The sequence below is a fragment of the Lycium barbarum genome, chromosome 3 (genome assembly GCF_019175385.1).
Source record: "Lycium barbarum isolate Lr01 chromosome 3, ASM1917538v2, whole genome shotgun sequence".
NCBI lineage: Eukaryota > Viridiplantae > Streptophyta > Magnoliopsida > Solanales > Solanaceae > Lycium > Lycium barbarum.
The window spans coordinates 60,811,754-60,955,932 of record NC_083339.1 but is presented as its reverse complement, the minus strand read 5'-3'; the positions used below and the strand labels follow the sequence as shown (position 1 = coordinate 60,955,932).

General features: G+C 36.5%; 3 protein-coding genes and 2 long non-coding RNA genes across 8 annotated transcripts in view; 2 read left to right on the top strand and 3 right to left on the bottom strand.

Annotated features, from left to right (window-relative positions):
- The first annotated feature begins 46,431 nt into the window (after positions 1-46,431).
- On the top strand, positions 46,432-67,532 carry LOC132631363 (regulatory-associated protein of TOR 1-like). 3 transcript variants are annotated; one of them, XM_060346946.1, is made up of 24 exons: positions 46,432-46,900; positions 47,801-48,040; positions 53,055-53,157; positions 55,051-55,133; positions 55,246-55,404; positions 55,482-55,598; positions 55,715-55,860; positions 56,445-56,599; positions 56,687-56,831; positions 56,910-56,988; positions 57,092-57,193; positions 58,201-58,284; positions 58,371-58,481; positions 59,252-59,605; positions 59,693-59,876; positions 60,498-61,094; positions 61,301-61,621; positions 61,758-61,881; positions 62,416-62,540; positions 62,621-62,766; positions 64,704-64,805; positions 66,081-66,166; positions 66,568-66,652; positions 66,808-67,532. In XM_060346946.1, exons 1-24 carry the CDS (start codon positions 46,829-46,831, stop codon positions 67,144-67,146), a joined length of 4,059 nt encoding a protein of 1,352 aa, XP_060202929.1. In that variant the 5' UTR covers positions 46,432-46,828; the 3' UTR covers positions 67,147-67,532. The 3 variants fall into 3 exon arrangements, with proteins under 3 accessions (XP_060202929.1, XP_060202928.1, XP_060202930.1); XM_060346945.1 differs by having other exon boundaries at positions 55,709-55,860; XM_060346947.1 differs by lacking the exon at positions 46,432-46,900 and adding an exon at positions 48,919-48,976 and having other exon boundaries at positions 47,821-48,040; positions 55,709-55,860.
- Positions 67,533-68,928: 1,396 nt separating this feature from the next.
- Positions 68,929-74,794, bottom strand: LOC132631362 (TOM1-like protein 6). Its single transcript, XM_060346944.1, has 9 exons — positions 74,012-74,794; positions 72,714-72,792; positions 72,164-72,262; positions 71,867-71,980; positions 71,240-71,403; positions 71,060-71,141; positions 70,894-70,979; positions 70,507-70,785; positions 68,929-70,275 (listed from the first exon to the last, which is right to left on the bottom strand). Exons 1-9 carry the CDS (start codon positions 74,164-74,166, stop codon positions 69,177-69,179), a joined length of 2,157 nt encoding a protein of 718 aa, XP_060202927.1. The 5' UTR covers positions 74,167-74,794; the 3' UTR covers positions 68,929-69,176.
- Positions 74,795-109,368: 34,574 nt separating this feature from the next.
- On the bottom strand, positions 109,369-110,658 carry LOC132633890 (uncharacterized). The gene is made up of 3 exons (XR_009579915.1): positions 110,154-110,658; positions 109,780-109,868; positions 109,369-109,658 (listed from the first exon to the last, which is right to left on the bottom strand). It is a non-coding gene; the product is annotated as an uncharacterized LOC132633890 (long non-coding RNA).
- Positions 110,659-128,718: 18,060 nt separating this feature from the next.
- Positions 128,719-144,179, bottom strand: part of LOC132631357 (protein LURP-one-related 15-like) — a 20,012-nt gene continuing 4,551 nt past the window's right edge. For both annotated transcript variants that reach the window (XM_060346940.1, XM_060346939.1), the window contains 2 exons: positions 129,122-129,349; positions 128,719-129,028 (listed from right to left, as the gene is read on the bottom strand). In XM_060346940.1, the coding sequence (XP_060202923.1) occupies positions 128,894-129,028; positions 129,122-129,349 (363 nt within the window). In that variant the 3' untranslated portion in view covers positions 128,719-128,893. The remainder of the gene's footprint in view (positions 129,029-129,121; positions 129,350-144,179) is intronic.
- On the top strand, positions 138,510-140,781 carry LOC132631358 (uncharacterized). The gene is made up of 2 exons (XR_009578836.1): positions 138,510-139,176; positions 139,255-140,781. It is a non-coding gene; the product is annotated as an uncharacterized LOC132631358 (long non-coding RNA).

The window sequence follows — 144,179 nt, the reverse complement described above, 5'->3', positions numbered from 1 at the left end:
GACAAATTGCCTTAATATTTCTTGGGAACTGTTTTTGGTGTTATGTGGGGAATGGATTCAAAATATGGAATATAAAACACAGTTTCTGCCTCTCGCCAACCGCTGTAGCGTTCGACTTTTGCTACGGCGGTCTCGCTATAGCGGGAATCGTCTCGCTATGGCGAACCTTATTTAATTCCCCATTTCCTATGACAGCGAACCACGCACCGCTATGGCGGACTCGCTACAGCGGTATTACCACCGCTGCAGCGGTCCAAATCGACCAGTGTGCTCTGGTGTTTTCACCAGATTTTCACCCAACACCCCAATATCAATCTGAGGCCCTACAAACACAAACTAAACATGCAGATCAATGTAAAAATGTATTACAGACTCACCCGAGGCCTCGAAATTCCCAACGGAGCTCAAATTTACTAAGTCACCCCCAACGAAAATGAAGACAAGTTTTAGACAATTCACAACAACAAATAAATCAAGTTTCAGTTTTTTTTTTTACTTCTAACTCTTTGAGTTCTCATTAAGCTCATTTCTATTCTCAGGAAGACACTAACAAGAATAAAATGTTCAAAGCCCCCATAACGACCTAGCGGATCGTTACAATTGCATTGCATATGCATTCATCATTATCATCTCATTTGTATCTATTAACCGGATCTGTGTATTGTACTTATGGTTATGACTACTTCAGGAATTGTGGGAAACTTAGCAAACTTGTGTTTAGATATTTCGCCCTGGGCTATGATCCGGTTGTTGATATTTCTGGACTTGTGGTATTATTCTTGGAATGTGTTGATTGATACTTGATTGTGAGCATGATTATCTTTCAGTCCCTTTCTTTATATATGTTAGTTAATTGTTGTCGGCCTATGATACCTACCATTACATAGTGTTTGTACTGATACTACCTTCCTGCATTCTTTTATAAGTGCAGAGTACGTGACAGAGTCGACTTCCTCTCCTCGTGGCTGATTTCTCGAAGCTTAGCTGACGAGCATCCTGGGTGAGCACATGGATGGATCTGTAGCCCAGATGCCTCTTCTTAGCTACTTGTCTTATTTTAACATTCTAAGACAGTATTCCATTTTCAAACTTGTATTCATATTCAGACTTGTAGTATTTGTAGTAGTGGCTCTTGTACGGCCTTAGACCAGATTCCTTGGGATTGTTGTATTATTTCTGCACTCCTTTACTTATCCTTATTATTATCTACGTTTCCAACTTATATTGTGGGTGTCTTGATTACTTTATTGTGGTTGAATGAATGATTGGGGAAAGGGTTCTCCTACTAAGGTGGTAAATGGTACGTGCCCGCTCGTTGCCCAATTTAGGACGTGACAGTAAACCGCTGTATTATATAATTGCGGGGGTTTTTGACCATATATATATATATATATATATATATATATATATATATATAACCCCCACAAATTGAGTTTTTTTGTAGTGATATACATTCAGTGCCATCGAGAAAGAATCAACTGCAACGAAGAAGAACATATTCCTAAGAAGATTTATGCTTACAGTTCTTTGAGTTGCAATAATTTGGTTCTTTGTTCTAAATTATAAACCTATTTACTTTACTAGAGTTTTGTAATAGGTGTTGCGTTCAGTTGTAAGGGCTTCTTAGACTCGGTAAAATCTTTGAAGAAGTTATAATTGTAGAGGGGGAATGTATTAAGGGGTTAGTTCCTTAGGTTCTAGAGTTATAACTTTAAAACTGCTCGTGAGTTTTAGTGGAGATTTGAGAAATCCTATTAGAGATAGGTCGTGGCTTTTTCCTACTGGAGCAAGGAGTTTTCCAGGTAAAAATTCTTGTGTAATTTAATATTCCTTACTTTACTTCTTATTTACTCCTGAAGAAAGTTATGTAGCGGCAGAAAATATCACATGATTTGTGGCAATATTGTTATTCTTAAATGATATAAAAACATACCATGAAAATACAATTGTGGGCGACAATACCTTCATTTTAATATACACAAATTTTCATTATTTGATATACTTAATGGGATACAATTTTATTCCCACTGATATACAAATACACATACATAAATAAATAACTCAATTGATGCCAAAGAATATGAAAAAACTATGGGCGTCGGTTTATTATTTTGATATACATGAGTTTTCATTATTTGATATACATAGTGGTATACAAATTTCTTCCTAATGATATTGTCACGACCCAACTCGTGGGTCGAGCGTGCACCCACACTATCCCCTCTGGTGGGCGAACCCTTCCCTTACTCTACCATTTTTTGAATTAACATGCGGAAGATTAAATAATACAAGAAGTCTCAAATCATATCATAAATATCTAAAGTGCGGAAGTACAAACGAAACCCCAAGAATCTGGTCAAGTCATAATACAAGAGCCACTACAAAGCTACATAAGTCTGAATATAGAAAGTACATAAGTGTCTGAAACACTGTCTCAAAACAGAAAGACAGATATCATGAGATAAGAGTTTTCCGGGCTACGGATCTGGAACATGGCTCACCCTGAAAACTCAAATAAAAAGCCTTGGGAATCACTCACGAGGTGCTGACGTGGTTCCTGTAAAGAACTATTCAATCAAAGATTACATCACGGTAATATCAGTACAACCACTAGTACTGGTAGGTATTATTGGCAGTCAACAATAGTTCACATATATGAAGAAAGAAATCAACAAGTAGACATGTAAGCAATTAAGGATAGTCACTAAGTGTATTCGATTAAGACTCACAGTAATGGGAACTACAGTAGATCTCATTGGTCTACAGTCATACCTAGGCGAAGGTCTCTAATCCATCAATTCCATCATGTGTTACAAAATATCACGAAACCAAGTCATCGTCTAAGGTTAAGCTTCAATGCCACAAGTATGCCAAGTCCTCAGTCATTCCTCAAAGTATGCCATAACATGAGTACAACCAACGAATCCATTAAGTCAATATATGATGTGATGATGAGGAATGAAATGCAAATGAGATGATTGTCGTGCAATGCAATGGCCAACAACTCAAACTTGTACACACATGTTGTAAGCATTTGTCACTTCAATAGTCATGACCCATGGGGGACCCGCAATGTCCATGTACCAGACACTCCGCACAAAGCCCAGAGGTGACTTTCCACAATATTAGCCACTCCGCACAAAGCCCAGAGGTGAATTTCATCTTTCACTTTCTTTCCATTTCAAAATTAGCCACTCCGCACAAAGCCCAGAGGTGAATTTCATCTTTCACTTTCTTTCCATTTCAAAACCATTTTCGTAACTCATTCATTGAACCGTTTCCACCGTTCTTTCATCATGAATGAATGTATGAATGCAAGAATGAGAAATCAAATGCAATCAATGCTAATGAATATGCTATGGAGATCACAAAGCACCATAAGCCAATTCAATTCTAATGTAAGCAATGCCAAGCAATATACTATGGAGATCACAAGCACCATATGCCAACTCAATTCTTACATGAATTATCAAACAATTATGGAAACGAATCAATTATTCAATTCCAATTACCACAATACACCTAGCACAACCCACATCACCACAATCACGTAGTCAATTACACCATATGTCAATGATAACATAAATAATGGCGACAAGCCCACATAATCAGAAATCATACCAACCTAATTGGATCACAACTTCACACAACGCCCGAAGACCTAACATGTTTTCCCCATCAATATCTAACTCCTACATATGATTCACTAATTGTAGTCTAACCGAAGGGTAAATCATAACCTACCTCAATGCCGAGCGGGTGCCACGAACTATCCAACATGAGGCTTGCCCTTTCGAAGAGCTTCCGAATGATCAAAGTCTAATAAAAAAGTTAATCTACATCATAAACGGAGACTAACAATACCCATATTGCTACAATACGATTCAAATCGAAAAACAACCTTTAAAAAAAAACTGGACCCACAAGGGCAAAATAGGAATTTCAAGTAAAAATCGGTTACCCAACGTTTAGGGAGTCCAATACCATCCCCCAATCACTAATTCTCTCTCTCTCTCTCTCTCTCTCTCTCTCTCTCTCTCTCTCTCTCTCGCGCGCGCGCGCGCGCACGACAAGCATAAGAGAATTCCAACATCAGAAGCATAATCTGAAAAACAGTGACTTTAAAAAAATAAAAAAAATAAAAAAAAAAACAGGTACAGGAACCTAGCACTATATCAATTCTATCATTTTTCCCAAATGATTATATCATCATTCCTTTATCATTATCCCTCAATCATTGTGCCAGGGGTGGATCCACCCTTTAGCGTGGCACCCCCTCGATTAATAAAATTTTTATATACTTATGTTGTAATTTGCTTAAATTAGGTTAATTATTTGATTCTGCCACCCCCAATCGTAAATTAGACAAAGGTGTCACGGCTAGTAGATACAAGTTTAAATCTATCTTGAACATTTTTCGACTCCCGGTTTTCTTTGCACTTTTTACTTCCTTTATACCAGTAATTCCCTTTTCGGCCCTCCCAATTTTCTATTTATCTTTTTATTATTTATATTAGCTTTCCTCTTTTCTATTATTTTATCTGTGATCTCTAACGAGAGCGCACAAATAGAAACTTCAAAATCCCTTAAATTAAGCATTTCTCTTAATCTCAAATTTGTGAGTATTTAAATAGAAAAACTTGGGTCTCAATGGGAATTTTGGATTGAGATCAAAATTTAATTTTTTTTAAATTATTTTTTTGTTTATTACTCCCTTCGTCCATGCTTAATTGTCTATATTTGACTTGGGACACTCTTAATAAGCAATAAATAAAATGAGAAATGAATTGGAGTACTTAATAATAAAATGAGAAATGAATTGGGGTACTTATAATTTCAATTTAAATCACTTTACTACTTAAATTTTGATGAAAATTTCATAAGCACTGCTTAGAAAAAATATGAAATTTATGATTTATTTTTTAGAACTTGTAGTATATCTGATTCTATATTTACTTATGGGGTGTATTTACTTATTGAAGAGTTTTTCTATTATTTTTCTTGTTTTGATTGGTGTAATTCCCTTATTGAAGATGTTATTTTACTTGTGCAAATTCATTTTTAATATACATAAGAGATTCAAGTCCCTTGGTGAAAATGTTGATTTTACTTCTGTTGTTAATGGGTGTTAATGAGTGTGATTCCTTGTTTAAGATGCTAATTATGTTCGTTTCTTGATTTTTGAGATGTAATTTTCATATTTGCAAATAAAAAAAAGTCTATTAAGTTGACCCGAATAAACTAAAAAGAGTTGGACCCGACCCAAATACACGTTCCTAACAAGATGTACATTGAAGAAAATTGTGGCACCCGCCACCTTCAAATCCTAGATCCGCCTCTCCATTGTGTCATCATTAACCAATAGTAAGCAACCACAATATTATCTCTAGCTCTAAAGGAACCAGCACAAACAATTCGTATGGAATGACTATTTGTAAAAGTTCACTCCCCCAACAACTTTTATAATAATCTTAGTCATAAGACACATTTAGAAACTTGAAGTAAAAATGGAAACTAAAACAGTAACCTCCATCCTAGCACATACGTAGGGTCAATTAACACTACATCAATCCTATAATTTTTGCCCAATTATTAGCTCATGACTACACCATTATTAACCCTCTAGTTCTTGTCTCCTAACTCCTTATAGACCAAACATACACAGAGGCAAAAGTCAATTTGAACAAAGATTTAACTCCACCAGACAATATAAATATCATTGATGTCAAGTGTTATATTCAAATGTTCAAGAACTGGAGCGCTCTCTCTTGCCTGAAGCACAAAGATCGATTTTTGTCGATGTCGTAATCCTCTTCCCAGCCACTTCTTGTTTGAAATCTTAATGTTATCCTTTAACATATCAAATCCTACCCACTTAAAATTCATAGTTATACATGGCCATGTAACATAGGGTATTAAATGAGTTATGGACTTGGCCCATTAATCACCAACTAAGTAATTGCCCAAAATAACATTTTTACTCAACTAATATGTATAAGGTAACAATGACCCACTTAGTCAATTACATTATTCACCAATTTATATCTTGTATGTCTGCAAATAAAATTCCTGCGAATAAAATATTCACACTGTATACGGTAAAAATCGGGTCAATGTGTGACCGGTGAGATCGGAGCCGAGGGTAAGTCCAAATGAGCACAAGCATGTTCGATCTTTATTTCACATCGGGGTGTCCTACCGGATGTAATTGACCCGAGACAAGATAAATGTGTCCGTTGGTCCGGATGGACCGAGTCTAAATCAACGTGTCCGTTGGTCCGGATAACCGGTTGTGAGGTTGCCACGCGTCATGAAACTGTTCTGCTATTTGCACTGACGATCGTACGGGTGTCAGACCGTACGGTAATACCTTATCTTTTTTAGAATTTTTTATTCATAGAGGCTTTTGTATTGTATTCATGGCCCATAGAGATTGCTAACCAAATTTTGATAACTAAAATAAATTATTATATTAGTTTTACTTAATATTTTTGGAAAGTATCAATTTGTGTTGATCAATTTGTTTGAATTTTTTTTTAGTATTTAATAAGTATGTTTATTATGTTTTGACCAATCTTTTCAACAAGTACTTTTGAATGTCAAATTACGACTAAAGCATGCATCAAAATATATTGTATAATTTAGTATTATTCAAACAAATAAATTATTTAAACTTTTATTATTAAATACTATAAGTAATTTTTTTATTGCAAATATAGAGCTGGAGAAGATCGAGAGCTTTCTCATTCGTGGTTATAAAATTAAGGTTTGGTCATCTTATTCATCCTCAGTTGGTGAACTATTATACCCTTATTCTTGTTGTTGGTGCTACTGTCATAACTATTAATAAGTTACAGTTTCTTTTAAAGAAAAGTCACTAGACATTATTATTTAGTTTTTTTGGCTTTGCTTAAAAAAATAATGTTAGATTATCCAGTAACTCAATCACCCCTGGATTTAGTTGCATTCTTTTTTTATTTATTAGTTGCATTCTGATCTCATAAAATTTATATTTTGAATTTGCCTTTTCGAGTTTAAACATTTGAAATTTGATGAATGGGTGTAATCTATCCTAATTAACGGCCAGCAGATACTTGTAGCAATGAGCATTAAAATTGTGCAGGCTGCTATCATAAAATTAAGACATCATTTACATCATAATGTCGTCTTTTTGATAATATTTGACCTTGACTTACTAATAAATTTATATTGAAGAAAGTGCATAATACATGTGAGAAGGGAAAGGAAAGAAAAAACATATAGCGCAGCAGGTTGGTCGTGGGCTCGTAGAAATTAACTGATAATCAATAATGATTTTTTTATTGGTTCAATCATTAATTTAGCATATTCACAAATTCATAGTTGATAAACCGAATCGATAACATACAAAATCGAATTGATCTGATCGGCAAGTAGCCCTACTTCCACGACATAATTCATTATAAGTTTAATATATCTTATATAGGTAAGTTTCTATGTATTCATCTAACATATAAACTTAAAAATCAGTAACGACTGTGTGTTTTTTAATAAATAATAACAAAAATCTACGTGCAACAGCTAAGTTTGATTTTTTTATTGTAGTGTTTGTGGACAAATGAGGTACACGTGTTGGTCACGCGCAAAACACGTACACTAAGCTAGTATATAATAGAATAGTACGAAAATAAAGAAAATACCCCCAGGGTCTGGTCTAAGCCATACAAGAGCATCTAAGTGAAATTATACAAGTCTGAAATATAATGATACATCAATCTGTCTATGTTTCAGAGTAGAAAGTAAGACATAATAATAAGAGGGTCTTCAAGGCAACAAACGACTCGTGCTCACCTAGAAACTCGATGCTATGCTAATGGTGACTATCAGCCACGGGAGATGGAAGCAAACCCAACCTGGAATTCTGCATTCATAAAGGAATTGTCACGCCCCAAAACCCACCCTAAACGTGACCGGCATCCGACGTCATGAACAACATCGGAAGAACCTAAACGACATAATAATAATACTTGAACCCGCCAGGTTCAATATTCGCCTCCAACAATTTATAAATTAAATGTAACACATGAATTAAATCAGCGGAAGTCTTTATAAGCAATGGCCATCAACGTGGCAAACACCCATTAAGTCGTACGAGACTTTTGACAATCTACCCACAATTCTGACAACTATCTATGGAGCTTCTAAGAGACATAACAATCGTCAAACTTCGGGACGCAGCCCGGAAATCTAGAATAATAAATGAAACGGAAAGTGTCCCACGAACAAGGATGTGGGCTCACCAAATCCACAGCAGTAGCAAGTCCTATTAAGCGTCGAAAGTATCACGAACCTGCTCTTCTTCGTTACCTAACATACCATCAAAAACAACAATGGTATGCCTGAGTACTTTTGTACTCAGTGAGTGCCTCAGGGACAACAGGTATTATGAAAATAAAATATAATAATATATAAAGAAATCAGTTCTGAAAAAGATAGCATAAAAACAGCCATTCCACTTTGTGATTCTCAATATCATTTGTTAAACAGTTTACAAATCCATTAATCAATATAGAAACAAGTATTCAACATGTGTATCTCCATAAGAATTATCAAAAATCGATTATGAAGTCTTTTGTTAAGTTACAACTTTTAATTATGCCTTTCAAATTGATCATGATTGTCAACAACGGTTCCATGAGAGATTACGAATATTACACATATACGAATATTTTACATACTGACACAAGCCCAAGAATCAATCACATCGAGGGAATGACCGTAGGGTTCCCTTGTCACGACTCACCACACCGAATTATAAGGTCTCGGTGACCACTCATCCTCCCGAATGGCTAGGCATAAACACACCGGGATATGAAATCCCCGGTAACCACTCATCCCCCCGAATGGCTAGGCACACTGCGCAATACACCGAAATATAGATTCACGATGGCTACTCTTCCTTCCGAATAGCAAGGCCATTAATGCACCCCAGGTAGCGAACCCGGGAGTGGCCACTCCTCCTCCCGAATGGCAAGGCAATTAATACACTAGGATCCATAGTGGCTACTCCTCCTCCCGAATAGCAAGGCAAACAGAACAACAAAGTCCATGGCATAGAAGCCGATTCACCAATTGTCTCAAAGCAGTCATACCGTCAATAACATTTAAGTTCATTACACATATCGATCAACGAAAGGCATATCAATTTAACTCTTTACCATTTACCATGCCAAGAATTTCACTTACGAATTCTATATCACTACAAGCCACTCACAGGAAACAAGATAGAAAGCAAGCCACTCATAGGCAAACTAATCAATCAATCAATACTCCTGGTTAGGAAACCACGGAGGCTAATCGTCCTCTGGACAAACACAACTTTACCATACAGTTACAAAAACACAAACAAAAATACAAATAATGTCATATTACTAAATTATCAATTATGGCTTAGGGCCGAACCTCACTTCTCAAGTCATCATCCCAAATAGAGGCATTTCAAGTTACCACCGATTGAGAATCTTATTCAAATATCTTATTCAAATTTCAAGTTTAAGAAACCCATTTTACAACAAAACAAGTTGAAGGTCTAACCTTTAGAAGATTTAAGTTCAATCATCCAATAATGGGGAAAAGCGAGTTTCACAAAGTAGTATAGTTCGTGTAAGGTTCGATGCGGGCTTGACCCTACACACGCATGACCTTGTCTAAAAGAAATCATCTTTGTAGTCAAATTATCATTACGGAGCATTATGCCATATTGAAAGGATAAGTTATTCCGACCAATGTTTGAAAACGTATAACTTCTTTACGAAATATTTCCATGTCTTAAATCATCAATGAGAATATCATTACCAACCCTTAACCATCATTATTAAACATATCTTATAGAGGAAAACATTCATAATATCACATACATATATAGGGTTTGTTACAATCTAGGTTTAATGTGGGTTTGTCCCCTCACACACATTAACCACCATTTAAACATGAATTAGAGTTCAACGAACATGAAAAGATTTCTTTTCCTTTCATTCATTAAAGGATCTTGAATAATATTTATACTTCCAAATTCAAGAACAACAACATCAACAACAATCTCAACAATTATTTTATATCAATATCCAACTAATTCTATCCATTTAATCATACCAAAACAGCCCACAAATCATTTGATATCCAAAAATCATAACCGAGCTTTCAATGTCATTTTCTCTATTCTAACCCGTCAAATCTATCAATGATAAGGGTAAGAACATTATTAAACTCTTAGACATACATTAGGGTTTTGTATGAGAAGTTCACCCTTTCTATTCAATAAAGAACTTTCAAGAAAAGAAGTCATGCATTCCAAAATAAGATTTTTCAAAAGAAACATACGAATCAAAATCAAAGAGTTTATAAAAAAAATCGATCAAAAGAGTATGTTCAAAAGAGGCATACCTTAATTTGTTAAACAAGATTTAACAATTCACTTTTCTATTGAAGAACACCCAAAACCTAGCTTGAATCACTTTGGAAGGAAATATGTTGCAAACCCTTAATTGCTCCAAAAACCTGAATTAAAGACTTGAATTTTGGAGAAGATTTCCCAAATCTTGATTCTTGAATCTTGAGATGGGTTTTCTTGAAAACCCTATATTAGGAATGATGATTTATTGTTTAGATTACAAGGATATATGTTAGAATTGAGTTGGAATAATTAGAATGGACTTACCTTGGTGTTCTTGATGTTGGAGGAGAGTAGGAGGTCGTTCTAGGGTTTGAGGGAATGAAAAATAATGACTTGAACTGATATGGAGGAATATATATTGTTCTGTGAAAGTGAAATTTACGACCTGAACACTGCTGGTCGTAAAGTCAGTTTACGGGCCGTAAATTGATTTACGGACCGTATTCTGCACTTTGGACTGCACTGTGTCGCTTCAGTAAAATGGCCATAACTCCTTGCACAGATTGTCCGTTTGACCCCCGTAAGATACCGTTGGAAAGGTATTTCAATGCTCTACAACTTTCATCAAGGAAGTTTTCCCAAATTCGAAATACGTTTTGAAATACGGGCCGTAAAGTGAAATACGGTCCGTATTTAACCATATGACCTCAAAATGTCAAATTCCAGAATGTTCAGAAATTCTTGGTTTCAGTTTACGGGCACTGTTCATGGTCGTAAATTGAAATACGGTCACTGTTCATGGGCGTAAACCACCATATCACAACTGAACAGAAAAATTTCAATTTCCACATTCTTTATCTGATGTTCTAAGTCTAGGATCGTGGTCAAAACTTTCGTTAAAGGTACGGGGTGTTACAGGAATACATCAAGTGCAGGTCAGTACAAAATCACAGTACTGGTAGGTATCATTGACTGACTAAGTATAGATAACATAATTTACACAATAAAGCAAGATAGGCTAATAAATCAACAAGTATAAGTCAAACATAATCGGAACCAAGTACACGTCATCGCCTAAGTAAAGCATCTAAACCCAAATGTGCCAAGTCGTCCAATCCGAAAACCAACATCACAAGTCAAACACCAAATCATTTAATTATAAGCCATGATGCAATGCAATGCAATAATGTATGAATGCAATGCAATGCTGTGTACATATGTACTCCGGACGGAAGTATCGATGTCTCGGTAGCACAACCCAAAGTGACTCGCGAAGTCTAAGTGCCACTCGTCCTGGATCTTTGCCCAATAGACAGACGAGACCCCGGACCTTTGCCCACGGGGGTTTCTCACTGGCACCTCTCTGGGGGGGCCGCGGAGTCCATGCACTCACTCAATCCACGATTCCAAAACTAACATCGGATATCGGAATATCACGTCACTCTCATTTAAAAACCAAGCCCAGCTCATCACAGTGTTTCATCAGGTACCAACAATGTATTAACAGTAGATCATGAGAGTGCGTTCAATGCATGTATCAACATCAATAATCAGATCAATATCAGAAGTACCAACAATAGGTACGCAAACAATATATCAATGTCACAAGTACCAACATGGGTACGCCAATAATATATCAGTGTCACAAGTACCAACATGGGTACGCCAACAATATCAGTGTCACAAGTACCAACATGGGTACGCCAACAATATCAGGAAAGACTACACAAGTCATATCGAACTCTATCTTCGTATCGGAATCAACCCGTAAGATACTACAATATCACAATCAAGATGGAACAACAGATCCCAGTATCTACTCACAACATGTGGCATCAAGCCAACACAATAGAACAGTCAAGTCACAACACAACGGGGTGGCTAGCCCCAATCACGTAACAGGGCCCAACATAAGACAATATCCAACCCAACTTTATACTCAAAGGTTTATATGCTTTCTCCGACAATATCATCTAAATATATGCTTCACTACATGAAGTCTCACCAAGGGTAAGCCATAACCTACCTGGTTGGCCGAACAACAACACCAACAATCACTTTATAGCCTTGCCCTTCCGCTGAGCCTCAAGATCAAAGAAGTCTAGGCATATTTGAAATCTAGATTAGAAATCATAAAGAACGATATGTATATTGTTGTCATTCAAATTAAGTCAAAGTCGACCCTAGAATTTGGGAAAACAGGACCCACAAGGGGAAAACGGGAAATTCGGAAGTAAAATATCAAATTAAGCACTAGGTGATCATAACCCAACAACTAATTGCTAATTTAACTCACGGATTCATCTAATTTCGAAATTCAAGCAAAACCCCCAATTTTGGGTATAAATCCTAACTCTTTGATTCAAGAATTCAACACTAATAATGGAAGATCTATGATTAACAACCTTAGATTCATCATAATCTAGCATAAAATCCATCAAAACCCACTTTTAATCTTCCATTACTAAGGGCTAACAAGGAAAGACAAATCCTTAAGATGATTAGGAACAATGAAATAGCAAGAAGGTTAGGAGAGCTTACCACCAAGAATCTTCACCAATAATCCTCTAGAAATGCTCCCAATATGAACCACTTTCGGTAAAACAATGAATGAAAAGACTTGGGGTTTTATATCATTTAAATACCCCGGTCACTGCCCGATCACCTCTTCAGCGGCGCCGCACCAGTGATGCCTTGACCGTTACAGTGGTCAAGCCTAAATGGCCAGGACTGCTCCAGCGGCAGGGTGACCGCTCCAGCGGTACCGCGGCCGCGGTGCTGGTGCCGCCAAAGCGGGCACCAGACACCAGCAACTACACCAAGTTTCACACTTCAATCCGATTTTCCGACTAATTCCCGAGGCCATCTGCTCACATACCACATACATAGACACACATAAAAACACGATACGAACGCGCTCGTGGCCCGAAATTCCCAACGGAGGTCTCGTTAACCGAGTCAACCTCCGCTACCTTAATTCCAATTTCTCAACCCAAGACCCAAAATGCATCCGAGTGCATTCGGAACCGAACCAGATATACACATAAATTCTAAATGACCATCCAGTCCTCTCGGAATTGACGAATTTCTGAAAAAGGTCCATTTACCCAAAAGTCAACTTTGAGTCAACTTTTTTTCGCTTTAAGCTCAAACTTCAAAAAAAAGTCACCCGAACCAAATCTAAACACCTCAGGAAGCGTGTCAACGGTCCCCTCGGGTCAAAAGGGAGCTAACCAAGCTCGAGAAAGGGTCAAAAGGGTCGGAAATGCAATAACGACAAAACAAGTCGTTACATCAGACACCAATTAAGCAATCGCTCGTCCTCGAACGACAAGGAAGAGAGGACGGAAAAATGTTCAAATCGGTAATAACTGAAAATATCGGCTTCACATGTTGGACTTCTCCTTGCAGGAAACATTCTCATCGAACAAAACTGATTCCTAACGAATGATAAAGAAACCACCAGAACGGTACTTCTCCAACACGGAGCCATGGAAAACCGGATGAACATTCGACAGATCTGGCTAACTCATAGAACAAGGGTCCAATAACGGGTAGTCTCAACTGCCATTACACCTCGGGCTCCTTGCCCTCCTTCCCAAATCGCAAGACACCCTTGTCGGGTGTAATATTAAAACCTGATCGTTCACTCTACCATTCAAAACTCTCTAACTTAGCTCAAGCTCCAGTTCTCGTATCTCCACATTCAACTTTCCTTCACAACTAATCCTCGAATAACAATATGCTTTTACCCGAATTCTCTGATTGGATAACACCGCAATCCCGAACGCGATCCATAGGCCCCACAAACACTTTCCCAAACCAACGCAATCCTCTGAAACCTAGTCACAAACAATATCCCTTCTGAACTGATAAAATACTCAGATTTCGCTACCTCCTTCTCCCACATCTTCTAAAGTCGTTACTCGCGCCGCGATTTCTTAGAAACATATGAACACACAAACCAAAATTCTGAACTCATAACTTACTCTCGCCAGAAGAATCCTTGATTCATCTGCGATTTATACGTAAATTTTATAAAAACTGATCTTACCGGCAGCCAACTTGGCCAGTTTCAAATCTTTTTGAACCTTCAAATCACAATACAAGAACCATACCACTGAATATTGATCACTATAGAGACCTCTCGCATAACAGATCCTCCTCAAATCTGTACTAGGCTCATTTTATACGCTTATTCTGTCCCGATTAACTGTTCCCAGAAAGTGTCATCAAATTCACTAGGAAACCCTGACAAAGCTCGGTAAATCTGTCATACCTCAATTATGAGCCGAAATGCATCGAATCTTTAAATATCTTCCTGGAAATATAACCATAGACCATTAAGATTAACTCGAACCATGCTGACCCTGAATGAATGCTCAACTCTCGAATATCACCAATTAGTCGTTCGAACTGAATCTGAATTCCTCAAAACCAATCATCACCATATCACGCACAACAATTCCTGTCTATCATGTTTGACTCTACAAGTTGAGTCCTATCCAAGCTATCAACTTAGTACCGAAGAACTATACCCTACGATTTCAATCTTCATATCTCTCAACCTTTACCCGATACGCAAATCCTATGCAAACCCAAGCTTTTCGACGCAAAACCTGAAGCCTCATATAGTATTTATATAATCATCAAACTTCTCATAGTACCACCTCGATATGCCCGTAAATTCTCCGAAAGTATCCAGTCTTACACTGCCTGTCGAAATTTCACGCAATTACCCCCAAGTCCTTAATAACCAAAAGCTCTTACCGAAACTGTCCCGTCAATATTACTTGCAATCATACTGTATTACCACGAGTATGGTCTCACTGCGAAAATATACTCCAGCGTCACCTAATAGGGATTCCATAATCTTCTCTCTTAAGGCATGCTAACTTATCCACTGTAGAATGTTACGAAACTTATCCGACGGTGTACCACCACTCCACTTCTTATAAACCTCAACATGTCGGTTCACTGCAGTTTGCTTCTCACCAGTCGCTGATCATGAACCTCACGAAACTCTTTCATATCACATAGTCCATTCCTGTAGATTTCCATCCTTAAGCTCACGCAACAATCACACCTCATCTGAATATGCAAGACCAAGATGCCACAATTTAAATAGACTCACGTAATCCCAAGATATACCTCATTCTTGTCGACTCTCGATCAACTATACCTTTTCTTGACTCTTCAATTCCCTAATTCTATCAGTTCACTTGTACTACCATCGTCTGATCACTACCCGAACCCACTCAGCAGTCTATCACATAACCATAAGTCTCGTACACTAACTGAATCACATTTGGAGGTAATAGTAGGCCACAACTCTATCTGTTATAGTTCCCTTAACGCTTACCACTCTAAGATGAACACTCTCTAAATCTGGCGCATCACACAACAGTCTCACTAATATCCTCACGTATCCCACTAATATCCTCACGTATCCCACTGAACCGTCATTGCCAGAATTGCCTTACTCAATTACCGAACTGTATCCCGAACTTAACTCATTTAACCCACCGTCGTCTATTCTATCATTTCAAGTACCCATGTTTACTAATTCCTTACTCAGAACCTTAACGTTACTAGTCCTCGAAAAATCATCAACTATCGAATCTGGATACCTCTAACCACTTGCACGACTATCTCTTTTATTCAATCACCTAAGCAGAGTAATAACAACATTAGTAGCAGGGATCTATCCAATAACACAAAGAATACAAGGTTCCCAACCTTAGTCCACCACTAATCTCTCTTAGTCTATGACATAACCGAATATACAACCCATTCATAAAACTCTTAAGCCCACTCTACACTGTACAACTGCAACCAAACTCTCACCTCACTAACTCTTGTTTCAACGATTTCCTTTCTACCCTTACCTCAAAGACACCAATTTACCTCATCAGTCACACCCCTTACTGCATATCATGGTATAATGTCCCCACAGTCCAAACACTACTCGAAAACACATATTACCTCAACTCAAGCTTGACGAACCTAAATCCCCTGAACCCGATAGCAAGATGCCTCATTGTAATCCATCAGTTCCAGTATTTCTTTGTCAAAACACTTTTATCACTATCAACCAACAAACGCTCAATTCCACTCGATCTTCTAAACTAATCATCCATCTAAGCCAAACGAACCACCAAAACAATATCTAACTTCCTCAAATCTAAGTGAGACAACTAGCAACTCCTCAAGTCATTAACTCATCACGTACGCCCATATTTGAAGTCATTTCCATCAGTCGATCACTAACTTCTCAGAAGCCTACAACCCAGTTAAATTTACCGACCAACGATGAGACCATAACATTCACTCACTAATAGAGCATTCCTTTAACATTAACAATCTTATCTCAAGAATAACCCTTAGCACCCGTCGCAACCTTATTCTGACAACCGTGTCAGATACCAATTTTTTTCTTCCCAATCTCTCAAAAAGTACTCATGTCTAAGATATTCTATGAAGTCTTACTTCGCTATGTGTTTTCCACCAAAGTCTTCCTTCATGTCCTTATTGTCAACTTCTTTTTTTATTACCCGCGATCACAATACTTTTGCCCACATTCGTTGGTCATCACTGAACTTAAACTTATTCTCACATACCGAAGTCGAATACTCTATCATTGCTGAATCGTCGACCGCTATTGGTTCACCAGCGTCACGTACAACATCATAAAGCCCTGACGAAGCTGAAGTCAAACCGATCATATCATTGAGCAACCAACTATTGTTAAGCCATAATTACACTTTGTCACTTCTGAGCAACCCAACGCTGAAACATGGAGACCTTGTAACCCTCTGAAGTATCTTCCCATTTCTCATGAACTCTCACAATAAACGAGTCTAATCGCGACTCCACATAATCGAACCTCAAGCCATAACTAGAGACTGAACTTGATCACTTTCCCAAATCAGAATAACACATCTCGCACCAAACCACCACACGTCAAAGATCAACCATTCGCATAAGAATTTAAGGACGAGTGTCCACCCTCCGTGGGTGATTAAGATAAGAAAGTTCAGATACTAATTGGAATCGACTAGATACCAATTTGAATAAAGTCGCATGAGAGAATGAAAGAATTTGAAGTTTCCTAAATGTCTTATAACCTGTTGCAGATGAGTACGGAGCTCATCGTACCGAACCACAAGACTCTACTAGATATGCTCTTGTATTATAGACCGGATAACCTAGGGCTCTGATACCAACTTGTCATGACCTAATTTGGTTAAGTCGTGCGGGCAATTACCTTTCCCACCTCGGTAAGAGAACCCTTAACTCAACGGAAATAAAGACATAAGTGTCACGCCCCAAAACCACCCTAGACGTGACTGACATCCGACGTCATGAACAACATCGGAAGAACCTAAAAGATGCAATAACAATACTTGAACCCGCCAGGTTCAATATTCGCCTCCAACAGTTTATAAAATAAATGCAAATAATCATGAATATATGAATTAAATTAGCGGAAGTCTTTATTAATCAAATACTTAGTCAAACGTAATAACGTGCCCAAGAGTTAATCAATAACTCAACAACTGCCCATAAGAATGTATATTATGGAGCTTTTAAAATAAAGGAATAATAGTTCGACTCATCGGGACGCAGTCTGGAGAACTAATATAATGAATAAAAAAATAATTAGGGTGTCCCACGAATGAACGTGTGGGCTCACCAAATCAGCAGCAATAGCAAGTCCTTCCTAAATGCCCGGAGTATCAAGAACCTGCTCTTCTCCGTTACCTAGCATACCATACAAAACAACAATGGTATGCCTGAGTACTTCATACTCAGTGAGTGCCTCGGGGACAATAAGTAATACGAAAATAGAGTACAATAATATATAAAGATATCAGTCCTAAAAATCATGTGAAACCAATGTAAGAACGGTTATTCAGTTTGTATATCTCAATAAGAATTATCAAAACCGATTATAAGGCCTCTTGTCAAGGTATAAATTCAAATATGCCTTTCAATTGATCATAATTTAACAACAACAATTCCATGAGACAATAAGAATATCACACATGCTAATACAGGCCCAAAAATCAAGCACATCGAAGGGATGACCGTAGAGGTTCCTTTGGCACAACGGGTGGCTATCCTTCCTCCTGAATAGCTAGGCATAATCACACCCCATGTAGCGAACCCGGAAGTGGCCACTCTTCCTCCCGAATTGCTAGGCATTATCACACTAGGATCTATAGTGGCTACCCTTCCTCCCGAGTAGCTAGGCCAAACACAACAATAAAGTTCATAGCATAGAAGCCGATTCACAATTTGTCTCACAGTAGTCACACCATCAATTAACATTAAAGTTCATTAGGTCATTACGAAAATCCATAGTTTCATAGATAATCTTGAAGATATTTCTACTTCTTTCAACAAGATTCCATTGTCATAGTTCCTTTTTAAAACATCCATGCTAGCAATTAACCCTCATTAATGACCATCTCTTATAGAAGAGAACGGTTATGATTTCATGTACATATATAGAGGATAATACAATCAGGGTTTAGTGTTGGCTTGCCCCCTCACGCACACCAACCACAATCAAAACATGAATTAGGGTTTTGTATGAAAAGTTCACCTTTTTATTCAATAAAGAACTTTGGAGAAGAAGGCATGCATCCATAATAAGGTTTTTAAAAGGGATACATACGTCAAAGAAGGGTTTTAAAAGAGACATACCTTAATTAAGCCTTACGTAACTCAACAATTTACTTTTACAACGAAGAGCACCCAAAACCCCAGCTTGATGTCACCTTGAGAAGGATTACTTTGCAAACCCTAGGTTTTTCATTCAAGAATCATGTTAAGAGTCATGGGTTTAATGCTAGGATTGATTAATAATGTTAAAAATGTTCTTACCTTTATGTTAGGAGACGTGGAGAAAAGATTTTCGTCCTTAGGGTTTATGGGAATAAGAATAAGTCATAAAATTAACTGAATCCCGCTATTTATATACACAGTTGGCGGCTGGTGAAATACGGCCAGAGTTTACAGACCGTATTTCAAAATAAGGACCGTATTCTGCGACCGTATTTAACGATTAACAAAAACGTGGGCAGTCTAGAGAATAAGTGAAATACGCCTAAGGAAATACGGACCGTATTTCAAATTACGGGCCGTAAACTGTGGCCGTATTTTACATTTAACGAAAACAGTGAAGTCCAATCCTCCAAGACACTTTCACACTTAACTCGGATTTTTTGAAGTGTCACAATAAGTAAATAAATAAATCATGCGGAAGAGAATAATTACATAAGTCTCACAATAATATATAATAGAATAGTACGGAAATAAGGAAAATACCCCTAGGGTCTGGTCTAACCCATACAAGATTATCTAAGTGAAATTATACAAGTCTGGAATATAATGATACATCAATCTGTCTATGTCTCAGAGTAGAAAGTAAGACATAATAATAAGAGGGTCTTCAAGGCAATGAACGACTCGTGCTCACCCTAGAAACTCGATGCTATGCTAAGGGCGACGATCAGGCACAGTAGATGGAAGCAGACCCAACCTGGAACTCTGCATTCATAATGGAATGTAGCAAGTGCAAGTCAGTACAAAACCACAGTACTGGTAGGTATCATCGGTCGACTAAGTATAGCTAACATAATTCAGACAATAAAGCAAGATACACAAATAAATCAACAATTATAAGTCAAACATAACCGGAACCAAGTGCACGCCATTGCCTAAGTAGAGCATCTAAACCCAAATGTGCCAAGTCTCAATATGTCCAATCCGAAAACCAACATCACAAGTAAAACACCAAATCATCTCAATATAAGCCATGATGCAATGAAATGCAATGCAATAATGTATGAATGCAATGTAATGCCATACAATGTTGCGTACACATGTACTCCGGACGGAAGTATCGACGTCTCGCTAGCACAACCCAAAGTGACTCGCAAAGTCTAAGTGCCACTCGTCCCGGATCTTTGCCCAACAGATAGACGAGACCCTGGATCTTTGCCCACCGGGGGTTCTCGCCGGCACTACCCTGGGGGACCCGCGGAGTCCAAGCACTTACTCAACCTACGATTCCGGAACTAACATCGGATATCGGACTCTCACGTCACTCTCATTTAAAAATTGAGCCAAGCTCATCGCTGTGTTTCATCAGGTACCAACAATTTATCAACAGTATATCATGAGAGTTCGTGCAATGCATGTATCAACATCAATAATCAGATCAATATCACAAGTACCAACAATGGGCACGCCAACGATATATAAATGTCACAAGTACCAACATGGGTATGCCAATAATATATCAGTGTCACAAGTACCAATACGGGTACGCCAATAATATCAATGTCACAAGTACCAACATGGGTACGCCAATAATATCAGTGTCACAAGTACCAACATAGGTACGTCAACCCGTAAGTTTTTACAATATCACAATCAAGATGGACCAACAGATCCTAGTATCTACTCACAACACGTGCCATCAAGCTAACACAATAGAAGAGTCAAGTCAGAACACAACGGGATGGCTAGCCCCAATCACGCAACAGGGCCCAACCTAAGCAATATCCAGCCCAACTTCATACCCGAAGGTTTACATGCTTTCTATGACAACATCATCTAAATATATGCTTCGCTACACGATGTCTCACCAAGGGTAAGCCATAACTTACCTGGGTAGCCGAACAGCAACACCAACAATCACTCTATAGCCTTGCCCTTCCGCTGAGCCTCAAGATCAAAGAAGTCTAGGCATATTCGAAATCTAGATTAGAAATCGTGAAGAACGATACCAATATTGCTATCATTCAAATTAGGTCAAAACCAACCCTAGAATTTGGGAAAACGGGCCTCATAAGGGCAAAACGAGAAATTTGGGAGTAAAATATCAAATTAAGCACTAGGTGACCATAACCCAACAACTAATTGTTAATTTAACTCATGGATTCATCTAATTTTGAAATTCAAGCAAACCCTCAATTTTGGGCATAAACCCTAACTCTTTGATTCAAGAATTCAGCACTAACAATGGAAGATATATGATTAACAATCTTAGATTAGTCATAATCTAGCATAAACTCCATCAATTTCATCACTAATAAGCCTAGATGTAAAATCCATCAAAACCAACTCTTAATCTTCCATTACTAAGGGCTAACAAGGAAAAGGGAATCCTTAAGATGATTAGGAACAATGAAATAGCAAGAAGGTTAGGAGAGATTACCACCAAAAATCTTCACCAATAATCCTCTAGAAATGCTCCCAATATGAACCACTTTCGAAATAATAATTAATGAAAAGACTTGGGGTTTATATCATTTAAATACCCCAGTCACTGCCCGATTACCGCTTGCGCGGTCACTCAGACCGCTTCAGCGACGCCGCCCCAGCGATTTAGCGGTCAAGCCCAAATATCGTTCCAGCAGCAGGGGTACCACTCCAGCGGTACCGCTGTCGCGGTGCTAGTGCGGCCAAAGCGGGCACCAGACACCAGGAACTACACCAAGTTTCACACTTCAATCCGATTTTTTGACTAATTTCCAAGGCCATCTGCTCACATACCACAAACATAGACACGCACAAAAACATGCTACGAACACGCTCGTGGCCTCAAAATTCCCAACGGAGGTCTCGTTGACCGAGTCAACCTCTGATACATTAATTCCAATTTCCCAACCCAAGTCCCTAAATTCATCCGAGTGCATTGGGAACCGAACCAGATGTACACACAAATTCTAAAGACCATCCGGACCTCTCGAAATTTCCAAATTTTCAAAAAAGGTCCGTTTACCCAAAAGTCAACTTTGAGTCAACTCTTTTTCGCTTTAAGCTCAAACTTCACCAAAAGTCGCCCGAACAAAATCTAAACACCTCGGGAAGCGTGTCAACGGTCCCCTCGGGTCAAAAGGGAGCTAACCAAGCTCGAGAAAGGGTCAAAAGGGTCGGAAATGCAATAATGACAAAACAAGTCGTTACAACTCCCCACCTTACCCCACCCCTATAGTGTTTTGCTACATTCCATATAAAAGCTCTTAGAATAATATGTTCTTGCTTACTTACCAAATACAAAAAAATAAGGACTCATTTGGTCATGAGAATTATTCAATTTTTTCCGGAATTTTTTTTCACTGTATTTGAAAATCGGCGTTTGACCATGAAAATTTTATTTGGAATTTGGAAAACACCTAAAACCCTATTTTCACTTTCAGTACATTCAAACAACCAAAGATTCTTTGCAAAACCTATAACCAAACACAACTTCATCTTCAACTTCAACTTCAAAAATTTCAAATAAAGTAAAAAAAAAAAATTGATTCTATGCCCATAAGTCACCCACTTGTTTCCCGAGAAAACATTTTCCATGGAAAACATCTTCCATTGTACCAAACATACCCTATGTGGAGTAGGGGTGGGCATGGCACGGTTTTGGAAACTTCAGTACGGTAGTTTCGGTTTTTGGTTTTTTAAAATAATATACTATTACCATACCAAATTAATTCGGTATGGTTTGGTATTCTTAAGTTCGATTTTGGTATTTTACGGTCGGTAATTTGGTAACCATAGTTTGTTCAACTTCGATGTCACGATCCTAATTACCGATCATGCGGGCACCTACTTTATTATCACTAGTAGGTGAACCCTTACCCATTAACTCATCAATCACTAGCCAATTTCAACTTCTTTAATCATTTATACTCTAAAAAATCAATAAATAAGTGAATAAATAAATAGTCTAACCAAGACATAAATGATAAATAATATAAGTGCGGATGTCTAACTATTAAATTTCCAAAATCTGAAAGTCATCGTACAAGGATTCTAACCAACAATGTCTAAAGAATGAAATATCTGTCAAATATAATAATAAATAATGTCTGGAATGACAGTAGACATCTAGAAAGAAAGATCTTCAGGCGGCATGGCATGGATAAAAGCTCACTGTCGGATCTGATCAAGCAAACTAGCTTCAAGCTAGAGATGTGGTCTGGGTGAAATCTCTGGAACACAATTTGCACTCAAAAAGGGTGCAGCAAGGTAGTATCAGTACAAACATTATATACCGGTAAGCATCATAGGCCGACTAAGATTAGTTCACGCATATAAGCATAAAATCAACAAGATAAACAAATAGGCACGTAATACTCAAATCCAAGTCACAGAATATCCCATAACTAAATCATATCCTAAGATAAAGCTTCTAAAAAATAAGTCTGTCCAATCTCAATAATCTCACCCGATAATCACAAGTCCAAGTTCCGACCCTAGCTAGAGTCACTAATCCACAATTTCACTCAGTCAATGATCATATCTATACCACAATAGTCATTTCAACAAACCATACAAAAATCATAACCAAACGAGCCATATAATAATGCAGAATAAAATGTAATCAAGTGCAATGCAAAATATAATGATGTGCAATGCAATGCACTAACCAAGTACTCCAAACCTGTACACACATGCTAAATGGTAATGTTTTTCCCAAATAGTCATGACCTACAGGGGATCCATGGTGTCCATGTACCACTCGTTCCGGAACGAACCTCGGACCACAAGCTCATAACTAGGCCACATCGTCACCCCCTATCAAATGTGCCTTAATAGATGTATATGTTCAATCTCAAAATCTAACCAACAATGCCTCATAATCGAATCACAATGGATAACTCAAAAACACATATCAAAGCCAGAACAATGAAGTACAGTCATGGTAACACAAGTCATAAACAAGACTCACTAATAACTCTGCGCAACCATAGCCTACTTATACAGCTATCTCAATCAATTAGTGAAGGGTATAAATGAACACCTTCCTTTCAACAATTCCAAACTATTTCCATAATGTATGAATGTATGAATGCAGAAATGGGTGTAAATATGGTAAATCAATGCACTAAAATAATGATAAAGGTACAAGAAGTCATAATTCCATACGTCATATCAAGACTTAGATAAGTCGACTCAACTATTAGCATGATCAATCCATGAAATCAAATGTAAATAAAAGTGCAAGTCATAATGCTATAAGCCCTTCTAGAACTTTAGATAAGTCAGCTCAACAATGGAATGAATCATTCAAACCATCTCAGTCAACATAAAGAGTCTATGTCCCTCTTTACTTCCAAATATAACGAGTACACCTCACAACTAAGTCTTGTATCACCAAAGTGCTCCATTTTCTCAATATCATCATCAAGACCAAGTCATAATTCAATATCAATATAAATATGGAATGAGAATGCATGCCAAGTATAATATCACTATCAACCGTAATTCATACGTCAAGTATTCATCTGTGTATTATGATAAGTTTATATCACAATTCAAGTCTAAACTCATTATCCTTCCTTTCTTCGATGGTATGTGTCACCATAAAAGAGAATTGGGTACAACACGTATCGAAACACACCCATTCAGGTAGTAAGTCTAATCACAATAACAGGGCAGCAAGCCACCGTCAACAACAACCAAGCTAATAGAATTTCATCCCGAATCGCCACAGTATGAATACAACTACACCTTCACAATACGTAAATAACAGCGACAAGCCCACATAATCAGAAGTCATACCAACCTAGCTAATATCCAACCAAACACCATGTTCGAAGACCTAATCATTCTTTCTCCCATCAATTCTACACAACATATACGTTCCGCTAATCAAAGTCTAACTAAAGTAAGTTGTAACCTACCTCGAATGCAGAACAGGAGCCACAAACTTATCCACACGAGCCTTCTATTTTCGAAGCTCCTCATAACGGTCAAAGTCTAGTAATATGATGCTAAGTAAGCGATAAACCTTCTATTCAAACAAGAACAACAATTTGGTGAAGAAGACCCATTACTTATACCCTTTTCAGTTGGTTAATTAATCCTTAGGACCATAATCATCCTAATTCTAGTCTTAGTCATCATATCGAACCAGTTAATGGATTTTCTATAATCGATTCAACCCTCCTTACATAGTTTTAAGGCCAAATATTCCATCTTTATGAGAACCCTAGGTTTCAATTCAACAATTTCACCATTTAATATCAAATTATCATCCTAGGAAGTGATTATATAAACTCCTAGATGAACAATTATTATAATATCAATAACTCGTTCATTATTCTAGGGTTTTATAAACTTAGGTGTTCTAACCTTTCAATTCTCCATTAACAAGCTTTTAATGATGCTAGAAGTTATCATGATTGAAGAACGAATAAATTTAATGGTGGAAAGTTAACTTGATGAAGGAGTAGTGACCTAGCCTTAGAAAATTCGCCTCAAGGGTTCTTGGGAATTGTTCTTGGAGTTATGTGGGGAGTGGGGTCGAAATAAGGTATATAAACAGGGTTTCTGATTTAATGAGGACCACTGCAGCGGTCCCCGCTTCGCTGCACCGGACCCTTGGAATTTTGACCTTTCATTGCAGCGAGACACCTTCTCGCTGCAGCAGCTTCGTTGCAGCGGGAATCCTTCCTCTGCAGCGACGCCCCTTAGGCAGTGAGCATAACATTTTTACTAACCTTTCCCTTAACTTCTCACAATCAATCCAATGTCCTAATAACACAAGCTGATCATATAAACCAATGTAAAAATATCCTACGGACTCACCCGCGGCCTCGGGATTCCCAACGAAGGTCAGAATTATCAAGTTAACCCCCAAATGAACACACAACAAGTTTAAAGAAAACACATAATTAACCAAATCAAGTTTTAAACCTTTAATTTATACTTTTGAGTCATTTTTAGCTCGTTCCTAGCCTCGGGAAGATACTAGTAAGGGTAAAAGGGTCAAGGTCTCCATAACGACCGAGCGGATCGTTACATCAGATACCAATTAAACAACCATTTATCCCCGAACGGACAAAAGGGAGGACACAAGGGGAATGGCACCTGTTTCAGCGAAGAGTTGAGGATATTTACTACGTATATCAGATTCGGTCTCCCAAGTGGCTTCCTTAACGGGACGATTCTTCCACTGCACCTTCATATACGCTATCTCTTTCGATCTCAACTTACGAACCTCTGTATCTAGAATAGCAATAGGCTCTTCTTAATAAGCCAATTTTTCATCTAACAGCACAGAATCCCAACGAATGATAAAGGAACCATCACCATGATATTTCTTCAACATTGAAACATGAAACACTGGATGAACACCTGACAAGCCTGGAGGTAAAGCTAACTCGTAAGCTACCTCCCCCACTCTTTTAAGAATTTCGAACGGACTAATGAACCTCGAACTAAGCTTACCTTTCTTCCCAAATCTCATCACACCCTTTATGGGTGAGACTTTCAGTAAAACATGTTCTCCAACCATGAACTCTGATTCTCTAACCTTCTGTTACACCTCGGAATTTCGGGCTGTTGTGCGGTAAATAGACTAACGCAAGTTAAGGTGTATATGGTGTCCCCACAAGTAAGAAGGGATACTTAATGATTCTAATTAAGATTCCAAAGATATTTGAGGGGAGAGAAGAAAGGTTGTTGGAGAAAGTTGAGGTAGAGAGTGTCTTACCCCGTGTACAAATGTACCAGCAGGTATTCCTAGTAATTTACAGGACTATAAGTTGAACGGATCGAATCGGCGAAGTCTGAACTGAATCAGGAAAATTCTGCAGACACCAGTCACTGTCAACGGGCCGTCGACATGTCGACCGACCGTCGATGTGCACCGTCCCTGTGTTTCTGCAATTAGAGATTTGTAGGCGTAAGTCGACGGACCGTCGACACGTCGACGGGTCGTCGAATCGCTTCACTGGAACTTTCCAGCTGCGGTTATAAATAAATGATCCCTGCCCTTATTTTTTAGATTTCACTCTCCTCACAAGTATTGAAGGCTCTAGAACATTCCATACACTTCTCTAGCATAAATCCAAGGTAAATCAAAGATCAAATACCAAAAACTTGTAGAATCAAGTGCAAGGATACCCTCTAGGGTTTGTGGAAACCAAGAATCTCTTTGGTGTTGAAGTGAGGTTTTTTTCCAAGTGAGTATTTTCATCCAAAGTCTATTCCTACATCATCAAAGGGGAGTTTCAGGTTCATTTCATGTTATTAAGAGTATTGAGGGGTTGAAGGACTTGGGGTTAGAGAAGAAAGTAGAATATGAGTTCAAATATGGAAAAAATGGTACTTTGAGTAGTAAGTTAATGTGAATTATGATTCTTAAGTATGAGATGAGTATAACCTTGTTATAAATTAGGCTAATGACGTTGAGGAAGTGTTATGTGAAGAATAAATATGATGTTGTATTATAATTATGGTTATGGATGATTTTGAAGGTGGATTTGAGAAGTAAACAATGGTTAACTTGAAGAATCTATTGACTATGATATTATGGGTGTTCTTATTGATGTTTGGGGAGTTGTTTTATTATATGGAGAAAGTTGTCGAAACAAAGGGAGTGCTGCTTAATTTTCGTTAGCCTTTTAGTCACTTTAGATTAGACTTGAGTATGCTTCTAATGATCTAATACAATGCGAAATCTCTTAAATGTAAAGTTGTGAGCTTGGAAGGAGAACGCTTAGTTGTTAAGGAGACGTAAAGGTATGTTAAGGCTCGTCCCTTTCTTTCAAAAGCATGATTCTTATATTATTGTCTTCCTTATATTTCCATGACCTTCTTACGTCCCAAGAGTTGAAAGCTCAAGATTATTAAGAGCTCCGTATGAGATAGAGATAAGAGATGTATTATGAAAAGGATAATGATGATTCTTTGTCCAGGGATTTTAAAGCTTATGGTATGATGTTATTATGATGTTGATGATCTTTACATGATTCCTTGATGCTATTCATTGTTGATAGTCTCACCTTATAATGCTAGTTCCTTCAAGGTGAGACATGACGATCATGATGTTCCATAATACAATCGGAGGTTACCGACCTTACGTCACTTCGATAGAGTTACAGTTTTTACTTGAGCTCCTATGCATGCTTCATGTTAAGTATATGATGATGATTACACCATGCCTAGATGGCCGGGCAGCACTGCTAAGTCGGGCGGCTTACTTCACCGTGTTTATATGGCACGGGCAGCATCACTAGTGGGCGGGGTGACATGATTACCCCGGACGCAGGCTAATGATGTTATTGATACAGACAGTTTATGTATATATGTATGTGTGATATGTTTTAAAGGTAAAGGTGAGCATGCATGATTCCGCCTCAAGAGGCAAGCAGTTACAGTTATTTTTTCTTCTTATGCTTTCTATAATTCCTTATAATGTTATCATATATGCCTTACATACTCAGTACATAGTTCGTACTGACGTCCTTTTTCTTTTATGGACGTTGTGTTCATGCCCACAGGGAGATGGCGCAGACGCTTAGGAGCTTACCTAGCAGATTGCACGAGCACTCCACTACTCCGGAGTTGCCACTTCTTGGTATATTTTTTTTGTGTACATATTTGGGGCATGGGGGGGGGGGGGGTCCTGTCCCGTCCTTATGATTTTAGTACTTCCGTTAGAGGCTCGTAGATATTTATATGTGGGTTGTGGATGTTATGAGACTTTTTCAGTATATATGTTGTACATCATTTTGTAGCCTCGTGGGCTTATGCATATATACATGTTTTGGGAGATTCGTAAATTGGGTTATGACAAGTTCTATGTTGAAAATGATATATATATATCCCGGTGGAGTACGATAGATAGCATGCTAAGTGGTGCTCGGTAGCCAGCTCCAGGTACCCGTCATGGCCCAGTAGTTGGGTCGTGACACCTTCACATTATAGGGATTTCCAGAAATCCTCTCCTTTAACCCATACTAACTCATTCCCTGTAGAGTGCTAAGAAATTATCCAATTTTGTATCACACAAGCCACTTCCATAAGCCCTACCACGTCGGTTACCTGAAATTTGCTTCTCATTAGCCGCTGATCACGAACTCTCACGAAACTATGTCATATCACTTAGTCCTTTTTGTAGACTCCCTTCCTTAGGCGTACTCACAATCACACCCCGTTTTAAATATGTGAGACAAAACCTCCACAACCTACACTAACCTAATTATTCCCGAAGATATACCTTATTTGTTACCGATTCTTAATCAATTATATTTTTGACTCATCCGTCCCTCAATTCCAATCAAATCACAATCTTTGTTACCATCTAATTATTTCTCGAACCTACTCAATAGGATACCGCAAAATCACAAGTCTAGCGAACTAGCTGGGTCAATCTTGGAGATAGTAACATGTCACACACCTTACACCCTAGAGTTTCCCTTAACTTACTCAACTCTAAAACAAAAAACTTTCTAAACCTAGCAAACCACATATACAACCCTTCTACTACTCTGACGTATACCCATCAAGGTGTCTTTGCTCAAATGCCCTCAAGTCAAATTCCAAAATTTTCTCCGAAACTTGACTCTATTCAAACCTCATTATTGATTTAACACTTCGAACGTCCCAGTGGTCGACCCAGAACACCTCTAACCATTTGCACGATTATCTTTCTCATTCAATCAACTCAACCGAGTAACAACACCAGTAATAGCAGGAATTAGTCGAAACTAACACAACAGGTACAAGGCTCACAAAATCTCCCAAGTATACTTAGAAATGATGGAGGGAAATGATAAGGTTCTAAAGGTTTTAACTTAAGAAGTACGAAGAAATATGCCCATCGTCCTCTGCAGCAGTCGGACCTCCGCTACCACGGGTCTGCTGCAGCGGTTCTGGCGCCGCTGCAGCGGGCACCAGACACCTGAATGTTTCCTGGTTTTGACATGTCTCAACCCGAAATTTGACTATCACCCGAGAGTTCCTTGAGTACTAAAAATTGTATACTTGATTGTTACTAAATCATTAATTAATCAATCACTGGCTCACGGTATAACCAAACATAACAACTCAACATTGAACCCTTATGTCTATTCTACCATGTATGACCGCAAGTTAATCCTCAAATCAACTAGCTCTCGATCCCACAATATCCTTATCATTCCTCTAAACACGAAGAAACGGTGAACATACCCTTTACTGGGGGACTAATACCACAGCTGCCTAACATCTTAAGCCTCCACTCATCACAGGTAACATCGCTTCCCGATCTAAAATTGATAACCACCATCCTGAAAGAACCCGCAAACCACTACCATATAGTCATGTCGAAACCCAACTTAACTTTTTCATAACCGAATACACAATCCACCCTCGTACAACTTGCAATCTTAATCTGACGAGCATGTCAGATACCAATTATTCCCTTCCTAATAATGAAGATTAATCTATCCAATTTCTCTTCTTTATAAGATTATGGGGAAAAAATAACCGGGTCTAAATTACAACCACACAATTAAACTTCAAGTCAAGACTGGAAACTGAACTTTGATCATGCGTCTGAATCAGGGAGTCGCATCTAGTACCATACCAGGCCATGTCATAACACAAACCGCTGGCATAAGAGTTTAGGAAAATCGTTCCCACCATTCGAGGAAGAATAAGTCAAGGAGGTGCAGATACCAATTGGAATCGACTAGATAATAATTTAAACGAAGTAGCACGAAAGAATGGAAGAATTGGAAGTTTCCTAAATGTCCTATAGCCTCTCGCATATAGGTACGGAGCTCTTCGTACCCATCCGCAAGACTTTACTAGACACGTCCTTATACAACGAGATTCACAAACCTAAAGCTCTGATACCAACTGTCACGACCCTAATTGTCGATCATGTGGGCACCTACCTTATTATCACTAGTAGGCAAATCCTTACCCTTTAACCCATTAATCACTAGTCAATTTCAACTTCTTTAATCATTTATACTCTAACAATCAATAAATAAGTGAATAAATAAATAGTCTAACCAAGTCATAAATGATAAATAATATAAGTGCGGATGTCTAACTATTAAATTCCCAAAATCTTAAAGTCATCGTACAAATATTCTAACCAATTCTAAAGAATGAAATATCTGATCAAGCAAACTAGCTTCAAGCTAGAGATGTGGTCTAGGGGAAATCTCTGGAACACAATCTGCACTCAAAAAGGATGCAGCAAGGTAGTATTACTACAAATACTATGTACTAGTAAGCATCATAGGCCGACTAAGATTAGTTCATGCATATAAGCATAAAATCAACAAGATAGGCACATAATACTCAAATCCAAGTCACAGAATATCCCATAACCAAATCACAGCCTAAGATGAAGCTTCTAAACCACAAGTCTGTCCAGTCTCAATAATCTCACCCGATAATCACAAGTCTAAGTTCCGACCCTAGGTAGAGTCACTAATCCACTATTTCACTCAGTCAATGATCATATCTATACCACAACAGTTGTTTCAACAAACCATACCAAAATCAGAACTAAACGAGACACAATAATGCAAAATAAAATGTAATGAAGTGCAATGCCAAATATAATGATGTGCAATGCACTGCACTGGCCAAATACTCCAAACCTATATACACATGCTAAATGGTAGTGTTTTTCCCAAATAGTCATGACCTGCAGGGGACCCATGGTGTCCATGTACCACTCATTCCGGAACGAACCTCGGACCACGAGCTCACAACTAGGCCACATTGTCACCCCCTATCAAGTGTGCCTTAATAGATGTATATGTTGCATCTCAAAATCTCATCAACAATGCCTCATAATCGAATCACAATGGATAACTCAAGAACACATATCAAATCCAGAACAATGAAGTACAGTCATAGTAACACAAGTCATAATAAGACTCACCGATAACTCTCCTCAACCATAGCCTACTTATACAGCTATCTTAATCAATCAGTGAAGGGTATACATGAACACCTTCCTTTTAACAATTCCAAACCATTTCCATAATGTATTAATGTATGAATGCAGAAATGGGGGTAAATTGTCACGACCCAGCTAAGGGCCGCGACGGGTACCCGGAGCAAGTTACCGAGCACCGCTCACTCTACTACTTGTCTTGCTCATTTAATACTCTTTTATAAATTTTACATACCAATCGTAGGAAAATCATAGTTAATCAAAACATAAATACTTGATATACATTTGCCTCTTGGCCATCGAAATAATATACATGCATATGAAAACATCTTGTGAGACCATCTAACCCACACTGCGTATCTACGAGCCTCTACCAACATAATGAATACATAGACGGAACAAGACTCCGTCATGCCAAAAATATGCATATATGAATGTACATCAAAAGAATAGCCATAAGCACCTCCGAACAATGGAGTGCTATCTATCAGCTGACAGCTACTGAGGACCTGGGCCAAGCTCTCCTCCCTGTCTACCTGTGGGCATGAACACAGCGTCCGAAGAAAGGACGTCAGTACGAATATTGAACCGAGTATGAGAGGCATACATAATGAAAGGAGACATCAATAATATGGGGATAACATCAACATAAGACATCTGGGTCTGACTGATAAACATAAATGAAGTAATGCATGCTGTCTTACTCATAATCATCATCATAACATGTATGCATCATATGCAAGTTGCCCGTCCATGTCGGAACGGTGTGATAATCAATAATATTAGCCCGCGTCCAGGCCTCCCGCGTCTGGGGTACCATCTCATGCCGCCCACTAGTGGTGTCTGCCCACGCCCGTAGGTCCTGGTGTATCTGTATCGCCGCCCGCCGAAGCGGTGTCTGCCCGGCCAACTAGGCCCGGTGTGAATGCAATCATGACATGCTTAACGTAAATACTCATAGTAATATGCTTATCATAAAATACTTATCTTATCATAGTGCGTATATAAGACTCATGATCAACTTTACTCTATCGGGGTGACGTAAGGTCGTGATTCCCCGGTTACATTATGGAACCATTATGGACATTCTGCCTCACCTTGAAAAGACTAGTACATAAGGTGAGTGTAGGCAAGGAATAACATCATCATCATTCTAGTGTCATCATATCGTATAACTTATCTCATATAGACATTCATAGGTATAAGCTTTTAACTTCTTAGAATGTAAGAACTCATGAAAGGAATAGGGATTCAAGCTAAAAGATTCATGCCATTAGAAAGAAGGACTAGCCTCACATACCTTGGTCGTTTAGCTAAGATATCGCTCACTTGTTCTCCGTCGATATCACGTCGTTACCTTCATAAGAGAATTCGTATCAACATTAGTAAACTAACTATAAGAACGCATCGCTAATTCTAGGAGAAGTTGGGCAGCGCTTCCTTCGCTCATACTACTTTTCTCACGTTCTATATCAACTCCCAATATTCATAATATTATTCGCAATATCACAATCAACAATCGTCATTTACGTACATTTGGCAAAATCCACCAATTTTCCCTTATTTCTACTTCTAGCTCATCCTTGCGTTTTCATGCATTTAATGCTTGTTTCATGATATAAACATCATTTATAACGTATTTGTACTCACAACACTTCAACATTCGTAATTCAATTCCACTATCATTCATTTATGTCACTATTTACTCAACAATGACCCATTTCTATGTTCTTCTACATTTCAAGTGTCTAAGCTTTCCAATACTTCAAACAACATGGAATAATCATGAAACTTACCTTGGATGATGGTTGAACAATCCTTAAGTTAAAATACTTCAATTAACCAAAACCCTAGTTCCACCCTTTGTGGGATTTCTTGACTTAGATGATCCTTTGTTGTGTTCTTACACTTGATTTCATGACTTTGGTGTTGTTGGTCTTGATGTTCTTTTGATTCTTTGGGATTTCTATAGATGAAGTATGTGGAGAGGTCTAGAAGTTTCTTGAGTTGTGTGGAAGAAAATGACGTGAATTAAGGCTTAAGTTCCCTTTTAATAATTCAAAATCTGGTTTTTAATGAATTCTTGTCGGGATGAACAGTGGTCGTAAATTGCAGTTTACGAACCGTGTTGTGGTTTACGGTCCGTCCTCCATGGTCGTTTTTACTCATCCCAGAAACAGAAAGTTTGGCTGAGGATTATGGCAATTTACGACTGAGGTTTACGGGCCGTCCTCCAAGTCGTATTTAACCATTTTCACAATTTACAGAAAGTTGAGATTTTTGACAAGCTGGAGGACGATTGCACTATACGGTCCGTAAATCACTTTACGGGCCGTATAGTGCCATATACGACCACTGGACTGAAAATTTTCCGCGACTTTCTTATTTCCAAAAATTCATAATTAGCCATTCCCGACTTAACAAAACATCATACACTCAAACTCTTCATCATTCCACTCATCATACAAGTACGGAGAAATTTCCGAGGTGTAACATTCTTCCCCCCTTTTGGAACATTCTTCCTCGAATGTTCGACACTTGTGAATTCTAGAAAATTTTTGCCAGAGTTTCCTTTGTAATTTGGATACTACCTTTCCATTACAACAACTCACAATATCTTCGCCTCAGAGGGCTATATCACAATATTAACACATTTATGGCCACACACGACCAAAACATAAAATTAAAACATACATACCTTACATCATCGACGTCTCATCTTGAATCTCTTCTAGGGATTGGAACAAATGGGGGTACATAGATTTCATCTTCTCTTCCGCTTACCAAGTCATTTCTTCCCGATTATTGTTCCGCCATAGAACTTTGACTGAAGCAACCTCTTTATTCCAAAGCCTTCGTACTTGTCTATCCAAAATGGCAATGGGCATTTCCTCGTATGCTAGCTTCTCTGTTACTTGCACATAATCAACCGGAACTATTCTTGTTGGGACTCCAATACACTTGCGGAGCATCGAAACATGGAATACTGGATGCACGGATTCAAGCTCTGAAGGCAAGTCCAATTCATAGGCTACTCGACTCACCTTGCGAATGATTTGGTAGGGTCCGATATATCTGGGACTTAGCTTTCCCTTCTTGCCAAATCTCATCACTCCCTTCATCGGCGATACCTTCAGGAACACCCAATCGCCCACTTGAAATTCCAAGTCTCGTCGGCGATTGTCTGCATAAGACTTTTGGCGACTTTGAGCTGTTAACAATCGGTCTCGAATCACTTTAACCTTTTCAACTGCTTGTTGGATCAAGTCGGGGCCTATCAATTGTACTTCTCCGGTTTCAAACCATCCAATTGGAGATCTGCATTTTCTTCCATATAAGGCCTCGTATGGAGCCATTTGAATACTGGAATGATAGCTGTTATTATAGGCAAATTCAATAAGAGGCAAATGCTCATCCCAACTACCACCAAAGTCCAGCACACACGCTCGTAGCATATCTTCCAAGGTCTGAATAGTATGCTCGGCTTGTCCGTCGGTCTGCGGATGGAACGCCGTGCAGAGCTTAACTTGAGTACCTAGACCTTCTTGAAAGGACTTCCAGAACTTGGCTGTGAACTGTGCCCCTCTGTCTGTGATAATGGCCAAAGGAATACCATGAAGTCGTACAATCTCCTTGAGATATAATTTAGCATAATCTTCCACTGAATATGTGGTTCTAACGGGGAGAAAATGAGCTGCTTTTGTAAGTCTATCCACGATCACCCATATAGAATCATACTTCCCTCGCGTACGGGGTAATCCTACCACAAAATCCATATTAGTTTCTTCCCATTTCCACATAGGAATCTCAATTGCTTGCAATAAGCCTCCTGGTTTTTGATGCTCGGCCTTCACTTGCTGGCAATTTGGGCACTGTGTTACAAATTCTGCTATGTCTCGCTTGATGCCATCCCACCAATATATCAATTTGAGATCGTGGTACATCTTAGTTGCACCTGGATGAATAGAATACCGGGAATAATGTGCTTCCTCTAAAATCCGCTGGCGCAAGTTTGCCACATTCGGTACACATAGCCGGCCTCGATATCTAAGAACCCCTTCTATGGAAACTTCGAATGGAGACTTTTCCTTTTCCTGAGATAGATCTCGATAGTGGCTTGACTGAAGATCTTCATATTGTCGTTCCTTCACTTCTAGATTCAATGATGAAACTGTGGGGTCATTGATGCTAATACTTGCATCTCCTGAATCAATTGGTCGTACGCCGAGACTTGCTAACCGATGGACCTCACGAACCATTTCTCGCTTTTCCAAAGGAACTCCACATAAACTACCCATCATCGGCGGTTAAGTGCATCTGCTACTACATTCGCCTTCCCTGGATGATATAGAATGTTCACATCGTAATCCTTCAGTAATTCTAACCATCGCCTTTGCCGCAGGTTCAACTCCTTCCGTTTGAAAATATATTGAAGGCTTTTGTGATCCGTATAGATGTCCACGTGCACACCATATAAGTAGTGTCTCCACATTTTCAATGCATGAATGACCGCAGCTAGCTCAAGATCATGAGTGGGATAATTCTGTTCATGTTTTCGCAGCTGTCTCGAAGCATATGCAATAACTTTCCGATTCTGCATCAATACACATCCTAATCCCACACCGGAGGCGTCACAATATACTACATAGCCATCTGTTCCTTCTGGAAGTGTTAGCACTGGCGCTGAGGTCAACCTGTTTTTCAACTCTTGGAAGCTACGCTCATAGGCATCACTCCACTGGAATTTAGTCGACTTCTGGGTTAACTTTGTCAATGGGGCTGAAATAGATGAGAAGCCCTCTACAAATCTTCTATAATATCTTGCTAACCCAAGGAAACTACGAACTTCCGTGGGTGTCGTAGGCCTTGGCCAAGTCTTCACAGCTTCTATTTTCTGAGTGTCGACTCGGATACCATCATCTGAAATAATATGACCTAGAAATGCAACAGAATTAAGCCAAAACTCGCACTTCGAGAACTTTGCATACAATTCTCGATCTCGAAGAACGCCAAGAACAATTCTTAGTTGATCTGCATGTTCTGATTCTGTGCGAGAATATACCAGGATATCGTCGATAAATACTATCACGAAGAGGTCCAAGAATGGCCTGAACACATCGTTCATTAAATTCATAAACACTGCCGGGGCATTCGTCAACCCGAACGACATTACTCGAAACTCGTAGTGACCATATCTTGTCCTGAAGGCAGTCTTGGGAATATCTGCTTCCCTAATTCTCACCTGATGATAACCCGATCTCAGATCTATCTTGGAAAACCACTTAGCGCCCTGTAATTGATCAAACAAATCGTCGATTCTAGGAAGAGGGTATTTATTCTTTATTGTCACCTTGTTCAACTGCCTGTAGTCGATGCACATTCGTAGAGATCCGTCTTTCTTCTTTACGAACAAGACTGGTGCTCCCCACGGCGAAGAACTAGGCCTAATGAAACCCTTCTCGAGCAAATCCTTCAATTGTGCCTTTAGCTCCTTCAACTCTGCTGGAGCCATTCGATAAGGAGGAATAGAGATAGGCTCAGTGTTTGGTAATACATCAATAGCAAAGTCGATTTCCCTTTCTGGAGGAAGGCCTGGTAACTCGTCGGGAAACACATCTGGGAATTCATTCACTACCGGGACAGACTGGAAAGTTGGCACTTCCGCTTCCGTGTCATGAACCCGAACTAGATGACAAATATAACCTTTGGCTATCATCTTTCTCGCCTTAAGGTAGGAAATAAACCTACCCTTTGGGGAAACTGTATTACCCTTCCACTCAAGTATGGGCTCTCCCGAAAATTGGAATCGAACTACCTTGGTCCGGTAGCAAACATTAGCATAGCACGATGCCAACCAGTCCATACCCATAATTACATCGAAATCTATCATCTCGAGTTCAATCAAATCCGCTGTTGTCTGGCGATCACATATAATGACTACACAGTCCTTATATACTTGTCTCGCTATTACAGGATCACCAACCGGAGTGAATACCTCGAAAGGTTTAATCGGCTCGGGTCTCACCCCAACACAATCAGCGATATACGGAGTAATATATGAGAAGGTAGAACTCAGATCAATCAGAGCATATACATCACGGAAAAATATAGTCAAGGTACCTGTGACGACATCTGGGGAAAACTCAAGATCCTGTCGCCCAGCTAAGGCATATACACGGGGCTGAACAGCACCTGAAGTGGATGCTCCCCCTCTACCTCTGCCTCTGCCTACTGTAGTCTGAGGAGTATGTGCTGTCGGGCGCACTGAAGAAGACTCCGCTGCTGAACCTGTGGGCGGAGTCCCCGCTCTATCTCTCGCTGAAGGGCAATCTCTCATCATATGACCAACCTGCCCGCAGGCGTAGCAAGCATCCGAACCCTGACGATACTGTCCGGAATGCAATTTACCGCACTGGCTACACCGCGGTACTAGAGGTCTCCTCTGACTAAAGTCTCCCATAGACTGCGAATCTGAGGCCCTCGAACTCTGCCCCTGGCCTGACTGAAAAGAACGGTCAAATCTCCTATCTGAGAATCTGGGAGGTGCACTGGTCACTGACTAACCTGAGTGCCTGGAATGCGTCTGTTTCGGTCCTCCTCGGTACTCACTGCTCTCCCCCATAGACCTAGCCCTCTTACCTTATCTTTTGTCACCCTCACGATCACTTCTCTGCTGTCATTGTCGTTCCTCGAGATTCTGAGCATGGGCCTGTATTCGGGAAATATCCATCCCGTCTTACAAAGAGGCTGTCAGACAATCTCTGAACAAGTGTGGTCCTAAACCACTCACAAATCTATAGACTCGGTCTCCCATGTCAGCCACCATAGTCGGAGCATATCGGGCCAATGAGTTGAATTGCATACTATACTCTCGGGCACTCATGCTTCCCTGTTTCAAATTCAAGAACCTGTCCGCTCGAGCTCGACGGACTTCAGGTGGCAAGTAATGACGAATAAAGGCATCCACAAATTCTTGCCAACCGGGAGGTGGTGCGTTCTCTCCCCTTGATATCACCCAATTTTTATACCATAGTACCGCCACATCGCGGAGTCTATATGAGGCCAACTCCACGGATTCGGTCTCAGAAGCATGCATAAGTTTCAGCGTCTGCAACATCTCATCGATAAAACCTTGTGGGTCCTCATCCGGCTTCGACCCGAAAAATTCTGGAGGGTTTAGAGTAAGGAAATCACGGGCTCTTGTACTAGCCGAACGATCACTTGGGCCCGCATTCTGTCGTTGTGCCTGAGCGGCAACCAACTGTGTCAATAAATGTATAGCCTCGGACATTTGTTGACCCAAAGCACCCGGTGGAGGAATCGGAGCTGAGGCTCCTCCCTGCTCTTCTACATTGGACGCGACCTCACTTTGCGATTCACTTTCCTCTACCTCCGCCGGAGGCTCCCTTTCTGCCCACTTCTTCGTCGTAGCTTTGCCTTTCTGGGCAGCTGTAGCTTTTCCTTTCGGCGGCATTTTTCTGAAATCATAACGCACTTTTAGGAATAATATAATCCTAGACATGGCTCTATCGCACGATCTCATGAGAAGAAAGATGGTCATTTTCCTAAATGCCCTGTAGCCTCTTGTTTATTAGCGTGGCGCGCAACACACCATAAACAAGAATCTACTAGACACGGCTCATAGACACTTCCTAGGGCGAACTGCTCTGATACCACTTCTGTCACGACCCAGCTAGGGGCCGCGACGGGTACCCGGAGCAAGTTACCGAGCACCGCTCACTCTACTACTTGTCTTGCTCATTTAATACTCTTTTATAAATTTTACATACCAATCGTAGGAAAATCATAGTTAATCAAAACATAAATACTTGATATACATTTGCCTCTTGGCCATCGAAATAATATACATGCATATGAAAACATCTTGTGAGACCATCTAACCCACACTGCGTATCTACGAGCCTCTATCAACATAATGAATACATAGACGGAACAAGACTCCGTCATGCCAAAAATATGCATATATGAATGTACATCAAAAGAATAGCCATAAGCACCTCCGAACAATGGAGTGCTATCTATCAGCTGACAGCTACTGAGGACCTGGGCCAAGCTCTCCTCCCTGTCTACCTGTGGGCATGAACACAGCGTCCGAAGAAAGGACGTCAGTACGAATATTGTACCGAGTATGAGAGGCATACATAATAAAAGGAGACATCAATCATATGGGGATAACATCAACATGAGACATCTGGGTCTGACTGATAATCATAAATGAAGTAATGCATGCTGTCTTACTCATAATCATCATCATAACATGTATGCATCATATGCAAGTTGCCCGTCCATGTCGGAACGGTGTGATAATCAATAATATTAGCCCGCGTCCAGGCCTCCCGCGTCTGGGGTACCATCTCATGCCGCCCACTAGTGGTGTCTGCCCACGCCCGTAGGTCCTGGTGTATCCGTATCGCCGCCCGCCGAAGCGGTGTCTGCCTGGCCAACTAGGCCCGGTGTGAATGCAATCATGACATGCTTAACGTAAATACTCATAGTAATATGCTTATCATAAAATACTTATCTTATCATAGTGCGTATATAAGACTCATGATCAACTTTACTCTATCGGGGTGACGTAAGGTCGTGATTCCCCGGTTACATTATGGAACCATTATGGACATTCTGCCTCACCTTGAAAAGACTAGTACATAAGGTGAGTGTAGGCAAGGAATAACATCATCATCATTCTAGTGTCATCATATCGTATAACTTATCTCATATAGACATTCATAGGTATAAGCTTTTAACTTCTTAGAATGTAAGAACTCATGAAAGGAATAGGGATTCAAGCTAAAAGATTCATGCCATTAGAAAGAAGGACTAGCCTCACATACCTTGGTCTTTTAGCTAAGATATCGCTCACTTGTTCTCCGTCGATATCACGTCGTTACCTTCATAAGAGAATTCGTATCAACATTAGTAAACTAACTATAAGAACGCATCGCTAATTCTAGGAGAAGTTGGGCAGCGCTTCCTTCGCTCATACTACTTTTCTCACGTTCTATATCAACTCCCAATATTCATAATATTATTCGCAATATCACAATCAACAATCGTCATTTACGTACATTTGGCAAAATCCACCAATTTTCCCTTATTTCTACTTCTAGCTCATCCTTGCGTTTTCATGCATTTAATGCTTGTTTCATGATATAAACATCATTTATAACGTATTTGTACTCACAACACTTCAACATTCGTAATTCAATTCCACTATCATTCATTTATGTCACTATTTACTCAACAATGACCCATTTCTATGTTCTTCTACATTTCAAGTGTCTAAGCTTTCCAATACTTCAAACAACATGGAATAATCATGAAACTTACCTTGGATGATGGTTGAACAATCCTTAAGTTAAAATACTTCAATTAACCAAAACCCTAGTTCCACCCTTTGTGGGATTTCTTGACTTAGATGATCCTTTGTTGTGTTCTTACACTTGATTTCATGACTTTGGTGTTGTTGGTCTTGATGTTCTTTTGATTCTTTGGGATTTCTATAGATGAAGTATGTGGAGAGGTCTAGAAGTTTCTTGAGTTGTGTGGAAGAAAATGACGTGAATTAAGGCTTAAGTTCCCTTTTAATAATTCAAAATCTGGTTTTTAATGAATTCTTGTCGGGATGAACAGTGGTCGTAAATTGCAGTTTACGGACCGTGTTGTGGTTTACGGTCCGTCCTCCATGGTCGTTTTTAATCATCCCAGAAACAGAAAGTTTGGCTGAGGATTATGGCAATTTACGACTGAGGTTTACGGGCCGTCCTCCAAGTCGTATTTAACCATTTTCACAATTTACAGAAAGTTGAGATTTTTGACAAGCTGGAGGACGATTGCACTATACGGTCCGTAAATCACTTTACGGGCCGTATAGTGCCATATACGACCACTGGACTGAAAAATTTTCCGCGACTTTCTTATTTCCAAAAATTCATAATTAGCCATTCCCGACTTAACAAAACATCATACACTCAAACTCTTCATCATTCCACTCATCATACAAGTACGGAGAAATTTCCGAGGTGTAACATAAATACGGTAAATCAATGCACTAAATTAACGATAAAGGTACAAGAAGTCATAATGCCATAAGTCATATCAAGACTAGATAAATGTCACGACCCGAACCGGAGGGCCGCGACTGACACCCAAGACCCTACTCGGCTGAGTGCCATACTACCATTCTATTCATAAGTCACACCTTTTTGTGAACCTTTAAATTATGAAATGACGCTTCCGTCAAGTAAAACATGAAAACTTTTTAATAGAACTCTTTCATCATGTCAGGGACTTCTCCCTTATCGCTAAGTCAAAGAAAACCTTTAGTCACAATAAAATCTTCAAACTAATGCATACGAACACATCGACCTATGTGACCGCCTCACACAACTGTCGACATCTCGACGCACTATCCATAGGACACTGTCTGCAAAAGTCTCTAACAAGGACCAAGTTACCATAACATAAGTTGGGACAGGGCCCCAACACCCCCGTAATGCAGCCAACTCGAGGACATACATAAGTACTCTGACTAGACAACATTCCGAAGAGAAATGGAGTTCACCAGTCTAGCTGATAGCCCGGGAACATCTTACAGCAAGGGTCCTCTATCCATCTATGTACCCTGTCTGGCATGAAACACAGGCCCCCAGGCAAAGGGACGTCAGTACGAATGATGTACCGAGTATGTAAGGCAGAACTGAAACAATGTATATCTCGACTCGAATGATAAAAGAGTAATAGACTCAATCTTTACCTGTAACCAACATTGATAATCATGTATGTGCATATGAACTTTTAAAACATCATGTGTATATATATAATGCATACCTTCGCCCTGCTCGCAGCCCCATAATGCATACCTTCGCCTTGCTTGCAGCCCCTTCGGGCATAATAGCATAATGGCCCCATCGGGCAGCCCCTTCGGGCATCGTCATCATCGTATACCCATTGATCAGGTGGTTCGCGTATTTCACGCCGTAGCCCTTTTCCCTTTCCCCATAAAATCAAGTCGTACATATATATAAATGTGCAAATGCATGATAATTTTTGTAAAACATCAAAGGACTCCCTTCGAAGCAACTTTTAGTTCAAAATGGGAACTTCTTTCCCTTTTCATTTGTCTCCTTCGAGACTTAAAAATCAAATATGAAATGCATATGAACAAAGAAGCCTTATGAATGTCCCCTTCGGGATTTAGACATCATTATGAAAACGTACAACTTATGGATGCCCCTTCGGGACTTAAGAAGTCAAGGAACTGGGGATATGAACAACACCAATATAAACGTAGGGACATGAGCTCCTACATCTAGGAGTGGATTCATTATGAGTATCGTCACGTTAGTACTTATCATAGATCATGCCAAAATGAAAGAAAGGATAACCTTAACATACCTTGTTGGCTTCTTCGACAATTCAACTTCACAGCCCGTTTAGCGCTACAACCTATAATAACGATAACGTCTTTCGTTAGGCCAAGGATTCATTCGGTATATCCTTTATATTAAGTGTCAAACTTGTCGTGTCATGAATCGGGCAGCATCTCCCCTGTTTATATCCCTAGCCCAAAATCACGATACCAACAACCAACACAACAACAACAACAACACTAACACCAACAACATCATCATCAATACCAAAATATTTCATAAAACATCCCACACGATGTTTATCAACATACAATAATAATATACATTTTCTTTCTTCTCAATCAAGGAGCATAATCTCATCAACGCACCAACAACATTAGATACCATCTATATACATGGAAATTATCCCAACAGCATAGCTACAACATGCTAAAAATAGTCCATAAACTCAATAACTATAACACAACACTTTATGATCTTTCCTCCGTAACTATTTTCACTTTTAAGACTCGCTAAACCTTCAAGTCAACTCAACATAAGAGATAGGATGAAGAACATACCTTATACTTGAAGAAATTTAGCCATACCAACTTTCTTCAAGACCAAACTAACCACAACATCAAGTAGAAACAAGAACAATCACTTTTCATGAACTAATTTGGTGTAATCTTGTTGAATTCTTGATTTAAGGGGTTATAAGTGTTTAGGAGAAGTGTATGGATGTGTCTAGAACTCCCAAGAAGTGTAAATGATGAAAAAATGGCATAATAGGGTATTTATACCCCTTAAGAGTCGGTTCCACCGACTTTCCAAGTGGGCCCCGCGGGGAGCCATTTGACAGCTTGGAGGCTTATCTTGAAATGCCCATAACTCCCTACTCCGATGTCGTTTTGACGAACGGTTTGTTGCATTGGAAACTAGACTTCCTGAACTTTAATTTAGGCTTTTGTTTCACTTCAAAACTCTTGATATACTAGGAGATATACCTCTCTAAAGTTGACCCAAAATTTCTATCCAAAATTCTGCCAGTTTTTTCCAAATTTTCGACAAACTTATTTTCCTCGATTTGCTTGATCCCGGAACCTTTAGACACTTACTTAACACTTGTTAAGAGTATTCCTTAACCTTATAAGAGTTTCATGACCTCTCCGAGCTTACGTTAGTTTACTTACAACGCAAACGACGCGAAAATTTTTCGAGGTGTAACAATAAATCAACTCAACTATAAGCATGATCAATCCATGAAATCAACTGCAAAAAAAAGTTCAAGTCACAATGCTATAAGCCCTTCCAGAACTTTAGATAAGTCAGCTCAACCATGGAATGAATCATTCAAACCATCTCAGCCAACATAAAGAGTCTATGTCCCTCTTTAGCAATATGATGCTAAGTAAGCGATAAAAGCTTCTATTCAAACAAGAACAACAATTTGGGGAAGAAGGCCCAATTACTTCTACCCTTTTCAGTTGGTTAATTAATCATTAGGACCATAATCATCCTAATTCTAGTCTCAGTCATCATATTGAACCAGTTAATGGGTTTTCTAATCGATTTAACCCTCCTTACATAGTTTTTAGGCCAAAGATTTCATTTTTATGAGAACCCTAGGTTTCAATTCAATAATTTCACCATTTAATATCAAATTATCATCCTAGGAAGTGATTATATAAACTCTTAGATGAACAATTATTATAATATCAATAACCCGTTCATTATTCTAGGGTTTTATAAACTTAGGTATTCTAACCTTCCAATTCTCCATTAACAAGCTTTTAATGATGCTAGAAGTTATCATGATTGAAGAACGAATAAAATTAATGGTGGAAAGTTACCTTGATGAAGGAGTAGTGACCTAGCCTTAAAAAATTCGCCTGGAGGGTTCTTGGGAACTGTTTTTGAAGTTATGTGGGAAGTGGGGTCGAAATAAGGTATATAAACAGGGTTGACCGCTGCAGCGGACCTTTGGAAGTTCGACCTTTTGCTGCAGCGAGACACCTTCTCGCTGCAGCGGCTTCGTTGCAGCGGGGTGTCTCGCTGCAGCGGGAATCCTTCTGCTGCAATGATGCCCCTTAGGCAGTGAGCACAAAAATTTTACTAACCTTTCACCTGACTTCTCACAATCAATCCGAGGTCCTGATAACACAAGCTAATAATGTAAACCAATGTAAAAATATGCTACGGACTCACCCGCGACCTCGGGATTCCCAACGGAGGTCAGAATTATCAAGTTAACCCCTAAATGAACACGCAACAAGTTCAAACAAAACACATAGTTAACCGAATCAAGTTTTAAACCTTTAATTTATACTTTTTGCGTCGTTGTTAGGTCGTTCCTAGCCTCGGGAAGATACTAGTGAGGGTAAAAGGGTCAAGGTCTCCATAACAACCTAGCAGGTCGTTACATTCGACTTACATATACTCATATAATAGAGAACTATGACTGCGACTATTGAAGAAACGTCTCAATTATATCGTACTAACACCTTTCGCATGTAAAAATATTCAAAAGAAAGCACAAACAATTACCCTTCGTAAACCAATTACACACAAAGGACATTTCAATCAAGATACATTAGTCAAAATTTCAACGTCTAAACTATTAATTTTGTACTAATACTAGTTTATATATTTGTTATTATTATAATACTAATATATATGAACTGTATATGTAACTATATACTTCGGTATGGTATTCGGTATATTTTTTATAAATACCGAATACCAAATTTTTTAAAAATGCATATCAAATACCATAATGCCAAAACCACGATATAAAAAATTTCGATTTCAGTATGGTAATGGTATATACCATACCATGTCCACTCTCTGTGGAGTGTACCGTGTATATATACGCTTATACTCGAGTTTGTAAATATTTTCACTATATAATTTTTTTCCTCAATCACGTACCATATAAGTATATATATATATATATATATATTTAATATTTATATTATACAAAACAAAATAAACAACTCTCTCTCCTCTTTTTTTCTGTTTCGTTTGCTTCAACAGCCGCACTGTCCTCCTTCTTCACCACCATACCATCTTCTTCTTAGGGTTTCTTCTAGTGTTTTCTAGAACCTTTATTTACCGAGCTGGATTCACCGTTTTTTAGCAACCTTTTTGAAATCTCTTTTTATCAACATCGCTACTACTGAAACCCTGATTTTAATTTAATCTTGAATTATTACCGGATTCAATAAAAACGGTAACTTTAGAGTATTTGTTATCTGGGTTGTCGATCTGGGTTATGAGTTTCAGTCCAAAATCTGTTAGATTAGGGCAAGGTTAGAGGAACAATTTAATTTAATTTACAGGTTTTAATTAATTAATTGTGGATTGATTTGGATGGCATTGGGGGATTTGATGGCGTCGAGGTTATCCCAGTCATCAGCAGCTTTGGATGAGTTTGGCAATGAGGTACATATGTTACTTAAAAAAGGTGTTTTGTTTATGGTTAAGGGAATATATAGTTGTATATACTATGAATGCTGTTCTCTTTCAATTTGTTTGTCTGGTTTTGACTTGGCACGCAGTTTAAGAAAGTAAAGAATACAAATTAAAGATATGTAGAATGTGCCCTTTAATCTTGTGATTTTAAATTAAAGATATGTGGAATGTTACTTAAAAATGTGTTTTATTTAAAGGTTAATGGAACATATATAGCTATATATACTATGAATTACTCTGTCTGTTTCAATTTGGTTGTTTGTTTTTGACTTGGCACGGAGTTTAAGGAATGCTCCCCCGACCCAAAATACTTGTCGTTCTTGCTAAAAATACTCGTCTCAAAATACTTGTCGTGTTATTTAACCAAGATAAAAATAAGTAGCTTTTTCCAATTTTACCCTTGTGATAATTAGCAACATTTAAGAGGTTCTCATCATTGATGACGTAAGTATTTATTGAGGAGAGATTACATGATGAACTATGTTAAGAGGGTAAAATAGTGAAAATGCTACCCTTGTAAATATTTTCTTTAGGGGCGTGTAAATGAAAAATGCCACAAGTATTTTGGAACAGAGGGAGTAGTAGAGAAGACTTTTGAATCGTGCAGTCTTAAACTAAAGATATGTAGAATGTAGCCGAATGCTCTTTAATTTTGTGGTCTTAAACTTGTCATGTGGAGAGTTGGGATTAAAGAGTTGCCAAAAAAGGAAAGATGCATTCTTTTCTACACGGACTAAAAAGGAAAGTAAGGCAAACAAATTGAAACGGAAGGAGTATGAATATTTGTTTTATATAGGCCAAATATATGAATTAGCTTATGAATTAACTCCAAATGCATGTTGCTTATGTATTTTTCTTTCACATTGATAGTACCTGGATGGCGAAAGGATTAATAATGTTAGAGATTCAGACACCGCTAGTAGTAGTAGCTATGTTGGTGGTGGTGGGGTTGCTGCTGATAATGTGACGACGATGACGACAACGACAAGTATGGCTTATTTACCACAGACAATCGTGTTGTGTGAGCTTAGGCATGATGGTTTTGAGGATTGTGTTCCGTCGGGTCCGTCTGATACGGGGTTGGTCTCTAAATGGCGGCCTAGAGACCGAGTAAGTTGTGCTCTCTTCGTGTCATTTTCATTTCTGTAGCTCAATGTCCTTGGTTTTCGATAACAACTTGTCTGGATGGTTGTTATCTATTGTATAGTATTGTGTTGATACTTTAAATACAATGCTTGTTTTGATTGTTAGATAAATTTTATTTTATCATATTGTTAATTCGTCGTTACGTAACGACGAAAAGTCCCATTCTGTGTAACGACTGATTTGGTGTGATTGCGTCGTTACCTTATTTTTGTTTTCTCATTTTATCTTTACTTATTATCCAATAATCCTATTTTATCATTTACCCTACCTTTTTATAATAGCTTTACCCCATACCCTAATTTTCTTGTAGGTTTATCCTTCAATTTGCTTATGTGTGACATTATGTAACGACGTGAAACAATAGAATCTATCCAAACTTTGTATTCATAACAACAATACAGTACGATACAATACAACAAAATACAATACAATATAATATGATACATTGTGCAACAATATGTAACAACCATCCAAACAGAGTGTAAACAAAGTTACTTTCCAGTATTGGAATGAAATGAGAATGAATAGAGCCAATACGTGAGGATTTATATTGTCGAATTGATGAGTAGTTGATTGATTTGTAACACAAGGAGTGTAAGTAAGGTAGTTAGTGATGCAGTAAAGCATCATACTTGTTGCTTGATTTGTTACCTGGTTTTCCTCTGAAAGTTGAATGTTACTTTGTAATTGTAAGATAAGCTGTTTTCTTTGTTTCTCTAGAGTGAATCTTATTCTAGGATCCGCTTATAATTCAAAAAATTGGAAGACCAAGTAGACGTCAATGTCATTTTAGATTGGGTATCCTGAGATTTAATTTAATAAAACAAGTTTGTTTCTAACAGCCAGTTCGGAGATGGAGGTTCGAACGAGAGATTCCAGCCTTTGCAGTTAGTGATTTTGGTATGACTACTCTGTGATCTGCAAGGAATTGTCGGAATTCGGATATTAGATTAATTTAATGTTTCGTTGTTCATGGTGAAGATTAGAACTGTATGGGAGCATGAGTTCTCATCTGTCATCATTGCAGACGAAGTTTCTTCCTTTGTGTGACAAAGTTAAGCTGAAGCTTGTTTTCATCTTGGATGTTAACTTGGGGAGCTAGACATGATAATTTCCGTTAAACTAATTGCTTATTGTGGATGCGTTTAGCATGAACTCATGTGGAAAATTACTTTGCTGTTACTTTGATTAGAGCACTTTGAACATGACAGTAGTGTCTTCCAAAATTGCAGGAACACTAATCAATGTTGTTCTTGACTCAAGTCATTCAACATACAATTCCTTAAAGATTAGGAGAATTAAGTGATTCTACTGTGAGATTAAATATTTATGTGGGTCTCTTAAAAGTATTCCTCGGTTTCTATTGAAATGTCATGTTTTGACTTCTAACATGTAGGATATTAATGAGATGGGGCTAGAATACTAATTGAGGGAACTTATTGGGTCATTTTGTGCTTTTAATTTTTAAGGCTTAGAGCCTGTTTGGATGGGCTTATGGCTTATGGCTTATGACTTATTAGCTATAAGCCATAATTAGGTATTCTAACTTATGACTTTTAGCTTATTTTTGTTATTTTGGCTTACAAACAACTGCTTATAAGCACTTTTTTATATTACCCAAATACTACAAAAGTGCTTAGTAGTTATTTTGGCTTAAAAGCACCTAAAATAAGCCAAACCAAACAGGCTCTTAGAACATTGGACTTCAAGAGGATTATTAATGGCTGATTAGCATTCTGTCCACCTCCTTCCCAAAGAGGATGTTCCCCTAATGGGTACCAGCTTCTAGAAAGGGAGACATGTTGTGTCAATCATGGGCGCTTTGGTGATTAAATGAGAGGAATTTAGTGGGAAGGTCTTCTGGGAAGACTGAAAGTAGAGTGTTTTTAATTTGCTTAGAGTACAATATGTGGTTGAACTCAACTTTCTTGCTATACAAATATTGTCTTTAGAGAGATTAATAGAGACATGTGGACATTTGAGGCAAAATGGGATCATGGATTTATTAGAAATAGCCGGAAAGAAAAGAACATAGAGAAGAGCTCATAGGACTTTAACATATTTTAATATCGTAGGCAAATTTTAAATTGTAAGCACCCAAGGTTGTGGTCTTTTGATTAAAAAAAAAAAGGTTGTGGTCTAGCTTTCAATGAAGTGGTGAAAATCATGGGAAACAACAGTTCCCATGATTAAAAAAAAAGGTTGTGGTCTAGCTTTCAATGAAGTGGTGAAAATCATGGGAAACAACAGTTCAAATCAGAAAGCACCTAGTGATCTTTTCCCTTCTAAGCTCTTGATGAGTAGAGCTGCCCGATACACTTGTATTGATTGGAGGTAGCATGTACCCCATGGTATAGTTGACGTGTGTGCAAGCTTCCCCGGACACTACCATTATCTTGTGTTATTAAAAGTTTACCAGTTCATAGATAGTGATTGAAGCAGTGAAGCGAGGAGTTATCGCTTCATAGGTGAAGCTATATGCTTAAGTCAAATGTGCGCTTCAAACAATGAATGGCAAAGTGATCCAAATGAGAAGGGGTTGGTTCCTTAATCTCAGCTTTGAAGTTGGACTATTGACATTATTGTATATTCGATGTTGGAATAGTTATATTAATTGCAATTTGATTAGCATAGTACTAAATTCACTTATGTTGGTGTTCTCTAATTTTCTGTTGGTGTGTACTTTACCTTAAAGCAGCGTGCGCTTCACTTTTCGTTTTTCGTTTCAAGCTCCTCTGACCTTGTTGCTTCTTTTGCGCTTTTTGCTTTTAAAAACATAGCCATCATAAAAAAACAAATACTCCCTCTGTTTCAATTTATGTGAACCTATTTCCTTTTTAGTCGGTGCCAAAATGAATGACCTCTTTCCTAATTTGGAAACAAATTCACTTTATGAATGATTTACAGCCACACAAATATTCAAGACTTATTTTGAACCACAAGTTTCAAAAGTTTTCCCTCTTTCTTAAATGTCGTGCCCAGTCAAATGGGTTCACATAAATTGAAACGGAGGGAGTATTAAATTGTTATGGATAGTGACGACTCATCTACCTGAACCCAGCTAATTCGGGGTTGAGGCGTAATAATAGTAGTTTTTTGGGAAGAGCAACTACAACTATTACGCTTCAATACTAGTAATAGTAGAAGTTGTCGTATCAAAGCCAAAATTAAACAACAATGGCTGTCTAAGTCATTGTTTGCATAGAATGGTTTGTCATGGCTTATTCACTTTTGTTGTTTTCATTTTCATAATTGCTTTGGATTGTTTGCCCGTATCTAACCTTTCCTATGCCTTTTCTTGAGCCGAGAGTCTTCCTGAAACAACCTCCCTACCTAAGGTAGGAGGTCTGCGTACACTCTACCCTCCCCAGACCCCACATTGTGGGATTCATTGGGTATGTTGTTGTTGTTGTTGTTGTAATGGCTGTCTAAGTCCTCAAACATTTGACTCTGTGAGGTCCTTTTTTAGTGCTATTCTAGACATTTAAAATGCAACGGGGATACCTTGAAGATGTAAATTGGTCATTATGCCCCTTCAATAACTAAAATAAAATGCATAATAGCATAGAGATGATTAGGGGTGGGTGTTGTAGTTTCGCTTTTCAAATTCAAGAAATTCCAACCCAAATTAAGTTCGGATTGGATCGGTTTTATCAGTTCTCTTTTTAGATTTTCGGTTTTGAGCATATAAGTTGAGCTTCTTCTTCGTACAAAAGATTATCATCCAAATAAAGTATTCAAATCAAACCGCGCCATCCATTACCACAGTGAACACATCTCAGTTTGAACTATCCATTACCATAATAGGGTATATTGACCGATTTAGTAGTGTGTTTAACTCAGTATGAGGTATTTAGGCTTATGTCTGATGGGCAGGGATTAATATAAGGTATAGAACATTCAGATTATCAGATATCCAAAAATCTGAAGCCCCAAATCCAAAATCCAAAATTTTTAAAAATTAAATCCAAAATCCAATCAGTAGTATGAAATTCAAACCAAAAATCCATAACATTCAGATTTCGGTTTTGCCCAATCCCCTGGAGAAATACAAGCATTGGGATGGAATAACGTTTATCTATAAATTCGGGGGTTAATTAAGTTTACAATAAAAAGAGTGACATTACCTAAATTCTGAACTGACATTACTTTTTCTTTTAACAAGTAAAACATTTCATTAATTTTTTGGATAACGAAAAGGGACTACGGTCTGCGTACATCCTACCCTCCCCATACCCCACCTGTGGGATTACACTGGGTATGTTGTTGTAACGAAAAGGGAGTATGGTGAATGATACCATGTCGGCATCAAAAGTGTGTATAAGATGAGTATAGGGCTGCACTAAAGTCATCCACAGTCATCTATTAAGATTGACCGTTTTTACAATTAAGTATTATTCTCCTAATCTCCTTACACTGAAAATATTAAAAAAGGATATTTAAATAGAGTCATCCATAGTACTCTTTAGTTTTCGAACTAGCTAAGGTATTATCTCCCCTCTAATCTGAATAGAGGTTCGTTACACGAGACATGGAGGCTATTATGGACCAAATTTCATTTTCTTATTTTTTAAATATGTATCTTTAGATTATGTCCAGGCACTATGATGAAGTGTATTCCTTCAATAACACATTGCGATGGTGTACCCTTGAGTGCTAGTGTTACTGGTGTCCAGATGTGATTGTTTTCTTCTTTGCAGAAAGAGACAGCTTTGTGCTGGTAGATGGAAACAGCAGTTCTGCAAAGGAGTCCGAAAATGAGTTTGGATTCATCAAATGCTTGATAAAAGTTGTTTTTACTTGTTGCTTGTTAATCTGTAAAGTATTACTTGACACATGTAGTGCTTGATGACCACGTGTTTCAATTGTATTTCACAAGCTTGCTAATATAACTTGCATTTGGAACTTACCCTCCATGCAGTAAACATGCCCAATGTTTTACCTTCTTGTCCATCTTAGCATACAAAATTTTCTGCAGATGAAGACGGGATGTGTTGCCCTTGTTTTGTGTTTAAACATCAGTGTTGATCCACCTGATGTAATAAAGATATCTCCTTGTGCTCGAATGGAGTGTTGGGTTGGTACGTTTCTTCTTCTTGTTGTTCTACTTGTAAGATGACCGGCTACTGTTCTTCTTTTTGCTAATATTTCATTTAAATGAATATCCTTTATTTCATTCTATTTACATTTAGTAATTTTCAGTGTACTTCATATTCTGAAGGATGATTGTCCATAAATTCCCCTTTTCCCCCAAAAAAAAAATGTCAGTTTTTTTTTTTTTTTTTTTAAATGAGACCCTTCCAAAGGATTATCACTTTTCAATCTGCTTACTTGCATTGGGATTGAGGTGGTGTCTAGAAGACACACGATAGATACGACTTCTCAAAAATTAGCTATTGATAAAGTGCACAAAGGAGACTTGAATTTGATACGCTCTTGGAGGACTTGTTATAAAACCAACCTGGACTTTCAGGATAGAGTTCTCATGAAGCCATGGAAGTTTCATTCTTCAAAGTTACCTTTTGTTCCTTGATAATGACCGTAGTAAACTTGATGGTAGGATCTCCACTCTCGTGGAAAGCTTTAAATGCCTAAGTGCAATGTTTAACCATCTAGAACCTCAGCTAAAGCACTGTGAGATCTGGGTAAAACTATATGTACCAAACCGGGGGATGGGGGGGGGGGGGGGGGGGTTGGGGGTTGGGGGTGGAGTCAGCCAGTGGATGTGACATGTCATCAAGGGTGTCTGCTTTTCCAGTAGAGACTGTTCACATTCTGTAAGCTTTCTGCCAGCAATAGTTGAATATGTCATGGACACAGCCAAAAATTTTGATCCGTCTAAAACCTCATCTTTCTTTTGTCTTAGATGTCCGAGAAATCCATCTGGAGCCATCCCTTTGGGTGAACCGCAGCGCTTTCGAAAATCGTGGATGACAGGCCTGCCCCTTTACCTGTCTCCACTTAAGTACTGGACTTAGTTCGCTTGGCGCAGGGCTCAAATTTCATCTTTTCTTGAAATTTATGCATGCTTTAGAACTGTTCTGCGACATTTGGCTTTGAAATATAAGCAGAAGCCTTACGCCATACCATAATTTCATATGATGATGTCATTTCAGTGGTTCAGAGAAGTACCATTTTGATAAGTAAGATTCATAGGAGCAGTGTCTCAAGCAGCTCCACTCACCCTGGGAAATTTCAAAACCACCTAATCTAGGCTTCTCCTAGCAATGTTTTGCTCCTCCTGGCTGACATAAAGTCTCAACGTTTGTCTGTCTAAAAAAGTGTTTTGTCCCTATGAGATACTTCAATTGAAGAAGATTTCAGATATTGTCAGTATCCAGAGTCGAACAAAGGTGAGGACCTCAAGCCAAGTCTCTGGTCGGCTTCGCTCTGGGAAAAAGTTAAGGAAGAAAAACAACAGAGTACCTGGACTTTAGTTCCTAATCTTGTAACTTTCTGCCTTTTCCTTCGTCTCCTCCATCATCTGGTTCAGTTTGTCTTCTCAGTTTGGCTCTGGCCTTCTGTCTTCTTCGATTTGTTCAAAGCATTAGCCAGATTTTAACTGGATCCAGCAAGAGTCTCTTATTGGCATCAGCTTGCTGTCTTGTCCGATCAGGGCGGGCGGAAAGAGAGGGGGGGGGGGGGGGGGGGTAAATGAAGTATCTGATTTTGGCAAGTGAAGGATCTGTTGCAACATAGGTTATTACTTTTGCTGAGACAACAAATAAAAAATAATACTTGATGACGGTTCTTCTGGGCAGAGTCTGTTTTACTTGAAGCAATCTGAATGTTTTTATCTCAGCAAACTTTCATGGCGTTGGTGTCATATTCTCTCGGGGTGGGGGGGGGGGGAAGCTATATAATTCGATAACTAGACTGTTTTATTTTCTTCCCAGCTTAATTTTCGGTTAGTGCTTGAAATTCTTCAATAGACTAATAATTACTAATATTAATTCCTTTATCTTATTTGACAGATCCATTTTCGATGGCACCTCAAAAAGCACTTGAGACAATTGGGAGAACTTTGAACCAACAATACGAGAGGTGGCAACCTAGGGTAAGAAAATGTTTTTGCCACCATTTTGATATTTACAGTTGATAAGGTCTTAGCCTTGTTTATAGTGAATGAGTAGGTATGATGACCAAACACTCTATGTAACCATATGCAGGCTAAGTATAAAATTTCCTTGGATCCTACTATTGATGAAGTCAAGAAGCTTTGCACAACTTGTCGAAAGTATGCCAAGTCAGAACGAGTTCTATTCCATTACAATGGACATGGTGTTCCTAAACCTACAGCGAATGGTGAAATTTGGCTATTTAATAAGGTTTACTTTCTTACCCAGATTGCTTTCTCAGGGCTGTAGGCGACTTCCGTCTTTTCTTATTTGGGTGTTTGTTTTAGAGTTATACGCAGTATATCCCTTTGCCAATCAGCGACCTGGATTCCTGGTTGAAGACACCATCAATCTACGTGTTTGACTGCTCCGCTGCTGGGATGATTGTTAATGCCTTCATAGAGGTATACTCTTAATTGCTAACGTCATATATTTTGTACTTAATGTCGTGGTACTGATCTATCCCTTCCTAATCACACTCTCTAATTAATGTCAATGCTAATTGTTTGACCAGCTACAGGACTGGACTGCTTCTGGAACTTCTACAAGGGATTGTATTCTGCTTGCTGCTTGTGAAGCGCATGAGACACTTCCTCAGAGTGCTGAGTTTCCAGCCGATGTATTCACCTCCTGCCTCACTACACCCATCAAAATGGCATTGAGATGGTGACATGCTCTCAACAATTGCTTATCCTTTCTTCCTTTTCTCTTTCTGCCCCTTTCTCCTACACTTGTCCAATCTTCAAAGGAGCAGGCATAGCTGCAATGATTGAGTGATGGAAATTATTATAGTTTCACTTGGCATTTTCACTTTATGATGTTACATAGTCTCTCTCTCTCCCTTTCGAAGAATTTTAGGGGTCATCCCCATTTTCACTGTTAATGAATAGCCTCTAGCCAAAAAAAAAAAAAAAAAAAAAAAGGAAGAGCAAAAGAACTCAAAAATAATGGCCATCTCTAGTGCCAAACTGTGTAATAGACTAATAGGTAATGCTATCTTAGTGAGTTTCCATATACAGTGTTTTAAGTAAATACTCAACTCTCGTACTTGCCTCTGTGTGCTTGTGTTGCTAAGTCCTTCCTAATATGCTGCTTCTTTATTTTTTTACATTGATACATTTTCTTCTATCAAATAAGTTGATTTTAGTTTTCTTTTTTTCCTCGTATATGTTAAGTGTGATAGCTAATCTTTTTTCTTGCAACAATTGTTAACCATTTAAATCTCACTTCCTCATGTGTTTGGCTTCTAGGTTTTGCACTCGTTCATTGCTTCATGAGTCGCTTGATTACTCTCTGATTGATAGAATTCCTGGCCGGCAAACTGATCGGAAGACACTTCTTGGCGAACTGAATTGGATTTTTACTGCAGTTACTGACACAATTGCCTGGAATGTTCTACCACATGGTAATGGAATAGATTATTTAGATTGATACAAATATCACAATTTAAGCATTTTGATCTCTTTGTGAAGTATGAGCTGCAAACCTGCAGATCTATTTCAGAGATTGTTCAGGCAAGATCTATTGGTTGCTAGTTTGTTCAGAAACTTTTTACTTGCTGAAAGAATCATGCGCTCTGCAAATTGTTCACCAATTTCATATCCAATGCTACCACCTACTCATCAGCACCATATGTGGTAACTACATTAAATATTTCCACGTTATATAAAAGTTATGTTTACCTTTATCTCACTTGTTCTTCACATGTATGTTAGGGATGCATGGGACATGGCAGCAGAAATCTGTCTTTCGCAGCTTCCAACTTTAGTTGAGGATCCCAATGCAGAATTTCAGGTGGGCATAATGCTTTACCATCCGTTTGATATTTTCTCATAGTTCAAATCCTCAAGAATATTATCCAAGAGATTAATGTTCCCTGTGTTTTGTATGTCTTCAGCCAAGTCCATTTTTCACAGAGCAGTTGACAGCTTTTGAAGTATGGCTTGACCATGGATCAAAGGATAAAAAGCCTCCAGAGCAGTTGCCCATAGTGTTGCAGGTAGGAAATTTCTCATGGTCCAAATAAAATGAGGGACTGTCCTTGGTTCTTCTTGCCATCTTGTGGCGATTTTAAATAAATTTTCTGGGATGTAGGTTCCATCCATCCCGCATCTCCTGTCAACTCCTGTTTCTTCAATAATTTGATGAGAAGGTGGAAGAAAAATTATTGGATAGCTTTTGTTTTTCCCTACTTATCAATAAAACCAAAAAATTGTATTTGTTGTTCCTGTCTTGATAAAAGCATTGACTGCTGTCTCTTCCGACTTTGATATACTAGTTTTTAGGAAAATAGTTAGCTACATATCATGCTAAGGATTTAACTTTACTGAATTCTCTAAAGAAATTTTTAAAAGAAAAATATGACACGAATGCTTTGGCATGATGCTGAGGAATGCTTGAACCATTGAACTTTTTCCTGTTGTCATTTCTAAGGCCTCCTAATACTGGTTTAATATTCTTGGCACATCACACGTTCTTCATTTCTTTCATAGGCTTTTTTCTAGTTGAATCTTTGAACTTTCTTCCTATGTCTCCTGAAAGACGGAAGTGATCTATCAATTCCAGTAGATTAATGCACTTACGTTTTAATTTGTTTTTTATTTTATTTATGATAATGGTGAATCCTGTTTGTTTGTACAAAAAAATCAGCCTGAGGCAAGTTATAAGTTTTGGTGTAGCAGCAAAGCTTTCTGTGGTGAGATTGTTGAGGTAAAAAAAAAATGCATCATATCTGTCGGAGAAGATATTGCTGGTGGTACTGTTTGCTGGTTGAGCAGGGCTTTTTTATTTGAATTATGAAGTAGGTCTGAGTTTTTGATAATTGTCCTCTTGACGCTAAAGATATATATAGAAACAGGAAACCATTGTTCCCTCAAGTATGAGCTGATAGTGGTCTTTGCTATTTTTTGCTGGTTATTTTCGGTTTTCTTTACATTTGGTGGTCCTGTAACCTTCGTGCATTTTTTCCCCTTGCATGCCTCTGTAACCAATCTACTTTGTTATTAGGTGTTACTTAGTCAATGCCACAGGTTCCGTGCACTTGTACTTCTTGGAAGATTTCTCGATATGGGACCTTGGGCTGTAGATCTGGTACTTACAAATTGACTTCAGGTTTCTATTTTCTGTAATTGTTTGTGCATCTACGTCGCGACTAATATTTAAGTCAACACTCCCAGGCCTTGTCTGTAGGAATATTTCCTTATGTTCTAAAGCTTTTGCAAACCACCACTCCAGAACTTAGACAAATTCTTGTCTTCATCTGGACGAAGATCCTTGCACTCGATAAGGTACATGATTTGCTTGTAACTTATCATCTATGCTGTCTAATATTTCATTTCCTGTGTATTTCATCTTTGTGTTTATTTTTTCTTATACAGAGTTCTCCGTTCTCTTTTCTGTTATTACTATATTAGAAACAATGCACACCGAAATTGTTGGACAGTAGTTGGACTTCTATGGACTCTATCCATGTCTTATTGTTTTTCCTCTTATTTGTTTTATGTTGCGACATGGGACATGGGATTGCAACTTTTTGTGTTATTTAAACTTTTAAAGTTCTTTTTGGTGTACAAAGCAGAATTTTAAAGAGTGGAGTGATACGTTTTCTGCGATGAAACTTGTGATAGACCTATAATCTCGAGCCCTCTTTTATTGAATCAAGTGTTAATTGGAGAGGAAGAGGTGGAGATCTTGCTGCAGCTTTATGTTAGTTTTGTGTTTTTTGAATATTTCAAACTACTTTGAATAGGTTATAGTCTTTACTCTGATTTTACCCGAATTTAATGATTCTAGTTCCGGGGTCTGTTACACCTATGGAGTATGTCTTTATATTGATATTGTTATTTCCTGTTTTCGTAAGTTATGATATCATTAAACAGTTACCAGTTTCAAAAAAAGTTATGATATCATCAACTCTATGTAAAAGAGGTTTTTTTTGTTTGTGTCATGCTAACTTTTTCTCTGTCTTAGATTTTTGCCTGTATAATCCTGTATTGGTTATTCGTTATGATCATCTACTTCTGTACTGATAAGATTATTGTTTCCTTTGAGTCAACAGTCTTGCCAGGTTGACCTTGTCAAGGATGGGGGACATACATATTTCATTAGATTTCTTGACAGCGTGGAGGCTTATCCAGAGCAAAGGGCAATGGCTGCATTTGTTTTGGCAGTCATTGTGGATGGTCACAGAAAGGGTCAGGAGGCCTGTTCTGAAGCGGGTCTTATACATGTCTGCTTGAAGCATCTTCAGGGATCAACGCCTAATGATGCACAAACTGAACCACTTTTTCTTCAATGGCTGTGCCTTTGTCTTGGAAAACTGTGGGAGGATTACACAGAGGCACAAGTATCAGGTGTGCAGGCAGATGCACCAGCAATATTTGCACCTCTGCTGTCTGAGCCCCAACCTGAGGTTTGTTGTTTAATTTTGTGTTGAGTGGTTGCAAGTAGGTCCTCAATGAAATATTCGGATTTTGACTATAAAAATTCATTATTTCAGGTGCGTGCTGCAGCTACTTTTGCTCTAGGGACTTTACTTGATGGATTTGACTCAGCTAGGGATGGTGTTGGAGGGGATGAAGACTGTGATGAGGAGAAGGTTAGGACTGAAGTCAGTATAATTAAGAGCCTTTTAAGTGTTGCTTCTGATGGAAGCCCTTTGGTTCGAGCGGAGGTTGCTGTAGGTATGCTTTTGCTGAATCTTCTCCCTGAAGACTGTTCTTTTTCGATAAACTTACTGTTTTCACACCCTCATTTCCCAATATTTTGTCTTTATTTCCTAGAAGGAAAAATATTTTTGTTGCAATATTATTTGAAAGGTTTTGCCTAAAACTACCTGCCATTACAGTTTTGTATGATGAGGTGCCTTATGCATTTTATCTGTCCCAATTATGAATTTTGTTTATCGTCCACTTTGAAGGAGGACCTGATGCCAAAGATATCATTCTTTGCTGTCATGTCACTTCTTTGCCAAAATCTCTGATGTGCTTTAAAATAGAAGAAAAGAAAAAGAGTGATATCCATATCAAATGGTGACACTTTACTGTGCTTGCTCAATTGTATTCTTAGTAGTGCTAGTAGTTCAGCCTGAAAGTTGCTTCATTCATGTTTAGTGAGCTCTGATTCTTGGATGTGAATATCAGCTGTCTTACAATCATGTCTAGTTCTCTGATTTCCTGTCATTAGTCCTTTCTTGATCTTGTGTATACACCCTATAGTATTGTGGCTTTTTTAGTGTAATCACTGCTATGCACAGAATTCTAATCCTGGTAGGAGTTGGGTTCATGTTCTATCATCTTTTGCAGCTTTGGCACGTTTTGCCTTTGGGCATAAAAAGCACCTGAAGTCAGTAGCTGCTGCATATTGGAAGCCTCAGTCTAATTCCTTGCTCACTTCCTTGCCTTCTTTTGCGGTCAAGAGTTCAGGTAGTGGGTATACAACCCCAACTCACTGTATTCCACATGGAAGTAGGGTTCTGTCTCCTGTTGCTCCTTTATTGAGAGTGGGGGTTGACGGTCAGTCCATATCTCGGGATGGGAGAGTCTCGACTAGCAGCCCCCTTGCAACACCCGGCGTCATACATGGATCTCCTTTATCTGATGATTCCTCTCAACTTTCTGATTCCGGAATCTTGAATGATGCTGTCACCAATGGTGTTGTAAATCATACAAGATCAAGGCCTCTAGACAATGCACTTTATTCTCAGTGTGTACTGGCTATGTGTGCCTTGGCAAAGGATCCGTCACCACGTATTGCAGGTCTTGGCCGGAGAGTCCTCTCCATTATCGGGATTGAACAGGTTGTGGCCAAATCTGTTAAGTCAACTGGTGAATCCACAACAGCTCCAACCACTGGTTATCCTGGATTGGCTCGATCTTCATCTTGGTTTGATATGAATGGAGGTAAGTTTAGGGCTTTTGGGAGATTTGGTCCATATCTTTTTTCTGGATGAATGTGATTATGGTCCATATTATTACGGTATATCTGCACCCATGGTCCACTAACATATCATATTTAACACCTCATTTAGTACCTTTTTAAATAATATTTTTGAAGCGACTCTGGCCTCGTTTGATACCTTTTTTTTTTTAATATACTGTTGTTGCAGGACATTTACCTCTGACTTTTAGAACTCCTCCCGTTAGTCCCCCGCGGCCCAGTTACTTGACGGGAATGCGAAGAGTTTGTTCTTTGGAGTTCAGGCCCCACCTACCGCACTCTCAAGACTCAGGATTAGCTGACCCATTGTTGGGGTCTTCTGGAGCTTCAGACCGCAGTTTTCTTCCCCAGTCAGCCATCTACAACTGGAGTTGCGGCCACTTCTCAAAGCCACTTCTTACTGCAGTTGATGATAGTGAAGAGATGATTGCTAGAAGGGAAGAGAAGGAAAAGTTGGCCATGGACCTCATTGCAAAGTGCCAACACTCTTGTGAGTCTGTTCACTGTGTATCCATCCCTTCACTTGTTTGAGTTTTCTCATAATTTATTAATAATGAAATCCGTATCATAATATTTCATACAGAACGAAGTCTAAATTTTAATGAGCAATGTTTTTCCTATCTCAGCAATAAGCAAACTACACAATCAAATCGCTAGTTGGGATACTAAGTTTGAGACTGGCACCAAAACTGCTTTGCTGCAGCCCTTCTCACCTATTGTTATTGCTGCAGATGAGAGTGAAAGAATCAGGTAGAAGAACTCATCGACTTGAATTAATCCATTATTTCTTTAATAGCTTGTTCAGTTTATTCTTGAATATAGGTTGGTTCAGGTGCTATCTTAGTTGGAGCTGCATAATCTGCAATTTCGACCTACCTAGTTGTCTGTCAGTGAACAGTCAATGTCAATATCAAGTAGAAAGCTTGAATGCACCCCCCCCCCCCCCAAAAAAAATAATAAATACCAGGTCCAACGATTATTGGAGTGTCATCTGCATCGAGTGCATGAGTTGGGTTTTCTTTCAGCTACAGCAAATTAACAGATAAAAGGCTAGTTAATGACGTTTCAATCTGTTCCATCAGAGGCACTCTCATTCTGAATCTAATGATGTGTTAACACAAAGGAGAGTAATTTGTGATGGAAAGTATTTCTATTTCATTGCTTCATTATACCTGTATCAATTCATGGGTTTTTCTGTTTCAGTTGCTTATATTTGTCGTTCTCTTGTCAATCTGATACTGTGTTGTCTCGAATCTTCTAATATCATGCTCTCTTTATGAACAGGGTATGGAATTACGAGGAGGCCACCCTTCTCAACAGCTTTGATAACCACAGTTACCCTGATAAAGGAATTTCAAAGCTCTGCCTTGTGAACGAGCTAGATGAGAGTCTGCTCCTTGTTGCATCAAGTAAAGTTTTGCTGCAACAGACTTTTAATCTATTTTTTTCATTGATGCCTAAAATTTTAACAAACTTTTGTTTATAAAAGGTGATGGGAACATCCGGATTTGGAAAGACTATACCGTAAGAGGTCGACAAAGACTAGTTTCTGGATTCTCTTCCATTCAAGGTCACAGACCTGGTGTCCGTAGTGTGAACGCTGTTGTGGATTGGCAGCAGCAGTCTGGATATCTGGTATAATATTAGCTATTTCAGACATTAAATATGTGAATGCACAAGTACCTTCAATTTCCATTTTGGTTAGATGTATTTCTTTTGATAGGTAAATAGTCTATTAAAGAAAACGTCGAAGGGGATCCGTAGTACAATCATGTATGGAAGACCCAAACAAGAAACTCAAAAATCGAAGAAATAACTGAACAAGACTCAATCTATATGATATATTCTTAAAAATGCCTATGGATTATAATTCCAATTTTTCCATTTGTGACGCAACACACAAAATGGTGGGAAAGGGTGGTGGAGATGAGGGTGAGGAGAGGCGTGTCTATTTCAGAGAACCAGTTCGGATTCATGTCGGGACGCTCAACTATAGAAGCCATCCATCTTGTGAGGAGACTGGTGGAGCAGTAGAGGGAGAGGAAGAGGGACTTAAACATGGTATTCATCGACCTAGAAAAGGCTTACGACAAAGTTCCAAGAGAGATCCTATAGAGATGCTTGGAGGCTAAAGGTGTACCTGTGACGTACATTAGGGTGATCAAGGACATGTATGAGGGAGCCAAAACCAGGGTAAGGACAGTAGGAGGAGACTCAGAGCACTTTCCAGTTGTGATGGGGTTGCATCAAGGATCAACTCTTAGTCCGTGTTTATTTGCCTTGGTGATGGATGGATTGACGCGGCAAATTCAAGGTGAGATGCCATGGTGTATGCTTTTCGCGGATGACATAGTCCTGATCGACGAGACTCGTAGCGGAGTTAACGCTAAGCTGGAGGGTTGGAGACATACTCTGGAGTCTAAAGGTTTTAAGCTGAGTAGGACCAAGACAGAGTACTTAGAGTGTAAGTTCAGTGAAGCACCTCAGGAAGCTGGCTTGGAAGTGAGGCTTGGTACCCAGGCCATCCAGAAGAAAATTAGTTTTAAGTATCTTGGGTCTATTATGCAAGGCAGCGGGGAGATTGACGATGATGTCACACATCGTATTGGGGCAGGGTGGATGAAATGAAGGCTTGCTTCCGGAGTGCTATGTGACAAGAAGGTGCCACCACAACTTAAGGGAAAGTTCTACAAAGTGGTGGTTAGACCGACTATGTTGTATGGGGCGGAGTGTTGGCCAGTTAAGATCTCTCACGTTCAAAAGATGAAAGTTGCCGAGATGAGAATGTTGAGATGGATGTGTGGCCACACCAGGAGTGACAGGATTAGGAATGAAGATATTCGGGACAAGGTGGGAGTGGCCTCGGTGGAAGACAAGATGCGAGAAGCGAGATTGAGATGGTTTGGGCATGTGAAGAGGAGAGACACAGATGCCCCAGTGCGGAGGTGTGAGAGGTTGGCCATGGATGGTTTCAGACGAGGTAGGGGTAGGCCGAAGAAGTATTGGGGAGAGGTAATTAGACACGACATGGCGCAGTTACAGCTTACCGAGGACATGACCTTAGATAGGAGGGTTTGGAGGATCCAGATTAGGGTAGAAGGCTAGTAGATAGTCTCGTTATCCTTTCTTATTAGTAGTCGTATTATCGCAGTATAATTTCTTGTGCTCTGATTTCTGCTATTATCTGTTATTTCCTGTGCATTGATTATCCTATGTTATTTGTGTCGCTTGCGTTATTTCATTTCCATATCGCTTTGAATCTCTTAACCTTATCTGACCTCTTTTTATGTTTTTTTATTGAGCCGAGGGTCTTTCGGAAACAGCCGTCCTACCTTGGTAGGAGTAAGGTCTGCGTACACTTTACCCTCCCCAAACCCCACGTTGTGGGATTTCACTGGGTTGTTGTTGTTGTTGTTGTGACGCAACACTCTTTGTATTACAACTGCACTGTTTTCCATTTGCTTGATGTAACATACTTATCGTAGTTCATCATTAATTCTTAATCTGTACTATCCTTGTCTGGCACATTTGTGCTATTATGCTCTAATACAGCTGTTTCAATTCGTTACCAGTTTTCATCTGGTGAAGTTTCGTCCATCATGGCTTGGGATCTTGACAAAGAACAGCTTGTTAATACAATTCCAACATCCTCAGACTGCAGCATCTCAGCATTGGTGAGTTTTTGGCATTTCCCCTGAAGATTTTATGGGATTAATATATATGATCAATTACCATTAAGTTTCTAATGCTCTATATCTGCACTTGCTTATGTTTGCACTAACTTTAATAGATAAAAACCCAGCATCAGCTCATATTGATGCCATCATGCCAAAGGCCTATATTTCTTCAATTGCTATTTTTAGACTTTTTTGTGTTGGCGCAATGTCTCTGGAAGTTGTCTATGCCGCTTGAAATGCAATATCTGCACTGACTAAAGATTTTGGTGGCTTTTTGGAATCTTGCATAAAAATTTCCAAATGTGTTTGTTTAAGTGTCTTAAGATGTTTTCCCAGTTTTTTTTTTTTTTAAAACTGTTATGTGAAGAAGTGTTTTTAGGGTGTTCCTCAAATAAAAGGTTTTTTTTTCACTCACAAAGCACTCCAGATCTTCAAAATACTATAAGACTATCTGGCATGTCTTCTTTATGCACAAACTTTTTTCCAGTATATTTCTTTTTCTTCAATAACACTTTCCGGAAGTTGTCCAAACGGATTTAGTATATTATGTATGCGGAAGGTATGGTTGTATGGGAAGCTTTGTATGTGGAAAAATTAGTGATATTATCTATTGCAATACCTTGAAACAGGGAATAACTTATTCTACTAAGTTCATGCTAAATTTGGTTTGATGTTATCAGCTAAGTTTGAGAATAGAGTTGACATCAAGAGTTGATACTGCCGTCTAAAAAACATAGCCTGAAACACATGATGATTCAGGTTTGGTCAAAGGTGTATGACTCTTTACTATTTATTGAACTGCCTTATTATACGGTTAGTCAAATAAACTTTTAAGCCTATAAAAGAACAAGTCATACAGATTTATTTTGTAATGCTTAGGGATGAAAGGGAGGTTAGGATGCTCCTGTTGAGTCCTGCATTAAGTAAATAGGCATGGCTAGTCTCCTGAAAGGAGATGGTCGTGTATATTGCCTTTTTCCCCTTTTTCAGTTATCCCACAGGTTCTATTATGCAGCACTCGTAAGTTTTTTGCGCCTTTCCAACGAGGCGATGGCATATGTTTGCTTAGAATTTGAATCCTCCTGAAAGGAGATGGTCGGGGATATTCCCTTATTTCCCTTTTTCAGTTATCCCACAGGTTCTATTATGCAGCACTTGTGAGTTTTTTGCGCCTTTCCAACGAGGCGATGGCATATGTTTGCGTAGAATTTGAATGTGTATTTATTCTATTTCTGATGGATGCTTACATTTTATCTCTCTGATGTTCCGCAGTCAGCTTCTCAAGTTCACGCAGGACACTTTGCTGCTGGCTTTATGGATGGATGTGTCAAACTATTTGATATTCGAACGCCTGAACTGTAAGTATGAAGCTTTTACTACATTGGGGTGATTTTCTTTTCTCCTTTCTTGCTACACAGGTTCTATAAGATAATTAATGTGATGGCATGGTCATTGCATTATCCTACTTTTAGGTCTGGTCTCTTTTTTTTTTTTTTTTTTTTTTTTTGTTTGGAGAGTGGGTGGTGTATATCTGTAGGAGAAGTTGTCGTCTGGAGTATGATTTGTAGGACTTTTAGAAGATATCCATCTTCTTCTTGATCTTATTAGGTGGTGAGTGAGTATTCGGTACGCCAAGATGGTGTCCATTCTAGTAATTCATCTTGTATGTTTGCAGACGGATTTACATGCTTACATTTTTGTTCTTGCATGAAATACTTGTGTCATTTCTCATTTAATGCTCAAATTGTATTTTATTTAGGCTTGTTTCTTCATCACGACCGCACACCCAAAGAGTAGAGAGAGTTGTGGGGATAGGCTTTCAACCTGGACTTGAACCAGCAAAGGTGACTACTGTTATTATCTTCTTTTCTATTTCGGCACAACAGTAATCATTCTTAATAAAAATAGGACTATTACTTTTCTGTGTTGACAAATCTGTTATCCTTTTGATATATTTCTGGAAGCAGAGAATTCCTTAACTGTTTCTCTTGTTTCTTAGATCGTCAGTGCGTCTCAAGCTGGTGATATTCAGTTCCTTGATATGAGAAATCTCAAGGAAGCTTACTTAACAATTGATGCTCATAGGGGATCGCTAACGGCCCTAGCTGTTCATCGTCATGCACCCCTTATAGCAAGTGGTTCGGCTAAACAGCTTATCAAAGTGTTCAACCTGGAAGGTGAGCAATTAGGCACCATAAGATATTTGTCTACCTTCATGGCTCAGAAGATAGGTTCTGTGAGATGTCTTACCTTCCACCCCTATCAAGTGCTACTTGCTGCTGGAGCAGCAGATGCTTGTGTTTCAGTCTATGCTGATGAAATCGCCCCGACGAGATAATAAGATTGAGAAACAAAATGTGTTTACAGACTTAAGTTGAGCTGCAAAATTGGACTGTTGACATCTTTGAAACACTGATCAGCTCATTGAGGTCTTGTGCTACTTATTCATTGAGCCTCTGCAGCGAGAGTGTTGCCAAGTTGGGAAACCTTCGACATATTGGAGGAGGCTCTAGCAAATAATTTGATAAATAGGTAAAGAAAGGTGTAAATATCCGTCATTCTTTGTTTCTGTTTTGTAATTTTTTTCCCTTTTTTATTTTCTTGGTGTGCTTCTGTAGTTCAGTCCCCGCTCTACTTTCTTTTTCTCATCTCACCCCTTAGTTCAATTTGTACATATGAACTACATAATTTATATATGTTGGCAATGAATGTTCTTGTGTTCTATTGTTTTAGTTGCAATCTTTAAACGAATTGCCAATTAATGAGTTAAAGGAGCAAATTTTGTTGCAAATATTATACTATGCGCAATAGTCGAGCAATGGGCATTAATTGTAGCATTCATTTCTCAAAGAAAGAATTAACGATATAAACTAGAATATAATTCCTCTCAAGTTAAAGTTGCCCTGTAGCTATAAGACCCGGGGATATCAGAATGAGAATGCTGACATGAGTAACAAAAATTCTGTGAAAAATAGGATCGTCTGCCAGTGGAAAGTTTTCTGCATTCAGTTAACCTACACCGAGTGAATTGGTCCCTAAGGGACCTTCGAAAGGGCTGTCGTCCTATGGGTACACGGAAGTGATGAAGTTGCTTCGACTACAGAACCATGCCTAAATGTTGGAGCGGATGATTGGGCAGAGGGTTGACCATCTATTTCAATAGAGCGTATGATGTCGATGGCCCGAGGTTGAGCACTCAATGGCTAGGACGGTCTCATTTTGCCTTATCATCTCTAGGGAAACTTCGAATACAGGCCTAGATCGTTTGTACAGATAAATTTTTTGGGTGCTAAGATCCAAAGTCGAGAGGGAAACAATTCGGATCGTCCTCTAAGGTCCCTAAGCAATGACTTGGTGGAAAAAGAAGTGATGGAGCGATGACAACCAGAAAGTGTGATCCTTTGAAAAAAGCATAATAGTTCACTCGTCTAGCTTCATGGAATAACAAAAAATCGTGTGAAAAACACGATAGCATACAACACCCTATAAGTTTCCATGCCGTAGTCTATAAAACAACCTTGGGCGTCAAGCTTGCTCTCGAGCTTGAAGCAGAACTTCCTAGGTATATTCTATTTAGTGGCGATATTTCCTAGAGTATTTCAGAAATCCATTCCTGTAATAAGCTGGTTTCTGTTGCTCCGGTATGAAAATGCTATATGGCTGTTCCTTCAACCAAAAATGCTTCAACTCTAAACTATTCGGCTAAATAGGCATCTATAATAAAGGTTAAGATGAATGCGTTAGCATCAGTTTTTAATAGAATCAAATCCTTATTGGTGACTATTGTAAGAAGAGCAACTTTTCAACAAATGGCAGCACTTGTTTAGCAAATCAAAGTCAGAATCTACTACTGGGACCACCTTTAAAGTTACCTGATCAGGCTCCAAAGCTAATGCCTCGAATCAAGCTTTTATTGCAACATGTTATGCTTTCTCCCCCATTATTCGTAGGTTAATGGGTCGTGCACCCAGCAAACATATCTTGGCCTCGTGTGTCCAATATCACCTTAAAGATATACTTAATTTATGAAAAGTCATGCTCACCAATTCAAGTTAAAACTAATGAAAGTGATTGCCTGTAAGTATAAACATAAACCTAATCCCATAACAAAGGAGGGAGGGAAAACAAATCAACTCCATGGAAACTGCAATAACAATTTCAAACCTCATCACCCTAAGAGATTATTTAACTGTCGCATAACATAAACACGGACGATGTAATAGCCAGAATTAAATCAATCTTATAACACTATCCTACCTGCAAAATCCAAAAACGCCAAATAAAGTGAGGGTAGAGGGGGCGGGGGAAAGTCGAATCATGTACATCATATTGACAGCATGGTATTAGAAGACGTGCCACAAATACGTCTCATTTTCGTCCACCAACCATACTTTGGCTGTTATTTCCTGATAAACCGGAAGATGAGTTGTGTCTTTGATCCCCATTGCCGAAAACATTAAGATCTTCAAACAATCTATAAGATGGAATGAAGGTTTTTTGCCCAGCAGCAGGGTTAGTTGTTGTCGTCTTCGGGTCCCCATTCATAGCTAAACCATTGCCTCCCATAGTAGGGAAGGGGTTAACATTCTGTACGGGTCTCATGGATGTATTTTTGGTTGGTTGTGGAGTTGAGTACATGTAGGATGGTCTAGACGAAGGACTTGGATTGGTAAGATATCCGGGAGTTGCTGCCCAAGGAGGAGGTGGATAAGCAGAGTACTGAGGGAATTGAGTCTGAGCACGTTGTTGAGACTGAGGATGAAGTTCCAGCTGAGTTCTAGGTTCAGGTTGCAAAGGAGATTGAGGAAGCGGTTGTGATGTATGCTGAGATTGTAATGAAGATTCTTGTGGTTGCTGCAGTTGAGGCTGAGTGGATGGTTGTGGTTGGGATTGAGGATGAAACTGAGGTTGACCTTGGTGTTGATATTGAGATTGTTGCTGTGGTTGAGGCTGGGGTTGGGATTGAGGATGAAACTGAGGTTGACCTTGGTGTTGATATTGAGGTTGTTGCTGTGGGTGAGGCTGGGGCTGGAACTGGGCTTGGGTTGGGTGTTGAAATTGTGTATGATACTGAGGTTGGCCTTGGTGTTGATATTGAGGATGAAACTGAGGTTGGGGTTGGGACTGGGGTTGAGCCCAAGGAGCTACATAACTGCTAAAGCTCTGATCTTGTTGATACCCAAAATAAGCTTGAGGTGCATATGGATTCCCTTGTGCGGTTGAGGAGGCATGCGGCTCCTGATGCGTGTTTTGAGTGGCTGAAGCAGAATTTTGTGGTGTTTCGGGATATACACTTGTTGTTGACAAGGTGAGGCTCAAGAGGTCAATTATGTCTTGTTCTTTCGTGGTTGCAGGTGGATCACGAAGAACTAATGCATTGCTTGCGACAGGATCCAATGGTTCTCCCGTAGAATTGCCAGAGACCATTCCTTCATTTGTTTGGGCTGCTGGACTTGTTTTTGAATGTCTGCATCAGCACAAGCATAAATGTCATTAGAGAGCACAACCACAGCTATAAAACCACCACACAGTCGCATAAAGAGCAACTCTTGATTTCCCATAACGTTTATCAAATCCAAATATAAGTCACTAATCTTTCTACTGAGTACTACTCACCCCCTTGTCATGGCTCTACATACGTGGGATGTGGTGCTTACAATTGGGAGTAAAAGCAAGTATCTGTTATCTCGATATTTACCTTCGAGCTAATTGGGCAAAGTCATCCTCCTCATCTTCCTCTTCATCAATTTGACCTGTGGTTGCTGCAAGAACTGGTGCAGAAGGTTTGGCATCTGCTGCTGTTGGACTAGGTGGTTTAACTTCAGCAGGTTTGGGGCTTGGAGGATCATGATACATTTCTCTTGCTGAGTGGTTATCGTTTGGGAGTGGAGACCCAGAAGCTATTGCATCATGTTTAGCCAGTACATTTTGGAGGTTATCATTCAATTCAAGACCCTGGGCCAGAAGTTCTTCATCCCTAATATAAATCAAAACAAATTTTAGCACAAGATAATATAATAGCACCAGTCCAGTTAACATTTGCATCACCCCCATGAACACCATAAGAAACAAAAGAAAGAATTACCCCGTTGTTGTTAACATTTGCATCAACTTCTTCTGGTTAGAGCGACAGCGGTCAACAAGATCAACTATAACTTCATCTTTTACAGCCTAGACAGAAAAGATAGTAACGGGTTAAAGATTTTTTTTTTAATGAGGTGCATGAAGGAAGAGTAAGAGAAGTTACATACCAGACGATCGCCTGGGGTCACAGCTTGTAGCATATCAGCCAACAGATCAGCAACATCCCTCATAGAATTTATGCTGGACAAGCTGCAACGCAAAAAAAATAGTTTACAAAAGATATGATAGTGTGTGAATCAAGCACAAAACACCATAGTGCAACAACACAGGATCTATAGGTCACTTACCTTAAGTTTCCGACCTCTGCTGCCATTGCCTCGTCAAGTCTTGTTGAGGAATTGCTTGGCATTCCATAACCAGGTTGAGGTTGTCTTGGTGCAGGATGAGTAACAGGAGGAGTAAATATTGGAGCTGTATCAAATGAACGGTGGGGAAATTGAATGCCAGCACGCTGCCATCATCATGACACCAACATGGTTAGTAGAAAACAAAACTTCTCTAATAAATGTTTAAGCATGCCATTTCACTTCTTAGACAAGGGTTTCTTTCCCCACCCACCCCCATAGGAAAGAAAAACAAACACACACAAGAACCAAAAAGAAAACATCTGAACAATTCCATGAAACATATCAAAACACAGAGATGAACTGCATAAATCCGTTTCCCAACTGAAACAAACACACACAAGAACCAAAAAGAAAACATCTGAACAATTCCATGAAACATATCAAAACACAGAGATGAACTGCATAAATCCGTTTCCCAACTGATCATTTGGAGAAAGAGATTATCTAACTCAAAAGTAATATTACAAGCCAACAAATCAATGTCATTACGAGTATCTCAATGAAATCACAAGCCTATAACTCATCAAAAAATGATTTTGAACTAAAACTTTACATCAAGTTACTAACCCTCAATTCTTCGTAAGCCCAGTAGTACTGGGGATACTTTCCTCCAGGGCCACCAAATGCCTCTTGCCAAGAGTCCAGTAGTACTAGCACTTTATCTCTCACATGCATATCAGTCTGCAAAACCATCAAAAGAAAGTCTTAAACAGACAGGTCAAATGCACACTCAAAACTGAGATTTGGTAACACATAAATCACAATGACCAAAAAGCTAATAATCATCAATAATGGTCCCAAGCAGCACAAAGTACACATAAATCGCAATAACCAATAAGTGAAGTAGTTTGAACAGAAACTTGCCTTCTTCTTTACAATTTTGACCATGTCTTGCAGTATGCTTCTTTCAGCAATTTGAAAGTGCATATTATCGCCACAGTTCTTCACCATTGTCTCCAGAAGCTGTAGGGGGAAGGACAAGGAGAATAATCATTAGAACCATCAAAGCTTATCGCAGCTTGACAACCTTAAAAGGAGATTGGATATTAATATCAGGTAAAAGAAATACCGTTCCGCTTAGCATATTTTAGTCAATAATATAGCCCTCAGTGTTATCAAAAGCAAAAAGCGTTAAAAAAAGCTCCAAGTTTATTTTCTTAAAGATTAATATATATCTTTGGATTTCACATTGATTATTTAATACTGCTTTATTCAAGATTGAACTTGTGGGTAATGAGGCGAACACCATCGTGCCTTGCCTACACTGAAACGCAGCCTAAGTGAGGTGAAGTGCCTACCCCTGAGCTTCGTGGCTCAAGTGTACCTCAAATGAGCCTCTGATACATTGATGGCCCTAATGCAATTTGACTGACTGTAAATTATATAAATAAAGGAGAGGTTCCAACATACGTACTGTTAAAGAAAGTAGCTGAACTTTGGGGTTCTTGTGCTGCAACCTCTTCTTCACAGCTTTGACAACATCTTTTGCTAACCTGTATAGAGTAGGGACAATTAAATCAAACCTTAAATTGTTTTCCACTTGTTCTAGCTATAGCCTATATGCATATAGTTAACGTCAACTTCAAGCAATGGAGAATGACGCACAGTAATTGAAGCTAGGATGAAAATACAACACATCATTGGGTCCGGTGTTTGTCAGAGTCCTTTAATTCTGCTTAGAGACTTGTATATCCGTGTGCAATATAAGTTTGATGTTCAAAGAACTATTATTGAGAATCCCTAATATATAATTTTTTGATAATTGTGGTGTCCACACAAGCTTGCGCGCACCTCGACTAATTCCATGGGATACCGGCCACCTTCCACTAGCAACAGATACCAGGTGATGTGTACACCAAGGCTAGGACTAATGGGAAGAAATCACCTAGTGTTTTTGTCTCTGCTAGGATTTGAACCTAAGACCTCATCGTTTTCAACCCACTTTTTGACCACTAGGCCACACCCTTGGGTGCTTCCTAGGAATATATTTAGTACTCATGAAATGGGAATGAGATAAGCAGATTGGACACAGATGATTATGTAGACGACCCCAACTAGTTTGGGATTGGGATAAGTAGTTGAATGTAGTAGAAAACAATGCAATCTCCCAAGGGTGAATCTTTGACAACACAAAGTAACTTCATCCTTGTTAAATTAAAAACCAAACTCAACAATCAACACCCCTTGAGAATTCTTGGCTACATGATGTTATAAATTCTATACACAGGTGAAGCTGGATAATTCAACAACTTTTGAAATCTAAAAATATTAACATTCAAAAGCTCCAAAAAGGCAAATGGAATACAGTAAAAAATCAAAATAAAGTTCACTTACGTGGCTGATAAGTCCAAATAACACTTCAAACTATGAGAATTCACAAAGCGCAGAAAGAAAAAAACTTTTTTTTTCCATCAACTTAAAAGAAACACACAAAAAATTAACCATCAAGAAAACACAGAACCAAAAACCCACATGAATTAACACACACACACAAAAAAAAACAAAAAAAACAAAAAAAAAAAAAAAGAGGAGGTTAAACCCCATATAAAAAAGTCATCTTTCTCCCTCATACCCTATAACAACCAAGATACAGAAAAGGGGTTTGCTAATATTTAAAAAATTAAGCCTCAAGAAAACACAGAAAACAAAAACCCACATGAATTAAGCTTACAATAAGCACAAAAAAAGTAAAAAAAAAAAAAAAGTAATTACCATTGATTGGAATTGATGGTATCACAAATATCAATATTCATAGTCCAATCAGGACCAATCAAGAATTCACTTGTTGCCTTCTCAACACGTACAGAAGCTGATGAAGATGATGATGAAGATGAAGATGAAGAAGCTGCACCCAATGATGAAATCATCTTTTTTTTTTCCTCTAAAAAAATTGATCTTTCTTCAAAGGGGTTGCAAAAAAAATCTCAAGATTCTTTGCTACTTAGTTTTCTGGGGAAAATATGTATGAACCCATCTTCTTTCTGAAAAAAAAAAAGGTTTAATCTTTCTTCTCAAAAGGTTACAGAAAATTTCAAGATTCTTGGCTAGCTAGTTTTCTGGGGAAAATATGTAGATACCCAATGATGAAATCATTTTTTTTTTCAAAAAAGAAAAAGGGGTTTAATCTTTCTTCTCAAAGGTTAAACAAAATTTCAAGATTCTTTGGTAGTTATTTTTCTAGGGAAAACATGTATACACCCATTAATTTTGTTTTTTTTCCTGTGAGAAAAACTAGGGAATTTTGGTTTATCTCTTGTTGGTTTCTTTGTTTATTATGGTGGGTGTTTGGTTTAGAAAAAAAAGGTTTAATCTTTGTTCTCAAAGGTTGCAGAAAATTTCGAGATTCTTTGCTAGTTTTTTTCTAGGGAAAATATGTATATTAATTGAGAAAAAATAGGGGGAATTTTGGTTTTATGTGTTTGTTGGTATAATATGGTGAGTGTTTGGTGTTTTTTCCTTTTTTTCTCCTTTCCGGGAATTTCGTCTTCTTTTCTTCCCCCTCCCTTGTTCTTCTCAATTATCAGCTCTGGAAAAGGTCTTTCTTTTTGTAGGATATCTCACGCGCTCTTTGGGTGCTTGTACACACGCGCCTACTTGTGCATTCTGGTCGTAGGATGGTGAGTCCAGAACCAAAATATCACCAAAAAAAAAAACAAATTGTGACAAAAGTACTTTTAATGCAGTATTAACCGTCGTAACGACGCGATTAAATTCTTTAATACAGTAAAATATTGCATTATAGAACCAGTAAAAAAAAAATTGTCTAACTTTTTTTTTGCAACACTTAGTATTTTTTTCATACTTTGACCATCGATTAATCGTGTGTTAAGACTCCAAAACGTCAATATTTTATATAGAACCTGATATTTTTTCTGCGTATAACAATGTAGGCTCAATACATCAAGGATACGTAAACGTTCGGATCGTCATTTTAGGGGTTGAAAAGGTGCCCGAAGTAAGTTTTGTTTGAAAACTTTAGATTTAAGTATTTTATATACATAGACGTCCATTTTTGTTTGAAGACTTGTTGTCATTAGCTTAAAGTTTTTTATTTTTAGGGTTTTAGATTTAAGTGTGTTATTTTTAAAGCGTAACTTTATTTCGAATATACGCGAATTTTTGCGCTTGGATGTCCGATTTACACGATTTTTTTTGCAACATATTCGAAATAAAGTTACGCATTAAAAAATAATACACTTAAGGAACACTTAGTGTTTTTTTCCATAAAAAGATCGCAACATCTTATTTTAATAAATCTTTTTTTTGCAACACTTAGTGTTTTTCTTTCATGCTTTGAGCAATGATTAGTCGTGTGTCAAGACTCCGAAATGTTAATATTTTATATAGAACCTGATATTTTTTTCTGCGTACTATAATGTACGTTCAATACATCAAGGATACGTAAACATTCGGATCGTCGTTTTAGGGGTTGAAAAGGTCCCCGAAGTAAGTTTTGTTTGGAAACTTTAGGTTTAAGTGTTTTAATTTTTAAATTTTTTATTTAAGCGTGTTATTTTTTAATCAAGACATAACTTTATTTTGAATATAAATCTAATTCAATTAGATAAAAATGTATTTAAAAATACAGGGAGAAAAGCTAGTTGTAAAGTGTTCAAAATTTATATGGTCATAATTTTGCGCTCGAATGTCCGTTTTACGTGATTTTTTTTTTGGTTATGCGTATTTTTCCAAGATCTACGTGGGCAAACCGCCGTTTGGCCGAGTCGATTTTTACAAAAATACCTATTATCATATTCAATTTCAATTTTCTCCCAAATTGGCGTGAAGGTTTTTAGTTTTCTTTACTTATAATATGATGATCATGCAATAGATTTCAATGTAAAAATCCCGGGGCAATGTAGCTGTGAATGTCAATTTTACTTTTGTGGTTTCAATTTTTGAAAATAAAGCTGACTAATTTTCTCGACATAGAAAGTTGACTAAAATAACCTTATAAAAATAGAACACTTAAACGTAAAGTTTTCAAACAAAACTTACTTTAGGCACCTTTTCAACCCCTAAAATGACGATCCGAACGTTTACGTATCCTTGATGTATTGAGCCTACATTATTATACGCAGAAAAAAATATCAGGTTCTATATAAAATATTGACGTTTCGGAGTCTTGACACACGACTAATCGGTGGTCAAAGTATGGAAAAAAAAAACACTAAGTGTTGCCCAAAAAAAAAAATTGATAATTTTTTTTTTACTGGTTCTATAACGCAGTAAAAAAAACTTTTTTTTTACTGAGTCCTATAACGCAGTATTTTACTGCGTTAAATATACTTTTGTCACAGTTTTTTTTTTTTTTTTGTATTTTGGTTCAACCCCACTTTTTTAGGGGTATTTTGGTTCTGGACTCTAGGATGGTCCACTCCTCTTGTTTTTTTCCTTTTTGAGTTCCGGGTCAGACTCGTAAATACTGGCAAAAGGAGGTATTCTCTCCTTTCATTTTTTTACTTACTCCTGTTAGTTTGATGTTATTTTCTTATTAGTTCGTGTAATTCTAAGTAATATCACATTCTTATCATTTTTTATGAATTCCCTTTTGTTTATGATAACAACAACACTTGTGTAATTGCACTGGGCATGTGTAATATCACAAGTGATGTTTTGGGGAGGATATAGTGCATGCATATCTTACCCCAATTTTTGAAAGGTTGAGAGGTAGAAACGATGTTTTCGATAGATACATTTTATAACTTTTTTGACATTATAAGTTTTTAAAATAAATTTTATGGTCAAATAAAATACTATATATTTTAAAATTATAATTTTTTTATTAAACTTTATATCAAATCAAAATATGACGAATATGGTGAAACAGAGGTTATAGCAGAAAAGTATACCATTCGTGATTTTTCTCCAATAAACCGCTTTGGTTGGAGCTGTGATTATTAGTTTGCAACTCTAATACTATACCATCATTTTATGTATCTAATTTTACTAATAATGAAAGAATATAAAAAAATTGATCTTATAATTAAAATGTGTATAAAATATTATAAAATACATGTTAAATTTTATTATTTTAAATATGTTGTATCATTTCTAACAAAAAAGGCAAAACAACGTCATTAAAAATAAATCATCATTGAAATTCATATATAGTAAATATAGAAAAAAAAATCTAAATAAGAAAATATGTAAATTGAAACAAAGAGACTAAATATATTTGGCTTTTACTTTATATTCTTAGATGGCAATGCATAAAAGCAAGGAGAAGATTTTGCGCTATTGTAACTCTACACTTATTTAAAATATATATATATATATTTGGACTTTGAGTTATAAGAGTAATACAATTAGTAGACTTCAATAATACTCCCTCCGTTTCAATTTATGTGAACCTATTTGATTGGACACAAAATTTAAAAAAGAAAAGAATATTTTAAAACTTATGATGTTAAATAAGGAGTTTAAGTTTAGTGCACCGTCACTGTAGCAAACTTCTTACACCATCAGGTACTTTGAAGATAATCTTGTAATTTTCTTAAATAATATTAGTATCTTTTTAAAAATTATAATTAGAACTTAAAACATATTAAAGGAAATTTGAGTCCTAGTTGTACTGCAACTAAAATTATTTCCTGATTTTGAAACTATTTCCTTTCCGAAGTCACTGCTTCACTGCTCTTTTTTCTTTCATGGCAGCGGCAAAATGCAGCATTGTTGCAGTTCTTTTCTTTTCTTATTTTTATTCCATCTGTTTGCTTGAATACTTCAGATCATCAACCATTTTCTTTTCTCATTGAACACCTAATTCATAACCTTCCCAATAATAATGTACCCCTTTTTTCTCTCCTTTGCAACGAACACTTCAAAGCAATTAATTTCCGTGGCAACATATTTATAAATTCAAGAAACAAGGCAGAAAGGAAAACTTAAGAAAGTTAGGTTTGATTCAAAATAAGGAAATAAATTCGTAAAGTGTAATTGTTAAGGACTAAAAGAGGAATGTACAATAGCAAAAGGAGAAAAGGAGGCAATAGGATGGGCTGTTTGACGGATGATGGAGATGGAGGAGATGCGAAAAATATAAAAAAATTGTGTTTAATTATTTTACAAAAAGAAGAGAGGGAAAACTAAAATAAGTGGCCTAGTAACCTGCTATAGCAGGTCATTGCCACTTGATGGTGTAAATAATTCATACGCTGATAGTGCACCAAATGTAAACTCTTAAATAAGTCACATATATTTTGTGTATCAAATGTAAACTCTTAAATAAGTCATATATATTTTGTGTGATTACAAATCATTGCATAAAGGTAAGTTATTTTTAAATATAGAAATGAGTCCTTCATTTTAGCACGAATAAGTAAAAAAATATGTTCACATAAATTAAAACGGAGGGAGTATAGGATACTATCTCCTTTTTCTCTTCTTTGGCAATAATGAGTAACTTCTTTATTCTTTTTCCCCTTTTGGATGGATAATGAGTGACTTTACTGTTTCAGCTTTTCCTCACACTTTTTTAGAACGATTATCTTCTCTTCGAGAATATATTTCTTCCAAAATTATCTTTACTTTACAACGTTCTTTGTGTTGTAGGGTAGTTAGAGCAAGTTGTTTTCATAATGATTTTTGATAATTGATTTAATTTACTTCTCCTTTTTAAGCGGAAAAAAAACAGATATTTAGTTCTCTTTTTCTAGAAAGTATATAAATGTTTAATGAGTATTCCTTTGCTGACATTTGTTTCCCTTTAAAAAATAAGGCCAATGTCATAGTGATTCAAAATTTCGATTAGGCTTGACCCAATGATCCCACTTATTTTATTTGTGATAATGAAAATGAATATTTTTCCAAATTTATGAAACTGCGTATTTCTGAACGATATTTTCTAGATAATACTTATTGCGTTGGTGAGCTCATATATGTTGAATTGACATAATAATGAGAATTGCAATTACTTATGTCTATTCCCTTTCTCACATGTCTTTTACTTTTTTGAAAGAAAGAGTTGGATTAGTCCGTTCATTGATTTTCATCCCCAATTTTGCTCTAAAAATTAAACTTTTCTCTCAATTTTGAATAATAGTAATTCTCCCTCCTTTATCTTAATTAATTTTTTAAAAATTTCTATTTTACCTTTACATTATCAACTTATCTTTTTTTCTTTTATTTCTTTAAAGTCATAGTATTTTTTATCTTCTTAATCTATGTAACAAATTTCATATAAGAAAATAAATATTATTGTCAAGACGAAAAAAGAAAAGTAATAAATTCTAATTGAATATGTAACTTAATATTGTTGACACTCAATTTTGTCCCTCCCTTATTCCAATTCATTTTCTTGAGCTTCTAAGTTATTAATAAATTAAATGTCTTATTTTTTCGCCTTTACTTTATTATAATTTCCACTACTATATTAATATTGTTAATATGTCGTACATCGCTACTTACTTATTATGTATTGATCATAAGATATAACTTAGGTAATATTTTTACTCTATTATTATTTTGCTTATATTTTATATACTAATGATAAGATTATTATATTAATGCTAATTATGAAATTTATTATTATTACTACATAATATATTTGATCTAATTTAGAAGCCAAAAGAAATATGAGAAGAATGGATTTTCGAAACAAGAGCGGGACATTTTATTTACAATTTGGCAGGGTTTTGTAGTTAACCATTGGGCCATTTTATCAGCCCATTTTCCTGTGGATCAGCTCAAATCCGCAACCCATCAGCCCACAACGATCAGCCCATAACAATCGATCCGTTTCGTCCAAACCGACCCGACCCGGCCCGTCTTTTTATTTTTGTTCAACCTAAACCTAAAAGACCAGCGGCGCCTTCTCTCCGCACAGCTTCTCTCTCTCTCTCTCTCCTTCCTCCATTTCTGGCTAAATCCCACTCTTCCTTTAGCCGTGCACAGTCGTGTCTTTCCATTTCCGCGCAAAAATCGTCCCCACGTTTGCTTTACTTGCATATTTTGTCGTTGAAAGGGAAAGGCCTTCCCATTTTTGCTTCAAGACGCAACAGATCCTCAAAGACCAGAAAAAATCGGTCCATTTCGGGCATAAATCTGAAGCAAACCCCAACGTTCAGATCTGCACAAAATCGTTGACTCAACTTTGAATTGAGTTCAACATCCCGCCCAAATCGAAACCCTAAGTCTGGATTGACACCTATAAAATGTCACTTTAAGTTCTCAGCCGGGGGGCATTCAACACTTATTGGTGATACGCGAGTATTTTCTATCACAAAGTCTTGAGTTTTTTTTTTTTTTTTTAAATCTGGTCTTGAATTTTTTTTTTTTAAATCAGAAAACACTTTTGTTGAAATATGAGATTTGTGACGAAAGGTTAAGTTCTCGACGATTCGATTAACTTTCGTCGCTGCTCGGCAAAAGAATTTTAACTACGACAGAGGCACTTTAATTTTTTGACTCGAGTTTCGAACCTGTCAATACGAGAGAGTAGATTCGAGGCCTCGACGCCCTTGTTCACTGCACCACGAACAGGTAAAATCTGATGCTATTTCGATTCATTGTTTTGTTAGAATTCTGTTAGCACAAAAGTCATGTTTTAATATCGTGTTGTTACCATTTGTGATTAAAAAAAAAACACGTTTCACATTGCTTATTTCGTATAGCTTCTATAGCTGATGAATGGCCTAATTCAATCTTGAGCCTGGTTCATGTGTAAGGGTTAAAGGCGATGCGAATAGATTTCATGAACTCGTGTATATAGCATTGTCCATCTTGTTTTTTTTAATATGCTCAAGCAGTTGGGTGATGAATTAAAACTGGTATCATATATCTCTGAATAAAGGTAAAATACTGTAAGTTCTCCTTACATGGCCTTACAATTTAAGATTATGTGATAAGTTGTCTGCTCTATGAAAAGAGTCTAGGATATGATATGTTGGCCTTAGGCAATGCCTATAGTGAAGAGATTTCACTTCTTTCGAACAAGGAGCTAATTTGGGTTCTGTCTTTAAACAACTAAGTTGTGAGTGAATTTAAACTTGCTTAAACTATTTGGTTGTGCATGACTAGGCCCTGAATAGGTTTTGTAAAACTAAAGAGAGGTATATATAGATAGTCTCGTTGTTGTGAATCAGCTTTTGCAATCTGTAGCCCATTTGGTTCGGTCCATATATGTGACTTTGTTTCTCTGTTGAATGTATCCCCTGCTCAGTCTTGTGTAGATGTTCTAAGATTGCTTTCACACTGTGCGTAACCTTGTGTATAGAGATGTCACACCCCAACCTTGGAAGGGCATGATGGGCACCCGACTCTCTTCAGAGTCGAGCGAACCCTAAGACATTCGCTCTTATTAAAATCTGTCATTTTAAAAAAAAATTAAAAACATGAAAAATTTTCAAAATAGAAATCACTGTTTTAATCAAATTATGAAAACTTTTCATCAATTATGTACTTCTTACCAACTGAAATTATATGAAAATGCATACTCTTTTAACACATATACATGATTTACACTCCTCGACACCCTATCCACGGGACGCTGTCTGCAAAGTCTCTAACATATACAAGTACCATGACATAAATACTATGACTCGGCAACACTCCGAACTGAGATGGAGCTCGCCAATTCAGCTGAAACATCTTCTAGCAATGTCTTCTACTCATCTGGGTGTACCTGCGTGGCATGAAACGCAGCCCCCGAAGAAAGGGGGTCAGTACGGAGTATGTACTGAATATGTAAAGCGGTAACAAGTCATAATCCAGGAAAATGCGACGGTGAACAAGTTTAGAAACCAAACTGTAAGTAGCCTGAAACGAAAGAAAGGAGTCACAACCATACCCAACACCTGTAGCCTTCGCTGGAAGAACATAAATGTGTACACAAGTCTCAAAACAGTCTTTAAGTAAACAATGCAATCCAACCAGCCTTTCAAAATAAGTAATGCGCACTAACACATTTCCTTTAAATAAATATTGCAACACAACACACGTGCCGCTTCCGGCACAATATCAATAATAGCCCCTTCGGGCATAATAATAATGATAATGGCCCCTTCGGGCATAACAATAATGATAATTGCCCCTTCGGGCATAACAATAATGATAAAGTAAACATAAGTAGTAAATGAAATGAAGTAGTAAAACCTCGCACCCCTTTCGGAGTGATTTTAAAAAAAATAGCTCACTCAGACATAAGCTGAGGCCATAGCACACTCAGGCGTAAGCTGAGGCCATAGCACACTCAGTGATCAGCTGAGGCCATAGCTCGCTCAGACATAAACGGAGGCCATAGCACACTCATGCATAGGCTGAGGCCATCGCACCTCCTTCGGAGTGGTTTTGGAAAGTCTATATATTAAAATCTCACACCCCCGTCGGAGTGGTTTTGGAAAGTTTAAATAATAAAATCTCACACCCCCGTCGGAGTGGTTTTGGAAATTGTCTTTATGTTTCCTTTAATACAAAACAAACTTTCTTGAAATCATTAATAAACCACAAACACGTTTCAAGTAAATCCGAGTTAGCATAAGAAAAAAGGGTTAACAACCGTATGCATATGCAAAGTAGTGAGAAACTAAATGCCTTTCAAGTATCATTACGGACATCATTCAATATAAAACCTCTACGACCATCTTCAGACAATTCGAGACCGTCCACAGAAGCTAGGGACGTTAACCAAAAGTTTCCCTTAACTATTGTACAGAAATAAGTCAAATGGAGCAACACAAAGGGTCTCGGGAATTGTGGGCCCACCTCGGGTCAAGTTGAGGTGGCGTACATAAGTTACGAACAGTAGGCCATGTGAAGTCACTTATGAAAGTTTCAAGGCAATCCGGTTCCGTTTGTGAAAGTTACGAATGTTTAAACTATTTTTCTATCAAAATATAAAGTACCTAATTCAATTACATTGAACGATTAGGGGTCAAAATTAGGCTCAGATTTCTAGGAATAGAGTTTTCCCCGAGGCTTGTATCATAACCTATTATGTCTAGGACATGCCAAAAGAAAGAAAGGTAAGGCTTTACATACCTTTTCCGCTTCTTACGCTTCTCCAATTTCAAGCCCCGAATGCCCCAAAATCTACAATTGGTCACAAATACCAAACATTGATTATAAGCCTTTAAGAATGAAATCTTAAATCGACACTTGTCTTATTCTTTCAAATGAATTCATTTATAATCTGCCGAAATTTCGGCAGCATCTCCCCTGTAAATACACCATCCCCGAGAATCTAACTCGGCCAAAAATACAACAACAATAATACCAACAATCATATCTCCAACTTCAACAATTACTCCAAAATACACTCCAACATTAGTGGCTCCTTTTATATAATTCAACAACAATTTTCTTTATTTCCAATTCATAATTGTTCACATATTCAAATACAATTCTGAAACCATTCAACAATATTCAAGAACACTTCAACAACCCGCACAACATTTCAAACGGCCTAACCAACACATACACTACCCGAATTCTTCCAAATTCAACAAGAACAATTACAACACATTTCCTTTCTTCCATATTCATGAGCTACACCAACATTTTTTTCATATTAACGACACTATTCACATAAATATAAAAGCTAAGTTCAATCAAATTGGCCTCCAAAAACAGTCCATAACAACATGCATAAATCATTCCTAACACAAGTAAAAGAAGATTGGATACATACCTTTTTCACTCAATTTCTTCTCGGCTAGAATCCACAACTTGCACACGAATGTTTTTCTTGCTCCAACAATTTCTCCATGTTAGAGAGGACCTTCTAATTAGTAGGAAAGCTAGAAGAAAATATTTTTTTGATCAAGATTTCTCCAAGGCTTTATTTGGTATGCCATGGCCGAAATGGCCCTTGTGCTTTTTCTCCAACTTTCTTGAAAATTCCTAAGGGTGGAGAATGAAGAATGTGTTCTAATTGTCATCCTTTGGGCTATTTATTAAATTTCCATGTGGGCTTTGGCCCATCCAACTTGGAAGGCCCACTTGGAAATTCAAGACTTTTTTTTTTTTTTTTTTTTTGAATTCATGAAAAATAATTTTTCCTAATTCCAAATTTGCCCTTAGCCTTCCTCCATATTTCTACGAATCATCTTGCGAATTTTCCTTTTTACCCTTAGCCTTTCTTAATATTTCCACTTCAAAACTTTCATGAACAACTTGTGTGCTAAACAATGTCAAAAATATAGCCTTGCCCTTAACTTCCCGCAATTATCTCGAATTATCCGAATGTACAAAATACGGGATATAACAAGAGAGTTCAATCTTGAGAGTAAATGTTTGAGATAGCTCTTACGAAATGACTACTTGTTTCAATATAAACTTTAAGTCTTACAAATTCGGTGTGTTAGTCTTCATTGGAAAGTCATGAAAAGATATTTTGTTCAGCTTTCTGTTAGTTGCGGATACTGTTAGGATTCAAGTTTGTTGGTTTAATATCTAATAACATTATTGCAATATGGCTTCGGGACATCCATTCCCTGTTAGAGAAAGTATGTCTCTAATTGAACCTATCTTATATGGAATGCCAGCTATAAACATGTAGCAAGTATAGCCGTGACATTTTCGTGATGATTTCAAGATGTTCAGTTAAATGAGAATATTCAGTTATTCTTGGCTCATTAGAGAAATTACTGATTGTGTTTTGGAACCAAGGAAATTGACGCTCAAATTGCTCCCCTTTTGATTGTTGGGCTTGCTTAGGTCCTTTTTAGGGAGACCAATCGCTTCCACCAATATTCCCAGTTTTATCTACTTCACCTGTTCAGTTGTAAGATAATACAGATTCGAAACAATGGAGGCACACCCATTCACAATACAAGTATGGGATTCAACTCTTGTAGGATTCCTTAGAACTGGTTTCCAGTAGACAATGTAAAAGATAAACAATTGTTTGTATTTGAAACAATGGTTGTTTTAGTGGTGTAGTGGGGAATCTTTTATAGAAAATGACATCATTTATTAAACTTAAAAGCGATTTCCGAAAGGTCACAGAGTGGGTTCTTTGTTTATTCACTTGTCGTGTTTAGTGGGAAACTGAATTAAATTGTTCTCGTCTCTATATACTTGGTCACGTATATATTTGCAATGTCTTCCTTGGACTTACATGTTGATGTGAATTAAATGATAATATTGCTTCACTTTGTTTACTCGTCTTTTTTTTTTATATATATATATATAAGAAGAATTATAACACTGTTCTAATTTTTCGTTACTTTTTCTTCGTTGCATGATACACCGGAGCCGAAGAGTTCTACTTTAGGACTCGACGTCGCCGCAAAGTTTGAAACATACATCTACATCTCTTCCGGGGCCTCTCGCTCACCCCAAATATATCCGAATAGAATTTAAGTGGGGCTCGAAGTGGCGGACATCTTGTCGCAAATAATCCTTCAGCTATTTATTTTGGATGTTACATTTGCTTTGGTTACCCATCAGAGACTTGAAGTATCCTAACCTTGTGTGATATTTGACTGTCATTTGTGTGAGTAACGTGACTAACATTTAGGTTTATTTATACTAAGTTTCACCTATGGTTAGCGGCTAAGAGAGTCCTTTGTTTTATCTGACAATAGTATACTCCCTGTTTTCGTTATTTTAGCACATGGACTAAATTCCTTAAGATGTTTTTAAACTTATTTTCTTTTTCAAATCATCCATTTGAGGTCAACATTTTTTTAAGTTTGATCTAAGCCATATGGTTTAGCTGATTTCGCCTTTTAGGTAATCCATCCCCTTTTTAATCTAATTTGAAAAGAATCTATCCCCATATCTGAATACAAATCAGTTTTCAAATGCACCGATCACTTTAGAATCTTTTCCTGAGTTTTGAGTCCTGGTGGGAACTATATTAAAACTCCACACTGTTTTCAAATATGTTCAAAATACAATGTTGTTTTCTTTCTACTTCAAATGGTAAAATCAGCTAGTACTTTAGAAGTTAACGCTCAATACTTTACAAGACCTTTTTAATTAATTAACATAAGTCCGGTCGGTTAACCATTGTTAATGGGTCTTAAAGGATGCCTAATACCTTCCCTTTAAACTAATTGAACCCTCACCTAGAATCTTAAGTTTCATAGACATTAAAACGGAGTTAACTTTAAATAATTACTTTAATTAACCTTAGGTGTCATAATTCACCATAAGTAATTAAGTGGCGACTCCTCAACTTTAATTAACCCCGGAATTACCGGGATGTTGTAACCATTTTGACTCCGGTTAAAATGGGGTATAACAAATATCATTCTATAATGAAACAAATGAGAAGAACAAGATTTTTTTTTTATTAATAATAATCAAAAATCTAATATATGTATTTATACAAATAAAAATAACATGTAGTAATAACTTTATAAATATATTTCAATGCAGGTAATACAAATTAATTAATAAAAATAGAGGTATATTCTATAACAAATTCCTAAAAGATTATCTATTTATATTGTAAATGAATTTTAAATTATTATTTAAAAATTATCCATTAATGACAATTAAAACTCGTTAATTTATATATTGACAATAGAGAATAAGAGATCAATGAAACTTAAATATACATATATATGTAAAATAAGAGGTAATAGTGTGTCTGTGTGTGTGCACACACTTGTCACTAATGCATGTAATATTAAAATATCAATCATAAAAAGTAACATTAGATTTTGGTTATAAATTCTAAAAGGATTATTCTACTTATAATATGAACTTAAATAAAAATTTATAAATACCTAGGTTAATATATATATATATATATATATATATATATATATATATATATATATATATATATATATATATATATATATAGGTATTACATAGATGAAGGATTGAAAATATCAAAGGTAAATTAGATATTGCATAGGAAAAAGGGGGAAGAATGACTATTATTCATAATTGAGGGAGAAATTTGATTTTTAAAGTAAAGTTGGAGGATGAAAATTATATAAAGAATTGTGACGCTTATAGTATCAATCAATCAAAAAAAAAAAAAAGGAAATAAACCAAATAGTATAATACTTTGAGGTTTATGTGATATATTTCTCTATCAATCATATTTTTCCTTCAAAATTTTGTTCACATTTTCAATCCAGATAAATATTAACGACTATGCATGATGAAAGAAACAACAAGAAGATAGAGAATCAACGGCTTGACATGAATTAAAGAAGGCTCGGGCCGTTCATTAAACCAATAAAACATAGCTCATTAAAACAATAAAACATCGCTTAGTTATTAGAAAGAAATAACGCATGCAATGTTATCTGTAGGTGAATATTGTTAGGCCACTAAATTAACGGTCTCAGAGATTTGGATATTAATATGTTAGAGAGTCCCAAATCGACTCTTTAACTCTTTATATGATTTTGGCAATTTTCCCTGTATGAATTAACTTTTTGGTTGAATTACGCTCAAAGTCCATTGCTTCAAAATAATATGTGTGGTCATATAAAATTAATGATGAGATTAAAAATGATAATGTTCTCACGTAACACATATTGGAGATAAAATGAGGAAATATCGTTTGATTGAGATGGTTCGGTCACCTCCCCATTTTCTTCTAGATGCAAAGTGTTACCATGATAAGTGTAAGTGTTAAAATGTGATGTGGTAGACTTCAGGGGCTACTCAATAAGATGGTAGCCTAAAGTCAATTTTAACGGGAGACCTTATTTTTTCTGCTCAATATTTTTTAAAAGAAAAATTAACTTATAAATCAATTATAGGTAAAAATTAGGCATCATCATCTTTTAACTAGAGGTCTTGGGTTCAAGCCTCAGAATAAAAAAAAAAATCTAGGGAGCGCTTTCCTCTTTAATCTGCTTTGCGTGTCTCGAAATCGAATTAATCAGAAAATTTAATATAGGTATCGAACATCGGATGAAGAAAAAATGAGGCCCCTAAAATTCTGGGTCCTAAAGCCTCCACTTTAGTGGCTTAGCCCTCTGGCCGGCCCTGGTAGACTTAAATTGCATGGTCGAAAATTGTCTCGAAAGACCCATAATTTCTTCAAATTCATATAAACTTTCGAAAAGTAGCGCACAATAAAAGAAAGAGATCTACAAAGGCGATAACAATTATTTAAACATATTTTAATTATGTTAGTGTTTACTTTATTTAGATCATAAATTTTCAAGAAGTCTTTTAGTCATACCAAAATTTTCATGTTAGTAGAATTAACCTCATTAGAATTATGAACAAAGAGTTTTTTATACTTCTACTTTATTTTGGAGAATAATATTAATTTAATATGAAATTAAATTTAAAATATAATCGTGAAAAGTCATAGAGTTGATCACGACTCGTTAGATTAAGGCGTACGTGTTATAGTATAATACTAGTACTTCCCCCATTATATAATATCTTGGAGACGTAATATATGTAGAGCGTGACACATATTTATGAAGGATGAGAGTGACACATTATGTTCTGACAATTACACTATTATAAAAAAGAAAATGAGAAAAGATTGTGGGCAGTAATTGATGATAGCAAGGAAGTCAATGTTTGAAGAGGGGATATGACATATGACAATATCATATCATATAAGGATAATATATAATGGGACTATATAGTAACAATATTAGAATAATGTCTTTTTCTGGCCGGCTTTTGTCCCTAGCCTAACTTGTAGCGTTGGTTCTGGTTTTTGTCAATATTGCCTGCCAATTTTTTCTTTCTTTTAACAAAATGTGGTCAAAGGTAATACACGAAGATGATTGCAATGTTTATGATTAAAACGTGCTAAGAAATATACGTTTGTAAATCACAAGAAATTAATGGTTGGTAAAGCCATCAAAGGAATTCCAGAACTAATAAGATATGATAAAAAAAAAAAGTGAAAATAATATCCTAACGCTATACAAAACTGTGTTTTTAATTAATTGAGCACGGGCCCACGATATATGTGCAATTTATTTTTTCCAGTCAAATCTTATGACTTCTAAATTTGGTAATATAAAATAGCATTTGTAATATCATAGAAGTATTTTCTTTCTCTTAAATTAACAGTCACTTTAGCTCAAAAAAATTATTTCAAAATACTTTTAACTTTAGGGATTCAATATTAAAGTTGACAATTATTTTTAACTATACCTGAATATTAAAGATAGTTCATTTTAATATTGCTCAATTATCAAAAAGTATTTAATAAATAAAGGTAATTTAATAAATTATACTTTGTATTTATTATTTTCTTGCTGAGCGTGACAAAATGCCGAAGTTAAAATGAAATGGAGAGAGTATAAATCTCGATTAGCATTTTTCTGTATTTTTTAAATATGTTAGCTAACATTTGCAAGTGCTACGTTCTTCTACATCTACTATTACTTAGAATTGATTTGGTTATCCTTCTTTAAATAAGAAGTGATCGAAATTTGTGTTGTTTTTTAAGTGACTAACATATTTTTTAAACTGTTAATATTTCCACCTATTTTAAAGATAGTGCTCAAAATTTAAATATAATAACTTTAGCAATATGTTATCTAAAATTCCGAAAACAGTAATTAATATATAGGTCTTCAGCTTCTATGATGAAATGTAGACACAATGCTATAAGAAAGAATAAAATTACTCTATACAAATTTTACAAAATAATAAGGTATTCTTTGTATTATTACTCATGAGTTAAGACTAAAAACAGAAATAACTGCTTCGTTAATTTTTACTTTCAATTGGAAACATGGAACAATCAAACTGAATTCCACTTTAAAGAAGAAATGAGCGTGAACAAATTTTGGATGTATATTTCTAAATGCTACATAAACCTGCAAAAGTTTGTATGAACAGATTGAATTTGATTGTCTTTAAATAAATCAATATGTAGAACAACAAATGAAGAGGTAATTTGATATGATATACTATCCTAATTGTTTAGCATATAAGTTAATTAGGTTTGCTTTTACTAAACTATATACTTAATTGCAACGGAGAGAAAAGCCCTGAATTACTCTTCTTATTTTTTCAATACTATATTTTTCTATTACTATCATATTGGCTATTAATAACAAATATAAACCACATTAGCAAAACGTGGCATGCATACAAACAATGATGTGTTAGAATGGTGTGTGTCCAACTAATTGGGCCTGCTGGCTCAAGAAGATGAACTGGGGCCATAAATAAAGAATAAAAGTGTCTTTACAGTAGAAAATAAGAAAGCAGTTACTATAACTACACAAATTGAACCAATCAGAATACTAAAACATATCAAATTACAAAAATAGCCCCATGCAGCAAGCACAGATGTTGACCTCCTGTGTGCTAACTCCCTCTATATACACACATATATATATATAAAATATAAAATTAAGTAGAAAAAATATAAAAAGGAGGATAAGTAGTATTAGTTTCTTCTCCTTGATGTGTTAAAGGTTATATATACGTAATCAATCGGAAGACTAAATATATCGTTTAGAAAATTAGAATAGTACATAGAAGAAGATTCTAAATTTAATATTTGTTGGTATACCTCCACTATTATTTTTTCTAAGGGGTGCAAATTCTAGAATAAATAGTAGTAACAAGTTGGGTCTGATATGAATCTTCACTGATCTTCCATTTAATTTCACCTATGCGAACTTTCATATTATTATTCCAAGTTCAACAAAAGAGGACGATTATAGCTGACCGATGGTCAGCATAAAATTAATCTATTTATGATAAATCAAATGACATTAAATTTAAAATTAATCAATTATGTAGAGAAACTTGATAGGAGGAGTTCGTGCGCCTGATCCACCCATAATGAAATTAAGCACATATTTTCAATTGAAAATCTTGTGTTGTGATAATAATGAATAAAGTGCATATTTTGACGAGTCTGTGGTTAAATTGTTTATGTTGACAATTCAGTGGATGTCTTTGTCCAACTTGCAATGTTAATATCAAACCTGGAATAATATAATATGCTTATGATTTTAAATTTGGAATTTTTACGTGTCTATTTTTCTTTCTTCTTAAAAGTTAAAAGCTTTTTACGTGGCCGAAACTAATTAATAATTAGGGCTGTTCAAAATCGACCGCTACCGATAATCTAACCGCAAAATTGGCTTATTGGCTTATTGATAATGGGTTATCGGATTAGCGGGTGGGGAATGGATTTAAATTTTATAATTAACGGCTTATCGGTGCGAGGGACGGATTACTCAATTTTCTTATTGGGTAAACCGTTAACCTGTTAAGAATTTATTATATTTTATTATATTTTTATCCCTAAACATATAAAATATGTATGGTAATTATAATTTGTAAACCTAAAGATAAGCCTCAGCAGGCCAAGCCCATTTAGTTAATAAGATAGCCCATTTAATAAATAAGACAACAACTATAGATTAGAAAATAACCCTAATTTTACCTAAAGGGTCACAAGTCCACAACAACTCAGCAACTGCTAGTCTGCTACTACACGCAAGGTAAATTTTGATGAATGCAACCAACTAAAATCTAATCTGATGAATGTCTGCCTGCACTTGATTGTTCAATTATAATTAATGATATTGTGAACACAATGAATAAATTCAGATACATATTTCCTCTGATTTATGAATACAAATAATATTGAAGTTCTACTTTGGAACAAAGCCAGTTGCTTCTGCTATTAAACTCTTGATATTACAACCTGACAAAAGGGGCAGAGAGTCACAGTTCCCACCTCACCGCACCTAAATACTAATAAGACACTGTAGATACCTTTTAAACCAACCTTGAAAACACAATAAAAAAAGGCATCATAAAATATAATTCCAATATGTGGGATTTGCATCAGTTGGTTTAACCCTGAACTACTCCACAAGCTTGACCACATGGAAAGACAGTAATATAAATATACACAGAAATCCTCTTGAGGCTGATCTAATGAAAAAGGAAAACAAGGAGTATATGATTGATTTAAAAAAAAAAAAATTGAGAAGGAAGGAGTACATAATTGATGTGGACATATAAGTCTCAGATGATCCAATATTTACATTGGCATATTCACTCCCTTAAGGACATTTTATTCAACCAGAAGAGTACTAGTCCTTAAAATCTTGGGATGTAAATAACCAAAATAAAAGATTGAATGTGGTAACCTATACTTAGCCGATACATCGCCCGATAACCATCCGATAATTGCTAATCCGATACCGAACCAACCGATATCTTATAGGTTGGCTAGCGAATTAGTACTTTTAAAAGCCGATAACCGTTAAACCGAACCGTTAAGCATAATAATCCGTCCGATCCGGCCGATAAGCAGCCCTATTAATAATCAACTTTGAGAGAGAAACTGATTTTATCCAAGTGTTACTTATTTTGATATGAATCACGCTTTCCTGAATTGTTTAAGATATCCATGATGTAATGTTCTATTTTATCTAACTAGTATTCGTACCCGCGCGATGCACGGTCTGTATCAAAGGAAATTAATCGTAAAAAGTTATTATCTTATTTACTTGATATAATAACTTTTTTTTTTGCTATATAACATTGACATATTTAAAATTATTAAATTTATGGATATTAACATAACTATCAATATACTAAACGTGACGTCATCAATGATGTATATTTAAATAAAAAAATTATATTGAAAATCTAAATTGACATTTAATATCATATCACGATTGCAATTACTTTAGACATTTTTATATGAAACAAAAAAAAAATCCTTATCATATCCCAGTGACATATTTTAAAAAATTATGATATTAAGTCAAAATCTACATAAGTTTCGTTATGATATGAATTTTTGGTCCGTGACTAATTAGTCAAGAATCTGCATAATTTTCATTTGTATTCATGAGTGGAGGTCTCGATCCTTTAAGTATATTGTAATATAAATTTGAATTGTATACAAACTCGAGAGTATAGAGTTGTATCTTATCCAGGTAGTATGAATTATCCTACCAAACTAATTTATATTCTAATTTTAAGATTATTTAGACTTCTCCTGGCAAAATCTAACAAACGAATACATAAATTAGAACATATAGCATAATGTATATGTCTCTATTTTAATTAAAAATTCTCTCTTTTATTTTTAATTTACAATTTTGAGTTATAACTTAATTATTTAAATTTCAAATGATAAATTTATTTAAAATTCATTTATTTATTTATTTATTTATTTATTTATTTATTTGTATGTGTTTATGTATCTTCGTAACGATCTAAGTGGAGATACTGTCCTAGATCCTATAATATAGAGGTAAAATTTTAAAGTAATATACTGTCATCTTTCAAAATGAATTTCTAGGCACTTCAAATTTAAAATCTTTATATTTCAATTAAAGTATATGTTATTATTGTTCAAAATAAACATTGTCCTAAAATTGTCGAGTGATTTAGTATCAAAGTTGATATTATATGTGTGTGTATATATATAAAAATTTTAATTTTTGAAAAGCTTGCATGATTTAAATTGCAAGAAAATGGGTAATTATTGACAATTACCCTTTTTTTTACCTTCATTTTTAAGCCTTAACACTCCTTTCTTTAGTCCAATCCCTTTCCTACTCACACGTGTAATATTTTCCTATTTGTGTTTTTAATGCTAATTTCCGTTGGAATATAGTAGCTTTTAATTATCTTTATAATATTTAGTTTTAATTCAAATTTATAAAGAATTTTTACCTATCAAATTTAAATTCAAATTTAGTTATGGACGGACCAAGGAACTTTGAATATGGATGAAATATTGCTAATGAATAGATAAAAAATTATTAAGATCGGACATGGGTGTAGTTTTCTTGCTCGTGGCATAGAATGCTTGGATATACTGGTATTGCTACTTTTCCAATGATCTAATATTTGCTACTTGTTCAAAGTTTCAACCATTATTTTTTATATTCTTTTTGTTGTTACTGAACTTTACTATTTTTCTTTCATCATCTACGCAGAAAATATTTTCTTTCATACCAAACACACTTTAAATATGAATTATAAAAAACAATATAAATAAAAATAATAATTATTTGACTGAATTTCAATACAAATTAAAACCAATCAACAACAATATACGCAGTGTAATTTCAAAGGTGGGTTTTGGGAGAGTAGGATATACGCAGACCTTACATCTACCTTTGTGGGGGGTAGAGGGACCGTTTCTGACAGAAACTCAGCTCAAAATAAAGGTAATCAATAGTCTTAATCTTCTTATTTAAGATCTATTTATTCCTGCAACTGCAAAATTTTGAAAGGATAAATCAAAATGAATCATTTCATAGTGAGAACATATTTCAAGGACATGTAATTTAATTATGTAACAAAAAAGGTATATCAATGGCCAAAACAAAGTATCTACCTTGGCCTTGCTGCAAACTCTTGCGCTTGATATTATACATAAAACACACAAAAAAAAGAAGTATTAACTTGATATAATAGTTGTGTGAAAGGTGATGTATTTTAGGATGCAGAATCTGAGATTAAATATTTAAGATATATAAAAAAATAAATAGAAACTAATAAAAACAAATAGGTTGATAAAGATATACATCGAATTCAAAAATAACGTGAGAGTATCTTGATGTACAGGTTTAACACTTCGTTTCTTTACAGCTGAAGCTGTCAAAAAATTACAGAATCTCCACAAATATAAATTCGTTATAAAATCTATCTTAATAGCTGAGAAGAATATCTTACCTCGATTTATATATCATTAGAGTGCACACATACACACTCAAGTTTCATTTAAATTCAAATTCGAAAATCATACCAGTGAATAAATTATTAGGAACAAAGTACATTTTTTTTTCAAAATAATATATATTTCAAAAGATATGATTCTAAGATCATATTTATCCTTATCTTATTATTATATAAATAACACTACTGTAGATAAAATATATTAAAAAATAATACTCGGGGAACATTTTTATCATTATCTTTGAATAGAAAATTGAATAAAAAAATTAATATAATCGCAACAATTGAATCTTTTAATTTATAAGATCGTATCATTTATAGTAAATTGATCGTGGATACTTTTCAATTTAAATTTCAAAACTTCAATTACAATATCAAAATAAAATAAAAAGCACGTAATGAAACTTTTTGAGATATCATAGGATCGATGTGATGCAATGTCATACTTTGAGATTATGGTTTTAAGTATTTAATTCATAAGACTTCAATAAAAATATTGTAAAAGGAGTTTCTGAAAGAAAAAAAAAAGGATTGGAGCTGTTCTTGATCTTCATCAATTAATACCCATCTATAAAATATAATTTTTCCATATAAATATTGTGAAGTAGCACATAGGAAATGACATACATTTTTATGTCTCTATTCCATAAATAAACTACTTTCAACTCCAAGCTGCTCTAAATTTTGCAATGTGGCAAAGAGCTGCAAAACCATAATAAAGCAAATCATCATCCCTCCTGTGATAAAAAAAGAAAAAGAAAAAAATCACATATTATATGACAAATCAAATATATTTCGCATGAAAATGTAGATTACTTCCAAGCGAGGTCCAATATGCATTCGTTACAAAGAGCAAAATAGTGAAAAAAAATCATATATGCATGAGTTCTGAAATGTGCATAATTTGTAGAATTTTTTTCTTTTCTTCTTGGTCTCCAGGTAAGATTAGAAAATTTATATGGCAACTAAATATATGTTTGTTCTTTACCGTAGAATTAAACTTCTACTATAAATAAAAAATAATTAGTTTCTTATCTTGTAACATTTTCACTTGACATAATTATGCTTTTTTTTGTTTCAATTTAGATTTAAAAACATTATCATTAAATTCAAACTCAAATTGTAAATAAATATGATAATAATTTTAAAAAAAATTATCTTTAATTCTGTCACGACCCAGCTAGGGGCCGCGACGGGTACCCGAGGCTGACCACCGAGCACCCCTTATTTCCTCACTGGTCATAGTCATTTACACTTCTTTATCATTCATAATTGTATGAAAATCATTTTTCCGGTGGAAAACACAATCAGTCTATATATATATACAAATGCCTCATTAGGCCATCAAAACAATATATATAATATATACATGCATGCTGTAATAAACTTGTGAGACCATCTAACCCACACTACGCATCTACGAGCCTCTACTGACATACTATACATGTAGACGGAACAAGACTCCGTCATGCCCCAAAATATACATATGTACCAAAAGGATAATCATAAGCACCTCCGGACAATGGAGTGCTTTCAATCAGCTGACAGCTCCTAAGAATCCGGATCGAGCTCACCTCCTTGTCTACTTGTGGGCATGAACACAACGTCCAAAGAAAACGGACGTCAGTACGAATGTTGTACTGAGTATGAGAGGCATGAACAAAAACAACACATCAAGAAGGTAAAGGAGGCATCAAGTATGGAGCAACTGTACCTGACTGGGAATCATATGAAAAGTAATGCATGCTGACTTACTTTTATGCTTATCATCATCTCATGTATGCATATCATATGTATGTATATATCTAAACTGCCCGACCATATAGGTGCAGTGTGATAATCAGTAACATTAGCCCGCGTCTAGGCCTCCCGCGTCCGGGGTACCATCTCATGCCGCCCACTAGTGGTGTTTGCCCATGCTAACTGGCCATGGTGTATCGTATAGCTGCCCGCTTTCGCGGTGACTTCCCGACCAACTAGGCCCGGTGTGATGCAATCATGACATGCTCATCATAAAATATTTATAATGATATGCTTATCAAAATATACTTATCATCATACATGCACAAGGACTCTAGAACGACTGCATTCTATCGAGGTGACGTAAGGTCGTGAACCTTCGATTCCATTATGAGCATTTATGAACATTCTGCCTCACCTTGAAGGGATTAGGATATAAGGTGAGTGTATACAAGGAACAACATCATTTGCTTTATAAGAACGTCGCATCATATATCTTGACTCATGTAGCTATGCATGATCTTAGGCTCTTGGCTTTCCGGGATATAGGAGAATCATGAAAAGGGAGAAGAATCATGTCATAGGATTCATGCCATAGAAAGGAAAGGACTAGCCTCACATACCTTTGTCGTTTAGCTAAGCTATCGTTCACTTGTTCTCCTTCAATATCACGTTGTTACCTTCACGAGAGAATACGCATTACAGTTAGTCAATCGACCATAAGAACGTATCGTTATTGTCACGACCCAACCCCGTGGGCCGCGACCAGTGTCCTAGCTGGGCACCTATACGTACCCGATACCCAAATTAGCATATTATCAGAATAATAATATAGTAATAACATTAATGGATGCTACAGAATTTAGCAGAAGAGCAGACTTGGCACACAGAAGCCGATAAGGCTATCATAAAACAAAACATCCCAAACATATGTACAAAACCCACACAGATATATCCACAGACCTCTACAGAACATATCATAATCATAAGACGGGACAGGGCCCCGTCATACCCAGAACAATATACATATCCAGATAACAGTGACAGACTGTACCAAAAGATGGGCTCTGAAGAAGAGAGCGCCCCAAAATAGCAGAAGTGGGATCCTAAACAGATGGATCAGCGAACCTGTCGTTTGTACCTGCGCGGCATGAAAACGCATCCCCCGAAGGAAGGGGGTCAGTACGAAATATGTACTGAATATGTAAAGCGGAATCACAGAAGTCAAATCATAATGGTTACAGAAAATGAGTACAAAATCCAGAGTGTCAAATGCATATTTCCAAAACAGACAGAATGTGTACAGAAACATATGTCATATCATATCCGGCCCCTGCCACGGGACTCGGCAGACAGAACGTGGTCACCCTCCCGACACTGGTGCCACAATACAGAGGAATCAGAAAAAGGGGCGTGGCCCCGTATCATAAAATGTCATATCAGAATGGCCATAACAGATCAGATCAGAATAGGCGGACATGGCACATCATACTCCACAGACCCATGTACGCGTATACCTGCCCCCTCACATCGGGACGCGGCGAACAATGCAGAGAATTACGCTTGACAACATATCCTGGCCCGGGCTCAGTGTGGGAAACATTGGGACATCCACGAATGGAGTAGTGAGAGACTAATGCAATTTAAAAATATCATAAGTGTTTTCAAAGACTCGATGAAGCGTAGCAAAGACAAACAAATCAAATGGAGTCGGACGGAATCACAATAAATGTATTTCGGATATCATAATAAATTACAGAAGTCTGACTTTCCCGAAGTCATTCCGAGTGTCAAAATAATTTATAATATTTAACAGAATATTTAAAATAATATTCGTTAAGCGATTAGTAGGGTAATTAAAACATTTCTTTCAAAAATCGCTTAAAAAGGAAGCTTTAGCATATTAGGGGCAAAACCGTAAATAGCAGGCCCGCCTTGGGACAAACAAGACGACGGGCTCAAATTGTGCCCTCTAAGCATATAGTATCACCTAAAAAGGTTATACAGACATTCTATGACTTTCTGAATCATTTAGAGCAAAATTGCATAATTTCAGAAAAAGCGTATCAAAATGGTTCAATTCTACTGAAGGAAAAACTGAAATTTTGTCTTGCGGATTCCGAGGGCCAAGAGGTCCTTCGAGGCCCGGATCCGACCCTAACACACTAGGGGCATGCCAAGGGAAGAATTGGGTTTGCTTTACATACCTTTCACGCTCCTTAAGCCTTTCCAAACTCACTTCCCGTTTCGTCGAAAAACTGCAATTGGTCAAGTTTACCAATTGTAAGCTATGAATACCAAAGTTCCAACTTAATGCATATTTGGCTACCGAAATTTCGGCAGCACTTCCCCTATATATATAGCACCCCGAGAATTCAACTCGGCTATAAATCATCAACAACAACCCAAACGACAACAACAATATCAACAATGAACATTAAAAACATAAATATCCTTCAACTAGTCATTTTTCTCACAAGTTGACATAATCTTCAATTCAACCCAAACTTTCGAACTAACATCATGATTTCACATCCATTATCACTCAAGATCATCACAATATAGATTTAGAGACATTTCATATCATTTTCCTTAAGATATACACTCGATATACATAATATACAACTTTCCGCCAAAATCATAACTTATGCAAAACACCAAATCTTTGGCATACAACTTCATAACAAGTTTCCAACTTCCAAATTCATCAATGATCATCTTAATTCACAACCAAACAACTTCATTTCCTTAATGTCGGAAAATCATACTAAAACGACATAAGTGTTTACATTCCAATTCAATACAAACTTATATCATTCTAACTTCATTTCCATGCCAAGCATTACAACAACACTCCAATACACTAAACAAACTTAATCCATTTCATTCCCAAGCCAAATATACCACACGGCCATATGCTTATTTTTCCATATCAACTAAATTCATCCAACTTTAAATTTCCATATGCATTTCATCACAATTACAACTAGAATATAACATAAATTCAATACAACTTGGCTATACAACCTATATATACACACGGCTACAAGCCATATACCAAACCCACATTGCAAACTTCCATTTTTCCATACAATCAACACATTTCTATATACTACAACACAATCAAAACTTCATAACACAATAAAAAGGTAGAAATTCTTACCTTTTCTTCAAGTCTTCTTCACTTGAACTTGTGTTCACTTTGAGGAATCTAATGCTTCCCACTCCAAACCAACTATACCAAGTTGCAAAGGAACCTTGACTTAGTAGGAAAACAACAAGAATTGAATTTTTAGAACAATATTTATGGTGGCTATTTTTGCACCTCAAACCCGAAATGGTCTTCTTTCTCTCCTTCTATTTTCTTTGTTGTTCTTATCTCTAATTTCTTAAGTCTTCTATGGTATATGTAGTTGAAGTGCTTGGTCACATGACCAAGCACATGACCAACTAAAATTGGGCTTGGATCATGGCCTAATGTGGCTGGCCATACACCCCTTTTTGGGCCTCACTTACCATTCAATTTTTGAGCCCAATAACTTATGGATCGTATTTTATAATTCCCGAAACTAATTTCCCACACTTTCATGACTCTATTCTTTCATGCATAACTCCTATGTTCAACAAAATATCAAATTTGATCTCGTATCTCAAGAATCCATTATTTATCGAATTTTTCCAAACGTGTGAAAACACGGGATATAACAGTTATTTCTAGAGAAAATTGGGCAGCGTTTCCTTTGTTTCTACTACTTTTCTCATGTTCTATTTCAACTCCCAACATTTACAACAACACTCACAATATCGTATCAACATTCACCACTTATCTATATTTAGCAAAATCCACCATTTTTCTCCAATTTCTCCACATTTAATGGTTTTAGCCCATCATCATAATTTTGCTTACTTCACACCTATTCCATGGTCTATACGTCATTTATAACGTATTCATCATCACAACATATCAACGTTCATGGTTCCATTCAACTATCATTCAATTGTGACACTATTCACTCAGTAATGGCCCATTTTCTATGTTCTTTTACATTTCAAGCATCTTAGCTTTCCCATACCTTAAATAACATGATAAAGTCATGAAACATACCTTAGATGATGGTGGAACAAGCCTAGAGTGGAATCACTTCTTTAGCACCAAAACCCTTCTTCACCTCTTTTGAAATTTCTTGAAGGAGATGACTTCCAATTAGGTTTCATACACTTTGTCTCATAGATTTGGTGTTGATGATCATTGATTTCCTTGGTATTCTTGTGGTTGAAGTGTTTGGAGTGTTCTAGAGATTTCTTGAAGGTTATAGATGAAGTATGAATGAAAATGAATGACAAGTCACTTATAATAATCACAAAATATGACTTTTAATGAACAGTCGTCGGGGTGTACAGTGGTCGTAAACCACAGTTTACGGACCGTATACTAGTTTACGGGCCGTATAACGTGGTCGTATTTAAGCATATAAAAAACGTGGTCGTATTTAGATCATGATGGTTTACGACCACAGTTTACGGGCCGTATTTCAGTTTACGGTCCGTAAACTGGGTCGTATTTTACCATTTAAACTTTGGACAGAAAGTTGAAATTTTTGGAACGTTGGAGGACGATGGCAGTATACGGTCCGTAAATCACTTTACGGGCCGTATTCTGTTTTACGACCATTGGCTGAATTGAAATTCTACAACTTTCTTATTTCCAAAAAAATTCATGAATCGCCATTCCCTACTTAGTAAAACGTCGCACACTCATACCCTTCGTCGGTCTATTCATTGTACATGTACGGGGACTTTTCCGAGATGTAACAAATTCATTATAAAAGATCTTCTTAAACTCAAAGTCAAACCACAGTTGAGTAGGATAATGACAAAAATAATTAGTTTCTTTATGTAGACTAATTATTTTTTATTTGTAGTTTAAGTTTTGTATGTTGCCTGGAATTCTTTACATCCAAGTTTCTTTTTTGGTTTCATCTACTAAAAGATCTTATTCATAATAGTATGTCTTTTCTCATTATAATTCAAAAAGCTTTCTTATCTCAAATTTTAATAAATCTATTCTTCTATAACATGCCAATCTACATTCTTTCTATTCATTTATACATATTCTCACTATGATGTTATTTATTTTTCATATTTAGTGTTTTACCACCTATAATCCAAGGGTAAAAACTTATCTGCATTATATAGGGTTCTTACATCAAACTATTTTAAATTACAATTATTAAGTAATTTAATTAAATAGAAGGAATTAGTTATTTATGGTTAAATAGGAGAAGTATACATATAATCACATATATTGGACTAATAAGTTTTTACCCTTATATACATTAATACAAAAAATCAATAAACCTAAGTGCTGCTTCCGTCCTTGTTGCTTCTGCCTCCAAAGAAAGATTGCACTAAATCCTTGAGTATTAAGCAAAGGTTTCTTTGACAATACCGTTCTTGCAGAAATCTTAATTGTGTGATGCTGCACTTTAAATTTCTTTTCTGACTCTGGCAGTATAAAGTAAAGAAAACTCAAATGATAATCTCATCTAGTAAATTATCTGAATAAATTAAGATATTTTGCTAATAAATTTTTCATAAACCGAAAATTTAACCTCAAACATAACAATGTTTTTAAAATCTCCAAACATCCTTCTAAGAATATCTTCCTCTAAAGGTTTACACAGTTTTCTAACGTGGATTTTCTTACTTAAGTATAAATGCATCAAAGATAGAACTCAATAAATATGCATCAAATATCTATAGGAAAAAAAAACTATTGATTCATTCTTTTTTAAAAAAATAATTATAAATTCATATATTTACATGTGTAGGAAACTTCGATTCTGCTTTGAACTTTTATCTTCTCAAAAATATCAACTGAGAACCTTCAATTGGACCAAAGAAAACTTAGAACCTTGAAAACTTATGTCTCTCTAGACAGTTGTTAAAGAAAAGATTAAGAAAGATATTTATGCCGCAAATGAAGCATGCATCAGGCATTTTTCTCATTTTTCTGGTCATGTTTTTTAATTCATCACTTTATTTAAACCACCTCTTCATATACTATGATAGTATTTAGGGTATCTAAGAACCACACTTAATTCTAATCATCTTTAGTACATTCTTTCCCCTTCTCTTGACTCTTGGATGCTGGAACCCCTATCAAAGGCAAAAATAAAAAAATAAAAAAAAATCAAGGATTTAGGCGGGCGCTAGCTCCTGATCAAAATACTAATCAAAAGCTAACATGGCTGCCACTTACCAGCGTGACCGGTGGTGCAAAAATTCTATAAATTATATCTTGAATATTGAAATTACTGTCTCTCACATCAGTTATGTGTTCATTATTCTTTGAGAAAACTATATGTATAAAATCACCTTCACACACACACACATATATATATATATATATATATTGAAACTATATATTATACCGATGTTACATTTCAAAGAAAAAGACAACTAAACATAGTTTCTAGTCAAAAGAAATTGTAATTTAAAAAATAAATGAGCTTAACTTCCTTATTATACTTTCTCACCTCACGGTTGATACATCAAGATTGATCAGCATTACACCTGTCACTAATATGTTCAAGACAACGGCCATGCACATTCATAAAAATTTCAACATTGTATGTCTGAAATTCACCAAAGATATCAAAGTTAAAAGTCGGTAATCTTATTGCCTGCATAATAAGCGGAGTCGCTTCACATTGATTTTATATATCACTGAAGGAATATATATATATATATATATATATATATGTAAGAGGTTAAGAAAAATTGGTAGTTCATTTCAACTCAAATTCTATTTTAATTCAAATTTCAAAAATAATGTATAATGAAAAGATAGGATTCTTATATCATACTTACCCTTATCTTATACTATGAATACATATTATGTAGAATATACATCTCAAAAGCTTTATCCTTAATCACACGATTAATCTTTATTTTAATTCATATTCAAAATATTATTGATCACTCATTCAATACAACCAAAGAATTTTTTTTTTTTTTAAAACATATAGAGATTGATGATTTCTAAAAATAAATAAAAAAAACCTTTTTTTAATATTGGAACTATATAGTTGACTTACAATAATTTAGTCTCATCTAATTGCTGAAATGATTTAAATTAATATTTAATTGAAGCCAACTTTTGATTTTGAATTTCATGACAATTAATGACTTAAATAATCTGAGAAAAGCAAATACTTTATCGGATAAAAGACATCTTTGAGTTTATTCTAAATAATTACATATTGGTAGGAATAAAGTTCACCACATTTTTATCTTTCAGGTTAACTTTAAATTTAATGTGGTATTTGATTAGTAGATAACTTTTATTTAAAAGATATCTTTTAATTTGGATGGTCCTACAATTATGATATTGCTAAGTATGAATTTAGCACATTCTTATCTTTCAGTTTTATTATAAACTAAATTGGAATTTGGTAATACGTAACTCTTTCTTAACGGATATGTTTGATCAGTTTGAATAGTCCTATAATTGTGATATTGTTAATTAGGATAAACTTTAGCTTGATAAATGCAGATAAATATTGCTTGTTATAATTAAAAAGTTTAAATTTTATTTCTCATAAATTAATTTACATTTTTGGAATTTGATAAAATTAATTTAAAAACTTTGTCCTAATTCTCATTAACTTTGTCTTAAAATTGCCAAGTGGCTTGTTATTAGCTTGCCACTTGGCTTAACCACATTGCTTGTACCTCTCCCTTTTTTATATATATAGATATTTATCTCAAACTATGATACCTTCTCTTCCACATCTTTAATATACGACCTTATCTACCTAAAATAATTAGCATATTATCTAAACTATTAAAAAACTTCATATTACTGTCCTTCGATTCTCATTGTTTCACAGAATTGGGTACGTTCGCTAGTACACAATACAAAAAACGTTACTCCCTCGTTTCAAAATAAATAGTGTTTTTAGTTTGAGCATACCTCTTAAAAAACTAGTCATTACCAAAATGTAAGAAGTGTTTTTAGTAACTTATCCTTAATCAAATGCCTTTCAAAAGAAGTAGCTCTTTAATGCTTTTTTGTTTATGTAATACTCCACTTATTCAAATGAGGGTAAAATTGAAAGAAAACAATTAAAGCCTTCTTGTTCTTTTTGAAGAAAATATCACTTATTTTAAAATAAAATGAACAGGTAAGAACACCACAAATGGCAAGAATACTAATGAATATGAAAGTAGAATATCGTCCATTTTAAGACGTTAGTATATAAAGAATTAAATAGTCTTTCAATGACAAAAAAATTCAGATTTTTAAATATTTTAACTGTAAAATGTAATTTTTTATAAACTTTATGTATTTTCTAAATATATAAGTTGTATTTTAAAAAAATAACGAATCAATGAGAAAATCAGCTGGGAAAATTAGATGCTTTTGCGTTGTATAATTACTAACTTCACCATCCTTTTTTAATGGAAGGAAGTTATTTTCTGTAATGTCGACTTAACTATTTTTTTTCTTTTTTTGGTTAATGTGTCGACTTAACTAGGATAACTAAAAGTTAGGATTCTCTCTCCATGCACCTAATACCCTAAACCTAGATTGTCACCATCGACTATGGCCACTATGGTCGGTGGCCAGCCTCCTTCGGAGACTGATCAGCCTTTAAACACTTCCAGTACTGAGTTCCCACCATTGAACAATTTAGTTCAAGTGATTGAAAAAAATGAGAATAACCCAAAGCCTGTTCTATTGAGAGATTTTATGCAAACTACTATCAATGTTGACCCTATTCCTATGAAACCTATTACTTTTATTAATGGAGTTCTTAGAATTCAGTGGACTGAGAATGAAGTTGCTAGAATGAACATTATTAAAAAGCTACAATATGCAGTAGTAGGAAAAATTTTCCTACGGATGGCCAGATATTGAAGAACTAAGGACGATCCTACCAGCACAATGTGGGATGAAAGGAGAATGTAGGGTTGGGGTCTTTAGGAATAGACATGTGCTAATTCGGTTGTCTTTAATGGAGGATTATGTGAGCCTTACATCCAAAGGATCGTGTTATCTAAATTCCAAGGATGGATATTACTATCAAATGCGACCTTTGATCTATGATCCTAAATTCAATTTAGAGGAGGAAAATACAAAATTCATGGCATGGATCTCATTTCCAAATCTATTACCTACATATTTTGTGAAAGAGTGTTTATTTTCTTTGGCTTCGGCAGTTGGAAAACCATTACATCTAAGATCAGGCAACAATAAACAAAACCCGTCCAAGTTGTGCTAGGGTTAAGGTGTTGGTGGATCTCAAGTTAGATTTACCAAAATCTGTTCAAATGGATATAATAGATGAGGAAACCGGGGCTGAGAGGACAGTAATGGTTGAAATAACATATGAGTATCTCCCAAATATTGCTTTGAGTGCAAACTTCAGGGGCACAATGAGGAGGAGTGCAGGGTTCTGAATCCTGAATTAATACCTACAGAAGAAGAAACCATTAATAACAATGCTAAAGGAGTTCAAGAGGGAAAACAAAATGTAAAGCAAGGGAATGATGACATGAGGAAACTTGACTCTAAAGGTGAGGAAAGAAAAGGAGGATACAGTTATAGAAATTATCATAGGTACCCCAGGAAGTTGACTAGTGGCAAGATAGTTGGAAATTTACAGAGATGGAATCCTAAGAAGGATAACAAGGGGAATGGTACTAAGAAAAATACAGGAAAGGAGATAGTTAGACAAGGAACAGAGGGGGACACAACTGTTAAGGTACAAACTCATAAAAAGTTTGATGTACTAACAGAAGAAGGGAAAGATGATGATACAGGGGTGAATTCTGGAGACATCAACAAAGAAATGCAAACAACAGGAAGTCTATAAACAAATGGAGAAGGAAATGATAATACAGAGGCAAGGTCTGAGATGAAGAATGCAGGAGGAGAGAAGAAGGGTGTGAAATCTTGGGTAGAAGCCAAATTTGGAAAGGTTCTCAATGAAGAAGGGGAAATGAAGAGCAACTATGAAAAACGAAGTGAATTATTAACAGATCCAGTGTAAATGGGGAGATAGAGTAGAAGACATAGCTGGATTAGAAACACAGGAGGGTGATTCCTATCAAGAGGTTAATTCATCTTCATCAACATATGGGGATAATGAGGTCAACAGTGTTCCAAAATGTTACACCCCGGAAATTTTTCGTTAACGTACAGTGAGTAGAATAACGAAGGGCACGACGTACACAATGTTTTAATAAGTAAGAAATAACGTTTGATGATTTTAAATAAGATTTCAAAGACATTTGAGGTGAGAGACGAAAGTTGTTAAGGGAAGCAAGGTATATGTTGTGTGTCGGAAAGGATTTACGAGTAACAAGTTAATGATGGCTTAACAATGTTTTGGAGAAGAGTTATAATGTCCCTTAGATTGTTAATGAGGTGTTAAACAAGTATCAAGAAGGTTCCATAAGGATTGGAGATCAAACGAAGTGACGAGAACAAGATCGGAGAAAATATGGGTTCTACGGCCGATTATACGGTCCGTATAATGGACCGCAGAATCGTCACAGTGAAGTCCCTCACTGATGGGATTATACGGTCACTTATACAGACCGAATAAAATTATACGGACCGTATAATGTGCCGTAAAATGAACACAGAAGTGAGAAGTTGACGGGGTGATTTCACGGTCACTTATGCGGACCGTATAAATTTATACGGACCGTATAATGTGCCGTCAAATTGACACAGAAAGGGATGGTTGCTGAAGCAATTTCACGGTCACTTATACGAACCGTATAAATTTATACGGACCGTATAAGCGTCCGTATAATTTCGTTGGGACAGATTTTTAATTTATAAAAAGAGCACCGAAGTTCATTATTTTCATTTCATTTTCATTCTCCACAACTCAAGACTTCTCTAGAAACTTCCACACACTTCATATACAAGGACCCAAGAGAAATTTATGATCAATTTCATCAAACCCACAAAAATCTAGTGTAAGAAACACATTAAAGTGCATCCAAGCCAAGGAATATCAATGGAAGTGAACTAGGGTTTTGGTGAAAGAGAAATATTTCAACTCAAGGCTTATTCCTACACTATCTAAGGTAAGTTTTATGGTATTTCCATGTTATTTAAGGTATTGAAAAGTTGAAACACTTGGATTGTAGAAGGGTATAGAAAATGGGTTATGAATATGGGAATAGTGACATTTTGAGTAGTAGTTTGGAGTGAATCATGAATATTGATATGTGGTGATTACAAGTAAGCTATAAATGATATTTAGAACATGGGGTAAGTATTATATGTGAGAAAACGCAATAGTGATTCATGACCATGATTATGGAGGAATTGAAGTGAAATTGTGAAATGTAGATAATGTAGATGAGTGATGATTGTTATTTATAATATTGTGAATGTTGTTATGGATGATTGGGAATTGATATATGATATGGAGAAAGTAGTAGAAACAAAGGAGATGCTGCTCAATTTTCTCTAGCTTTAGTTCAAACACGCTTATGTTATCGATTATCTAATTTGAGCATGAACTCTCTTGAAGGTAGAAACGCGAACAACGAAGAAGAACGATTAAACGATAGAATAGCTAAACGAAAGAGGTATGTAAGGCTAGTCCCTTCTTTCTAAGGCATGAATCTATAGTATAATATTTCCTCCTCCGTGAATTTCCTACATTCCGAAAAAACTAAGAGTCTATGCTCATGAATAGCCATATGAGTTAAGAATAAGAGATATATGAACATGATAGTGATGAGTCTAAGTCTAAGGAGTCTAAGGCCCATGATACTATGTTTCTACAAAGCTAATGATTATTATTATGATCCATTGATGTTGTTCATTGTATACACTCACCTTATATGATAATTCCTTCAAGGTGAGGCAGAATGCTTATGAATGCTCCATAACAGAATCGGGGGTTCACGGCCTTTTGTCACCCCGATAAAGTATAGCTGACTTTGAGTTCCTAAGCATGCACTATGATAATAATATGTTAAGAGTATGACAAGTCTATGAGATGTACATAATGATATCATACCGCGCCTACATGGCCGGGCAGACACCGCTAAAGCGAGCAGCGTATACACCATGTCTAGATGGCATAGGCAGACACCACTAGTGGGCGGCATGAGATGATACCCCGGACGCGGGCTAATGATTATCACACCGTACCTATATGGACGAACAACTTATACATATATGCATACATGATATGATGATGATTATGAAGTAAGTTAGCATGCATTATTTCAGTTTTAAGTGACAGTCAGTTACAAATTGCTCTTCACTCGATGTCTCCGTATTTCATTGATATATCACTATTGTTTATGCCTTACATACTCAGTACAACATTCGTACTAACGTCCGTTTTATTTAGACGCTGTGTTCATGCCCACAGGTAGACAGGGAGACGGTGCAGATCCATAGGAGCTACCAGCAGATTTACATGAGCACTCCATTATTTTGGAGATGCTATTTGGTCTATTCTTTTGTGTATATATATATAGGGCTGGACGTTCGGTATTCGGTTCGGTATTTTTAAAGTTCAGGTTCGGTAATTCGGTAATCGGTAATTCAAAGTATATACCAAATACCGAACTTTTAAACTTCGGTTCGGTAATTCGGTAATAGGTAAATCAAACTTCGGTTCGGTACGGTATTCGGTAATACCATATTGAAGTCGAAGTCCACTATATTAGAATGCAAGTATACTATGCAAGGGGTCAATGTAATTAGTAACAACAACATAAAATATTCTTAAAATAAATTGGGCAGAAATTGTATACCAACTGGACAAAAGTTCCAGAATTGAAGACATTCTAGTTAGATCTTTAAAAATCCTTAAGTTATTTCAATAACAAACGACAACCCTTTGTGCTGTGGCCTCTTAACCTCAAATCTGGATAACATGCACCATCTCGAGGAGGCTTAGATGGATGTTTACTGTAGTAAAAAACATAAACTTCAGCAATCAGCACTGTCTCAGTAGCAATGATAAATGGGTTTTGGGGCATATATCGAGCCCTGCACAAATTAAGTAGATAAAAGAGAATGTGTTATCCTTTGGTAATTGCCATAGTAACAACCAGATTATTTTTCTCTAATATGATTCATCTGCAGTAACTAAGAAAATTAAGCAGCATACCTGTTGGAGTGTATTCTAGCAGGAGTTGCATGCAAAATGGCACTAAGAAGCCTAAGGATAGTTTGTGTTTTTCCAGTGCCTGGTGGACCCTAGAGTAATGAACTTTGTTAAATACATAACTCTATTAGAGTTCCAACTTCTTGGTTAGAAGCACCAATGATACTAGATTAACTTGATTATCAACCACTGCCTTTCTAAACTTTTTACACTAATCTCTTTGTGTGGGAACTTTAATACGTTAAAGGAACTTTAATACCTTAATCTCAACAAGTTCATGCTTTCAATAATCTGAGAATTAAGTCACATGGAAGTATGAGGCTTTTTTCTAATTTCAAAGCAAATAAATTTATACAGTAGTTTAACAAGAAGTACACCTTTTTCCAAACATGGCCCCTCCTTCCATACAGTACCCCAGATAATACTCCTAGAACAGCACCAGAATACTCGCCCAATATAGCCCTGATTGGATAAGAATCTTTAATAGCGGTGGAGGTACTAGTCTACTGGATAATTAACAGAAGAGAAAGCAACATTTACAACTGAAGGTACTACCTGTTGTAAAAAATATTATCAGCCAAAAAAGCATAAGTGAAAATGAAATGACCTTTCATTACCTTTTGACAGTTATTAAAGGAAGAAAACGAATTGTATAGATGAATACCCCAAGGCCCAAGCTCCCAACATGAACCACAAGATAAAAAAAAACAAATCAAGAAAGGACCCAAGTAAGTAAACAGAGAACAACGGATAACAAAAATTCAGCAGTCACCTACTCACCTCACGGAAGAAGAAGAAGAAGAAGAAGAAGGAGGTACGAAGATGGATCAGAATAAAAAATTAAGATGGAGAAATCACAGGCTTTGGATGAGAAATTTGGATGAAGACACAGTTGTCCAAGTTATTTACTCGGTTAGGTTTTGGTCTTTTGGATGAATAGAAAGGGAAATGCTGAAATGAACTGAAGTACTGAAGTGTTAGGGTTAAGAATCTTAGAGATTACACTTGATTTTTACGGATTTGGGCTGGACTTAAAATATTTTTACAATGGGCCTTTAGCCCTTTACTCTTTTAGGCCCTATAGACGTATAGTATTGGTAATTTAATTTCGGTATTCGGTATTTCCCGAATACCGAACGGTATAATTGTAAATACCGAATACCGAAACCGAAATACCAAATTTTAAATTTTAGTACCGAATACCGAACCGAATTACCGAATTACCGAAATAGCCGGTTCGGTTCGGTAATTCGGTTTTCGGTATTTTATGCCCAGCCCTATATATATACATATATGTATTTTGGGCACGACGGGGTCCTGTCCCGTCCATATGTCTAGTACTCCAGTAGAGGCTCGTAGATACGCATGTGTGGGTAGTATGGTCTCACGATGTTACTATTGTATATATATAATTATTTTGATAGCCGAAGGGCTTATGTATATTAATTAATTATGTTTCCAAATGAAAAATGATTTTCCTATGATTATGAGCACATGAATATTAAAGAAGTGTGTAATGAGTATGATGAGTAATAGAATGAGTGGTGCTCGGTGGTTAGTGATGTGCCGTGAATTTTGGCACATTTTATGCCTTTGTAACTAGAAATATTGCTTGATTTTAAGTGTTTTTATATTGTTTCTTATGTTATTTTTGTGTTTTATAGGGTTGATTAACTAAGGATCAGAAATGAGAAGTAATGCTGGAAAAACGGACAAATTTGAGCTAAGCGACGGTCCGTAACTCATGTTACGGACCGTAACGGTGTCCGTAACTCATGTTACGGTTCGTACCTTTGAACCGTAACAAGGCCTGAATTTCCAGAAAGTTTCATTGAAACCATCAGTGTTACCGTGAAGTGTTACGGTCCGTAACTCATGTTACGGTCCGTAACATGTCACCGTAACATGAGCTAAATTTCCAGAGAGTTTCAATAAAATCTTCAGTGTTACGGTTTAGTGTTACGGTCCGTAACTCATGTTACGGTCCGTAACATGTCACCGTAACATGAGCTAAATTTCCAGAGAGTTTCAATAAAATCTTCAGTGTTACGGTTTAGTGTTACGGTCCGTAACTCATGTTACGGTCCGTAACCCTTCACCGTAACATCATCCAAAATTCCAGAGAGTTGCCAAGTAATTGTCACCACTTACGCTTCAGAAGGACGGACCGTAACACAGGGTACGGTCCGTCGCATGGTGGCCGTAACGTCGAAGTGGTCAAATGACGAAATGAAGGACGGACCGTAACCTGAGTTACGGTCCGTAACAATGCGGCGTAAGGGCATTTTTGTCCAGAAACTTGGCGCGATTTTTGGCTCTATAAATACATAATGTAGGGTTTTAATTCATTATTCAGATTTTATTTTAGAGGCATAAACCCTAGATTTTTAATCTTGAAGTGATTGGAGCATTTAAGGCAACAACTTCACTCTCATTCCATCTTGTATTAGTATTGTAAGTGTATTATGTTAATCTTTAAGCTTTTTCTGTCAAGAAACATTATGAGTAGCTAATTTCAATTCTAAGGTTGTGAATCCCATGATGGGTATTATGTGAATGGATTTCTATTATTGATATATGCATAATGGTTGTTGTTATTTATTCTATCTTTGTGTTGTAACGTTGGGTAATGATTGCAAGCATTAGCCGAAGCCATTATATTGACTTTTCTTGGGAAAGAGAGTCAATATTGGTAAGATTGAATAACAATGACTCGAGGCGTTAACCCTCGTTTAATAGACTAACTTAGGAATAAGAATAAGTCTAAATTGGCATTATTGGTCGCTCTTCGATTGTAACTCTTTTATATTCGGAAGAATCATAAAGAGGAAATACTGCTTAACTGTTGGGAAACATTAAGAAGTCTTTAAGAGATCAAGTGCATATTCTTAGAACAACCATTAGAAGTATATCACATTGAAATCCGAAGCATAATATCTAATCAAATTGGGAAACACAACCTTAGTCTCTCTCTCATATTAATTACATTCTAAGTCAAAGTATTCAATTACATTATTCAACAATCAATTCAAACTATCCGGAATAGGATTAAAGCCTTTAAAGATTGGTATCGCATACGATTAGTACTCTTTTCTCTCCATATTCCCTGTGGGATTCGACCCCAACCTTGTTGGGTTACTATATTTGACAACGTCCGCTTTACGCCATTAATAGGTGTAATTTGAGCGTATCAAATTTTGGCGCCGTTGCCGGGGAACAATTTGGCGTATTTAGGTTAGTTTGGGATTTAAGCTAACTTGCTTTGGTCCAAACTTTCTTTGCTTTCTAAAAAAAAAAAAAAAAACTGGATTGCCCATATTTTTCATTTCTCTCCATAATGCCACTTAACATTTCCTCAATTTTCTTTTTTCGAGTATTGGAGATTTCTTCTTTATGACTTAGCTCATTTTCTTCAAGTTGAACCACTTCTTCAATTTCACAACTCTTGTTGTGGTCACAAGAATTTTCGGGCTCATCTTGTAAATTTGAAATCTCTTCTTCAACTACTTCATTTTGAGGAATAGGCACATCCATGGAAATTGAAAAATTTTCATCCTCAAGTGATTTGTTCATTTCTAAAATGGATTGCCCGACGAGTTCTCGCTCCTCCTCCCTTTCCCGGTCAAAGTATGCTTGGAGCAATTCCATGATACCTTCATATCCGGTATTTTGCCCTTCGTTTGCCATATCATTGTTCCTATCAAACTCAAAAGCACAACTAGTATTTTCATTAAAACAACTTGGGGGAGGGGAAGGAGAATAATTAGGACAATCACTCCAATGTCCATTTTGACCACCACATATATTACAAATATTCCCATCATAGGATTGAGACGGTGCACACATCTCTCTCCCGGGAGCATTTTCACAATCTTGCCAAAAGTGAGGTCCTCCACAATATGGACATGGGTCATCAAAGTATGAACAATTACCATCCAACCAATTTTCATTATATGATGTCATTTTTTTTTTTTTTAGCAAAAGCAAAAACTGGACAGTTTTTCAAAAACTGGACAGTTTTGCAGAAGCAAAAACTGGACAGTTTCTGCAGAAGCAAAAACTGGACAGTTTCTGCAGAAACAAAAACTGGACAGTTTTTCAGAAACTGGACAGTTTTGCAAAAACTGGGCAGTTTTTCAGAACTGGACAGTTTCTGCAAAAAAAACTGGACAGTTTTTTTTTTTTTTTTTTTTTTTTTTTTTTTTTTTTTTTAGAAAGCAAAGAAAGTTTGGACCAAAGCAAGTTAGCTTAAATCCCAAACTAACCTAAATACGCCAAATTGTTCCCCGGCAACGGCGCCATTTTTGATACCGTCCAAATCCACCCTATTAATTAGAATGGGCACGGTCGTATGCAAATATAATTTACCCAACTATGAGTCGGGGTCGAATCCCACAGAGAACAATATGTAGGCGATTAGGAAAAGTAGGAATTTTCACCAACTACGCTAAAGTCAAACGATAGATAATGTTTTGGTTTTGTTTGAGAGAATTATAACTAATGCAAAAATGTAAACTAACCTAGAAAGCAAGTAAAATGATCAATGACCACAAGCATGGATACAAGGGAAACTACGCTCAAGTAACGATCCAATGTACTTCATGATTTACAAATAATGGTGAGTTTATATTACTTAGCCTCGGATAATGACTCTAAATTAGCTTCTTCCGAAGACTAACTAGACTACCTAATTGAATATCCCTAAAGCAATTAGGAGCATTAAGAACACCCGAATATGGCTACAAGTGGTGTCGCCTATTCCTAGGTCGATTTCCATTAGATGAGGGTTAACGCCCCAAATTCTTGTTAATTAATCTTTCCCAATCCCGAGTTTGCCTCTTCCAAGTTTAAACCGAAATAAATGGGCAAGTCTTAGGGTTAGCTACTCCCTTAAGAATCATTCAAAATGAGATTAATTAAAGAAACAATAACTCACTTCATTAGGAATAAAATCATTCAACACATAAGCAAAACAAGAGATTCAATCCAAACTTTAATCAAGAATATTTCCATAAACGAAATTCAAGTATTGAAATGAAATACTACACACATAAATATTCAATACATAGCAAGAGTAGAAGAAATGGGTAAAGAATTTCTCATTGGTGTCTCCAAATCTTGTCTTCCAAGGTGTTGGTGATGAACCCTAGCCTCCAAGAACTTGTGTGTTGTGCCAAAGATTTGTGTTTTCTGCCCTAAGCCTCTATTTTATTCCCCATTTTTCAGATTTGCAATTCTGCCCGTTTTTGCAGATCTGGCCCGTTTTTGCAAAACTGTCCAGTTTGGACAGTTTTGCAAAACTGTCCCATTTGGCCTCTTTTTGAGTTAATTTTCACTTGGTTTCTTCCGATCACTTCTAAATCACATAAAACCTGTAAAATAGATGTAAACGATATTAAATGCACTATTTTCTCAAGCAAACATAGCAAAAATATAAGATTAAAGAAGAGATAAGTTGGTAAAATACCAACTTATCACTAGTACAGGAAAATTCACTGTTAATAGTGCATGGCAACTTGTGAGACACAGGGAACAGAAACAAGATGTTTATAGACAGATATGGATCAAGGGGGTGCCATTTAAAATCTCTTTTTCCTATGGAGATTGTGGAAATTTAAGCTTTCTACAGATGACAAGTTAATGAGAATGCATATTCCTATTGTTTCTAGGTGTTACTGTTGTGATATTCCTCAATAGGAAACTGTGCCGCATTTATTTTTGATAGGAAGTTTTGCTATAGGGGTGTGGAAGGTATTTAAGGATGCTGTTGGAATTCACATAAATCTGTCCCAGATTCATCAGGTGCTCAGGAATTGATGGAAAAATAAAATGTGCTGTGAAGTTCCAACCCATTCTTCATGCAGTGCCAGCAATGGTTACTTGGGAGTTATGGAAGAGGAGGAATACTATAAAACATGGAGGAAATGTTAGTTTTAGAAGGGTGATTCATGAGATTAATAATAATTTGTACTATTTGGCAAAGTGTAGATATCCATGGTTGAAAAATATCCCCTTTTTATGGCCAGGGTTGATTGCTTTTTTGGAGGAATACAAGCCATTATTAATGACCAAAACTGTCTGCCGAAAAATCCCTTGGAAGAGGTGGTATAAGCGCAATTCTGATGGAGCATCTAGAGGGAATCCTGGCCCTAGCTCTTATGGCTTTTGTGTGAAAAACTGGAATGGAGATTTAGTTTATGCCCAGTGTCAAAGTATTGGGCATAATACTAATGTGGTGGCAGAAGCAAAAGGGGTTTTAGAGGGGCTACTGTATTGTATGGAGAATGAATTGCATCCTTTGATTATGGAGACTGATTCTATGATGATGAAGAATGTAATTGAAGGAAGATGGGAGGCCCCATGGTGTATTATCACATTAGTTGATAGAATAAGGAGTTTGGTGGAGCATAATAATGTGATAATACAACATGTCTTCCGGTCAGGAAATTCACTAGCTGATTTTTTAACTAACCTTGCTTTTTTTTTTTTTTGCAGGTACATCAAGATTTTATAATTTCTCAGAATTGCCTAGTGCGGGGAGGAGATTGTTGAACCTTGACAAGCACCAAATTCCTAATCTTAGAATTAGGAATGCCAAAAACACAGCTTTTACTGATTATTAAGGTTAACTGTGTTAATTCAATACTGTTAAGACTTCTAATGGTGGTATTAGCCTATGGCTCAGCCCATTGAAGTAGTGACAATAGGGGATTAACACAGAAGTAATTTTTTTCAGTGGTTTACAGAGGTATTATCAAGACGTGTAATTTTGGGGTATCTTGACCTTTCAGCAGTTACAGTCACATCTAGACTTAGTTCTGAAGGTTGAGAACTACAAGCTATGTTCGACAAGAGAATCAACAGTACCATATGCAACAACATTCACACAGTTCCACGAGGTTGATATGAGCTACGGATTTCAACTATAGAGATACTCTACGAGTCACATGCTAGATACATGGAATGGAGCTTCTATTCAACAACATCAGCACAGGATTAAGTAAGTTTTTGAAGGGATGGGTTGAAACTTTACCTCATAGATCAAGATCGAGTTTCCTCAGAGAATCAACTCCATGGCGATGGATTCACGGCACCTAGTGAAAGCTTGAGGTGCGTCTAGAGCAGAGAAGCTCGTATCGGAGCTATGGTGAAGTCCAATTCCGGTCATTTTGCGGCCAGATCCGGCGGATTAGAAGAGGAGAAAACCCTTAGGCTTCAACTTTTCGAATTTGTGTGATGTTTTTTTTTGTTCTGCTTTTTGGTCGGCTTAGACCCCTGACTCTATTTGTTTGTTTTGTTTTATTTTATTTTTAATAAAATATCCCTCTACTAAGATTTCTTAGTGGTTGCTTGCGCAAAAAAAAAAAAAAACTTGGATAACTACTAGTACTAGTATTTATCACACTGCTGCTGAACTGGTAGTTGCAATACTGGCAGGTCTGAGGTTCTTGGTTTTGCTTCAAACAATGCAGGTGCATCAAAGGTTTCTACTGGTTGCTGGTGGAGGAGGACAACTGATGGAGTGCAAGAGCAAAGTTAAAAACTGGTGTTTGCAATACTGCATCAGGGGTATTTTGGATTGGTTGCTGGCTATTGTGGTGTCATAAGATGTTGATGACTTTTTTGGAAATAATGTGCAAACTGGATTGAAGATGGTTTCTGATATGGGGAAAAGGATTTGCTTCTTTGCAGATCAAGGGAAATGGATGAATAAGGACATCAGGAACTTCCATGACTTGGTACAAATTCAATGGTTGCTGAGAATCAGGATCATCTTTGAAGACACCAGTGGTAAAAGGGAAATAATAGGCAGAATTGGCTTTTTATGGCTTGCTGGTAGGATGAAGAGGAAAAGATGGTTGAATTTGGTTGTTGGGCTGGTGTTCACAATGCTTGTGATCTGGGAAAATGCTGAAGGCACCAGGGGAAAAGTTTTTGATTGGTGGTGTTCTGAGGTTGCTAAGATACATGAAATATGCATAAAGGCTGTCATATGCAGATAGTTCAATGGACTGATATTTGCAGGCTGGCTGCTGGTGAAAATGTATGGAGTAAAAAGGAGTAAAAAGGAGAGTTTTCTACCATCATGTTCAAGTCCTATGGGAGGAGAACATGGTGGTATTTAATACTAACATTGCGTTCTTTTTTGCAGGATTGGATGCAAGGAAGACCTTAAGCACCAGATTTGCTGAATCATGGAAAGCTACTTGCTTTACAACTCTGGACCAATTACTGATATAACGTGGAGCTGAATGTATGGTTATAGCTGGACCACACACCAGTAAAATTGAGAGATGCATCAGCTGCTACTGATCAACACAAGATGCAGCAGAGAAATAAGTGCAGAATTCAGTAGCAGAGGAGTTTTGGCAATATCAGGAGCACATGGATCACTACAAGCCTTTTGGTACACATGGGCATACAATTTCTATTTAGTGGCTGTTTCTCAGTGGGTGGTATTAGCACCCCGGGATGCTCATCGTACTGAGACCTGGTCAATAGTTAGAGAATGTACTGCCTTGGTACATATTGAGGGCCACATATAGAGCATGTGAGATACAGAAACAAAAGTCTCCACTCATGGCATGGATCATTTCTTTATGGAGTAGGTTTTTGGTGTTATTTGATCATCAGCTGCTCTGGATCAAGTTATTCATTGCATTTTTCCAATTTTTAGTCTATTAGTTAATTCTTTAACAATTTTTAATATCAAATTAAGACAAGTTATAAGTCTTAATTTGGTCATTAGATTAAATTTTGCATTTTCCATTAGCCTTTTTGGCTACATTTGTACATACTTCTGGATTCGTTTTGAGAAAAATATATAAAATTAGCCCTAGGCCAAACTCATTGAACTTTATTTTAAAAAAAAAAAAAAAGCCTAGTATTTATAATTTTCTTCCTATACTCCCCCAAAATATTGTTTCTTTCGAGAATTATTTTCCTTATAAAAGTAGACTTGGTTCTTTGAGCTTATCAGTCAAATTAATTAAGGGTCTTAAAAGTCTAAAATAACAGCTTACAGCCATGTTTTACGGAGGCATATGTTGACTCTATCCAGTATTCTAGAATGATAGATACTCTTTTTGTGTTTTATCTTTTTTATTTTGGTCCAAAACAGATGGTATTTTACGTAATAAAAAGGATAATAATTTTATTTTATCAAATTTATCTTATTTATACATTCTAAATAAGTATTTTTTAATTACAATGAGCATTACTAGAATTTCTTCTTTTCTACCTTTCTATAATTCTATATTTGAGGAATATGCTTTTTAATTAAATTGATTTTATCTTAACATTTTGAGAGGGATGAACATATTTGTCTGGACAGATCATAACTTTTAAAGATATAATTCAGTCAAAAGATTTGAAAATATCAAAATTAAGAAAAAAAAAAAAGGTTTGAAAAGTTTAACCTAAAAATTCTCGGGCAAGAAGATGCCTGACAAAAGTTGACAAAGGATCTCCCATTTTTACCTTGAAAAGAAGAAGAAGAAGATATAGAGCCAAGTAACCCTTTGAGTCGTAGCTCCAATCTCATTTAACTACTATTTTTACTTTTTATTTTGAATAAAAATAACGATTCCGTTAAGTTTTTAACTTCCATAGTTTAAGGGATCAAAAGAGCACGTACATGCTATTGAAGATTAAATATGCTTAGTTGAATTACACAAAGACCAAAACTGGAATAAAGTTATAACACAGAGACTAAAATCGCTATTTTCCCTATTAGATAAGTACTTTTATTATTTCTTCAAAAACATTTAATACTTACATAATATTAGGCCATATTGTTTTCACAATAGATATACACTTCAAATTTCAATGCTCTTTTTAGCAAGATGCAAAACCTGATTAAGGATAATCTAGTCAATATCCTTCTTAGTTTATAAGAGTAAGTATTTTTTAAGGGTGTGCAAATACAAAAATACTAAATAATATTAAACCGGACGGAGTATGTATTAATGATGTAAAAAATATTTACATAATTAAATTGTTTGAGCAGTAATTATAGATAACTGTATTATTGGGCAATCTCTAATAAATTTTAAAGTGAATACTTATAGTAGTAAGTTAACATACATGATACATTGATGATATAAAAAATTCATTCGACTGTCACTTAAATCCTTTTGGAATTAATTTACTTTTTTCAACCGACCAACTTGTTGCAGCCAGTCACTTGAATGAAGCGTGGACTTTGAGAATTTTATGTTTTGTCCAAATAAGATGGTTTTCAAAAGGTCTGGTGTGGGGGTGTGGAGAAATAATACTTAATTGAATTATTATCTAAATTATAAATAATAGTAGTTAATTGGATTTAATTATTTAACTATTCCTCTGTATCAAATTAGCATAACAAGTGATTTTCCTTTTTCAGATTATTAATTTCACTATTATTTGTCTGATTACCTTATTTATCTTTCAGGTAACCTAGGAACATATATAGTTAAAACTCTTTATAACATGTTTGTCTCGATATATTTGGGCTGTTATCGCAAAAATGCAAAATTCTGTTATAGAGAACATATAATATAACATAACATAAAAATCTATGTCACAAAAATCACGACTGCTATAACAAAATGTTATTATAGAAAATGATTGTTATAGAGGTTTCACCGTAATTGAACGTGTTAGAGTTGAAATCACAAAACTTATGACTGCAACAAAATGTTTGTTAGAACAAGGATGATAATAATAAAAGAAATCCAAAATAAACTTGCTTGGCTTAGAGGCACGTTAAGACGTTTCTTGAAGATAGTTGGAGTCTCTCCCACGAGCAAACGGAAGAATAAATAACAACTCTATCTTCAGGATTCAACTAAGCCACAACAAGTATTATTCAAGAAAGTTGCTCTTCTATTCTTGAATTGGTGATTTCACCTTTTGATCAATGTCTCTAAAGTTTTTAGGGGAAATTGTTTTCTTGAAGTGCTTGCCTTTTCCAAAAGAATGAAACACTATTTATAGGATAAAAATTACATAACATAAAAGTTTTCATTAAATAGGATTTAAAATAGGTTCATGAATTTTTCTTAAAATACATGCAACTTTCATGTAACTTTCAAGAACCTAAAACGTAAAATACTAAATGAAGAATGTATCTTCAAATTCACATTCATTTAGTTTGAAAACTTTTATCAGATGAAATGTTTCAAAATTAATTAAAACATTAACTTAACAATCCCCCACTTGTTTCAAGAAATTTTGAAAATATTTTGAGACATTAATCTAGTAATATGCATCAATAATGGTGTCTTTTGGACTTGAACCATTAGCTAGTGAATACATTCTAAATCATTGACTACTTAGTGAACGAATCTTGAACTGAGTAGATCATTAAATGAAGTAGAAAAATTTCCACGCACATTACTATGTTCCGGTGAAAATCGTAATCCTTTGACACCTTACGACCATGTGTCATGAATCCTTTAAACTAAGTGCTTTAAGATTTCCCTGTTAAAAATCTTATTGAAGCGGCCTCCACTTCGCACTTAGCGCGGTGAATTCATCAAGAGTAACTTTGCATACTCCGACCAAACAGTCTATGAATTCATTAAGAGAATTTAATCTCATCCTTCTTTAAAGCAAAGTGTCGATAAATCTATCAAGAGGGTTCCTACACACTCCAACCAATACCGGTTTATAGACTTATTAAGAGAATATAATCTCATCCTCCTCTACAGTAGGAATATTGGTAAATCTATCAAAAGTCGTCATACTAACTTCAACCGAGATCGGTCTTATAGATTTATTAAGAGAATAGAATCTCAACCTATGCACATTTACTCACTCTTTGAAGAAATGAAAGTTTTATTGATATGCTCCACAATTGTAACTTTACTTGTTTTTCCCTTTGAACCTAAGATTACATCATTAGGTAGGGTTACCATAAAGTACAATTAATTTACAACAGGCTTTATTCCCATCCCTTTACAAGTTTCCATTACTAACTCTTTGCCTAACCCTTTAGACAAAGGATCTGCTAGATTAAATCTGGACTTCACATATTGAAGTGATATTATGCCATCCTCCAATAGTCTTCTCACATGATTGTATTTGAGACGAACTTGCCTTGATTTGCCATTGTAACAATCACTTGAAGCCCGAAAAATAGCAGCTTTATTATCACAATAGATAGTCAAAGGTGGCATTGGCTTACTCCACATAGGAATATCTATCAACATACTTCGAAGCCAGTCAGCTTCTTCTCCAGCAGAAGACATAGCTATAAATTCTGACTCCATGGTTGAGTGAGTAATACATGGCTGCTTCTTTGATTTCCAAGAGATTGCTGCTCCGGCCAAAGTGAAAATCCAAGCAGTAATAGATTTAGAGTCATTTGGATCAGAATTCCAAGTAGCATTACTATAGCCTTCAATAACTGCTGGAAAGGTAGAATAATGTGGGCCATTATTAATCGTGCCCTTTAGATATCTTAAAACACGAATTAAGGCATTCCAATGTTCAACTGTGGGGTTACTGGTAAACTTGCTCAAAATTCCTACTGCATAACCAATATCTGGCCTGGTACAATGCATGGCATACATAATACTCCCAACAATCTGAGAATACGTCAATTGATCAAGAATGTCACTAGAGTTTCGCACTAGTTTGATGCTAGGATCAAATGGTGTAGGAGCAGGCTTGTCATTAAAATGACCAAACCTCTTCAGAACTTTCTCAATATAATTTGCTTGAGTAAGAGTCAAACCATTAGCTGATCTCACAATTTTAATGCCCAAAATTTCATCAGCTTCTCCAAGATCCTTCATTTCAAACTGAGAAGCAAGAAATGATTTTGTTTCTTTAACTCTTTCAATATCAGTTCCAAAGATCAATCATCCACATAGAGACAAATTATAACTCCAGAATTTTCTTGAAATTTACTGAATATGCATATATCGCCACCATTGATTGAGTAGCCATTAGAAATTATGGCCTTTCTAAATTTCTCATGCTATTGCTTTGGAGCTTGTTTTAATCCATAAAGAGATTTACGAAGCTTACAAATTTTATGTTCCTGACCAGGAATGATAAACCCCTCTGGTTGTTTCATGTAAACTTCTTCATCTAGATCTCTATTCAAAAACGCGGTCTTAACATCCATTTGATGAATTATCATATTATGAATTGCTGCTAAAGCAATTAAGAGCCGAATAGATGTCATCCGAGTTACAGGTGCAAAGGTATCAAAATAATCAATATCTTTCATTTGAGTAAAACCTTTTGCTACCAAGCGAGCTTTGTACTTATCTATAGTACCATCAGATTTTAATTTCTTCCTAAAAATCCTTCTACAACCAATAGGTTTACACCCAGGAGGAAGATTTGATAAAATCCATGTATTATTTGACATGATAGAATGAATTTCATCATCAATAGCTTCACGTCAAAAAGGAGCATCATGGGAAGATACTGCTTCAGCGTAACTTTTAGGATCTTTTTCAACCAAATAAACTTGAAAATCAGGTCCAAAGTTCTTTGGTTGGGCTGATCTTATACTGCGCCTCAGATGGCTTTCTTCCACGGACTCAACTGTTTTCCTTTTAAGAGGAGATGTAAAAGAACCTGCATCTTGTTCTAAAGATTCTTTTTTCTTAGGAAATATATGCTCAAAAAAGTTAGCATGTAAAGATTCAATAATTGTGTGAGGATTTGGAGTCTCAAGATTTAAGAATCTATAAGCCTTACTGGTCTGAGAATAACCAATAAACACACAATCTACTCCTCTATAGCCAACCTTAGCCAAATGTTGATCTGGTAATCTAACATGAGCCAAACAACCCCATACTTTAAAATAATTTATATTTGGCTTTCGATTCTTCCAAAGTTCATAAGGGGATGCCTCAAGTTTCTTGGAAGGTATTCGATTCAAAATATGACAGGCTGAAAATAAGGCTTCAGTCCACAAATTTCCAGGCATACCGGATCCATAAAGCATAGAATTAACCATTTCTATGAAAGTCCTATTTTTCCTTTCTGCTACACCATTTTGTTGTGGTGTATAAGATGTAGTCAACTGTTTTTCAATGCCTTCTTTTTCACAAAAATCAATAAAATCTGATTTTAAATATTCTCCACCTCTATCAGATCTAATTGATTTAATCTTCAAACTCAATTTATTTTCAACATCTGCTTTATATGTTTTGAAAGACTCAAATGCCTTATCTTTTGTTCTTAATGGAAAGACATGTATATCTTGAGTAATCGTCAATGAAAGTGATAAAATATCTCTTACCATGACATGACAAACAATCCATCTCACAGATATCAGTGTGAATTAATTCCAAAAGTGTGGATGTCCTTTCAACCGTCTTAAAAGGTTTCTTTGTTATCTTGCATTTACTACAAGTAAGACACTTAGTAGTATGATCTTTTCCACACTCCTTAATTAATCCATTTTTCACCATAAGTTGTATGGATCTAAAATTCACATGACCAAGACGTTCATGCCATAAATCTAGAGACTCCACAATATAAGCAGAAATATTTTCATTATCAATATTGAGTTTGAACATTCCATTTGTAGCATAGCCTTTTCCAACAAATATGCCATTCTTAGACAGTATAAATTTATCTGCCTCAAAAATCATTCTAAAAGCATGCTTCGAAAGAAGCGTACCTGACACCAAGTTCTTCCGAATTTCAGGAACATGCAACACGTCCATCAGCGTGACTATCTTTCCGGAAGTAAACTTCAATTCAACAGTTCCTTTTCCCACAACCTTAGCAGAGGACGAGTTTCCCATATACAAAACTTTATCGTCCCCCACTAATTCATAGGTCTTGAAAGCATTTCGATCACCTGATATATGACGAGTTGCGCCAGTGTCTATCCACCATTCCACTTGATTTCCTGCTACAAATGCTTCGGTAACCATTGCTACAAATTCATCTTTTCCATGATTATTTGCCTTTTCTTTCTTCTTTTCAGCTTTAAGAATTTTACAATCACGCGCATAGTGACCAAATTTGTGACAGTGGTAACATTCAACCGACTTAGAATTGGTACTAGTACGCTTAAAATTCGTACTTCTCTTTGCCTTCGGAATTTTCTTATTAACAGATTCCTTCTTGGTTGATTTTTCTTCAACCACATGAGCTTTCATGACGGGTTCCTTCAAAATATTATTGTCACGATATCGAGTCTCTTGTTCAATTTGCAAATGCTGCAACAATTGCTCAAGAGTCAAATCTTCTTTTTTGTGTAAGAGTTTGCTTCTGTATTCTTTCCAAGAGGAAGGAAGTTTCGAGACAATAGCACCAACATGAAAATTTTCATCAAGAGCAATTCCAGAGATAGCAATTTTATTAGCTATAAGTTGGAATTCTTGCACTTGTTCAGTGATTGACTTATCATCAACCATTTTGAACTCCATATAGTTTGAAACAAGAAATTTCTTTGAACTTGCCTCTTCCGCCAAATAGATATTTTGGAGAGTGTCCCAAATATCCTTAGCAAATTTGCACTTGGTATAATATTGATCATAAAATTTGTTGGACATTCCTCCAAGAATATAATTCTTACATAAATAATCATCATCTTTCCACTTGGCAATTTGTTCTTTAATCAAAGTAGCCTCAGCAGTTGCTACCTCAGAACCAGGAGCATTAGGACAAGGTTGTTCAAGAACATATGCCAACTTCAACCGTCTTAAAAAGAATTCCATCTTTCCACGCCATCTAGGAAAGTCTTTGCCATCGAATATTTCAAAATTAGGATTAGGCAGAGATGGAACACCATTCAATATTGATGTAGTAGCCATAGAGACAACTATCTTCAAATTGTTAGAACAAGGATGATAATAATAAAAGAAATCCAAAATAAACTTGCTTGGCTTAGAGGCACGTTAAGACGTTTCTTGAAGATAGTTGGAGTCTCTCCCACGAGCAAACGGAAGAATAAATAACAACTCTATCTTCGGGATTCAACTAAGCCACAACAAGTATTATTCAAGAAAGTTGCTCTTCTATTCTTGAATTGGTGATTTCACCTTTTGATCAATGTCTCTAAAGTTTTTAGGGGAAATTGTTTTCTTGAAGTGCTTGCCTTTTCCAAAAGAATGAAACACTATTTATAGGATAAAAATTACATAACATAAAAGTTTTCATTAAATAGGATTTAAAATAGGTTCATGAATTTTTCTTAAAATACATGCAACTTTCATGTAACTTTCAAGAACCTAAAACGTAAAATACTAAATGAAGAATGTATCTTCAAATTCACATTCATTTAGTTTGAAAACTTTTATCAGATGAAATGTTTCAAAATTAATTAAAACATTAACTTAACAATGTTATTATAGAAAATGATTGTTATAGAGGTCTCACCGTGATTGAACGTATTAGAGTTGAACTCTAGTTACTCCTCATTTATAAGAAATTGATTAGCCTAATAAATTTCAACCACCTTATTCGGTTCTCCATCACACAAAGTTAAGAAAGAGACATTGACAGACTGCTAGCAACAAACAGTAGCTTCACAAGTCATTCATGTCAACGGACATACAATCAGTCGCCATTGACCGCAAACTAGAGCATTCCTTAGTGCAAATGGAGACATTTAGTGACTAGACTGATAGTGAGTGGCCCAAACACATTACATAGTTAAACAATAACTTTATATTTCCTTTAATTAATTTACGAGTCCCCAAGGCAAGTAATTACAAAATATAATGGAAAATTGACATATATATCATTGCGGGTTCGGCCGAACCCAGTAACTTTGGTTGAAACCCTGCATTTGTCTTGAAAAATTTATTGAATATGTATAAATTGTTACGTTAAAACCTAATAACTTGAACGCATTAGAATCCCGAACCCACAAGCTTCAAATCCTGTCTTCACCTCTGCAACTACTCCCTCCGTCTTAGTTTGATTGGACACAAATTTAATAAAATAAAAAGAGTGTGTAGTGTAATAAAATGTCCATTGGATTTTGTGATTATAAATATGTCATGTATGAATAGCTAATTTACTAAATATAGGAAGATGCATTCTTTTTGGAACAAATAAAAACGAAAAGTTAGACACTTAAATTGAAATGGAGGGAGTATTACAAATATTTTAGTCAAGGATTGGATTTAGTAATTGTATCCCAAAAGAATTGGCAGCTGCTATCCAAATCCCCCAATAACACAGCTCATGGATAGATGCGGCTTTGGCATTTGAACTAGATTGGTTCAGCCTTTAAAATTCTTAGTATTGAACTTACTGTACTTTTGAAATTATTAATTTAAAAATATAGTTTTTATAATATTTTTTTAGTGCATTCCACATAATCCACGTGCCGATTCGAAAAAACTGGGTTCAATTGAACCCGTAGCTAATAAGCTATATATCTGTCACTAGTCACAAACACTTTCATCTTCTTCATCCTAATCCTAGCCGACACAGTCATCATGAAATAACCATTCTCCATCCGCAGTACTTAATTCCACTCATGGTTCACTGAAGCATATACATTATTAAGTTACTGAATTGTGCACCACTACAGATTCACAAGGCTTCATGCCAATGCATACACAATGTAAAAGGTTCATCTCTGAAGAATACACACACTCCTACGACCATGCTTCTCAATCACATAATCTATGATTCTCATTTCATCACCAATACAAGACACTTATTAAAGCATCAAATATGGATGTCGTATATATCATTGTATATCACACATTGATTTTCATGAATACAACAGATATACATGATATACAGAAGTACACAAGTATACAAGGTAGATGTACACACATATACGAGAGATATAAATAGATTCTAGAATTAAGTAAATTATGCTAGAATCTATGTATCATATAGACCATGAAATATAATGTAAAATAAGAATACATGTATTACCAATGTGAGGATTAAATTTTTGAAAGAGAAAATTGACCTTTTAGAATAAGTAATTCATGTATATCAATCTTCTTATTATTAATCACTACATAGCAATCCCTTTATTATTAATACACGCATAAAAAGTCACTGCATTATAATTCTATGTAATTAGTATGTAAAATCAAACAACTTGTACAATAATAGAAGCGGTCACATTTCCTAGTGGCCTGTAATATTATTTAACTATCGGTCCGTGGAAGGCAAATGGTTGACGTGAGTCATGAAGGGCAGAGACAAAATTGATAGTATATGAATTCTAAATCACAATTCTATTTCATAATAATTTTAGTGGTTTCACAATCCGCATACTTATCATAACACCTCCAAATTCTTTTTTAAAAAAATAGAATTTAAGTCTAATCAATATAATGCTATTTAACGGAGATACCATTAAAGTCTGGTCAAATTCTATGGAGGATTACAGTTAAAGAACCTATGCTCTTACATGCCTCAAAGCTAAAAGTTTGCTTTAGTGCTTATTTTAATAGTTCAAAAGTTAAACGATTTAGTCATACTCGATGTTTATACCAACCACTAAACATATGTCACATATATTTATAGACATTCTTATCACTAAACTATAGTTAGTTTAATACATATTTCGCCTTAATCTTACCATGAATGTAAGTGGTCTCGATGTATAGGACATCTGCAACTTGATCACACGTGCGGCTGAATGAATGGAACTTGTAGTTTATCATTGCTTACTCTCGATCAGAATGATAGTTGAATTTGATTAATATAATTGTTCAAGAATGAGTTACAACATTTTGATCATAAGATAGTGTAGGCAACACCAAATTGCCATATTTTAATATAGGAGCTTGGCAGAAGGAAATTCAATACTTAAAGGAGAATGAATCGACACACTTCTGCAGTAATTTGTGAATAAGTTATACTTCGATTCAGTACACCTGTGTGTGTGTCTATATATATATGATTGTGTGCATTGTCAGTTACTAACCATCATAATGGAGGTGTATTTATCTTTAGTGCTCAAAAGGTAACAAAATGTGCTTGAAAAAGCCACTCACGAGATTCAAAATTTAGGATGAAGCAACACTAATGACCAATCCCTCAACAGCGTAAATTAAAAATTTAAATAAGTATACCAGACAAAATATTAGAGAGATGTGACCACCGAATACACTACTAAAAATAAAAAATGTTTGAAACAAATAAGAGACTTTGTAAATGCTTGTAATTTCAATTCTCAGTCGTCTTCGTTAATCTCATCAAGAATCACAATAAGCGCAACTATGAAAGCAAAATCAACATTTGCACTCACAGTCACACCAAAGTTATCTTTGCCAAATAGCAGACTTTCAGCGCTGAGTTTCTTGTGCATCTGCAATTACAAGTATGATTAGTACACTTTTACTTTTGATATCCTAATAATTAATTCCATTAAGAAAGAAAGAAAATGAAGGTTTTCATTTACCTTGGCAACTTCAGTAGAATTAGAAGCATAAATGACGCAAGATTTTTCCATCCAGCTGCCTTCAATTTTGAAGTCACAAACTTCTTCTTTAGTGTTAGTAGCTAAGAACACATCTAACTTGGTCTTCATGAATTGAAGGAGTGCAGACTTCTTAACACTGAAAAGCAATTGTTTAGGGTCTGTGCTCTCTCCTCTGAACGCTTGCCATCTATTATGAGCAGTCAATAGCTGATATTTAAAATCAAACAAGCAAATACATAAGCAAATATATGATACAATTAATGGACAAAAGTATTACTTTCTGTTGCAATATATATATATTTATATATATATATATATATATATATAGAGAGAGAGAGAGAGAGAGAGAGTCACAAATTCTATAATCTTGATATTGTGAAGGAACTCAACAAGTGTGTTGATGTGCCTTGATATGCCGTGGTATACACCACTGATATACCAACAGCAATGGCATTAGTCATTAGGCTCAATTAGTTAGTTGAGTAGGAAGTTAGTTAGTCTTCTAATTGTAATTATGATGAGGCGGTTAGTTACTTAGTTTGTTAGTCTTAGCTGTCACTACATTACGAAGCTAGATCAATTGTATATATAGCACACGATCATGTACATTTGAGAGTAATGAAAATATATCAGAAATTTCCCAACTGCTTTCTTCTTTTCAAGTTCATTCATATTAACTTCAATCAGTTACTGATTCTCAGTACCTTCATATGGTATCAGAGCATTGCAATTTACAGATCGAGAGGATTACTTCAACAATGAAGTGAAGAATTCAAGGGATCTGCAGTTGCAATAAAAAAAAAATTCATTTTTACAAAGTTTTTTTTTTTTTTTTGGCGCGAAAATGACAAGTGCAAATTCGAGTAGTACTGTTGCAGGATCGATGATCACAACCATTGATCATCATCATCTATTGTATTTGTATCCATCTGATGCATCGGGATCGTTATCTGTAGAAATCACATTAACAGGAATGGACAATTATACACTATGGAGTAGAGCAATGAAACTAGCTTTGCTTGGGAAGAACAAATTGGGATTCATTGATGGTTCTGTGAAGAGAACAGATTATCAAGGAGATTTCGAGAGATTGTGGGATCGATGCAATGCAATTGTGGTTTCGTGGTTAATGGGCAATGTGAGTAAAAATCTGCTCAGTGGAATATTGTTCAACACAGATGCACACTACATATGGAAGGACCTTAAGGAGAGATTTGACAAAGTGAATAGTTCAAGGGCATTCCACTTGCATAAAGGTATCTTCACTCTCACTCAAGGAGTTTTACCTGTTTCCATGTATTATTCAAGGCTAAAGGATTTGTGGGATGAGTATGACTCAATTGTCCCACCACCTGCTTGTGATTGTCCTAAGTCAAAAGAATATGTGGATCATCTACAATACCAGCGTATGTTACAGTTTTTAATGGGGCTTAGTGATAGCTATATCCAAGCCAGGAGCCAGATTCTTATGATGCAACAGACTCCAAATGTAAATCAAGTATATGCAATGATTAATCAGGATGAGAGCCAAAGAATTGTTGCAGGATCAAGCCAATTAATGCAGGATGTGATGGTGCCATCTGCTATGTTTACAGCCAGGAATGGAAATGGCAATTCAAGGCCAAAGAGACCTTATAATCCAAATTCCTTATGTGACTTTTGTCACATGAAAGGACATGTGAGAGCTGACTGTGTCAAATTGATGAAATACACCTTCTGTCATAGAACTGGGCACTTACAAGAGAAATGTTACAAACTTATTGGCTATCCTGAAGAATTTAAAGGAAAGAAGAAGGCAAATGCAGTAATAGGAGGTGACTTGCAGTTGAATGAGCATGCTGCAGTACAGCAGGAGTTGCATTATCAACCACCACACAACTTGCAGCAGATACAACAAATGCAACAGTATAGTCAGTATTCCCCTTAGCAACAACCTCAGTTTATGACTCAATATTCTCCTTATCAACAACTAGGACTGTCTCAAGGATGGGGTCAATATGCACAACCAGGATCAATTCCATATTCACCTGGTCAAATGGCTCAGTTCATTCTAAATCAGCATCAACAATTGCTTGGATGCTCAATAGTAACAACCACAAATCAGACAAATCTGAGACTAGTGCCAATGCCAACATGGCAGGTAACTATGTTCCTGTTACTGAAAGTGACTTTATCTTGAAATAGATTGTGGATACAGGTGCTACTAATCATATGATTAGTCATTAGAAATTCTTACAAAGTCAAGGTTTGATAGAAAATGCAGGTAAGGTGCAATTACCAACTGGTGACTCAGCATAAGTGTCACATATTGGAAATTACCAACTAGGAGAAGGTGATGTCCTTAGAAATGTTCTTTGTGTCCCAGATTTCAAGTTTAACCTCATGTCAGTCTCAAAGATGGCAAAGGAACTGAACTGTTCTGTCTCTTTCTTTCCTAAATGCTGCATATTTCAAGATCTCTTGTCTGGGAGGGTGAGAGCGATTGGTAAAGAGAATGAAGGACTCTATATACTAAATCTGAGCACACATGTTCAAGGAGGAAGAGTAAATAAGTGCATGGCTGTCACACAAGAACCTGATGCAATAGTGTGGCATCAAAGATTGTGTCATGTGCCCATGAGTGTCTTGAGGAAATTGTCTCTTTTCAGGAGTAATAAGCATTTTACTTTGAATAATTGTGAAGTTTTTCCCATTGCTAGACAAACTAGACTCCCCTTCCCACATAGTCATAGTAGAACTACTGATATTTTTCACTTACTGCATATGGATGTATGGGGGCCATATAAGGTTGAAACATATAATGGCATAAGATACTTTTTGACCATAGTTGATGATCATTCTAGATGGACTTGGATTTTTCTAATGAGACTCAAATGTGATGTGATTATGCTGTTAAAACATTTCTTTATCGAAGTAGAAACACAGTTTGGTAAGAAAATCAAAAGAGTTAGATCAGACAATGGCACTGAATTCTTCAACCAACACTGTAAAAAACTGTTTCTCAGTAAAGGTGTCATACATGAGAGCTCCTGTCCATACACCTTTCAACAGAATGGTGTAGTGGAGAGGATACATAGACATATCTTTGAGACTGCAAGAGCAATTAAGTTTCAAGGCAGTTTACCTGATAGATTCTGGGGATTGTGTATAGAAGCTGCAGTATATGTGATAAATAGGATTCCTTCTACTGTATTAGCTGACAAATCACCCTATGAGGTCATGTATAAGAAGTCTCCTACCTTGACACACATGAGGATTATTGGTTGTTTATGTTATGCAAACTCTTTGATATGGATAATAGAGTATTTTTCATAAGTAGGGATGTAGTGTTCATGGAAACCATTTTTCCTTTCAAAGGTTATGCTCTTAATCAGCACAGTTAAGCCACACCTCCTAAACACTTTTCCTTTGATGACTTAGTTATTAGTCCTACTCCACCTTATACTGTTCCACCTGTTCCAACTATAGCTGATCCCCCTATTTCTCATACCTCAGATATTGATCCTGCCACATCATCTATTCTACCACCTACTACTCATGATGTGAGAAAGTCTACAAGACCCTCTAAACCACCCATCTGGCATAAAGACTATGTCACTAAGTCTGGTTCTACAAGTTGTAATTACTCAATTGGTTCAGTCATAGATTATACTTCTCTCAGAAGTATCAGAGTTTTGTTTCCCAGTTTTCTTTGGAAGTTGAACCTAATAACTATGTAGAGGCTGCTAAACATCCTAAATGGATAGAGGCAATACAAACTGAACTTTAAGCCCTTGAGGATAACAAAACTTGGGAGTTAGTGTCACTTTCTCCTGGCAATAAGCCAATTGGCTGCAGATGGGTTTATAAAGTGAAATACAAAGCCAATGAAGAAGTTGAAAGACTGAAAGCTAGACTTGTTGCTAAGGGTTACAACCAGAAAGAGGGACTGGACTACCAGGAGACATTCTCTCCAGTAGTCAAAATGGCCACAGTAAGATCAGTTGTTGCAGTTGCTGCTGCTAAGCACTGGAACATTCAACAAATGGATGTCTACAATGCCTTCTTGAAAGGTGACTTGTATGAGGAGGTGTACATGACCATTCCTGAAGGATTCTGTGGAAAGAAGGACAAGAATCAAGTTTGCAGACTCTTGAAATCACTCTATGGCCTGAAGCAGGCTTCCAGGCAGTGGAACATTAAACTCACCACTGCTTTGACCTCATCTGGTTTCCATCAGAGTACTAGAGACTACTCTTTGTTCACAAAGTGCCACAAAGACAAAATTGTGATTGTCCTGATCTATGTTGATGACTTGTTGATCACTGGTAATGATGATCATCTGATACATGAGACAAAGAGACCCTTGCAAGCAGCTTTCAAAATCAAAGACCTTGGTGAGCTTAGATACTTTCTTGGCATTGAGTTTGCTAGAAGCAAAGATGGCATTTTGATGCACCAAAGAAAGTATGCATTGGAGCTTATTTCAGATATGGGACTTGCAGGGTCCAAACCTGCATCTACCCCCATGGAAGTGAACCAAAAGTTGACTATAGCAGAGTTTGACCATCACATACCTTCAGAAAATTCAGATCCACTTTTGTCTAATCTTACAGCCTATCAAAGAATTATTGGGAGGCTTCTTTACCTCACAACCACTAGGCCTGATATAGCATTTGCTATGCAATGCTTGAGCCAATTTATGCACTCTCCAAAAGAGTCTCATATGGAGGCAACAATCAGGCTTGTCAAGTACATCAAACAAACACCTGGATTGGGGATTTTGATGAACTCACATAGCCTCAATCACTTGAGTGTGCAATGTGATGCAGATTGGGGTGCCTGTGTGAACAACAGAAGGTCTATCACTGGATATTTGGTCAAGTATGGCTCATCTCCCATTTGTTGGAGGTCTAAGAAGCAAGCTACTGTTTCTAGGAGTTTAGCTGAAGCTGAGTACAGGGCAATGTGTCATCCTCAGTTGCTGAAGTTGTGTGGTTAACAGACCTGTTTCATAAGTTAGGAGTGGAGATTATCTCAAGTGATAGCAAATATACACTACAAATTGCAGCCAACCCAGTATTCCACAAGAGGACTAAGCATATTGATATCGACTATCACTTCATTAGGGAAAGGATCCAGTCTGGATTAGTTTCACCACATTTTCTTCCTTCAGCTCAACAACCTGCTGATCTGTTTACCAAAGCACTTGGAGAGGGCCTCACAATCATCTTATGTCCAAGCTCGGTATGAAAAACATCTTCATAGCACCTAGCTTGAGGGGAGGTGTGAAGGAACTCAGCAAGTGTGTTGATGTGCCTTGATATGCCGTGGTATACACCACTGATATACCAACAACAGTGGCATTAGTCATTAGGTTCAATTATTTAGTTTAGTAGGAAGTTAGTTAGTCTTCTAATTGTAATTATGATGAGGCAGTTAGTTGTTACACCCCGTATCTTCGAAGAAGCACTTATCAAATTTGAAACATAAGTACGTTGAGTTATGGTTAAGTAAAACCACTTTGGAGTATAAAGAGCAAGCAGTATTAAGTATATTTAATGAGTGAAGGATGTATATAAGGTATACCGGAAGGTTTTATAAGGAAATGAGTGCAAGAAGTGGAGTAGTACGACTTTGGAGAAAGGATGGGTAATGTTTTGTGTGAAAATTTTGGTCCAACGTGAGGGACGAATATCTCCTAGCATATGAAGTGTTTTGAAGTGAAACAAAAGCCTAAAATGAAGTTCGTCGAGTCTAGTTTCCAACACAACAAACTTCTCGTCGATAGGACATCGGAGTAGAGAATTATCGACGTTACAAGTTCGGCTGACAGAGCAGAAACGCGTGCTACAGTATTGCTACAGTACCGCATGCTACAGTACCGCTACAACAACCGACCTGCTACAGTAAAATGCTACAGTGACCCCGACCCGAATTTGACCCTTGTATAAAGGGTAAAAACCCCATTTGTAATCAGATTTTGCCAAAAAATTCCAGAAATTGAAGAGAGAGAGTGAGGGAAACAAAAAGTGAGCAATTTTCAAGTAGCGAAGTAGTAGTTTAGGTCCGGGTAACGCATGGTTGTGATTCTAGTATTGTTTTGCGGTAGATTTTAGCGTGGATATTGAGGATATTGCTATCTTAATAAGAAAAAAAGACTCTCGAATTCGGGCGAATAAGTGTGGATAATTGGAGGCTGAACGAGTATGTTAAGGCTAGTCCCTTTCTTTCAAAAGGCATGATTCCTATGCTATTATTCCATATATGTTTCTATAACCTTCTTACTTCCAAAAGTTAGAAGTTCATGATTCTTAAAAGCTTCTTATGATACGAAAGATGATATGTTTTCTATGATGAACATGATGATGATGATTTCAATTCTAGAAATTCCAAAGCTTATGATTTTAATGCTAAGATGAGATCACTGAGCTTATTTTATGATTTTCTTGATTCCACTCATTGTTGTTGATCTCACCTTATAATCATTGTTCCTTCAAGGTGAGATAGAGCAATGATAATTGTTCCATAATATAAGTCGGAGGCTACCGACCTTATATCACTCCGATAAAGTGATAACTTTTACTTGGGCTCTCATGCATGCTACTTATGTTATATATGTATATGATATCCCGGACATGGGATGCCCGGACACGGGATATATGGGATAAATAGATCGGGCCGTTCGTTCCGCGACAATATATATGCAAGATGATGATATGATATATGGATTGGGCTGCACGTTCCGCAGCAATATAAAATATTTATGGATCGGGCTGCACGTTCCGCAGCACTATTATTTATTTACGAATCGGGCTGCACGTTCCGCAGCGCTATTATTTGTATATACATATGAGGTATGTTTTTTCAAAAGAAAGCTAGACATGCGTGGTATCCGCCTTATGAGGCAATCAGATATACAGGTTATTTTTATTTCATGTTATGTTCTATATTTCCTATTATGTTGTTATTCATGCCTTACGTACTCAGTACATCGTTCGTACTGACGTCCCTTCTTGTGGACGCTGCGTTCATGCCCGCAGGTGTAGATAGACAAGACGAGGATCCTTTATCGTAGGCTGCCTTCAGGTACCAGTTCTGAATGGTGAGGTCCACTTCTTCCTGGAGCGCTGCCGAGTCTGGATGTAGATATGTTTGTATGATTTTTGTTCAGGGCATTCGGGGGCCCTGTCCTGACTTGTATACTTCAGTCATGTTCATAGAGGCTTTGCAGACAGTTCCTGTGTATAGCTTCGTTATGTTCTGTCGGTCGTTGTATTGGCGTCGTGGGTCCATTGGACATCTATTTATGCATGATATTACGTTCATATCTATCCTTAGCCTTATTTTGTCATTCGAGACATACAGAAAACAAGTTATAAGTTGGTTCGCTTGGTTTTAGTAAGGTGCCGGGTGCCAATCACGCCTTACCAAGGGTGGGGTGTGACATTAGTTACTTAATTTGTTAGTCTTAACTGTGTCTTAGCTGTCACTACATTACGAAGCTAGATCAATTGTATATATAGCACACGATCATGTACATTTGAGAGTAATGAAAATATATCAGAAATTTCCCAACTGCTTTCTTCTTCTTCTTCAAGTTCATTCATATTAACTTCAATCAGTTACTGATTCTCAGTAACTTCACAGATATGTGTTAAAATTATGAGTTCTTTCTTCAAATCAGTCTCTCATCAAACTTCACAATATATAAATTGAAATTGGAGGAGTATATAATTGTTACATACTCTTAATATGTCCAGATACAGAACTGTTTTTGCCAAAGTTCATTGAAGATATTGGTCAAATATGATGCCAAGTAAGATTAATCAATCTATCTACTGTAACTCAATCATAAACAAATAGGATATAGATTGTGCAAATCATATAGTCATTCAACTAGTGGCATATGCAAAAGAATTTGCAAGCGATATCACATTTGATTAAATGAATACATAAATAAATTATTGTACTAAGATCGTATAAATAAAAATCAAGTTAAATATATGAATTAATTATTTTTAACGTTAAAATAGAAAAAAATAAGGTAAAAAATATTTCAGAAAAATAAAACAAAAAAGAAGAAGATGAAGTCATATCAAATTAATTTGCTCAATAAACAATAAAAGGCCAAAAAACACAATAAGAGAGGACTGTTTCAGCAACCTCCTTGGAATAAAGTTGTAACTTTCCCACTGAACTAAAAGAATGTCATTGTCGAGTGATTTCATGATATTATCTATACTTCCTAAATTTTTAGAAATCATTTTTATGTCCATAACATTATCAAAATTTCAAACAGAAAATTTAACAATCCGATATAATAAAAACTTTCAAAATCTTAGGTGCGTATATATTAAACTAGTTCAGGGAGATGACAATCCCAAATTTAACAAAATAAATGTATTAAATATAACTCGAGTATTGAGTATATATTTGTTTGCAACAAATTTTCAAGTGCCGAAAATTAACTGCAATAAAAAATAAAAGAAAATGTAATTTTATAAATGAATCTTGTGAGTACAATTCTGTTGTTCTCTTGATTCTTCTCTCCTAAACGTTTCTGTGATTCGAGGGCCTTCGGTAGCGTATTTCTCGAATTGCAGGATGATTTGGATCTCCTAAAGATGTATTTCGATCCCTAGGAATGTTGAGCAGTACTTCGTCGTTTGGTTGGTCTTCGGGAAGAACTCCGTTGAAGAACTATGTAGTCGATGTAGCTGCTTTCTCCAATGCTTGCTAAATGACCTCAGAAAGTTATGTAAACCTCCTATTTATAGTTGTAGGGAGTAGGCAACCAAGTTTAGATGAACTCTTTTGCCTCATTCTGATTGGTTGATGTAAATCATCAAACTTATCACAATGCTATGTGATAAGATTGCTTGTGATTGGCCAAGACATGTCATTTTGGACACTTGGCGATTTTTGATTGGTTCTTGTATTTGTTCAGGATTGCCACATCATTTGAGCACATGGCATCATTTTGTTGGTCTTGAATATGACTGGGATGCCATGTCACTTGACACGTGGCATGAGTTTTGGCCTCAAGATGAACTGGACCTTGGACTTGAATTTAATTAAATGGACTTATTTATTGTGCAGTCCGAATTAATTGTTCAACCCAAATTATCATGGATTTAATTCAAATTTTATATGAATTTAATCCAATAAAATTTATGTGTCTACAAATTCCCCTACTTCAAGTCTTGTCGAGGTGGAGTCGTGGAGACTTGTTGCAACGTGAAGGCAAAACTTGAAGTATCTGTCGAGCCCACAATCTTTGATGTCCTTATACTAGCTCATGCTCATTTGTGTTGCAGTTTAACAAGGGCATTGATTTTTTTTTTTTTTAAGTATCTTTAATCACTTCCCACAAGCTTAGTGGTATTTCCTTGTCCAATATGAAACTTTGTATAAAACAATATACTTGCATGAATTAGCCTTATGAAATTTTGCAATCACACTTTTCCAAGGAAGTCTAATCCAAATGTAGAGCACCTATGACTTGGCTGGGTATTCCACGTAGGACAATGAGATTACTTAATCATTTACACTTGAATAAGGCTCTCATAGGAATCCTTTTTGATACAGATCAACAATTCCAAAATAATCAACTTCGTATACCTAGATGCACGAACCTTGCCACCTATCAAATTACTTGCTTTCCATGGTTTCCTAGTTGTAATGAAATTGGTTCATACACAACTTCAGAAAGAGTAGAGTTATTTTAGAATTGGGCAACAAAATCAATCTCTTCAAGAAAACCAATTTATTTGGCCACTTCCGTGTAGGTCTCTAAGTACTTAACTGATGTCCCTCTATAAAAGAAACACAAACTATGATAATTTATGCATTCTTTCCACAACGCAAGCCTCTGTCATGTTCGAGAAGCTGGCAGCTATGAGTTTTCCACACCGTGCGAGGAAGGCAACGATCATGTGGATCTGAAACTTCGAGTGGCTAATACCTCTGTCTATCGGCGGGTTGAAGCGTCGTGCCATTGGCACCAATACTTACCGCTGAATTAAAGCTCCGTGTTGTTGGCATCGATCCATGTAGAACCATCAAAACTTAATTATGCATTTGGTCGTGGCTCCATGAACACTCTATTTTCTTCTAACTTCTTATTGTAGGTCCGGAAGGCTCGTCCATTGGTGATTAACGAGGATCTGAGAGTGCCCGAATGAGACATTGGTGAGAAACTTCTTGGAACTTCCTCTCGGCTTTGACGATGCGCTTATCGCTTCGAAGAACCACAGGCCACGTTCTCTTTTGGCGGAGGCTTTGACGAAGATTCCCATGGTGCATCCACACTTCTTGATGGGCAAACAACCACTTGGTGTCCGCATTACACATACCCTCATGATCACGACTCGTTCTCCATCTCTACTTTGGAAAGAAGTGCACAAAAGTTTCTTGGTCTGCTTTGGCGTGGAACTACATCTTCTTGCAATTTTGCGAAAAAAGTTCACACGGACCATCCTTCTTACCGCTCGGTGAGAAAGAAGCTTCGAGTGACCACATTCCATCTACAGCAAGCGAACACGTGGCTCATCTCATCCTTGCGGCTTGGCAATTATGCAGTTTCGAGTGTCTACATTTCATCCTTGGTGAGCAGGCATGTGGTGCCATCCGGCTTGGCGAGATTGACACTGAAAATAGACCTTTCCAACTTCGGCGAGCAAGCACTTTGCACATCTCCGGAAAAATATTTATTCCCCTGTACTGTCTCATGTGAATTTGTAAAACTTGGCTTCAGATTCCGCCTTTCTCGACTCCTCAGCTTGCGCATCCGCGGTAGAAAATTCATAAGTCGGTGTACGAGTATCTAAATCACGATCCGCTTGTTTCGTTGGAAAGAAAACTCCCAGAACTACAAACTGTATAAAATCACTGCAAAATTATTTCTGGATTTATACAGATAATTCCATGAAGTTAGTTGACGAATTTTGATTTTCTGCACTCTCGTCAAAAAAATTCATATCTCAAGCTAGGGGCGTCAGAATTGCGAGCTTCTTGATCCTGTAGAAACCAGATTTCAAGGAGTACATTCATGCCAAAGATGGAAGATTAAATCAGCCTGGATTGACCAAGACAAAATTTTGAAGTTGACGCTATGCTCTTTCACATCGTGACTTCGGTCAACGTGCTTTACAAATCATATCCCTTGTTATGTTTCTTTTACAGATTTTGAAAGGAGCTCAAAGGACCTTGATGTCAGCTAGACGAGGTACACAAAATGCGGATGTGTTGAAGTTGTGAGCAACAAGCAGTCAGTGAATCTTCGTGAGAAAGAAAAATTTATTGCCATAGATCATTGCATGAAGCTGCTCATCCCCCAACCATCACACATTTTTCTATGATGTTCTCGAAGCTCATGAACAACAACTCTTGTGGTGATTAGACCTTTGAAGGTAGATGATAGTCAAGCGACCATCACGTTTGAGGGATGCACCATCAAGGATGATTAATCAAATGTAGAAAGATCACACATGATGGAAGAAGAACTCGAGACAAATCGACAAAAATCATTGGAGTCAATTATTTGCATGACTTTAGGCTCTTTGTATAGGATATAATCTAATTCCTGTCTCCATCACGGATGTAACAAACTCTTACAGTGTTGAAGAAATAAAATATTTTTTATACTTCAAAGCAAATTGTCTTCTTTCTTCCGCTTATGTATGTCTTCACATTTGAAAGAACTATTGTGATGACCAAGTAATGGTGTGCTCCTTTTTGTGTTTTGTTTTTTGGGCCGTACACAGTTTAAACTCATGCGGGCCAGGAGTAACGTGTAGTTTATGCTCGTACGTTATGGAGCGTAGAAACTTGCATTTTAGGCTCGAATTTGAGGAGCTTTACAACTTGAACACTTGCTCGAATTTGAAGAGCTTTTTTTCAACTTGAAGTTTTAGCTCAAATTTGATGAGCTTTATGACATGCAGTGTTACACCCCAGAAAATTTCGCGTTACTAAGGCTGCAGACGGCTTAATGTGAGCTCAAGGAGGAGAAAATATTACAAGTATAAAGGATAGAATTCTACTGTATTAGCATGAGGATAGCATGAGTAAGACATTTGGAATTCGTACAATATGATTGGAACGATACGTTAAAAGATATATATCCCTCGTAACCGTAAGCTGAGGTGGGGCCCACATGTCGGGATTTTATAAAAGGGCATATGAAAATTTATATGAATAGTATATGGGAAGTTGAGAAAGTCTTAAGAAGGACACTTAAGCCAAATATGAGCATAAGCACTCCAAAAGGATGATTTAAGGATACGTTTTCGGGTGATCTAGCTTTACGAGGCCAACAAGCCATTATAAGTTTAGAATTTGGAAAAATACAAAAAATGAAAGTTGTATATAATTGAAATACCTTTCCAATCATAGGTTGTGGTCCTTCATGGGATATAGGAATAAAAAGTTATGGACGTTTTAATGTGGAAAGGTCAAACTGGGCAGTGGGCTCGGCCCAACCCGACTCCAACTCGGGTTAGGCCCACTTCCTTTGCTATTTAAGGGAGGTTTTAACCCTTATCTTTCTCATTTCATACCAAAAGGTCTAGAACATGGTAGAGAGAGAGTGAGAGGAGTTCAGAGAGATAAAACAAGGGTTCGATCAAGTTCGAGGCCCCGAATCCCGAGGCTCATGAAGGATAAAGTGTAGTACGAGTCGTCGTCGTCGTTTTAAGCTAAAAGTTGAACTTGGGGAATGTTGGTTTCGTGGTGGCTGATCATTTAAGATATGTTTAAGATGTTAATGATGTTCTTACCATGATCATTGATAGATTTGAAGGGTTAGAATAGAGAAAATGACGTTGAAAGTTCAGTTATAATTTTTGGATATCAAATGACTTGGGGGCTGTTTTGGTACAATTAAATGGATAGAATTAGTTGGATATTGATATAAAATGATTGTTGATATTGTTGTTGATGTTGTTGATAAGTTGTTGTTCTTGAATTTGGGAGAATAAAGTGTATGAAGATATCGTATACAAAGCGTATACCGGGCTGTTTTGGTGTATATCTTTAGGAGTTGATGCTTTGAGTCTAAAGAGGCTTATATGAGATGGTTGTTGTTGTTGTTGATTACTGATTGTGTTGTTAAATTGAATCAGAATTAAAGGGAAGTGAAGATTACAGGGAAAATGCTGCCCGAATTTACGGAAGTTAATTACGAGCTTAGAGAAGTATATGAACCTTTTTCAAATTGTCTACGGTTTCCTTTATCTTGATTGTGGATTGGCCAGTGTTTGGAAGCATAAGTTAAGCTAATCACCTAAGCGACAAGGTATGTAAGGCAAACCTTTCTTCTTTTGGCATGATTCTTGTTGTTATTCATTCTATATGTACTCCATATGATTCCATTCTTAGACGAGTAAGGTCTATATGTTCCTCGTGATGGTTTATTGATATTGTACTCCTATTATATTCCGAAGGGAACACCCATAAGGTGCCAAGTTGAGTTGTGTATGTGGTTTTACTAATGATTTCGAGGAAATGAGTTTTATACTAAAAGAAACATAAAGTTAGATTTTTTTCAAAATCACTCCGAAGGGGGTGCGAGATTTTACTACTTTATTTCATTTACAATTTATGTTTACATTCCATAGTGTCATCCTTTTGTATTGATATGATCATTTATTCTTTAGGTAGGGCAATAAGATGAAATTGAGTAGAATATAAGTAGTAAGAATTTCATAAGAATTCTACCCTCAAACCTGGAAGTATGTCCTCTTAAGTCTAGTGAGATACAAATTTGATAACTTCTTATGAAAGACTAAGGCTAATAACTGGATTGTGATGAATTGATTAGTGACTTATGATATGAATTGAAATTGATATTTGTGTTGATATGATGGTGATATTAAGCAGGAAGCGGCTGCCCGAAAGGGCCATCATTATTAAGCCGGAAGCGGCTGCCCGAAGGGGCCATCATTATTATGCCGGAAGCGGCCGTCCGAAGGGACTATTGTGATACTAGCCAGAAGCGGCTATCCGAAGGGACCATTCTGTTAACATGTCGGAAGCGGCATGTGTGTTGGATTGCATTATTTACTTAAAGATTGTTTTGAGACTTCGTGTGCACATTTATATTTCTTCCAGCGAAGGCTGCAGGTATTGAGTTAGATTGTGATTTCTCCGCTCCTGAGTCAAATTATGATTATGATTTGTTACCACCTTACATACTCAGTTCATTGTCCGTACTGACATCCTTTTGCCTGGGGACGCTGCGTTCATGCCCGCAACCCTAGATTGTTTAACTGGTTAAGTGTATAGCTAGGATGCGTGGACGTCAGCTGAGATTGGAAAGTTCCACCTCATTCTGGAGCTGTGATAAGTCATGTATAGATATGTATGATCATGGGTATGTCAGGGGCCCTGTCCTGACTCACAATGTTCAATTTACTTCTTAGAGGCTTCTGCAAACAATGTCTTATAGTATGTTTGTCGGGATGTTGACAAAGTGATGTCAACTGAGTCATTTGTGGATTTTACAAGAATATGTATTTTAGATGATTTCCGTTAGTTTAAAGTACTTATTTGATTGAAAGTTTTCAGAATGGTTATACAAATAATGGTTTCTATTTGGAAAAGTTTTATATTCTTAAAAGTTTTTGAAATGACAGGTTTTGATAGAGCGAATGTGTGAGGGTGTGACATGCAGTTAGGCTCGTGTGTCGAGGAGCGTATCAACATGCAGTTTAGGCTCGTACGTTGAGGAGTGTTTCAGCTTGCAGTTTAGGCTCGTGCACTGAGGAGCGTATCAACATGCAGTTTAGGCTCGTACATCGAGGAGCGTATCAACATGCAGTTTAGGCTCGTACGTCGAGGAGCGTTTCATCTTGTAGTTTAGGCTCGTGCACTGAGGAGCGTATCAACATGCAGTTTAGGCTCGTACGTCGAGGAGTGTTTCAGCTTGCAGTTTAGGCTCGTGCACTAAGGAGCGTTTTGGGGAAGAATTCTAGTAATGTAACTGTCCTTCTAACCCTTTGTGATGAAGTAGTGTTGCATTTCTGTTTAGTATTAGATTTTATGGTCGACATCG

Excerpts from the sequence above, each read along its gene's own strand:
- LOC132631363 (XM_060346945.1), top strand. The coding sequence starts at position 46,829 with ATGGCATTGGGGGATTTGATGGCGTCGAGGTTATCCCAGTCATCAGCA. Across the intron at positions 56,989-57,091 it reads ATCCCAATGCAGAATTTCAG|CCAAGTCCATTTTTCACAGA; the intron begins GTGGGCATAATG and ends GTATGTCTTCAG. Across the intron at positions 58,285-58,370 it reads GACCTTGGGCTGTAGATCTG|GCCTTGTCTGTAGGAATATT; the intron begins GTACTTACAAAT and ends CAACACTCCCAG.
- LOC132631362 (XM_060346944.1), bottom strand. The coding sequence starts at position 74,166 with ATGATTTCATCATTGGGTGCAGCTTCTTCATCTTCATCTTCATCATCA. Across the intron at positions 70,980-71,059 it reads TGACCCCAGGCGATCGTCTG|GCTGTAAAAGATGAAGTTAT; the intron begins GTATGTAACTTC and ends TTTTCTGTCTAG. Across the intron at positions 70,276-70,506 it reads TTTGCCCAATTAGCTCGAAG|ACATTCAAAAACAAGTCCAG; the intron begins GTAAATATCGAG and ends GTGCTGATGCAG.